We start from the raw sequence: 144,179 nt of genomic DNA on the forward strand, positions 1-144,179 counted from the left end.
TAAAAAATTCTTTATAGATCAAAAGTTGTGGTCAAAACAGTGACCAAATTGTAATTTTTCATCATCATTTTCAAAGTAATTTGAGCACTTTTGAGTTGTGATTACTTCTAAACTATCAAAATAACTTCAATTACCTTTTGTAGACATGTCAAGCTCATCATTAGGACTAGCGATTAAAGTTTATTAACCAGATACAAAATGAGGTGTCTATAACTGCTGTTATGGTTCTTGACATCAAAAGGTTGGTACCCATTCCTGAGTTTGATACTGAATTTTCCTGAACAGCTAAAGATGAGGAAAATCTCTTAAGCCACACGACTAGCACATCTTTATAAAATAACCTAAACTACTTGTAGCTTAGCAGAAGTAACTCTTAAGCTACTGTTGTTTCTTCTTTCTTCTCTTCCTTCTTCTTATCTATACTAAAATCTTTGACAGAAATTGCAGCGTTAGTTAATTTCACCATGTTTAATTTAATTGAGAGTCAACAAATAATTTGTATGACCCCTTCCCAAAAAAAAAAAAAAAAAAAGATGATGACATTGCTTTCTCTCTCATCTACATATTTGTACACCTACTCTCCTTTTCTCTCTCTCATCTACATATTATCCATTTCCCATTTTTTGATTCCATTATGTACCGCTCTGTTCATATATGTATAGTGGATGCCTAGGAGGATGGCACGATGGATAAATTTAAGTGCAGCTTAAAAGGAATACAAAATAGAGTTGGCAATCTTAACTCAATCATGGATTATATATACTTGTAATATTGAGAATAGATTTTCTCTTAGACCTCACTAGCTATTTGGGAATAGAAAACAATAAGCACTAGCATAAAATACAAGAAGGGTTATGCTGCCAATTTTTTTATTCACAAAAATCCAAATTTCTTTTGTATGATTAGGGTAAAATTTACTTCTTTTTTGCTTATCCAATAAACCGATAATATTTATAATGCTTGACAATTTGAAACCATTTTCTTGTGGTTTCTATTTGTTTCCTGTTGCCGGAGAAGGAAATGCCAATAGTATTGGCATTGATAAAAAAAGAGTTGCAGAACTTGTGAGAAGTTGTTTAAAACAAGATTAACACAAGATCAACCTTAGTCAAATCTTAATTTGTTTGACCGAATAAAATAGCGGTTTGATATTATTATTCCAAAATACATCGGCTTTTGCTTCTATTATATATGTATATATATATATTCCCGCCCAAAAATAAAATAGAAAACACATGCACCACCTTAGTTATGGAGATCTCCCCCTATTATATGGACCTGCCACCCTTAGTTTATAATTATTATATCATATGGGCCAAGATTAATGTGTGTTTTTTTTTTTTTTTTTTTTTGAGAATAGGAAGTATTTTTAACACACACATGAGGAGAGGGGAAGAAGGTTTTTTTTTTTTTTTAAATTTACAGTGATGTATATCCAAAATAGACTAACTCTTAAATACACAACATATGCTTTAAGGGCCAAAATTAATGTAGTAAGCTTTTGCTTCCAAGTGCTTGTACCAAAGTATCACAATCATGCCCAAGCAACCCCGCCGGCCAATATGTCATCTTGATTTATGACCCACTTAAAAAACTTTTCAACTATTCTTCGAGGAGTGAAACAACCAAAAAATTCCCAAAAAAATAATTATTCGATCTATTAGTGCCATTATCCCAAGATTATTTTAAAAAAAATTGGTAAAAGAGTATTAAATTTAACAACAACCATTCAAGTTATATAAGTTTAAGACATTACAAATTAAAATAAGAAAAAATTCATAAATATTTATTTCGAACATTCGCATAATTATTTTAAAAAGATTATTGTCGTCAAATGCAATGCATGGAAAATGTTGTCTTTGCAAACAAATTTAATGTAAATGATAAGGTGGAGCCAACGGGTCAAGAAATCACAATAAAGGGGAAAAACTAAAAAGGCAAACTAGAGTAGAGCAGGTGCTAGTGTGCTACTCACATGTCTATGATATTGAGAATTTCATTTGGAAATACCTATGCCCATCTAGAAAAAAGGGATGGAAATTAGGGCAAGAAGAATCAAGAAAGGATTTTGGTGAATTAAGACATTTAGGTTGGTGCAAACAATAGACATTGTGGGTAATCCAGAAGCAAATTGAGAAGGGATTGGGGTTGATTCCTTGATTCATTCATTACAAGTGGTTTCTAATGTGGAACTTGTTTGTGAGTATTTGTGCAGTAGCTAGTAAGCCAATTATGTGATAAGTTGTTACTAGTTCTAATTTGAGTCTATCACTAAAATTACTATTTTGCTCACCAATAATAGCGGGTAACAATCTGTCACACAAATTTTTGTAAAATTGTTGTGAAAATATTACGATAGACACTTTTCTCTATTCTCTTTCGGTGTTACAAAAGGTGCACCATGTGTTAGTTGTGTAGGCTTTAACTGAGGATTCCCTACCTCTTGGTCGCATATTTCATGACTAGATTCTCTGCAAAAGTGGCTAGCACAGCCTCAAAATCGGACCTGCATAAACAAATATGGCCCAACGCAAAGAAGCATTTGGTATTACTAATTAATGGAACAATTTGACCTAATGATTCTAAAGAGGACACGGGGCGGAATTTTTTTTTTTTTGTCTAGTGATTGTTAGAATCAAAATATCAAATACAGCTTTGGTCCTACGGCATAAAAAAAAAAATATATATATATATATATATATAAAATATTTTTTTATTAGTTTAATAAATTAATTTTTTCTTAAAAATATTTTTGCACACCTTGATTTAAATCTTATATCTTATGCACCCTTATTATAAGTATTTTTTACTCCAAGGTAAGAGTAAGTGTTTGTGAATTATAAGTGACACTTTTTATTATAAATTTTTTATTATATGTGTATGAGTGTGTCTAATATTGATTGTGTGCATTACTTTTTTTTTTTATAATGTCATTTGTGTGAATAATGACGTGTACATGGACGTTTCTGTGTAAAATATAAATACAAAATAATTTTATATAATTTGATAATTAGGAAATAGAGAGGATTTGTTACATGAGTGTGTATAGTTATCATGTTATAATAACTTTTTGTCATAAAGTTATAAAAATTCAAGAAAAAAATTGCAAAGTTAGTGATTATTCAAGTATTTGATTAGTTAAGTAAATATGTAGTGAATTATTTTATGTATGAATGAGTGTGGTTGTGTGCGTCAATAATTAATGCAGAGCTAATGAGTTGAGTTTAGTTATTTAATTTAAATATTTTTATAAAAACAATGAAAAATATATAATATTAACTACATAAAAATACTAATATTACTATTTTTGTGTGTGTTCTAATAAGTATTACTATTTCTCAAAAAAAAAAAAAACACTGCATAAAAATAAAAATTTAGACAAACTTAACAAAATAAAATAGTCATAGTTACCCATATTGGTAGTAAATACTCATAATAAACTATCGTGTAACAATTCAAAATTTGAAAACTTGTAGAAAGAAATTGTAAAAATTCATGTATTTTTTTTTGTCTATAACTCAATATATTCAAGTTCTCTTTTTTGTTTTTTGTTTTTTTTTTTTAAATTTAAATTTTTTAATGACCCCCCTAAACAAAATTTCTAGAGCCGCCACTGCTCAATATCATTAATATTACTATATATTTTGAAAATCTAACCATTAGATTGCATATTCTTTACGCTCTTAATACATATGTCAAATTTTATGCCAATCGAATATTATTTACTATATAACCTAGAAGATTATATTTTATGCATAATTTTAAACTACAAAAACTTGCAATTTAAATAATTTATTGATGACATAGCTATTGATGTTTAATTTTCTAGAAATTTTACAAGTATAGAGGATATAAAAAGAAAATGTTACCCAATAGTGGATTTGTTAAAATTCATCTCCAATAAAAATATATTGAGTAAGGTTGTAACTTTATGTTACAACTAATTTTGTAGCTAAACTTTGTCCTTGTTATATAATATAATTTAAATTTAGTTGTACACTTTGGTCTTTAGAAGATGGTTAATTCGGCAATTAAATTTGTAAGGAGGGAGACAACTGATGTCTAAGATCAATGAAGAGGCAATGAAAAGAAAGAAGAGGGCAAAGCCATGGCAATAGAGAAAAAGATACTATACATGGGTGGAGCTGTGGCACACACATCGCACAATCAATCAAATTGGGGTATCACAATCTCCCCTACTTAAATCCCTAACGTCCTCGTTAGGGCCCACTTTGTGGGGTAGTGTCTCTGAACCCACATGGGATTATTAGGCCGGTTCTGATACCATATGTAATGACCCAAGGAAAAACGCTAGCCACATCTGCGCTATACCTCAAAATGACTAGTCACAATTGAGGCTTCTTGTAGTTGTTAATAAAGCCCAGATCTACTCAATAAATACCCGATGTGGGACTCATCACACACTCACACATATCACACAACCAATCAAATTGGGGTATCACAGCATGTATCAAATGCAGGAATACCACCTCATGACAATGGAGAGAGAGAGAGAGAGAGAGAGAGAGAGAGAGAGAGAGAGAGAGCTTCCTAGATATTTACATATTTTACTTATCATCTCTTTTTGCGTATATTTTGTCTTAGACTTTTTCTTAGTCTCTTCCATCTTTGAAATTTGTTTCAAATGATTGGATTGTTATGGAGGACATTTCGTATTCCCTATGTGTAGTTCGAAAGTTGCATGAATAAATCTAAGGGCATTTCTCCTATACGTGTCACAAACATCATCCTACTTAGGTTGTATTAAAAATCTTCTAGTCTAAGAGGCACATATGTTAGCCTAGAGTTAGTTCTTATATAAGTATCTACAATCTTTAATTAAGGTTCATGGTAACATACAATTATGAATAGCAAAAGTAGTCAACTAAGAGATATTTAATGTGTTCGTATGCTATCAAGCAGAACCACATTAATCTATGTTTTACACACACTCCAAAAAGCCACTAAAATTATGAACTTTTTGGAGGTGTGCGTAGAACCGCTTGTGTGTAACAAGTTCAAGTGTTTAACCCTTTTCCTTTCCCCAAAATCAAAGCTCCTCCAATGCTCCTCCCCTGCATAATAGATCCTTTATCTAGAAAGCCATCCAAATTGGGAATGTGTACCTTAGAAAGGGCCTTAGATGGCGAGTGGGAATGAACAAAATATCAACATTTTGAGATACAGTTGAAGGACCACTAGCCTTTCATGAGCAAAATCTAGTTATCCAAATCTGGTCCCTGGATCTAAAGACCAGCCATCTAACTGTAACCTACACCTCCTTCCCTTGGTTTTCACCTACCTTATCAAGGCTATTTCTTTGCCTCTATTTCATCATGCTAAAGATATCTTGATATGGTCAGGTCCCTATGGGATTTTGTTCAATAAAGGAAGCTTTTCATTTTCTTAATTATAAATACCTTCCAATAATCTACAATGTACATGGGTTTGGAAAACCGAAATCCCAATTAAACCGAAGATTTTTCTTTGAAATGTACTTATGAGAGATTTTCCACAAGAAAGAAAATGTTTGGACACTCCAACCCCCGTCTCTGTAATTGTCCGAAGTGTGGTCTCTTCGAATCCACATCCCCATATTCTTCGAGACTGCTACGAGGCCTAACAAGTATTGGGAGAGCTTACACTCCCAAATCTATAAATTTTGTATCAAACGCCTTTCAGGAATTGGCTCCAAATAAAGTCCACCTTCAATGAGCAAAACAACCACGTCATCCCACCATGGAAAATGACCTTTATTTCTGCCTAGTTAGGAATAAATTCATCTTCTCTAACATTGACCAAACCATACACCAAAACATTTTCCAATTCCATCACCTTGTTAATGAATATTGTTATCTAGTGAACCCATATACCAATAAGCAAACTCAGCACAAAACCATCTTGATCAATTGGTCTCCACCCTCTCTTTATGTCACACTTACATATTGTTAAAGGATATTCTAGAGTTGCGGGGACATGCAGGGTTTTACAGACACCCTGGCTGAATTATGGACTATTTGTTTTGGTCTCGAAATGGCATGGCAAATGGGTCATAGATACATTTATTTTATAAGTAGATTCAACCAGTGCTCAAACTTATTAGTTATTACTAACCAAAATTGTATACACTTGAAATGGAGTGCAAGGCATCGATGGACAGGCCATGGAGGGTGAGCCACACCACTTATACCCGTGAAGCCAACTAGTGTGCTGACACTCAAGCTAATAAGGGAAGAATATAGATGGAACATTATATTTATAGCAGAGGCAGGCCCTTCATAAAATATATTATCATAATATCAATATTTTGTATAGGATATATTATATCTTGTAATCTGTTCCTTTTGGGAATGAACTTCCCTTTTATGATTTTCTCCAAAAAAAATACACTGAATCTTTTTTTTCCCCCTAGATACATGCCGTTTGAAAGTAGAGGTTTTAGATCTCCAAGATAAGAGCATCTCTAATGCACTCTTTAAGCCCCTTTTTCTCCAAAATTTGGAAAGTGAAATTATAAAATCTCTTCCCAATTACCTCTCTACTTAGGTGCTTTTCTCATTTAGAGATCTACAATTGAAAAATCATTGTAGCTCCAATCCATTATTTTACCCTTCATTATTTTCCATCCAAATAAAAAAATTTCTCTCTTTTTGGGTGTTTGATTCTATTAGGAAAGAATAAATAGAGATTAAAGTACTTAGGGAAAATTTCACTTTAAAACCTTTACCCTTTGTTTGGGAGAAGAGAAATAGAATGGAATGAAGAGAATCATTTTAAAATATTCTTTCTATTCTCTTGTTTTGAAATTTTAATGGAGGAAATGAAAAAACCATTTCCTTGTTTAGGAGTTTAAATGAGAGAAAAGGAAATGGGTAGGAACAAACACTTATTCCTTCATTTTCCCTCAAAACCTTAAATATTCATTCCTCACAAAATTAGGAGGAATTGGAAGAAATAGAAAAATATCCATATACATTCTATTATTTATTTTTAAATAAGAGTACAATAGTATTATTATTATAAAGGAAATGCTAACGAGTGCCCTTAGGCACTGGTTAAGAATCCAATTAAAGAAATTTTTTTATGAGAAAAGAAAAAAAAAATAATGTTTTGACAGCTTTTTTCATTTATTATAAAAATGATGTCAAAACTTTCCTAAAATGAATTGTTAACGAGTGCTTTTAGGGCACTCGTTAGCATGACCCTTGTGGGGGGAAAGGCCTAATCTAACGTAGTGGGCCTAGAGCCCCATGTGAGGATTACTATGTGTCCGAAGAGAAGGAGGTGGTAAGGGCAAGGCCCATCTGGAAGAAGGATCCCCAGAAAAGAAAGATGGTTACAAACCGAGGAGATCGCCGTCCGTCCAAAGAGATTTTATTCCTCGGACGCAAATAATACGGATCAGTCGAACGTATAAAAGGTCAGAATGATCTTCCGAGCATTCCTACTGATCAAAATAAGCTCTGAGTATATCTGAAGACGATAAGAATGAGGAAATATTTAAAGGAAAAGCTGCTATCATCGTATTTAAAGCACTGCAGCAACTTTTCTGGCCGCATTTATGTGAAGAAGACCCTTGAACAGTGTAACATCACCTACCGCTACTCACAAAGAGCCAAAGGAGATAATTAACGTGACATATACTCAAGTAGGTTCACAGATAAAGTACAAGTGAACGATGGAAATGATTGGGAAGGAGGTTATATAAAAGAAAGAAGCTCCTGATAAGAGGGGGCGAAAAAAGACAATAGAAAAGAGAGAAATGCTTTATTGTAGTTCTAAGAACTGTAATCACTACATAATCAATGATTTGTCTCTTCGGACACCGGTTCATTTCATTTTTACGTGTAAATTCATGCTGGTTTATACTTGGGGGTTGTGATTAATTGTTGTCAATTCCATAGTCAATCTAGCTCTTTCACCCATTCTCTACAAATTCATTGTTTTGGGCTTGGGCCACAAATTCTAACCCTATAATTGGCGCCGTCTGTGAGAAGAGCTTGAGTATAAGTGGAAGCAACAGCAGTTGGTAATGGCGAAATCAGGGCGACAACCGGCAGAATCTGGGGCGTCCCAGCATATAGATCCTTTTCTCAATTTAGAGCAGAGACAAGATCGTGAAGGCAGTGTGCATACTACACACCCTGAGCGAAGTCAACCTTGTGGAAGAAGTCACGTGTCTCATGCAGAGAAGAATAACATGCAAATAGAAATTGAAAGGTTAAGAAGGGAGTTGCGCCATGCAAAAAGAAAACCTGTTTCTTCGCATTCTGATGAAGACTGGGATGACGAACAAGATATCACTTACGAACAGAGGTCTCGAACACCAATCAGTGAATCTTTTCCATACGAAGAAGAACACCGTCGCAAGAAGCAATCTCAAAGTCCATCACATGGAGGGGTGGGAAATGATGCTATGAGCAAGGCTTTAAATTAAATCCCTAGGTCACCTTTCACGCACAGGATTGAAGGAGCGAGACTTCCTCGGTGCTTTAACTAGCCAACCTTCACTATTTACAACGGTAAAACGGACCCCGTGGAGCATGTGAGCCATTTTAACCAAAGGATGGCTGTCTACTCCAGAGATGAAGCTTTGATGTGTAAGGTATTCCCTTCTAGTCTTGGACCTGTTGCAATGAGGTGGTTCGACAACCTGAAAGCAGATTCCATCAATTCCTACCAAAAGCTCACTCAAGCTTTTGGTTCACGTTTCGTCACATGCCGAAAAGTGGCCAAGCCCTTGTCTTCTCTGCTATCCTTAAGCATGCGTGAGGGTGAAACCCTAAAGGCATATTCAGATAGATATTGGGAGATGTTTAATGACATGGAAGGCAACTTTGATGCAATGGCCCTAGACACGTTCAAGCTGGCCCTCCCTACTGGTCATGGTTTAAGGACATCCTTATCCGGTAAACCTGTCACTAACATGCATCAGCTTATGGACCATATTGAAAAATATAAAAGGGTTAAAGAAGATCAGCAGCAAGGGAAGGGTAAGGATAAGGTTATCTCCCAGGACAGGAAGGATTTCAGGTCAGACCGTTACAACAACAATAAGCCACGGAGAGATTTCGCTGGGCAGTTGGGGTCAACAAATGCTCAAGTAGTCAATACAGTGTTCAAGGAGCCAGTTCATCAAGTTTTAGAAAAGATCAAGAATGAACCATTCTTTAGGTGGCCGAGTAAAATGGTAGGGAATCCTGAGAGGCGCAATCATAATCTCTATTGTCAATACCATCAAGACCATGCGCATACCACTGAAGACTGCAGAAGTTTATGGGACCATTTGGACTAGCTAGTCCGCGAAGGCAGGTTGAGGCATCTTTTGCACCACTCTAGTGGCCGAGGAGGTCAAATGAATTCTGAGTCTGGTAGGAATGATTCTGCCAAAACTCCATTAGGGATTATTAACGTCATTTTCGCAGCACTAGGGAGAACAGGGTCCTGGCCATCTAAAGTTATGTCAATGGCTCGGTTACCAGCAGGGGACATTGGTCGAGATCCGAGGAGCGCTAGACTGGCTGTCCCGCCAGTTTTAGGCTTTTCGGACTAAGATAAAGCTGGAACCATTCAACCTCATAACGACGCTTTGGTAGTCACCCTCAGAATCGGAGGATATGATGTGAAGAAAGTGACGGTGGACCAGGGTAGCGCGGTGGAGATTATGTACCCTGACCTCTACAAGAGGCTGAACCTCAAGCTTGATGACTTAACTCCATACTATTCCCCCCTAGTTAGCTTCGAGGGAAGGATTGTCACCCCGAAGGGCCAGATACGGCTGCCTATACAGATTGACTCAGAAGTAGTGGAAGTGGACTTCATTGTTGTAGATGTTTATTCCCCTTATACGGCAATTGTAGCCAGACCTTGGTTACATACGCTAGGGGCTGTTTCCTCCACTCTACATCAAAAAGTTAAATATCTATCCGAGGGGTGTGTTTGTGAAATCCGTGGAGATCAATCCTCGGCTAGACAATGTTTGGTGGCTGCCATACAACACAAGCCTAAAACTGAATCCTTGGTCAGGGCGGAGGGAGACTTATAGCAGTTAAGAAGTCGGTTGTCACCCGTCGAAGACCTTGATGAAGGCGCTAGATGCGAGGACATAGTAAAAGTTTTAATTGGGGGCAATCCTGAAAGGTACTTTCAAATCGGGTCTCAGATACCTCAACCAGAAAAAGAAGAGCTAATTGATTTCCTTAAAAGAAATATTGATGTATTTGCCTGGAGTGCTTATGAAGCCCCAGGAGTAGATCCAGAGTTCATCTGCCATCATTTGAGGGTCAACCCACTAAGTGTCCCCAAGAAGCAGCCTCCTCGACGGCCATCCAAAGAACATGTAGATGCAGTCAAAGAAGAAGTGATGTAACAGGCTAGAGCTATTAAAGAGGTTTTTTATCCCGAGTGGTTGGCAAATACTGTGGTGGTAAAGAAGAAGAACGGAAATTGGCAAGTTTGTATAGACTTCACGGACTTAAATAAGGCTTGTCCTAAGGATCCTTTCCCTATGCCGAAAATTGATCAGTTAGTAGATGTTACTGTCGGCCATCCTCAGATGAGTTTCTTGGATGCTTTCTAAGGTTACCATCAAATACCGTTAGCCCCAGATGACCAAGAGAAAACCGCTTTTGTTACCCCCATTGGTAATTACCATTATAAAGTGATGCCATTCGGTCTGAAAAATGCAGGTTCTACTTATCAGCAAATGATGACAAGGATGTTTGAATCACAATTGGGCAAAAACATTGAGGTCTATATAGACGACATGGTGGTAAAAAGCAAAGTTATTTCTGAGCATATGAAGGACCTTGACAACACTTTTGAAATCCTAAGAAGACATAGGTTGCGCTTGAACGCCTCTAAATGCTCATTTGGTGTAGGGTCAGGCAAATTTTTAGGTTACATGGTAACACATAGGGGAATTGAGATTAATCCCGATCAGATAAAGGCTATTCAAAATCTGCAGTCTCCTCGGAATCCAAAAGAGGTTCAGAAGTTAACGGGGATGACAACTGCTTTGAACCGATTCATCTCTAGGTCCGCGGATAGGTGTAAACCTTTCTTCTCGCTGATCAACAAGTGGAAGGGATTTGAATGGACTGAAGAATGTGCCTCAGCTTTCCAACAACTTAAAGACTACTTGGCTCGGCCACCAATTATGTCTAGCCCTGAACCAGATGAGGTCTTGTTTGCCTATATTGCGATGGTTCCCTATGCTGTAAGTTTAGTGTTAATAAGAGTGGACACGAAAATTGCCCTATTACTTCCAAGCACATACTGTCGTTGTGCTCACGCAACTCCCACTTAAGACCGTACTTTGAAGTGCCGACTGCATAGGGAGGATAGCCAAGTGGGGCACTATCTTAGGGGCTTTTGATATCAAGTACATGCCTCGCATTTCAGTCAAAGGGCAGATCCTTGTGGATTTGGTGGCCGAGTTCACGGAACCTAGCTTAGAAGAAATAACGACACAGAGGGACATGGATGGAAAATCGACTGGCATGATTTCTCAACAAGGTCCTGCCCGCTGGGAAGTGTATGTGGACGGTGCTGCGAATCGGAAAGGTTCTGGAGTAGGGCTAGTCTTGATATCTCCGGAGAGAATCATCATTGAAAAGTCATTAAGGCTAGATTTTAGGGCAACCAATAATGAGGCAGAGTATGAAGCCCTATTTATGGGAATGTCTATGGTCCAAAGAATGGGAGGAAAGGCAGTGGAGTTGTTCTCGGACTCAAGATTAGTTGTGGGCCAAGTACAGGGGGAGTTTGAAGCGAAGGATGAAAGAATGCAGGGATACTTGAATCGAGTTAAACGTCTGCAGTCGGAATTCGAATTTTTCAGCTTGCTACATGTTCCTAGAAGTAGTAACGCACATGCTGATTCTTTGGACACACTTGCCACCTCTTCGGCGCAAAATTTACCGAGAGTTATCCTCGTCGAGGACTTCATAAGCCCACCGAGACAGGAGGAGATGCAGTCCAAGTTCACCAGATTAGATCCAGTCTCTGCTGGATGGGCCCTATAGTCAAATTCTTGAAAGATGACACTCTGTCTGAAGAAATGGGGGAAGCTGACAAAATTCGAAGGAAGGCGACCAGATTTTGGCTGTCCGAAGACCGAAAATTATACAAACGATCCTATTCAGGACCATACCTATTATGTATTCATCCTGAGGTGACTGAGCTGCTATTAGAGGAGTTGCATAAAGGAATTTGTGGGAGTCACACTGGAGGTAGGACTTTGGCTCACCGAGCCATTACTCAAGGTTATTAGTGGCTGAACATACAAAAAGAAGCCCATGACTATGTAAAGAAGTGCGATCAATGTCAACAATTTGTGCCGAACATACACCAACTAGGTGGAGTCCTCAACCCACTATCTAGTCTGTGGCCGTTTGCTCAGTGGGGCTTGGATATAGTGGGTCCATTCCCAAAGGCCGCAGGAAACAGGAAGTACCTTCTAGTCGGCACAGACTATTTCACCAAATGGGTTGAAACTGAACCTCTGGCCAATATCCGAGATGTAGATGTGCAAAGATTTGTATGGAAGAATATCATTACTCGTTTCGGAATTCCTCATACTCTTATCTTGGACAATGGCCTACAGTTTGACAGTAAGGCGTTTTGAAATTATTGTAACAAATTGGGAATCACAAATAGATACTCTACCCCTGCCTATCCCTAGGGGAATAGGCAAGCAGAAGCAGTTAACAAAGTCATAGTTAATGGATTGAAGAAGAGATTAGACGATGCGAAGGGCAAGTGGGTGGAAGAGTTGCCACACGTGCTTTGGGCTTACAGAACTACGCCTCGCAGATCTACTGGAGAAACCCCTTTTTCGATGACTTATGGGGCTGAAGCTGTCATTCCTCTGGAAACTGGGTTCCCAACTCTGAAAACTAGTTCGTTCAGTCTGACCAGCAATGATGAACTTTTAGAAAGGAGTTTGGATTTGATCGAAGAAATGAGAGAAAATGCAATGGTTCGACTGGCACATTACCAGCAGAAGCTCAAGCAAGGCTATGATGCCAACATAAAGTTAAGGCCCCTAAAACCCGGTGATTTGGTACTCAGGAAAGTCGTGGGCACTGCGAAAAATCCAACCTGGGGGAAACTAGGACCAAATTGGGAAGGGCCAAATTGTATTACTTCAGGGGCTGGCATTGGGGCATACTTCCTGGAGGACTTAGATAGTCATGTAATACCACGCCCGTGGAATGTAAATAACCTTAAAAGGTACTATTATTAATCGAATCATTTATTTGGTCACTATGATAACTTGTCGTTCTTAATTGTTCTCTAAGTGTTTAAACTTAAATCCAATCATGCTTGTAGTCCTCGGACCAGATGATTTAGGTTAGTTAGCACTCCTTGATGGTTTTCTAAGTGTCTAAACATAAATCCAATCATGCCTGTAGTCCTCGGACCAAATGATTTGGGTTAGTTAACACTCCTTGATGGTTTTCTTGGTGTTTAAACTTAAATCCAATCATACTTGTAGTCCTCGGACCAGATGATTTGGGTTAGTTAGCACTCCTTAGTGATCCTCTAATTGTTTAAACTTAAATCCAATCATACTTGTAGTCCTCGGACCAGATGATTTGGAGTTAATTAACACTTCTGCGTTGTTATTACTAATGAAGGTTAACTCTGGAATGAATCTTGCCTGACACTCTTAACTGTGTTTAAAATCAACTCTAACCTATGCTAAGCTTCTTTGTGTATGTGCGAAAAAATCTATCAGACTTTTATAATACTTGTTGTATTTATTACTTAATAGCAATTTTTATGCACTGCCTTTCCGGAACCAATTTTAGTTATGTATATTACCAGCAGGATAGGGTGATTATGTTTATCTACATTACCATAATTATAAAGTACAATTATTTGTAGCAAGAATAAGTCATATGATATACACCAAAAGTTTAAAAAAAAAAAAAAAGAAAAGAAGAAGAAACCGTCTCAAAACAGGATAGTCTACAATCCCTTACATGTAAAAAATAATAATAAACAACAACAGATGAAAAAATAATAAAGGTACAAAAGAAAAACCCTAAGTATCTAAGTCTTTGTCTGAAGGATCACAGGGTCATCGGCCTGGCTCATCTGAGTAACAGCAGTTGTTGAAACCTGATCCTTAGGCTCTGAAGAAGTTTTCTCTTTTTCCGAGTTCTTGCCCTTGTCCTTGGATGGTTCAGCTGGTTTGCTCTGAGCACCCGGTTGACCAGACTCCTTGGAGACCTCAAGCGTGGTTGGAGGAACATGGCTGACCAAGGATTGCTCCGAAGCTTCTGGGAGTTGTGTTGGGGGAGGAGGATCAGACTCTGGGAGCACTCAGATGTCAGGATCGTAGTAAATGCTCCCAGGCAGCCTCAACTCAGAATCAGCAGGCACCCCGACAGCATCGAGTGTTTTACCCCAGGTTATGTCGCAGTAATCTCGGCTGACTGAGGCGAACTGCTCCGTTAAACCTTTCTCGGTCACATCCACCCCCAGCTGGTATGCCGCTTTCTTTTCGACTTCGGTTGCCTCCTTGGCCAGCTGAACGTTCCTCTGAGCCTGCTTGGTAGCCTCCCTGGCCTTCTGGAGTTCGGCGCGAAGTTCCTTCACAAGCGCTTTCTCAGAGGCCAAATTGGTCTGAGTCTCATTTAGTAGCTTGCATTGGGCTTCGGCCTGGCTCTCAGCATTTTGGAGGCCAGTATTGAGGCTGTTCCTTTCCTGGGTCACCTCTTTGAGCTACTCGAAGATCTGAGTGAACTCCTCTTTTAAGTTGACCAAAGTTTTTTCTGCTTCGGACCGAGAGTGGGCCTCCGCTTGGGCTTCGACGTAGGCTTTTCTATTCCACTCTTTGGCCATGAAGACTTGCTGGGTGATCTGCACATTAAAGTAAGAATGTTAGCATAAAATAAGCAGAAGATTAGCATGCCAACTGAAGAATGTGATAAGCTTACTTACCATGGCCAGGTCCCTCTTCAGGGACATGAAGAGTTCATACTGGCTAAAGCGCCTATATGACTCCATGTCTCGGGGGAGGAGCAACGGTTGCTCCAAGGCTTCAACTACCAGCCCTGCTCTTCCCCTATCATAGTTTCTAATGGAGGTCTCCTAAGAAAAATGAACACCATCCAGCTCCAATCTGGGAGACCACGTGCGTTGCCCTCGGCGCACGTCAGCCGCAAGAGGCTCCTCCCGACTCTCTACGGATGAGGCCCTCTTGCTCCTGTGGTCCCTCACCACCTTTTGTTGTTTTGTGGTTTTTGGTGGCACCACCACCTCCCTCTCCTCAGGTTCGAGAGGCTTCTTTTTTTTCAAGTCTGGTACTGACTTTAAGCCTGGATCAGGAACCTGAGGTGGTGGTGGAGGCAAGTTCACCACTAGTTGGGAAGTCCCAGTCCCTTTGGGCTCAGCCTTTTTGCCCCTCATCTTCAACAGAGCTTTCAAATCTAACATTTCTTCTTCTTCCGAAGAGTCCTCTGGAAGAGTGGTTATCAGAATTGTGGGGTGGACGCCGGATTGCCTGTCAATCTCCTCCTCGGAATCTGAGGAGGGTATCACCTGCACTCCCCCTGAAGCTTCTCCTTCGAATTTGAACTTGTCTATGTGTTCTTCTAATGAAGAGGACGAAAAGCCGACCTTCTCACCTATGACCACCGGTTCAATGGGGACTTATTGAACTGGTTAGATCAGCAATGGAACACCCTGTGGATTTGGGTGTGGAACAAGCTCAAGATCGTATGGCGCTAAAAAATGACGCAGAGCGACGTCTATTCGCCAAAGCTGGTGATCACCTTGTGTAATGGCGTTGCCGACCGGTTGAATATCCATTTTCTTTGGTGTGTAGCCGAGTATGAGAGGGACGGACCGGAGCTGTCCGTCTTCGCTCACAAATATCTCCGAGCGTAATAGATAATTAAGGGTAGTAGTGTTGGTAAGGCTAAGTCGAGAAGAAGTATGTGCTTTATCTGTAAAAAAGATAGTAAAAAAAAAAAAACAAAAAACAAAAAAACAAACAAACCTGATCAAAAAATTGAAATATGACAGCATAAAGAAAAAAAAATAAAATAATAGGTTATGAAGAGTGAAGATCCTAAGCCTATTGTTAAAAATTCTAAGTCTAGGAAGTCACACCTGGCTCTCTTACCTCGGTCGGACAGTGTAGACCGTCATCCTATGCACCCGAGACGATTAGATAGTCGTCTTTCATCCCTTTATTTGACTTGGGAAGGCAGGAGAGCAGTCTAACGATGTCGGATTAGGATTTAAGGTAATATCCCGCCCCTTTTTGGCTATGACACTCATACATATGTACCAGGTCACGCCAGGTCAACCCTAATCCTAATTGTAGGTTCAAGGCATCGATAGCTCCTAGGATCCTAAAGGTATTGGGCACGCATTACTCAGGAGAGAGTCTATGGTTGCGAAGGTAGTTCATGGTGATGGAACCCATTAGGAGGGTCATTCTCCCTTCGATGAAGGCTATCATTGGGATTATGACCTCCCCCTCTCTTCGGTTCATTAGTATCCGTTCTGGAGGGCAATACCTCAGATTTACCCCTCGCGGTATGCCATAAGTCCGCTTAAATTCCTCTATCAACTCTGGACTATCGGCGAGGTATTGGAATCTACCCATTTTTAAGGAATAATTAAAGCAGTACCCAAGAAGCGGGGGTTTCGAAGGTTGAAAATACTAGCCGAGAAGAAAATAAGGGGCTAAGGATGCCGAAACTTACACAGACGAGAGTGGAGAATGATCTCTGAACTCAAAGTGGACTTTTGGTAGATTCTGGGAAGAAAGAAGACAGAAAATCGAAGAAGGTTGAAGGATTTTGAATGAATGAGTTCGCTGGGTATTCTGAGGATGCGTAAAGTAAAGAAAAATAACCTTCTCTAAGGGCTTATATACGGGGGCAGGTGAAAGGATGTAGTTCATCCTGTCCAAATCCCGAAGAAGAGCCTTGTCCGTTGGATCAACAATCCACCGTTGGATGCAAAAGACAAAACGCCGCCTGGAGTAATTAATACAATGCTTTGGGAATACGGAACTGACAGCGGCAATAATGAAGCGCTTGTATCTATGCCTGCGCACATGCAAACTTGGGTATTTATGAGCTCTCTTCAAACTTTTTATTCCTTTTCATTGCGTGGCGGGTCAAAATCTTACTCTTTCTCCTCGGATGCGAGGGAAAAATTAAAATTTTGAGGGGCTATTGTGGGGGGGAAAGGCCCAATCTAACGTAGTGGGCCTAGAGCCCCATGTGAGGATTACTGTGTGTCCAAAGAGAAGGAGGTGGTAAGGGCAAGGCTCATCTGGAAGAAGGATCCCCAGAAAAGAAAGATGGTTATAATCCGAGGAGATCACCGTCCGTCTGAAGAGATTTTATTCCTCGGACGCGAATAGTACGGATCAGTCGAACGTATAAAAGGTCAGAATGATCTTCCGAGCATTCCTACTAATCATGATAAGCTCTGAGTATATTTGTAGACGATAAAAATGAGGAAATATATAAAGGAAAAGCTGCTACCACCGTATTTAAGGCACTGCAGCAACTTTTTTGGCCGCATTTATGTGGAGAAGACCCCTGAACAGTGTAACCTCACCTACCGCCACTCACAAAGAGTCAAATGAGATATTTGACGTGACACATACTCAAGTAGGTTCACAGATGAAGTACAAGTGGACGATGGAGATGATGGGGAAGGAGGTTATATAAAGGAAAGAAGCTCTTGATAAGAGGGGGGGGAAAAAAGGCAATAGAGAAGAGAGAAAGGCTTTACTGTAGCTCTAAGAACTGTAATCACTACATAATCAATGATATGCCTCTTCGGACACTAGTTCATTTCATTTTTACATGTAAATTCATGCTGGTTTATACTTGGGGGTTGTGATTAACTGTTGTCAATTTCATAGTCAATCTAGCTCTTTCACCAATTCTCTACAAATTCATTGTTTTGGGCTTGGGCCACAAATCTTAACCCTACAACCCTTGTTATAAAGTGATTCCATTCAATTTCTTTTATGTTACTTCCAAATAAGGTTATTTACATTTTATTAATTTCTATTCCTTTATTTAAAACATCCAAATAAGATTATTTAATTTTATTCAATTTTTTCCCAATTCCATTCCATTATCTGAATAAAATTCCTTTATAATTTATTCATTCCATTATATTATATTCCTTTATGAACTCCCAAAGGACACAAACAAAGCATTAAAGTTCTAAGCAACAACTATTACATGAAAATCAAGCAAGACACTAAGAATAATGTTCCTACGCTTCACATGAATGGTGGTCTCACCATAAATATGTTTCCAATCCCCATAAGGCCTCAATATTTCTCCGAATATATTTTTTTGCCATTCCCAAGACCTCAATTTCAAGCTTCATTTTATGTGATAGCAACATCACTCAAACCATTCTTTTCATAATAGCCCCCCAGTTTTAGCATCAATAGAGGGGCCCGTTTGGTTTGTGTTTTCAAACAACATTTTTTAGTTTTTAAACAGCATTTTACGCATTTCAATACACTTTTTTATCCACACATATTTTAAAAAACTTCAAAAACATATGCCACTATTGCAAAAACATTCACAGGTTGCGGGATCCCGTATGTTTTGCATTCATATACTCGAACCCGACTTCCCACTTGGGGACCAGCTAGAGGTACCACCCCGACTAGAGGTTGGGTGGTAGTGAAGGGCACTAATCTGCCTAAATGATTGGTTGAAAGACCAAATGAAAATTGCCAGTGGACCACCAGTGTGTGCTGTGTCAACTGTCAACACTCAGTGCTGCAAAATTTGGCAAATAATTTATTTATTTATTTTTTGATAAGTAAAATTTGACAGATTAGTTTCTTTGGAACTATTAATTTATTGAGGAGTTAATGGTATTTCAACAGTCAAAAAATAGTAAACAATACAAATGGATTACTTGAACATGTAAAAGGAGGTAATAAGAACAATTAAAGCATAGGCATGGAAAGTAAAAGATGCAGATCTTGTGGAAATTCCTGTTAAAAAAGGAAAATAGTAGAGACCATATAGTATATCTTAAGTATTCTGAAAACCTAAGGCGTTTTTTCTTAAACAGAAAATTGATTCTTCAAAAAGCTTAAACGATAAAGTTGTGAATAATTTGAATGATCCCCTTGATAACATACTGATGTTTAATTGCAGTAGGCTACAAACAGGGGAGTATATTTCAAATGTCTTTTAGCCTGATAGGCTGTATTTAATACAACAAAGGGCAAACAAATAGATTTTTTTCGAAATGCAAGAGCCTATAGTTTTAAGCACTTTATTATATATTACAGCCATACTAACAAATGGGGAAAACTAGCCAAAACGGAGATTACACCATTTACATTAAATGAGTCTCCAAAAACTTACCACGAGATGTAGAAATCCTGAAACCACTTTCTCATGCTTCATCCATCACTGCTCCAAAGTTACATGGAATCATTCTCTGGCTTACCAAAAACAATGGAAATTCATCTTCTTGTTCAGAAAAACTATGGTCCTTGGACATACTCTTTAATCCTTGACAAGCCTGGTACATCAACCACCTGTCCTTGGGCCATGAAACCACACAATTGCATGCAATTTTCAGTAACTTCAAAATTTCCTCATCGTACCCTTTTCCACAAAGTTTCCTACTGATGGCATCTTTTATTCGACCAGAACTAGAGAGCTGATTCACCCAATCCACCAGCTTTCCCTTAAATCCATCCTCAACATTGCTCGCTTCAAGAGTTTTTTGCCCAGTCACCAATTCAAGAAGCACCACTCATAAGCATCCCCTTCAGTGAAGCAACCATTGTGCTCGTGTACTCCGGAGCTACATTGATCAATCACAAACTACGGTGTCAATTTCAAAAATTTCTAGTTTAGGCCTTACATTGCAAATGACCCTATAGTTTAAATTTAGGAAAATAAATTGGACAAAAGGAATACATGAAGCAATTTATGGGCAGTCTGTGGCAGCTTAGGCTCCTCTGGTGATGAACTTCCTTTGTCCTCTTACTCTAAAAAATCAAATTCCATAAAGAATTTAAAAACCAAAAAATTAAAAACTATGAAGTATTTTGTTTTCCCAATAAAACATTGAACAAAAAAGAGAATTCAACCAATTTACAAGTTTAGCTATATTGGCAAGTCTCTCATTTTCACACCCAAAAAAAAAAAATGCTCAACGTTTATATCTTCAAAGGGCAAACAAATAGGTTTTTTTTTTTTCCCCAAATGGAAGAGCCTATAGTTATAAGCAGTTTATTATATAATACAGCTATACTGACAAATGGGGAAAACAAGCCAAAATGGAGATTACACCATTTACATTAAGAGTCTCCAAAAACTTACCAAAGTTACATGGAATCATTCTTTGGCTTACCAAATAACGGTGGAAATTCATCTTCTTGTTCAGAAAAAATCTATGGTACTTGGAAATTCATCATTCTCTCTTTTGCACTTCCTTTGGCCTCTTACTCTAAAAAATCAAATTCCATACAAGAATTTAAAAACCAAAAATACAAAATTTTGAAACTAGTGAAAGTTTTAAAACTATGATTATTTGTTTTCCCAATAATTCAGAGAAATCATTGAACAAAGAGAATTTTTTTTTTATTTATCAAAAATATTTTCTCTTTGTTCAATGATTGAATTATTGGGAAAACAAATAACTACAAGCTTAGCTACATTGGCAAGTCTCTCATTTTCACAAAAAACCAAAAGAACTTAAAAATGCACAACATTTATATCTTCAAATTCTCTTCCTTTTCTCACTTTTCTCAGCTACCATACAGAATGTGAACCAAAAAAAAAAAAAAAATTAAATCCAACTAACTACAATTAGTACAATCACTTGGCTTAGTTTTATGGAAAATGCTAATGAGTGTCCTAATTACTAATCCATTTAAAGAAAGTTTTTATGAGAAATGAAAAAAAGTAATTAATATTTTAACAACTTTGTTCATTTTCCATAAAAATTGTATTAAAACTTTTCTAAAATAGATTATTAATGAGTGCTCTAAGGGCACTCATTAGCATGACCCTAGTTTTATTTGCAAGTCTCATTTTCAATTTTTCACAACCAAAATAATATAAAACGCACAACAATTTTTTATACCATTATTTTTTCAATTTTCTCAGCAATCGAACAGAACTCGTAGAGAGAACGTTAGGAGGAGGTTCGGATAAGAGTTCGCGAGAATGAAAACAATGAAACCACCGCCATTGCTTTATGAAAGCCCAATTCAATTCTAGCCCAGTTAGTTTTTTTATTTTTTTTATTTTTTGAGAAACTAGCCCAGTTAGTTAGCTTCATGGATATTGGAGGGGTTTTTACTTTTTACAGTTTACTAGTCCTTTTTTCTTTTTCTTTTTTTTTCTTCTTTTAGGATAGTTTATTTTACATTTGCTAGGGGTCGAGCCCAGTTTGCTCAAAGTGGAGCTTTATTGGTATGAAGTTCCAAAGCCCAAGCATGAGCGTGACTGTGTGAGACTGAGAGCATCTAGACAAAATTATTATTATTATTATTATTATTATAGATTTTTTTCTTAGTTACCTTTTTAAAGTTTCATAATTATTTATTATTACTTCTTACAATAAATTATACTTACTTCTTTAATATAAACATTTTATTGACGACATATATCTTCAATATTCTTGAAATTTTGCAAACATGAAGAATAAAATAAAAATATATAATTCAATGATTAAATTTTCAAAATTCACATCTAATAAAAAAATATAAAAGGAATTTGAAGGATTTTTCTCTAAATTAATTTGGAAAGAAACATTTTCCCATGACATGTAGTTTAGGTGACCAACCCCCAAGCTTTTGATTCCTGTAAGAACATTCCTTTTGTTTGATGTCATTTGAAGTCTTAATAGTCACTTATGTAATTAAGCTTCTTCAACCTATATGGCTTTTGTGCAAAAGGGCAGGGATGGAGTGTAACTAGGGGGTCCCCAAGGGATGTGCCCCTGGGAACTACCCAAGCTTTTTGCACAATCGGTCATTTGTGCCATCTCAATAGTTACTTATGTAATTAAGCTTCTTCAACCTATAGGGCTTTTAGTGTGATAGGGCAAGGATGGAATGTAAATAGGGGGTTCCTGGGGGATGTGCCCCCGGGAATTACTCAAGTTTTTTGGACAATTGATAATTTAACATGATATTAAAGCAAGAGTGGAGGAGACAAGGGTGGAAATAACCAAGCTTTTCTAGACAATCGGTAATTTAACATGGTATCACAACAAGAGTGGGGTCGTTAATTTAACATGATATCAAAGCTAGAGTGGAAGAGACAAATGATCGAATTCAGGACCTCCTACTCTGATACTATGTTAAATTAACGATTATCCTAAAAACTTAATCTATTGAAATGTGGTAAATTTAATTATTTTAACCACACAATTCTACTAGCTTTCAACACCCACCAAAGTTTGATCTTTTACTGGATTAAAAAAAATTATTAAAAAAAAAAAAAAAAAAAAAACTTAAATTTTGAAGGGAGCTAAGTTGGTCGTTGACTCGTTGGTGGTCTTTGAGCTTCAGATATATATGAGCGAACGAAAAAGGAAAAAGAATCCAAAATAATCTCATATTTTGAAGTAAGGTGTGCTTTGTCAGATTGGGTTTTTGAGCAGACAGTGAAAGGCCATTGACAAAGTCACAAAGGTATTGTGTTTTGTAATTAAAAAGTAAAGGGTAAAATAGGGATTTTGAGAAAAAAATGTAAGGGTATTTTGAGAAGAAGACAGATTTTTGGAGTTAAATTTGTTCTTTTAGAGAGTATATTGTGAAAGACAAAGTTTGGGGACAAACTTGGTTGCAGCAAATTTGTAGCCTCAACAATAGGAAGATGACATATGTTATAGAATCTTATAGATTCTTTTACTAGTGTTGGTTTTTCCCATGTTTGAAGATAAAGTAATTTTGTAGCTCACAACTTTGCTAGATATGTTAGTTATTTATTGATGTTGATGAAAAACGTTACTTCACATCTCAATCTTAATAAGATTTGAGAAACTTTTCAAAAAATAAAAAAGTTAATTATAAAAAAATTACAAATCCTTTATTAAAAGAATCAGAGTTCGAGTCCCCCCTCACTTATTGTTATAAATATCAAATTCTATAAAATAAATAAATAAATAAATAAAAAGACAATTAAGAGATAATTTTTGTCCAAAATTTTGGGATCATCCAAGCCATAAAGAAACGTATGACAATGTTTCAGAAAAAGAAAAATCCACGATGTATTTCAAATTTTCAATAGAAAATTGTGGTATATTTTATAAAATGGTAAACATTTCAAGTCCGACCTTTGCTTGTGAATAGTCATTCTGAAGGGAGTTTCACGATATTTATATAGGACCAAATTACTTCAATCAAAGATTCAAATGGTCGAATTTCAGGTAAATCTCAATTAAATTTGGTTAATCCAATCAAAATTGATCGAAATCAACAAGAAACTTGGGCAGATAAAATTTGCTTAATCTCTTTATTCAAGACTTAAATTTTTGTTAAAATTTAAAAGTCGATAAAATATGGTATCAACATTTATTTTGGCAACAATAGGTAGAGATCAAAGCAACAAAGCTATTGATTTTTCCCAGTTTCCTTTTGTTTTTCAATGCTATGTTTAGGATGTAATATAATTGGGTTTAGTCAGAGAGTGCCAGTGCAGTAAATCTAAATGTCTATATCTTAAATAACACCTTCTGTTTATTATTAAAAAACATTAACAATAACAACAAATGGCCAACCTCGGAAACAAGAAAAAACAAGAAAATATAAAAAATGACTTTAAAAAAGGAAGACCAAATTGAGAGAGAGTCTAAAGACAAGTGAAGTAACAGATCCTAAGCTTAAGGAAAGTAGTAGGATACATTAGCCTTTCAATAAAAGCACTTCACTCACCAAATTTTTTAAGTTAATGGATGAGGAACCAAGTGGACCTGTGGCCTCTTCGGCCAATTTTTTCCACTCCATGGCCTTTTTCTTCATTTTCTTTCCCTTATCTCCTTCCAACAATTCTCTTACAATCTTCTCTACTTCCTCTCTTTTGACATCAAAGTCAATTTCCATGCCGATGGCCCATTCATTGCAAGTATACTTGCAGTTCATTTGTTGATCTGAAAAGAATGGTAAGCAAAGCATTGGCACTCCTGCACACACACTTTCAATGGTTGAATTCCAGCCACTATGTGTCAAGAACCCTCCAATTGAGGGGTGGTTTAGCACTTCCTCTTGAGGGCACCAACTAGTTATTAGACCTCTCTCATTAATTTCCTCCTGAAATTCAGGTGACAAAATCGTTGATCCACCTTCAACTAAGTCAGGCCTAATTATCCACAAAAATGGGTGCTTACAATTTGCGAGTCCCCAACCAATCTCAATCAATTGCGATGGTGTCATGACAACTATGCTACCAAAACTCACATATATCACTGAGTTGGGTGCCTTTGAATTAAGCCAATTGAGGCACACGGTTTCTTCCTTCCATAAACCATATCCAATTGATTCCAAATTATCATTTGATAAGTGATTGAGTTGTGGTTCTAGAGGGCCAATAGCATATACATGAGGAAACATGGTAGAGAGAGCATGCAAAACTTCTTGCTCTAACTCATCGAATGTGTGAACAATAATTCCTGAAGCACTAGGAGCTCTCTCTGCTGCATCAACAACAGATCTAAAAACAATTTCATTTGGATCAATGGTACTTACAAAGCTAATTGGAAGATCCCTTAAACGTATGTCTCTCATACCAGGAATCCAGTCTATAATTGTGTCAAGATATCCATTTGTCAGATAGCTCTCATCTGCAAAGACAAAAAAGTTTTCAGCATACAATGATTAATTACAATAAAATAATGCAAGATTTCAATTGGATTTTGCACTTTTTGTTACACCTTTAATAGGTATGATGCCTTTGTCCTTTAGAGAAGGAAGCTGCAGAACTCCCATTAAGCTGCAAGCAGAGATAGAGAAGAACATCACAACAGGGATTTTGAATTCTTGAGCAGCAGTAATTGTAAACGGCATGAAACCATCTGAAACAATACAAGTAACTGGAGGATTATTTGAAGTTGCACTGTTGAGTTTTACAAGGAGGTCAGAAAATGGAGCCAAGAAATTGTTCATAATGGATTCATTAAGAGAAGGGATGTCTTGGGTGGCATTGATATCTGATGGAGGAAGGCCATCAGGGATGGTTTCGAATCGAAAGTCAGACAAGCCATCTAAGGAGTTGGGACCTCTGGATTTCATAAAACGTTTGTGGTCGAACTCAGTGTTCACAAAGGTTATGTAAAACCCTTCATGGTGGAGAAGCTTTGAAAGCTTTAGCATTGCCTTCATGTGACTTTGAGCTGGGCATGGAATACAAACTGCATGAGGCTTATCAGCTACTTGTGTCTTTGAATCCATTTCCTTCGTTCTGTAGTGCATATGCCTAGTCTTATAATATATACATTCACTTCCTTGGACGCCAAACATCTGAGAAATATCCAGCTGCTGCTCTTTGACTCTTATCTTCCTTGAACGCCAAACATATGAGACTGCTCTTTGACTCTTCTCTTCCTTGGACGCCAAACATATGAGACATAACCAGCGGCTGCTCTTTGACTCTTTCAAATAATGGACAACTTTTTCTCTTTTTGCTTAATAAAGAATGACTACCAACAATAGTTTGTCACATAATAAGCGTATATGCCCATTCATTATATCTTATAATATACTTTATCTTCCTTTTGTGTGCTTGACAAGTGACAAGTCACTGACAACCCATGTGAACATCATTCAAAAATTCAAACTCTGCCTCTTTTGTTTTTTTAATATAACATTATAACTATTTAATACTTATTTGATTTGTGTGCTCTGCCCACACATTAAAATACTACAAATACAATGACTAAGACTATTTATTTGAGACCTATTTTAGTATTATTATTAATACATCAATATCAATTTTATTTATTTATTTATTAGAACATTTATAGCAGTGGAACTAAATTTTTAACTTTTTAGCATCATAAAAAGTCACTTTATCTATTTTACATTCTCACATCCTACAGCAGCGATTTTATTTTAGCTTTTAATACAATAAAATAATATAAACACTACAATTAAATAATATTTCATTCAACCACCAACACACAACCACAACCACCATCAAACCCATAAAAATCATGGTTTTCAAACCCGGACCGTTCATTGAACCGTAAAAGGAAGAGGTTCAAGGTTTTTGAGGTCGAACCGAAGTTGAACCGGGGTTGAACCGTGATGACGTCATAATTAATTTAATAATTATTTAAAATATAAATTAATAAATTAAATTAATACAAATAAAATAAATAAAATAAAACAATCAAATTAAATATTTTTTCATAAAAATTTCATAATTTATTTAACGTGCCATTTTATTAACAAACACAAAACAATAGGTGGGTGATGCACTTAGATATTTTGAACAAGAAATGAAGTATAATAATAATAACATAAAAAGCTCTCTTTTCCATTCCATGTTGACAAGTCTGGTTGTAGTACAAAATTTTGAATTAAAGTAGGATTGTCCAATCAAAGCGCGTGGGTGATGGGTGGCTCTACAACTTCAGACTTTGCTTAGTTATATACTCTACCTCTACCTAACACGTGGCATTGTCTGCTTGGTTCTACAACACCAGGCTCTACTTAGTTCTAACCCGTGGCATTTTCATTTAATACCCCCACCTACCTCCACTTTCTTTTCATCTTATCCGTTTATCTCATTGTTCTCTACATTTCAGTCTTTTCTTTTCTCTTCATCAGTTTTTAAGTCTACTCTCTCTTCTGCAGACGCGGAAGTTTAACTCTACTCTCTCTTCTGCATCAATGGCGACGCAAGGTGTAATCTACCAAAAAAAATATTGCCTTCTGTGTTGGGCCATAAGTAGGATTTCTTTCTAGTAATTTACTAAGAATGTTTTTCTCTTTTTTTCCTTAATTTTATTCCTATATATGGGTCGCCAGTCGGTTTTGAAAATCAGCTCCAACTGTGTCACTGCACTGGCGTCGAAAAGGTCATCAAGTTCCGTTTGCTGGCATCGACTCGTTCAGTCGGCCCAAAGCTCGGTACGGTTTGGTCGGTGAGGATCGGTTTTTTTTTTTTTTTTTAAATGTTCAGACCGTGAGAAGCGGTCTGATCACGGTTCTCAAAACCGTGAGGTCCGACCGCGGTTCGCACGGGTCCCTGCTTTTCTCACCTAGAACGGTTCTTGAGACTAAATGAACCGCAAAAATGAACGGTTCAAGGTTTTTCCGGTCGGACCGTACGGTCCGGTCCGGGTTTCAAAACCATGATAAAAATCACTGCACAACCACAACCCCGTCGTGCCCATCAAAACCTGGACCCTGGATCTCAAGACCAGCCATCTAACTGTAACCTACACCTCCTTCCCTTGGTTTTCACCTCCCTTAACAAGGCTATTTATTTGCCTCTATTTCATCATGCTAAAGATATCTTGATATGGTCAGGTCCCTATGGGATTTTGTTCAATAAAGGAAGCTTTTCATTTTCTTAATTCTAAAAAACCTTCCAATAATCTACAATGTACATGGATCTGGAAAACAGAAATCCCAATTAAACCGAAGATTTTTCTCTGAAATGTACTTATGAGAGATTTTCCACAAGAAAGAAAATGTTTGGACACTCCAACACCTGTCTCTGTAATTGTCCAAAGTGTGGTCTCTTAGAATCCACATCCCCATGTCCTACGAGACTGCTACAAGTATTGGGAGAGCTAACTCTCCCAAATCTATAAATTTTGTATCAAACGCCTTCAATGAGCAAAACAAGCACGACATCCCATCATGGAAAATGACCTTTATTTCAACCTAGTTAGGAATAAATTCATCTTCTCTAACATTGACCAAACCATAATCCAAAACATTTCCCAATTCCATCACCTTGTTAATGAATATTGTCATCTAGTGAACCCATATACCAATAACCAAACTCAGCACAATACTATCTTGATCAATTGGTCTCCACCCTCTCTCTATGTCACACTTTACATATTGAAGTGTTAAAGGATGTTCTAGAGTTGCGGGGACATGCAGGCTTTTACAAACACCCTCGCTGAATTATGGGCTATTTGTTTTGGTCTCGAAATGGCATGGCAAATGGGTCACAGATACATTTGTTTTATAAGTAGATTCAACCACAGTGCTCGAACGTATTAGTTATTACTACTTACCAAAATTGTATACACTTGAAATGGAGTGCAGGGCATCGATGGACAGGCCATGGAGGGTGAGCCACACCACTTATACCAGTGAAGCCAAGTGTGATGACTGATGACACTAAAGCTAATAAGGGAAGAATATAGATGGAACATTATATTTATAGTAGAGGCAGGCCCTTCTTAAAATATATTATCATAATATCAATATTTTGTACAAGATATATTATTATTTTGTAATCTGTTCCTTTTGGTAAAGAACTTCCATTTTATGATTGGACAAAATTTAGCTACAAAATTAGTTGTAACCTTAGACTAAAACCTTATTCAATATCTTTTTATTAGAAGTGAATTTTGACAAATTCACCATTGGATTATACCTTCTTCTTATATCCTCCAAACTCACAAAATTTCTAGAAAATTAAAGATCAATAGCTACATCATTAATGAATTGTTCAAATTGCAAGTTTTTGTAGTTTATAATTATGCATAAAACATAAGCATATAGATCATATAGTAAGTAATATCCGATTAATTCAAAATTTGATATGTGTAATAAAAGCATAAATAACATGCAATTCAACAGTTAAATTTTCAAAATATATAGTAATGTTTATTTTATTGAGTAAAGTTGTAATTTAAGACTATAACTAATTTTGTAACTAAACTTTGTCCTTTATGATTTTATCCAAAAAAAAAAAAAATACTCCAATCTCTTTTTTTTCCCCTAGATACATGCCGTTGGAAAGTAGAGGTTTTTGATCTCCAAGATAAGAGCATATCCAATGCACTCTTTAAGCCCCTTTTTCTCCAAAATTTGGAAAGTGAAATTATAAAATCTCTTCCCAATAACCTCTCTACTAAGGTGCTTTTCTCATTTAGACCATTATTTTACCGTTCATTATTTTCTATCCAAATAAAACAATTTCTCTCTTTTTGCTGTTTGATTCTATTAGGAAAGAATAAATACAGAACTGAGGGCAAATTTCACTTTAAAACCTTTACCTGTTTGGGAGGAGAGAAATAGAATGAAATGAAGAGAATCATTTTAAAATATTCTTTCTACTCTCTTGTTTGGAAGTTTTAATAGAGGAAATGGATAAACCATTTCCTTGTTTAGGAATTTAAATGAGAGAGAAGAAAATGGGTAGGAACAAACGCTTATTCCTTTATTTTTTCTCAAAACCTTAAATATTCATTCCCCCAAAATTGGGAGGAATCGAAAGGAATAGAAAAATATCCCTGTGCATTCTATTATTTATTTTTAAATAAGAGTATAATAGTATTGTTGTTATAAAGTGATTTCATTTCATTTCTTTTATGTTACTTCCAAACAAAGTTATTTACATTTCATTAATTTCCATTCTTTTATTTAAAACATTCAAATAAGATTATTTAATTTTATTCCATTTTTTTTTACATTTCCATTCCATTCCTTTATGATTTATTCATTCCATTATATTATATTCCTTTATGAACTCCCAAATGACACAAGCAAGCATTAAAGTTCTAAACAACAACCATTGCATGAAAATCAAGCAAGACGCTAAGAATAGTGTTCCTACGGCTCACATGAATGGTGGATCTCACCATAAATATGTTTCCAGTCCCCATAAGGCGGCAACATTTCTCCTAATTTTTTTTTTTTTTGCCGTTGCCAAGACCTCAATTTCAAGCTTCATTTCATGTGATAGCAACATCACCGAAACCATTCTTTTCAGAATAGCCCCCAGTTTTCGCATCAATAGAGATCTAATCTGCCAACATTTTAATTCAATATAAACTTTTAAAGTGTCCAAGATCATATGCCACTATTGCAAAAACATTCACAGGTTGCGGGATCCCGTATGTTTTGCATTCATATACTCGAACCCGACTTCCCACTTGGGGACCAGCCAGAGGTACCACCCCGACTAGAGGTTGGGTGGTAGTGAAGGGCACTAATCTGCCTAAATGATTGGTTGAAAGACCAAATGAAAATTGCCAGTGGACCACCAGTGTGTGCTGTGTCAACTGTCAACACTCAGTGCTGCAAAATTTGGCAAATAATTTATTTTTTTTTTTTTTTGATAAGTAAAATTTGACAGATTAGTTTCTTTGGAACTATTAATTTATTGAGGAGTTAATGGTATTTCAGCAGTCAAAAAATAGTAAACAATACAAATGGATTACTTGAACATGTAAAAGGAGGTAATAAGAACAATTAAAGCATAGGCATGGAAAGTAAAAGATGCAGATCTTGTGGAAATTCCTGTTAAAAAAGGAAAATAGCAGAGACCATATAGTATATCTTAAGTATTCTGGAAACCTAAGGCGTTTTTTCTTAAACAGAAAACTGATTCTTCAAAAAGCTTAAACGATAAAGTTGTGAATAATTTGAATGATCCCTTTGATAACATACTGATGTTTAATTGCAGTAGGCTACAAACAGGGGAGCATATTTCAAATGTCTTTTAGCCTGATAGGCTGTATTTAATACAACAAAGGGCAAACAAATAGATTTTTTTCGAAATGCAAGAGCCTATAGTTTTAAGCACTTTATTATATATTACAGCTATACTAACAAATGGGGAAAACTAGCCAAAACGGAGATTACACCATTTACATTAAATGAGTCTCCAAAAACTTACCACGAGATGTAGAAATCCATCCCCAATTCAAGAAGCACCACTCCGACTCCATAAGCATCCCCTTCGTTGAAGCAACCATTGTGCTCGTGTACTCCGGAGCTACATTGATTAATCACAAACTACGGTGTCAATTTCAAAAATTTCTAGTTTAAGCCTTACATTGCAAATGACCCTATAGTTTAAATTTAGGAAGATAGTTAAAATTAACCCTCATAGGAAAATAAATTGGAGAAAAGGAATACCTGAAGCAATTTATGAGCAGTCTGTGGCAGCTTAGGCTCCTCCGGTGATGAACTTCCTTTCCTCTACCTCTCTTTTGCACTTCTTTTGTCCTCTTACTCTAAAAAATCAAATTCCATAAAAGAATTTAAAAACCAAAAAATTAAAAACTTTGAAGTATTTTGTTTTCCCAATAAATCATTGAACAAAAAAGAAAATTCAACCAATTTACAAGTTTAGCTATATTGGCAAGTCTCTAATTTTCAGGAAAAAAAAAATGCACAACGTTTATATCTTCAAAGGGCAAGCAAATAGGTTTTTTTTTTTTTTTCGAAATGGAAGAGCCTATAGTTATAAGCAGTTTATTATATAATACAGCTATACTGACAAATGCGGGAAAACTAGCCAAAATGGAGATTACACCATTTACATTAAGAGTCTCCAAAAACTTACCAAAGTTACATGGAATCATTCTTTGGCTTACCAAATTATGGTGGAAATTCATCTTCTTGTTCAGAAATAAACTATGGTACTTGGAAATTCATCATTCTCTCTTTTGCACTTCCTTTGTCCTCTTACTCTAAAAAATCAAATTCCATACAAGAATTTAAAAACCAAAAATACAAAATTTTGCAACGAGTGAAAGTTTTAAAACTATGATTATTTGTTTTCCCAATAATTAAGAGAAATCATTGGACAAAAAGAAAATCCAACTAACTACAAGCTTAGCTACATTGGCAAGTCTCTCATTTTCACAAAAAAAAAAAACATTAACAAAAATGAACAACATTTATATCTTCAAATTCTCTTCCTTTTCTCAATTTTCTCAGCTACCAACCAGAATCTGAACCAACTACAATTAGTACAATTACTTGGCTTAGCTTAATTGGCAAGTCTCCCGTTTTCACAATAAACCAAGACATTAAATGCACAACAATTTTATATCTTCATATTCTCAATTTTCTCAGCAAACAAACAGAATCCGAAGAGAGAGGACCTTAGGAGAAGGTTGAAATAAGAGGTCGTGAGGATCGAAACCAAAACGCTCAAGCAAAATCTTCTTTTCCCCGCTACTTAAATCACTCCTCGATTCCGATAGGCGATAACAACATATCGTTTTTTTTTTTTTTTTTTGGTTGATAAGCTAACACCATATGGTTGGCACAGCTCAATTCAATCAAAGCCCAGTTAGCACTCTATGGTTATTGATAATTTGTGTCATTTTATATTGCTGGAGGTCGAGCCCAGTTAGCTTAAAGTGGGGCTTTTTATGGGTATCAAGTTCGTAAGGCCCAAGCACGACTGTGACAGCAGGGCCAGATTAGAACAGTAAAAGCCCGCCATCTAAGAAGGCAAGCGAGAGACATGTTTGCAAACAATATCAACCCAACTAATAACTGAAATATATGTGTAAGTGGGGAAGTTATTTTTTCATACATGTCTCTAATTTATTGAATTTTAATACAGATAATATAGTGTCATTAGATACAAAATAATTTTTTCTACTATTTAGGATTTGTTGTAAAATTATTATGCAAATTTTATGGATGTAGTATTACTCAAAAAATATATTATAATATTTAAAGAAAATATAATATGTCAAGATTGTAATGGATAGTTTAAATATATAATATAATTTAAATTTAGTTGAAAATATATATGGAATTATGACGGATAAAATTGTGATATCATATGTGACAAAATATATGCACATTTTTTAGGGGTGTGCAGAAAACCCATCAACCCACCAAACTCGACCCGACCCGACCCAAACCACTGGGTTGGGTTGGGTTACAAAAAAAAAAAATTTATAATGGGTTGGGTTAGGTTTGGGTCATAAAATTACAAACTCGCTAAACCCAAGGGCTGGGTGGGTATAAAATTATATACAAATTTTATATAATATATATTAAAAAAAAAAAAAACCAGTTGTAGAACACTTCCTCGATTCCTATTATCATATATAATATAAAATCCTATTAGTTCTTTTAATATATATTGAAATATATTATATAATTAATAAAAAAAATTAAAAATTTAGATATATTTTGTTTATAACTGAGTTAGGAATTCATATATATTTTGTTTATAAGTGAATTAGGGTACTAGTTCATTTATATTTTGTTTATCAACTTAGTTGGATACTTAAACATATTTTGTTTACAACTAAGTTGGAATATTATTTTATATATTATTGTATATTTTATTTATCAACTCAGGTGGCAAGTGCGATATTTTTTTTCTGCTCAATTTAATAATAATAGTAATAAAAAAAAATTGTCCAACTCATGGATTCAACCCAACCCATGTGGGTTGGGTTGTGTTAGGTTGGACTTATGTGATGGATTGGGTTGGGTTGAATTTTTTTTGACCCACCATGGTCGGTTGGATCAAAAAATCCCCTCAACCCGACTCATGCACACCCCTAACATTTTTTATTAAAATTTTATAGTTCAACTAGTTGACACCTCCCAATACATCTATGATATCTATAGTTCAAAACCCGATCTCCCTGTTCTAAGTTATAACTATCGAATTAAGAGCATTGACAGTGATACTCTCAAATAGCTATATTGTTATTTTTATTAACCCACAACACAAAAAAAAAAAAAAAAAATGCTCCATCGATGTAGCTATCTTTCAAATTTTTTAGTAAATGAGCTTACAGTAAAATACCATCTATGACAGTTTACTGTAGCTTAAAGTTATAACAAATATTAATATTTTATTCTTACTTTTCACTCTCTCACTTTTTTGAGTTTCTCTCTTTTTCTTTCTTGGGTCCGGTTAATGTATACCCTTAGGGCATACATTAACAAATCCATTTTTGGAAAAATTTTATCGGAATTGTCAAAACTTTTTCAGTTCTCGATAAAACTTTTCCCAAAAATGGTATACTATTGTGTGCCCTTAGGGCACACATCAGTAAAATCCTTCTTTCTTTATTCACCTCTTCTCTCTTCTCTCTTTTTCCTTTCTTTCTTCGATGATTCAGGCGATTCTCTCTTTCTCCCTTTTCATTTTTCTTTCTTTCTTACCTAGATTCTTTCTCTTTTTTGTCTTTCACAATTCTTTCTTCTTTGTCTCTCACCCCTCTCTCTCTATCTCTCTCTTCCCTGTGAATCTTCTCTCTTAAACAGATGAAAGAGATGGGTTTGTAGTAGTTCATGGGCAACAAAGGCAACAAGTTAGCGGTGTGGCTGGTATGTGTTGGCTATGGTTGGGTTCTTATTTTTGTGTGTCCATATGGGTTAGGTGGTGTGAATATGGTGGTTTTGGTGGTGTTGATTTTGGTGGTGGATTGAGATTAGATTTAGGGTTGAAAACCATATGGTGGGTTGTGGCTAGATTGTGGCGGTGAGTTGGGTAGTCCGATTTGGGTTTTCTCTAGTTGTATATTCATATGGTTTTGTTTTTGATATGGTTGTGGGTTTGGATTTGGTGGTTGTGGTGGTGGTGTCGTGGTGGTACGGGTGCTGTGGTGGTGCTGTTTGATTTTGGGCCGTGAGTTTGGTGATTGTGGGTTGAAGAAAGGGAGAAGAAGAAGATAGAGAGATAGAGAAGAAGCGAGGTGATGGGTTTGGTGGCTGCAGGTTGAAGAGAGAGAAGACAGAGAGACAAAGAAGAAGAGAGAGAAAAGGTAATTTATAAATGAATAGTGTGTAACTATATTGTAAAAAATAACGGCATTGATGTAAGGTAAGTTGTGAAATAGTGAATTCAAATAACTAAAGTGAAATTTTTAGATGCTAAACACTAAAAATTTTTAGCACTGTTAAGACATATGTGAATATTGTTAGAAACATATGTTATGTAAATTAGCTAATCTTTTGACGAAATGCACTTTACTTGTAATTGGGTAGATCTAGGATGGGTTTAGTACTTCAAGGAACAAGAGTTCAAGTTTAGTATTGAAGTCATGCAAATCTATCCAAGAAACAAGTGGAGATATGTTGTTCATTAAATCTCGACAGATTCATATCCATCGTGGTTTAATGATGAATCTTGACAGCATCTCAACAAAAGCTGTATCTATCGAGAATTACGAAATTCAGATTTCCAAATCTAATTTCATGCATATCCAAATTAAAAATTAGGTTGAAGTCTTTTCTTTTTCTTAATATATGGTGCATGCATAATGAATTCATCTCATGAATGTGAATCCTCTTTCAAAAGTCCTTTTTATTTGTTTCCAAAAGCAGATCCAATTTTTTTATAAACCAAAAATCATTTTTTAAATTTTCCAAATAGATCTTTTTTTTTTTGTGGATAAAATCACTTTTTCTTCTTTTACAAACAACAGATTTGATTTTTCTTGATAAAATCACTTTTTTTTTTCTTTTACAAAAAACAGATTTGATTTTTCTTGATAAAATCTTTCTTTTTACCCTTTATAAAAATAGATCTAATTTTTACAAATCAAGTCTTAGTTTTTTAATTTCCAGGACAAATTTGATTTTTTTTTTCTTTAGAAGACGACATATTCATGAGGCAAATTTATTTAGATTAATTCTTGTCAAGTGTTTGTCATATGAGTTCAGCATATCATTCAACATCATGCAAAAAAGGGTATATTGACCATTAAAGTCTAGAAGACCAAACTCTGTCTAGGCGAAATGAGTGTCTAACACCTTCCCATTCCGTAATCTAGCCCCTGAGCTTAGGATTTTTGGATAGATAGATTAGTGCTTTTTTTTTTTTTAATAAATTTTGGTAGATTGTAACTAGGACCAAAGTTTTGTATTCTTTGGCATAGATTGTAACTAGGACCCAAAGCCTTGTAAGGTTTAATTTACCAAAATTGTATTGTTCCTTTGTAATCAATAGTATTCAAAGCATTCTGAATATGTATTTTGTATTTAGTTTTTTTTTTTTTTTGTATAAAAAAAAATAAGTGGCGACTTCACACTACTTACCCAAAAAGAGAGGTGCCCTTAAAAGCACCCAAATCTCTTTTATAAGAGCACCCAAGGACCCAGTCACTCACAAGCAACTTAAGGTTATTTTTTATCAAGTGTTTCTCTAATTCTTATGAAAAATCATAAATCCATAACATTAGTAGAAATTAAACATCAATAAATAACAAAACTAGACTATATTTACAATTACAATAAATAATATTTATAGAAATTAAATATAATAAAATCACTATAAGAAACCATAAAATAAATAGAATTTAAATTCAACTAAATTAGACAACTATAGTAAAAATAAATAAATTCATGAATTATAAAATAAATAAATAGCAATTAAACTGAAATAGCACTGAAAACAAAGAAGAAAAAGAAAGAAGAAAAATTTTGTAATGTTAAATGGACTGTGAAAGAGAATAAATGATAAGAGAACTGAGAATTGAGAAAGGAAAAAGAAAAAAAAAAAAAGAGGGTAGTGTTTACATTTTTTGGATTAAAATAATAAGTTGAAGACAATATAAAGTTTTTAAAAACGTGTGTTCAACTTACTATTTCAGTTTTAAAAAATATTAAGTGTGTAATAATGTGGAGATAACAAGGTGTGTGTAACAATTTTTATAAAGAAAGTAGACCTATAAAGTGACAAAAAGCCATAGAGGGGTAGCTATGGGAGGGTAGACTTTGGTTAAAAGTAAACTTTCTTGGGAGTTGCTTATTTTATAATGCAATTACACATTTTATGAACAAAGTTTCTTTCCAAATTAGTTTAAAAAGAAATTTTTTAAACTTCTTACATATCTCTTTTTTTAGGTGTGAATTTTGAAAATCTAACAATTAAATTTCATGTTTCTTATATTCTTAACATGCATATCAAATTTCATTCAAATCGAATGTTATTTACTACTCGATCAATTAACCTATTTTTTATACACAATTTTAGATCACAAAAATTTGAAATTTTAACACTTATTTAATGACATGACAATTGATCTTTGATCTTCTTAAAATTTTACAAAAATAAATAATATATTAAAAACATACAATCTAATAGTTATATTTTCAAAATTCATACCCAATATAAAAATATACGAGGAGTTTGAATAGTATTGTGTCAAACTAGTTTGGATTTTTTTTTTTTTTTTTTTTTTTTTTTTTTTTTTGGTGAAAAGTTGGCAATTTGGGGGGCCAATTTGGTTGATGAGTAAGAGGTGGGGNAAGCCAATAACCATCCCTAAATTTTAATTGTTTGGTATTGTCCCACATTCCTACCCAGGCCCCACACAGGATAAGCTTCCAAATAAGAGTCATCAATGAGCTAAGTTAGGCTGGTCTGGCCCATTTTTACTTGGCCCAGGGGCACAATTGGCTAGGCATAATGGGCTATTAACTAGTTAACAGGCTGGGTCAGGTTAGGCCGAAAGAGAAAACCCTAGCCCACGACCCTGCCCATGAGCAGTGCCCATTTTGTCTTTAACGGGCTAGGCTAATAGGTTGGGTCTAATGGGCTACCAATGGGATTGTGTTAGCATATTATTTTATTATTTTTATTAAAAAAAATCAATTTTTATAAGAGAATAATCAATCTATTTTTTTAAAAGAAAAGAATCAAAGAATTTAATACTTAATTACAATTTTTTTCCAGTCAAATCAATTTAATTTTTGTTTTGTTGATGGAAACTTATTTAATTTTTTTTTATTAAGGCTTCAAATAGTTTTTTATTTTTATCTTTAATAAAAAAAATATCAAATGGCTAATTCAAATTTGCTAGACTACCTGAAAAATATATATTTAATAAACTAAGTTTTGCACAATTACTTTAAGTATCTTAGTAGTTGAGAGAGTTCTCTTAAGAAATTCCTCTACAATATCTCAAGATTAATCCTTCATACACCTCCTATATATTTTTGTTATAAATTCTAAGTGATTGGACTAGGCAATGGGTTGGGCCAATGTTCTAGGCTACTGGGCTAGCCCACTGGGTGCCCATGGGCATAAAAATTAGCCTACAGCCTAACCCACTGGGCTAGTAGACTACCCATGGGCCTCAATAACAATGGGCCGGGCTGCATGGGCTATTTGATGACCCTTACTTCCAAATTTCATATAAATATTTCTCAAAAAAAGGAGTGGGAAAATGCCAAACAATTTCATTGCCTATAAATAACTCTTTAGCCATTTGGAGTAATTCATCTGCCATTACAACCATACTACTTTGTAGTAAAGTCCTTTCTTCATCACCCACCAACATAATGACAACCCAGATAAAGAAACCACTCTCCACCCACCTTATTTCATCCCCACTCTTGTTCTTCTTTATTATTATCACCACCCTTACACTGCTTTCCTCATCCCTATCTTCTGCTTCTTCAACTGCTCCTTTTGTTTATGTTGATGGCAAGGCTAAGGTAGCTAAAGAACCGAACGAAGTGGAGGCTCTTTTAAAATGGAAAACCATCCTTCACATCAAAAGCCAGTCTGTCTTGTCTTCTTGGGCTGGAAACACCGCTTGTAATTGGGTGGGAATAAGTTGCGACGAGTTTGGAAGTATCATCAATCTTAACCTTTCAAGTCATGGTTTGAGAGGTATGCTTCAAAATCTCAGCTTCCCATCTTTTTCTAATATACTCAGTTTTGACCTTTCTTACAACTCCTTAGCAGGGCCTATTCCCTCATATATTTATCACCTTTCAAAGTTTTCCTATCTTGACCTTTCTGCTAATCAATTCACTGAGAGCATTGCAACTGAAATAGGCCAATTAACAAGACTTCATGTCCTTTGCTTGGCCGAAAATAATCTCACAGGATCTATACCAACCTCCTTTAGAAACTTAAGCTACTTGTTTAATCTTTCTCTTTCCACAAATAAGCTTTCTGGATCAATTCCAAAACAGTTAGGAATGCTAAAATTTCTCAGAAATCTAAACTTGTCAGATAATGGACTTTCTAGCTCCATTCCTCAAGAACTAGGAATGCTAAGTTGTCTATTTGAACTTGATTTGTCATCAAACAATCTTATAGGTATCATCCCTACTTCTCTTGGAAATTTAAGTTACCTAACCATTATGTATCTTTATCAAAACCAACTTTCTAGTTCAATCCCATGAGAAATAGGAATGTTAAGTTCACTCAAATACCTTTCATTGTCATCAAACCTTCTCATTGGTGCTATTCTTGTTTCTCTCGGAAATTTAAGCAATTTGACCACTCTACATCTTTATAATCAACTTTCTAGTTCCATTCCTAAAGAATTAGGAATGCTAAGTTCTCTCAATAGCCTTGCATTGTCATTAAACCATCTCACTGGTACCAGCCCTACTTCTCTTAGAAGCTTAAGTAGCATGACCATTCTATATCTTTCTGAGAATCATCTCTTTGGTTCCATTCCTAAAGAATTCAAAATGCTAAGTTCTTTGTGTGAACTTAGTTTATACTTAAACAATCTCATAAGTACCATCCCAACTACTCTTGGAAACTTAAAAAACCTGGCCATTTTATATCTTTATCATAACCAACTTTTTGGTTCCATCCCAAAAGAATTAGGAATGCTAACTTCTCTGAGTAACCTAACATTATCAAGAAACAATCTTACTTCATCCCGACTTCTCTTGGAAACTTAAGCAGCCTAAGCAATCTATATCTTTTTGAAAACCATCTTTCTGGTTGCATTCCCAAAGAATTAGGAATGTTAATATCTCTTCGTGACCTTGATTTGTCATTAAACCATCTCACTGGTGTCATTCCTACTTCTCTTGGAAACTTAAGTAATCTGGCCATTCTAGCTCTTTTTGGAAACCAACTTACTAGTTACATTCCTAAAGAATTAGGAATGCTGAATTCTGCCAGTACTCTTGATTTGGCATTACACTATCTCATTGGTGTCATCCCAACCTCTCTTGGTTAAGAAACCTAACCATTCTAAATCTTTTTAATAACCAACTTTCTAGTTTCATTCCTAAGGAATTAGGAATGTAAAGTTCTCTTAGTCAACTTGGTTTGTCTTCAAACAATCTCACTGGTGTCATCCCTGCTTCTCTTGGAAACTTAACCAAGCTTGTTGCATTAATTCTTTTTGATAATAATTTATTTGGCTCCATTCCTCCAAAATTGGGAAAACTTCAATTCCTAACTAACTTACAACTACTTGAGAATAATCTTAGCGAGCATATTCCAATTGAGATGAACAACCTCACATAATTATATATTTTGACACTATCTAGCAACCAGTTCACTGGTCGTTTGCTTGAAAATATATGCCGTGGTGGATTACTTCAAAACTTATTTGCTTTTGATAATCATTTCACTGGTCCAATCCCAAAAAGCCTAAAAAATTGTACCAGTTTTGTTTAGAGTTAGGCTTGACCAAAATCATCTTACAGGAAATATAGCAGAAGATTTTGGCATATATCCACATTTGGATTATATAGATCTTAGTTTTAATTATTTACATGGACAACTTTCAACAAATTGGGGCCAATGTCATAACCTCAAAAGCTTGAAAGTCTAACAAGAATATTTCTGGAAGGATACCTCATGAGCTTGGAGAAGTAGTTCAGTTACATTTCCTCGACCTTTCATCAAATCATCTTTGATGGTGAGATTCCAAAAGAATTGGGAAGCTTGACATTTTTGGTAGAGCTTTATCTAAACAATAACAAACTTTCCCAAAACGTTCCTTATGATTTTGGAATGCTATCCAATTTAGAGGGGCTTAACCTAGTCGGAAATAGTCTAAGTGGCCTTATTCCTGAATTGGGGCATTGTTCGAAACTGTGGTACTTGAATTTGGGCAACAATCACTTAAACAAAATGATTCCCTTTCAATTTGGCTATTTGCACTCTCTCCATTATCTTGATCTTAGCCAAAATAATTTTACAGGAGAGATACCACAACAACTTGGAGATTTGTAAACCTTAGAAATTTTGAATCTTTCCCACAATGTGCTCTCTGGTTCTATTCCATCTACTTTTGATAAATTGATAAGCCTAACATCTATAGAAGCATTTAGAAATAACAAGGTTTTGTGTGGCAATGCCAATGGTTTAAAGGCTTGCCCCTCTGTAGATCATTGTGTCAAACGAGGGAATAAATTTGTGAAACTGATTTTATTTCTTTTTCTTGGCACCATCTTTCTTGCATTTGTGGGTATTGGATTTACATCAATTCTTCGTTTGAGAAAGGAGAGAATAGAAAACAAGCTACAAGAAGCACAACATCAAAAAAATTTTGCAATATGGAGCTATGATGGGAAAATGGTGTATGAAAACATTATCAAAGTAACGGATGATTTTGATGACAAACATTGTATTGGAGTGGGTGGGAATGGAAATGTTTATAAAGCTGAGTTACCAACAGTTCAAGTTGTTGCTATGAAGAAACGTCATGCCCTCTCAAATGGCAATATTGACAATCTAAAAGCTTTTGAGAATGAGATATGTGCTTTAACAAAAATAAGACATCGCAACATTGTGAAGCTTCATGGTTTTTGCGCAGATCCACGACACTAACTATTGGTTTATGAGTTCTTGGAAGGTGGGAGCTTGGAAAAAGCACTGAACAATGAAGAACAAGCCATGGAATTTGATTGGGTTAACAGGATAAATGTTGTTAAAGGTGTGGCACGTGCTTAGTCTTATTTTCAGCATGACTATTCATGTCCAATAATTCATCGTGACATTTCAAGTAAAAATATTCTGCTTGATTCAGAATATGAAGCACATATATCTGACTTTGGGACAGCTAAGATTTTGAATTCTGACACTTTGTACCACACTTCATTTGCTGGTATTTTTGGCTATGTTGCTCCAGGTATGTTATTTCTATTGGCTTGGCTTGTCTTTGTAAAGCTTTTATAACAATTTTTCCAACTCTTTCTAGGGTCATATGTGCTTGAATTTCCTAACTTACTTTTAGCAGTTAAAGAATTACTTTTATTGAGTTAGCTTCATTTTCTAATTTTTCAATTCTTTCAAATTCCATAATTTTCAATTTATCAATAAAAACTAAAAAGACTAAGTGATTAATAAGTCATAAACTCCCTCTACTTCTAGCGTCAAACCTAGGTTCAAGGTAATTTTTAATATCATATAGGTGTTGCAGTTGCACCAAAGAGCCTGCTACAACAAAATGCTTTTTTTGTGATGAAAAGTGTCATCACCAAATATCTTATTTTTTTTCCTTATGACTTTTTGCAACAAAACTTGTTTCATCACAGATACCACGTCACCAAAAGTCCGAGCAACAAAAATTTTCGTAGCCAAAAAGTCCAGCTATTTAAAATTTAAAAAAAAAAAAAAAAAATTCTTTTGGCAAGTTAACCGTTTCATCTCCAAATGTTTTCCTCACTAAATACATTATCCAACAACGAAATAGTTTCATTGCCAAAAGTATTTTATTTTATTTTATTATATTAAATCATATTTGGTGGCAACATAGAAACCATTTTTTTTTTTAATTCTGCCATATTCGTTGAAACCTTTTTTTTTTTTTTCCTGCCATATAAGGTGACGAAATATATCTTCACCTAAACTTATTTTTTTTATAAATAATTTGCCAATTAGGAAACAAATTATTTTGTCACCAAATGTTCATATTCCATCATATCCAAACTATTAGCGACAAAAAATTTCGTCACCAAAGATTTATTATTTTTATTCTAATTTTCTAGTTTCCTTTATTTCCTTTGATATTAACCTATCATTACATTATTAGAACCTTACATTTGAACAACACATTTATAAGCAAACGATCCATACAATCCAAAAGTAAATAAAACAAGTATTAGATTCAATCCATCCATACAGATACAAGTTTTTTGCAACAAATACAATAACACAAAAAAAATTTAATAATACAAAAGCATTAATGTAATATAAATAGGACCAAAAGAAGATGTCTTCAAATGATTTCAACACCACTTCTCCATTCATTTATACAACATTTCTAAAAATAATATTTATACAACGTTTCAAAAAATAATAATCACAATATCAATTTAAACCACCTTATAACACCATGAAAGCCACCTACTTACTCCCACTTAACAACCCACTACAATACTAACCATCAATATCACAATATAGAATACTTACAAGTATTAAAAAAAAAATAAAAAAAAAGTAATTCCATAATATTCATCCACAATTTTTTAAGATAATTAGTAAACACTCCCAATATCAAATTATACTATCTTATAACATCACGCAAGCCACTCGCTTGCTCCAACTCAACAATCCACCACAATAACAATCATCAACAAAATAGTATATAATGCTTACAAGTATAGAAAAAAATTTAAAATAATCAAACAAATATAACTCAACAATATTTATGCAACATTTCTAAAAATAATAAGCACTCCTAATATCAATTTAAACCACTTTAAAACACCATGCAAGCCACTCACTTGCTCCAACTCAACAAGCCACCACAATATCAATCATCAACAAAAGAATATAGAAAGCATATAAGTATAGAAAAAAAAAATTAAAATAATCAAACAAATATAATTCAACGATATCAAATTATCATTTTATATATAATACCACGCAAGTCACCCGCTTGCTACAACTCAACAACCCACCACAATAACAATTATCAACAAAATAATACAAAAAGCTTACAATATAAATACAAGTATTGAAAAAAGAAACTAATTAAATAAGTTTTACTCAACATTTACTACTTACCTTTGTTGAAATACTCAGCTTTACCAGGCAATTTGATTCAAGTTGTGCTAAGACAGGGTATTCAAAAACTGCAAAATATAGAAAACCCAAACCCATAATACACATCAAATTGGGGACAATACCTGAAAACAAAAAAGTAAAGGATCATAGATTATAGAAACTAACATTATACTAAAACCCTCTGCACAAAGGAGAAACAAATAAGGAGATAAAGGGTCCTCCTGTCTCCTTATTCTCCTGAAAACAAATAAGGAGATAAGGAGAAACAAATGCCGAGACGGAGGGACTGATTCATGGGATGTCCATTTGTAGAAGAGCTCCTTGTGTCTCTAATCTTCTGTTTGCAGATGATTCTCTTGTTTTTTGTCAGGCAAACCAAGGAAAGGTGCAAGTGCTTATGGATATCCTGGACTTGTATGCCTTGGCATCCGGGCAATTTATTAATTTTGAGAAGTCTTCCATATACTTTAGCAGCAATACTGAGGCAAGGCACAGGGAAGTGATTAAGAATACTTTGGGGGTAAACGAGGTTGAGAGGTTTGAGTCATACTTGGGGTTACCAACTTTAATTGGTCAATCTAAATATCAAACTTTCTCCTTTCTCAAGGATAGAGTTTGGAAGAAGATTCAAGGTTGGAAGGGTAAACTGTTGTCGAGAGCGGGGAAGGAGGTACTTATTAAAGCTGTAGCTCAATCTATTCCCACTTATACTATGGGAGTCTTTCTCTTGCCTTTGAAGCTTTGTAATGAACTTAACGCCATGTGTGCTAGATTTTGGTGGGGTCAGGTGGGTGATGAAAGGAAGATCCATTGGAAAAGTTGGGATTCGATGTCTAAACCAAAGAAGGAAGGGGGTATGGGGTTTAGGGACATTCGGTGTTTTAACTTGGCAATGCTTGCCAAGCAAGGGTGGAGGTTGATTCGGGATACAGGTTTTTTGGTTTATGCTTGCCTCAAGGCTAAGTATTTTCCTAGGAGCAGCTTCTTGGAGGCAAAGGATGCCCCAAACAGTTCTTATGTTTGGAAAAGCATCCTTGCCGCTCAGGAAATCCTAAAGCATGGTTGTTGTTGGAGGGTGGGAACTGGATCCGATATTAGGATCATGACAGACAAGTGGATACCGAATCATCCTAGTAATATGGTGATTTACCAACCACAAGAGGTAGAATGGGAATGAAGGGTGGTGGAACTTATTGACTGGAATACCGGTGCTTGGGATAGAAATTTGATAGAGATGAACTTCCACAAAGAAGATGCTGATGCAATCCTTAGAATCCCGCTAAGTAGAAGATGTGTGGCTGACTCTCTCTTTTGGCTTTTCAATAGAGATGGGGTCTATTCTGTTAAGTCAGGATATAGGGTGGCCTGTAAAGTCATGAAGGAAGCTAGTATGCAGGGGGAAAGCTCAACGGCAGTAGTTAGTGAGGAGGTGTGGGGGAAGATATGGCAAATGAATATTCCCAATAAAATAAAAGTTTTTGTGTGGCGAGCTTGTCATGGTATCCTACCTACCTGTGACAACTTGCTTCGGAAACATGTAGTGGAAGATAGCACTTGTGTACTCTGTAAAGGAACTAGCGAAACAGAGTTGCATGTGTTATGGGAATGTAGGGTGGCTCAGGACATATGGGCTGGGAGCATGAGGAAGTTACAAAAGGGAACGGGGGGCCAACTTGATTTCCGGCATTTGGTGGAGGAGTTATTGTTGAAGCTGTCACGGGAGGAGGTGGAGTTGTTTTTTGTACAAGCTTGGCTTGTATGGACACAGTGCAACACTGTGACTTTTGGTGGAGTGATTCAGTACCCTGCTCGGCTGGTGAAGAGAGCTGGGGAATTTTTGGAGGAGTTTAAACAGTCCCAACATCAACTGGCTGTTCCGACAGGTAGTGTGAGAAGTTCAAGGTGGACTCCTCCGCCAGGATTGAGCTTTAAGCTTAATTTTGATGCGGCCATTTTTCAAGACGGAAAGGCGTCGGGGTTTGGGGTGGTGATCAGGAATAATGTGGGAGAGGTTATGGCGGCTCTATCAGTAAGAGGACCACCTATTCTCAACAGTGAGGAAGCGGAGGTACTGGCTTGCAGGAAGGCGCTGGAGTTTGCTTATGACTCGGGCTTCGCTGACATTGTGCTTGAAGGAGACAACTCGGTGGTTATGGCTGCCATTTCAAGCTTACGTCTGCTGCATTCTAGGCTGGGTCATTTATACTCAGATATCCATTGTTTAGTTACGAGTTTACAAGTCCGCTCATTGTCGTGTGTTGCTCGTTCAACTAACTCTGTTGCTCACTCTCTAGCTCGTTTTGCCAATTGTATCAATGATGAGACTATTTGGTTTAAGGAGTCTCCTCAACCGGCATTAGAAGCTTTGTACTTTGATACTCATTAAACTATAATGCAAAGTTTCCGTTTTCAAAAAAAAAAAAACATTCTACTGTTCAAAACCCAAAGATCAGTAATGTTCATTTCTCAACCAAGTTTAATTTGCAACATCATACCATTCAAAACCTTGTTTAGATTACCCACAAAAATTAAAATAAAGAAAAGTTAAGAAAAAAAAAAGTAAAATTTAAAAAAAAAAAAAAAGAAAAAAAAGAAGAAGAGAGAGAGAAAATACCATCAGAGCTTCGAAGGTGTGAGGCGGTTGAAAGAGGGGAGGAGATTGGAGATGGCCACGATGGCTATCAAGGGAGGCAATGGCAACGATGGAGTGGAGAGAGAAATGGGATTGGCCGAAGTGAAGGGAGAGAGAGAGAGAGTGAGGCGAGATAGTGAGGGGATCGAAGATCGATAAAGGTAAAAGGGAGGCAGTGGTGTCGCCGATGGGTATGGGTAGAAATATCTGTAGCAGTGACAGAGGCAAGAGAGAGTGAAATATGAGAGAGTGAGGGGGAGAGAGAGAGACAATGAGGTGGCCGGATTGAGATGGGTAAGAGATTGGAGCTGAGTGGTGGTAGAGGGAGGTGGTGTGGCACTGGTGGCTAGGGGCAATATCAGCAGCATGGTTGTCAAAATCTCGATCTGAATCTTACGATCTTACGATTTTACGATCTCACCTGCCTAAAATGATCTAAATCTTTCAAGGATCTTAACGATCGTTCAGGATTGTACGATTTTGACGATTCCAAATGATTTTTGTTTTTTGTAATCTTCTTTAACTTAACAGAAGGTTTATTTAGACCCAAATGAAAAATAATATTCTAATAGATCAAGTTTTGCTATTCTAATGTAGCGAGATAGAATGTTAGTTGAAAACAAACAAAAAATAACAATAGAGTGTTATGTTTTGAGAGTTTGGATATCTTAAATGATGCTTACAAATGGATATAATGATGCATGGTAATTACATCAAATGGATGCAAATTTTTGATTTTTTATAATGTATAATTTATGTGATTATTTAACATACCAATTTGTTTTTTTTTTCTCAAATAATGTAAGATCTTACGATTCACAATACGATCTTATGATCCACGATCCTACCTACCTCCCACGATCTTACGTAAGATTCCGATTTTGACAACCATGATTAGCAGATTTTTGATTTTTTATAATGTATAATTTATGTGATTATTTAACATACCAATTTGTTTTTTTTTTTCCTCAAATAATGTAGGATCTTACGATTCACAATCCGATCTTATGATCCACGATCCTACCTACCTCCCACGATCTTACGTAAGATTCCGATTTTGTCAACCATGATTAGCAGTGAATAGGGGAGAGAGAGAGTGAACGGCGAATGAGTGAGGGGGAGAGATAGTGAAAGTGGGTTTTGGTTGAAAAATGAGAGTGACCAAACCCTTATGTTTAAGTGATTTTTTTTTAGCGACAACTTATTTTGTCGCTATTGGTGACCTCTAGCGATGAAATTAGTTTCGTTGCCTATATTGCTCTCAACAACTCCTACAACAACAAAAATGTTTGTCGCCAAAAAGTTAAACTTGTAGCAACTAAATATTTCATCGCAATAGGGAGAGAGAGTGAAAGTTGGTTTTGGCTGAAAAATGAGAGTGACCAAACCCTTATCACTAAAAGTTTATGTGATTTTTTTTAGCGATGACTTATTTTGTTGCTATTGGTGACCGTCAGCGATGACATTTTTTGTCGCCAATAAATTAAACTTTTAGAGACAAAATATTTCGTCACAATAGATTAATTGAGTTTCATGCCCACTCTTTTCCCTTGGCGCCCTTATTTCAGTACAACAAATGGCGATAACATTTAATTTTTGCTGTCAAATGTTATTAATTTTTTATAAACGTTAACAAAATATAAATTTCATCGCTATATATTACTTTTTGGTGACTAAAAATTTTCATCCCCAAAAATACATTTTCTTGTAGTGCGGAATGCTAGATTCTTGGTTATGAGCCTGTATTTTTTTTTTTTTTTTTAATAAGTGGGTACAGACTCTTAATTAATAAATAAATGATATTATTTCCTCAAAAAGAAAATTATTATTTGTTATACTACACTACAACGAATTTACGTGAAAGATTTCCAATTTTTCTTTGTGTAGAGTAGAGGTTATGAGGTTGGCAAGGATCATTGTGATGCTCTTCTTTCTTCAGATATTTTTTATAGTAATCTACAGAGTTTAGGATTAGTGCGATAATCGAAGTCAACTTCAACATGATTTTGCTCTGAACAATTTTTTTTACAGTAAGGCGTAGCTACTAGTTTAATTATTGGGATGTGGTGTTTGCTCTAACATTGGTTTTCTCTAGAGAAATTTTATGAGTTTTTCAAAAATAATAATATAGTACATACATGTCAACACGTAAACCAATATTATGTTAAATTAAAAATTATTATTTAAAAATTAATATATAATAAAAGTGTTATTAATCCATTTCAATTCTAACAATCAAATAATCTCCAATAAAAGATATTGGGTTAAATCATTTTTCACTTACATGATATATTTTTTGAGAATTGAGATCACATACGAAAGTAAAATATTTTTCGTTCTTTTTTTATATTTTAGTATACCCATGAATTTTTTAAAAATAAGATCTAAGATTTGAAAAGGTATGTCAGAATTAACCTCGCAAAAGTTTTTATAGTGGGTGCAATTGCACAAAAATACCAAATCTATTTAATATGCTTTATATAGAATTTTCTTACCCTTTTTGTTTCCCAATTTCGGTGGGTGCAAAGTATATACTTATCGCCCACCTTTGTTGGAGAACATTTTTAGTTGTATAGTAATTTATGTAAATAGTGATTATAAAACTAATACAATTTTTTTTAACAGTAAGGCCTAACTACTAGTTTAATTATTGGGATGTGCCCCAACATTGGTTTTCTCTTAAGAAATTTTACAAGTTATTCAAAAATAATAATGTAGTAAATACAAATCAACACTTAAACCAACATTATGTTAAATTAACAATTATTATTTAAAAATTAATATACAATAAAAGTGTTAATAATCCATTTCAATTTTAACAATCAAATAATTACACTCCAATTCAAAAATATTTGGTTTAAATCATTTTTTACTTACAAGATATATATGTTTTGAGAATTGAGATAGCATATAAATGTAAAATATTTTTCATTCTTTTATATATTATATTTTAGTATACCCATAAAATTTTTAAAAATTGCAATAAGATCTAAGTTTTCGAAAAGTTTATCATAATTAACCTTGCAAAAGTTTTTGTAGTGGGTGCAATTGTAAAATAAATTAAAAAAAAAAAAAAAAACAAATCTCTTTAATATAATTTATATAGAACTCTCTCTCTCTCTCTCTCTCTCTCTCTCTCTCCCTAAATTTTGGTGGGTGCAAAGTACATATGTAGTGTTCAGCCACCACTATTGGGGTACTTTTTAGGTGTTTAGTACTTCCTATAAATAGTGGGAAAAAGTGCTCATACACTCTTGAACTTTCAACTACCGACCAGAACATCTGTTAAACTTTTATATTGACCAAATTTACTCCATAAAGCATACACATCTGCTAAATCAATATATCCCTTAATTTGGTGTTAAAAGACTAACAGAATAGGTGAAACGCACGTATTCCTTAAAAATAAGTAAACCAAAAATGATAGAAAGAAAACCACACACGATAGAAAGAAGAGAGAGGGGAGAGACTATAAGTCTGACAGCAAAGAAGAAAGAGAGAGGCAGTATAACCAAAGCCACCGCAGAGTGTCTCCTCGTCGTCTCACTGCCCTTATATTGATGGCGCCTTGGTGGTTCGACCGTGCCGTTCACCAACCACCACCTGGTAATTTTTTCCCCTTTCTTATGTAGTTATCATTTCTCTCTGCTCAAATTGTGTGGTATTGATCTTCATATCCTGGCCGCTTTTAAGAACTCTTTTTAAAGATATCATTTTACTTCTATAATAACATCACAAAACTGTGTTTGAGGCTTTAATTATTAAGCTGTGTTTTGGAAGCAACACTTATCAACGACGCAGTAGTACGAGGATGATTGAAATAAACAAATACTAATGGTTATAAAAAAGCTTAACTTATTCTTTTGGACTTGGAGTAATTATAGTGTCATTGATGATATAGTGCCATTCTTTTGGACTAGCATATCCAAACTAGTTGAGGGAGACAGGAACACTGCTTTTTATCATACTTCAGCTCTTGTCCGCTGACGAAGGAATCGCATCACAGCAATGAAAGATAGAATGGGGAATTGGATCCATGGAGAATCTGAAATAGCTAATCATTTTAGGAATGGGTTTTTAGAGCTATTCTCGACTAATCATTGTAGTTCCCAGCTAGCTAAATGGATCCTATCTTTCTGGTAGGCTGGTCTTCATGAAGCTGATGTCGCTCATCTTGAAGGCCCTCTTACAGATGTGGAGATTCAGTCTGCCTTATGGTCCTTGAAACCTTACAAAGCTCCTGGACTAGACGGTCTCCTTGTGGGCTTCTTTCAAAGATTCTGGCATACGGTCAGTAACTCGATTAAGGAAGAGGTGAAGTTGATTTTCTCATCAAGCGAGATGCCAGCTTACCTGAATAAGAGTCTCATCACCCTTATCCCCAAATGCAGCAACCCAGAGACCCTTGGGAGTTATCGTCCTATCAGGCTATGTAATTCCATCTATAAGGTGGTAACCAAGATTATAGTGATAAGACTAAGACCCCTTCTTGCAGATTTAGTGTCACCGCTACAGACTACTTTTGTTCTAAGTAGAAAAGGGGTTGATAATACTATAATTGCGCTGGAATTGGTTCACTCTATGTCTTGGAAGAAAGGGAGAGGTGGGGTGATGGCAATTAAAATTGATTTGGAGAAAGCTTATGACAGGATGGAATGGAGTTTCATTAGGGACACTTTCAACCTATTTAGATTTCTGAAGCATCTTATCACTCTGATCATGAGCTGTGTTTCCTCCTCATCAGTTGCTATTCTTTTTAATTGGGGGGGGGGGGTGGGGGGGGGGGGGGGGGGGGGGGGGGCGCTCGACTCCTTTAGTCCTTCAAGGGGCATTAGGCAAAGGGACCCCCTCTTTCCCTTTACCTATTCATTCTTTGTATGGAGGTGTTTGGAGCTCTGGTCAACAACAAGTGTGATTCGAAGCTTTGGAACCTAGTCAAGACATCACAAGGTGGGCTAGCATTTTCACACATTTTTTTTGTGAACAACCTTGTGCTGTTTGCTAATGCAGATAGGAAGAATTGCATGGCTATCCGGGATGTGTTGGATACATTTTGCTCTCTTTCTCTGGCCAAAAGAAGAGCATGGAAAAATTTCAGGTGTTTTTATGCCCTAACATATCCTCTGAGAGTAGGTTGGAGATGTGTATTGCTGGGTTTTCGATCCACCTTAACTCTGGGAAAAATATTTGGGCTTCCCAATCAAGCACTCCTCATCTCCACAGGATTTCAACTTCATCATTGAGCAAATGCAAAGCCGACTTGCGAGGTGGAAAGCTAATCTTCTATCATTTGTAGGCAAATTGGTCCTTACCTAATTAGTTATCTTAACTATCCCAAACTATTGTATGTAGTGTATAGCACTTTATCCTAAAATTCTTCAAAACGTGGATAGAGTTAGTAGAAATTTTCTTTGGGGGTCGTCAGAGAATAAGAGGAAACTCCATTTGATTAGCTAGAAGAAAATTACCAAACCTAAAAAAGATGGGGGATTAGGCTTGTAAGCAGCCAAAGAGAAAAATGTAGCGCTTCTACCTAAACTAAATTGGAGATTCAAAAAGGTGAAGGACTCCTTATGGGCCAAAGTCCTATCCAAAAAATATTGTATGCGCAGTAGGGCCCCAAACCACTTGCTAAAGTCTAGAACTCTCTCCACCACTTGGGCGGCAATGAAAAAAGGAGCTGATGAGTTCATAGAAGGCTCCAAATGGATTGCTGGCAAAAATAGTAATCTTTCCTTTTGGTCTGACAAATGGCTTTCTAGAGGCACAATGAGGAATCTTATTAAGGGGCCTTTGAATCGAGGTGAGGACCAGTTGCTGCTCAAGGACATTGTGGGGTTTAATGGTTGGAATTGGCATGGTCTTTCCTTTTCTATTCCTAAGCAGTTGGCTTTTGAAATTAAAGTTACTCCTCTTCCCTTTTTATCAACTTGTGAGGATAGGATCTCTTGGATATCCTCCACAAATGGAGATTTTGACATCAAGGAAGCCTATAGGATTGCATGTAAGGAGAAATCAGTAAGTGACCATAATCTTTTCCATGGTGCTTAGGTGTGGAAAGTCCTATCGCTTCCAAAGGTGCAGTGTTTCCTTTGGCAATGCTACCATCAAAGCATCCCAACCCGTGCAGTGCTTGCTGCAAGAGGGATTGACATTGAACCTTTTTGCCCGCTATGCAGGTTAGCCCCTGAAACTATCATTCATCTACTCAGAGACTGCCCTTCTTCCCAAAACTTTTGGATCAGTTTTCCACCTCCAATTGATCCTAATGATTTCTATGGGAGCAACCTCATGGAGTGGCTCCGCCAAAATTGTTGTTCTTCCCTTAGCTCTCCCTTACAGAATATTGATTGGAAAGTTGTCTTCCTTCTAGGAATCTGGAATATTTGGTTGCCTAGAAATTTCATGGTGTTCAACGATGGTAGGACCTGAGGATCCGTGAGGGCAAATACCATTTCGTAGGTGATGGAATTTGCTATCCTTAGAATTAATGAAAAGCATGTAACTAGCTGCAATACCATCCAAGTAAAATGGACCAAATCCCCTACCAACTAGTACAAGGTAAATTCTGATGGGTCATCCCTAGGCAACCCGGGTCTTGCTGAGGGAGGTGGTCTCATTAAAGATAAAACTGGGAAGTGGATCAAAGGATATGTAAAGGCCATTGGCTCAACCACAAGTGTAGCAGCAGAGCTTTGGGCACTGGAAGATGGTATCTGGCTTTGTATTGCTCTAAAAATCCAGGCAATGGTGTTTGAATTGGATGCCAAATGGGTTGTAGACCTGCTAAAGAGGGATGACCAAATTAGCCACAGCAATGATAATATAGTGGCAGATTGCATGAAAGGGCTTAGAGAGATCCCTATGGTGGCGATTCAGCATTGTTATAGAGAGGCAAATAGGTGCGCGAATGCCTTAGCTAGACGGGGAGCTTATCTATCATAGGATTTTGTAGTTTTTCTTGAACCTCCGCTAGAGGTGTTGTTACTTTTGAATCTTGATTCGGCTAAAACTCTGTATGATCGCAGCATTACTGCTGCTTTTTCCTCTGCTTAGTTGTTTTTAATAAAATCTCAATTTACCCCAAAAAAAAAAAAAAAAGGATCAATATATGGGCGGATTTGGATTAAGGGACTATAGGGTCCACTTGAAAGCAAATTGCTATTTAGATCCACAAAGAACATTTTTTTTTAATCTGCATGTGCAAATTTCTCTAGTAGAAATACTTAATTGGTTTGCTTTAATTTTTGGGTTGGGTCTCTATGGTTTAGTTAGTTTTTAACGAACACGTGCATCTCACAAATTCAGTTAGTTTTTTAACACCAAATTAACAAATGTATTGATTTGACAGATATGTATAGTTTATGGAGTGAATTGGCCAATATAAAAGTTCAGGGGATGTTTTGGCCAGTGGTTGAAAGTTCAGAGGGTGTATGAGCATTTTTTCCCAAATAGTGATTGTAAAACTAGCTAATACAAATTTTATTCTATAGGCTTTTCAAATTAATGTGTCATATCAATTACATTCATTTTCATATCAACTTATTTATTATATTGTTAATGTTGTTAGATGTACACGTGTGAGTGAAGTCTCACATACATTGAATAATGATGAGATCATACGTAGTTAATATAATATATAGAGACACATTTAACCCATAAGGCTATGAGCTTAACTATATTATATTAACCACTAAAGTTTCTTATCTTTATTCAACGTGAGACTTTACTCATATTTGTACACCCAACAAAATGTGTCATCAATCATATTCATTATTACCTTCACACTAATTTATAAGATTTTTAGTAGTAATTTTTTCTAATTAGAATTTTTGTAGTAAATTGGTAATAATTTTTATCATTTTCCTTCTGGAAGCAAAAGGTTTAGGCTTGTTACTTCAAATTTACAACTACGAAACTATGGAGTAGTATGTACATAGGTGGCAGCCAGAGGACTATTGCGAGTTTAGTTTGAAACATTGTTTGAAAGTAGAGCATAACTATATTTAGTTTGAGCATAACTATGATCTTTAACTTTCAGAGCTTGTATACACAATGGAAGTCAATGAAAAGTGCAACATTTACAGTTTTGGAATCACATTGGAAATTGTTATGGGAAAGCATCCAGATGATCTGATCTCATTTCTATCATCACCATTCGCATCATCGTCCACATCGACACCCCATAATGTTCTTCTGAAAGATGTACTGGACCAACGACTTGCACATCCTTCAAATGAAGTTGCCAAAAAGGTGATTTTGGTGACAAAGATAGCATCGGCATGTTTGCACGCCAATCCACAATATCGTCCAACCATGCGACAAGTTTGTCAAAAATTACAAACTTGGAAATCTGCTTTCCCAAAGCCTCTACACATGATGACTTTAGGAGATCTCATTGATCTTGATAATTCGACTTGAGCTTCCTAGATATTTGCATATTTTATGTATTATCTTTATATGTGTATATTTTTTCTTGTACTTTTATTTAGTCTCTTCCGTTCTGGAAATTTGTTTCAAATGATTTCCCTATATGTAGTTGAAAGTTTGCATGAATATACCCAAGGGCATTTCTTCTATGCATGTCGCAAACATCACGCACCATTCTTAGGTTAATTGTGTTAATAATCTTGTGGTCTAAGAGTTGCAAGGGTTAGCCTAGAGTTAGTTTTTTGAAGTCATGATTTCAGTTAATTTTGAGAATGTGTAAAATCAACACTATGTAGAAAGCCATACAGAATGAGAATGTCTACCTTAGAAATGGCTTTTAAATGGCAAGTGGGAATGGACAAAATATCAAATTTTGGGACCATAATTAGCTACCTTGTGGCCCATTTTGAGATGGGAAAGGGCATGTTAGTATGCAGCAATTGCTGTATAATGGGTTATTTGGTAGCAAAAAGAAAGCAACATGTATCCAAGACAAGGAAGTCAATTCCATACCGTACCGGCCGGTAGGGATGGCAATGGGGCGGGGCGGGGCGGGGCAGGGCCAAAGGATGGGGCCTTCACCCCCGCGCCGCATGGATTTTTCTTGCCCCCATCCCTGCCCCACCCTGCATGACGGGGAAAATTTCTTGCCCCATCCCCACCCCTTAAGGCCCCGCGAAGCCTCACCCTACACCATAAAACTTTATTTCTTGTTAATTTTCCCTACAACTATTACCATTTTTTCAAATAAAATGACATGTTTCAATAATAAAACTATACTTGAAATTATAAATAAATTTATCCTATCAAATCAAACTAATTTTTAGCAAAAACTAAAATAATATTATCTAAATGTTTAACAAGACAATATCACAACAAAAACCTCATAGTATGACACAATAAAAAAATCCAAACTCCTAACACATAACAAAATAAAAATTTCCTAGTTCTTCAAAAAGAATCTCCTCCCATTTTGTGACTATTTCATAGAGAATGGGACAAAGTCTCAAACCTGTACCTTATATTTTTTTAATAAAAATATAGAAAACAAAATTAAATTGTATATAATTTTTGTGTGGAGAACGAGAACGAACAACTAGAGCTAGTACATGATTGATGCCATCATATCAGCAATCAAACCAATAGGGAAACATATTCCTCATCATCTCATTCTCCAAAAATTAAAAAACAAAAACCTAGCTTGTAAAATAGATATGGATTTTGACAAGCATAAAGAGGCAGTGTTGTTAAGCAGCCAAATGCCTACACAAAATTACAAAAACAATGACACAGACACAAATATTTAGAGCCTCGGACCCGTACCTCATTAAAAAAAAAATTATATTATGTTTATGATGAAAAGTGAGTTGAGAAATACGTATGAATCATGAATGAAATCACTAATTCAATAGTATATAAATTTGTTTCTAATAAAAACAAAAACAAAAAACAAAAAAAAAAAACGTTAAAATTGGTACCTTATTTCCAACTTTGCAAGAGAGAAAAAAGAGGTAGAGCCACATTAGGTAGAATAAAATAAGTTGATGATATTTTTGTTTAAATAGTAGGGTTTTAGGATATGAAAAAAAAAATTACAATTTAACCATTATTAATGCGGCGCGGGGCGGGGCGGGGTGGGGTGGGTCTAAAAAGTGTAAACCCATCCTCGTCTCACCCAGTGATGCGGGTTTAAAATCTCTCCCCATCCCTGCCCACCACCTTTGCGAGGCAGGGAAAACCTGCACGAGGCGAAGTAGGGAGGGGCGGTTCAAGTGAGGCGGGGCAAAATTGCCATCCCTACCGGCCGGTATGGCTAGTATATACCGTACTGGCCAATGCACTAGTACAGCTATACTCCTTGTTTCGTACCGGAAAAAATACTGGCCGTACTGGCGAAATCCGGCTGTTTCGGCCGATAAAGATGTTTCAGACTGGTACAAACAAGAAGAAAAAAGAAAAAGAAAAGGAAGAAGAAGATGAAAAAAATGGGTCTGTGACTCATTGATTTGGTGCCTAATGACTGAGATCTATGCTCCAAATCTTTCATTTTTTTCCCTTCTATACCATTTTCTAATTTAGATCCCATTCCTCTTCGTTGTAGCTGCCACTGCAACTTCTTTATTCTCCTTCTCCTTCTTTTTTCTTGCATCTTTGGTTTCTTCGCTTTTGGTTTCTTCGCTGCTAATGCACTACAACTGTGTGCTTTCAGCTTTGTGTCTTTCAAATTTTCTTATCTAATATTTAATCAATGATGTCAGATAGTTAGGTGAAACTATGAAACACTTGCATTGAATATTTTTCAAACTTGTCTTTAGTATAAGTTCATTTCCACCAACCACGTGGCCTATGCTCTTAACTTTTTGCTTGCCCTTGTACTTTCTTTTTCTTTAATTACCAAGGTATCAGGCACATGTACTGATGTATGTATACATTATTATTAGGCAAAAATGCAAAACTGACCCTCTAACTTTCAACGTTTTTCATTTCAGTCCTCTAACTTTCAATTTTGTCATTTTAGTCCTTTAACTTTTAATTTTTGTCAATTCAGGCTTCCGTTAGAACTCAGTTAAGGCTGCTGTTAAACTCATTGGGAAATGACCGTTTTGCCCTTTTTCTTATTTCGAAAAAAAAAAAAAAAAGATTCTATCTTCTTGTCCAACAAATCAAACACAACAGCCAGTACTTCTTGTACTTCAGACAGACAGAGATAGAGCCGCGATGCACCTGATCAATGCCGTGATCGCGACTCGGATGCTGACTCGGAACCTGGAGTTGGACTTGGCGGGGCTTGGCGGCATACCGTTCGGAACGGCGTGGTGGTTCATCTACGCGGGGATCTCTTGCTTCCTTGTCCTCTTCGCCGGAATCTTTTTTTTTTTTTTTTGAAAACCCCCTTCCCCTGAAATCAAAACTAACATTGAGAGAGGAAGAATCGGTTTCAACAACCCCAGAAGTTTTTGTCGGATCCGATTATTCTGTTCTTCAATTCGTTTTTTAATTTTAAAAAAAAAAAAAAAAAAAAACAGAGAGCTCTAACCAAGCTCGAATCTCTCTGTTATCTTCGTGAGACGAAAGCAGTTAATCTGAGGAAGAAGAAACCAAACGCAAAGAAGTGAAGATGAATATATTCAGATTATTTGGTGATATTTGGCCAGCGTCCTCATCTTGCTCCTCAAGATCCACACCATCAAATCTTGTGCTGGTACCACTATTTTTTTTAAAATCTATATTATACAGTATCATCTATAAATTGTCTCTGTATTTTTGGATTGCTTGTCTCTCAGTTCTCATTTCTGGGTAATGTTGCAAATGTGTTCTTTGTGCTCTAATGTAATTGAACTTGCAGCACTGAGAGCTAAATTTTTGTTCAAATCTGACCCATTTTGGACCGGATCCGACACAAACTTCTGGGGTTGTTGAAACCGATTCTTCCTCTCTCATTGTTAGGGATTTGAGTCTCAATTTGTCTGTGTTTTGATTTCAGGGGAAGGGGGTTTTCAAAAAAAAAAAGGTTTCAGGTTCTTCCTCTCTCATTGTTTTCTTTTTTTACAGGTTTTTTTTTTTCTTTTTCTTTTAATTCCGAAATTAAAAAAAAAAGGCAAAATGGTCATTTCTCAATGAGTTTAACAGCAGCCTTAACTGAGTTCTAACGGAAGCCTGGATTGACAAAAATTGAAAATTAGAGGACTAAAATGACAAAACTGAAAGTTAGAGGACTGAAATGAAAAACGTTGAAAGTTAGAGGGTCAGTTTTGCATTTTTGCCTTATTATTATCATTATTAATGTTAAGTAAATTGATGGGACTTGTTTTTAATTTGCCACTCCAGTAGTAACCCACCCACAGTCACAGTCACGTAGAGGGATATAAAATATATATATATATATATTATATAACTACAATGGTACACACAAAAATATATTTACATTGTCGGTTTCTCTTTTCTTTTTCTTTTTTTATTTCTTTTTTTTTATGAACTTGTTGGTTTCTCTAAAGTGTATATAGTATTATTGTTGTTATTGATTAGATGAGTGACATAAATTTATCATTTTAAAATTTTATTCACACACACATATATATATATCTATATTAGCGGTAATCTCGAAACGGTACACTGATATTGACCGGTACTCGAAATATATTGTACCGCTGGCCAAACCGGTACAGCCTCCGGTACGGTATTGACTTCCTCGGTCCAAGAGTCATTGCAATGCGCATGATTAGGTGGACCTCTAAACACTTGTCACTTTCTTTTTACTGTTCCATAATCCTATATGTAGCAATTATTGCATACTTCTATGCAGCAAAACTTTTCCCTTTTGAGATACAGCCGAAGGACCGCTAACCTTTCATGATCAAAATCTAGTCCAAGATCTAAACCGCAATCTAACTGTAACCTACACCTCCTTCCCTTGGTTTCCAACTCCCTTATCAAGGGTACCCCTTTGCTTCTAGTTCATCGTGCTCAAGATATCCTGATATGGTGTCACGTAGAGGGATATAAAATATATATATATATATATTATATAACTACAATGGTACACACAAAAATATATTTACATTGTCGGTTTCTCTTTTCTTTTTCTTTTTTTATTTCTTTTTTTTTATGAACTTGTTGGTTTCTCTAAAGTGTATATAGTATTATTGTTGTTATTGATTAGATGAGTGACATAAATTTATCATTTTAAAATTTTATACACACACACACATATATATATATATATCTATATTAGCGGTAATCTCAAAACGGTAAACCGATATTGACCGATATTCGAAATATATCGTACCGCTGGCCAAACCGGTACAGCCTCCGGTATGGTATTGACTTCTTTGGTCCAAGAGTCATTGCAATGCGCATAATTAAGTAGACCTTTAAACACTTGTCACTTTCTTTTTACTGTCACATAATCCTATATGTAGCAATTATTGCACACTTCTATGCAGCAAAACTTTTCCCTTTTGAGATACAGCCGAAGGACCGCTAACCTTTCATGATCAAAATCTAGTCCAAGATCTAAACCGCAATCTAACTGTAACCTACACCTCCTTCCCTTGGTTTCCAACTCCCTTATCAAGGGTACCCCTTTGCTTCTAGTTCATCGTGCTCAAGATATCCTGATATGGTCAGGTCCCAGTGGGATCTTGTTCAATGAAGGAAGCTTTTCATTTTCTTAAATCTCAAAAACCTTCTAATAATTTGCAATGTACATGGGTTTGGAAAACCAAAATCCCAAACAAACTTAAGATTTTTTTCCTGAAATGTGCTTATGAGAGATTTCCCCCAAGGAAGCAAATCTTTTGACACTCCAACCCCTATCACTGTAATTGTCCCAAGTGTGGTCTCTTTTAGAATCCACATCCCCATGTTCTTCGAGACTACTACTAAGCCCAACAAGTATTGAAAGAGCTTACTGTCCCAAATCTAGAAATGTTTTATGAAACGCCCTTCAGGAATTGGCTCCAAATAAATTCCACCTTCAATGAGCAACTAGATATGAGGTTTCTCTCTTAATCTTCACAACTCCACAAACACCCTTGCTGAATTATGGGCTGTTTGTTTTATGGTCTCGAAATGGCATGGCAAATGGGGTCATAGATACATTATTTTATAAGTAGATTCGTGCTGACACGTTAGCTAATCGGGCCCTTTATTATTTTCCTTCCAAATAAAACTATTTCTCTCTATTTGGGAGTTTTGAGTCAATTAGGGAAGAATAAATAAATATTAAAGAACTAGCAAATTTTGCTTAAACCCTCTAACCTCATCTTTTATGAGTAATTCTTATGTACTCTCAGAGCACAAAAAATACTACTCCCTCTTTTCACATTCATAGTGGGATTCGCTCATTAAATTCATGGTTAAATCCACCATAAATGTGAGAGAAAAGAACATTATTTCACTATACTTCGAAACTACCTAAGAATGTTTCCATCTTTTATGCTCCATTTGGAAAGAGAAAAATGAATGGAATGAAGATAATCATTTCAAAATATTCTTTCTATTCAATTTTTTGGGAGTTTTAATAAAGGACATAGAAAGATAATTCTCTTGTTTAAGAGGGAATGGAATGCAGAAAAAATAACACTCATTCCTTCATTTTTCTTCCAAAATTAAGAGGAATCAAAAGAAATGAAATTTAATTTAATGAATATTAAACTAAATTTCCTAAAATATCCCTATACGTTCAACCATTTATTTTAAAATAGGGCTATAATAGTAATGTTGTTATAAAATAATAATAGATTTTTTAAAATAAATTCATAATATATTACATAATCAGAGTACAACTACAAAAGGGTCTAACCTTTGTAATTGTAGACCGGAATTATAAAGAGTAAACAGTAATACTTATTAAAATAGACACGAAAATAATAATAATGTTTTAAACTAACTTTATGATACATTACATAACCAAAGTATAACCACAAAAGGACATAAACTTTTGTAATTGTAAACTAAGGTTATAAACAAAGGTTATAAACAGCGAACACTAGACACACAAAACCAATGTGAGATAAACATTCCTATTTTTTTTAAAGGAAACAATAATACTTACTAGAATATACACAAAAATAATAACAGTGTCTTAAACCTGGTTTATATTTCATTAATTCTATTCCTTTATTTGAAAACATAAAAAATAAAAATTATTTAATTCCACTCCATTCCTTTTTTTTTTTCCTCCCTTTCCATTTGATTACCTAAATACATTCAATTCTATTCCTTTATAATTTATTCATTCCATTCTATTCCATTTATTTATGAACTCGCAAATGAAGCGTTAAAATTCTAAACAACTACTATTGCATGAAAATCAAGCACGACTCTAAGAATAATGTTTCTACAGTTCACATGAATTGTGAGTATGTGAGTATCACCATAAAAGTCCCCACAAGGCCACAACATTTCTCCTAACATTTTTTAGCCATTGCCAAGACCCAAAGACCTCAGTTTCAAGCTTCATTTCATGTGATAGCAACTTCACTCAAACCATTCTTTTCAGAATAGCTCCAAGTTTTAGCATCAATAGAGATCTAATCTGCCAACATTTTAATTCAATATAAACTTTTCAAGTGTCCAAGATTATATGCCACTATTGCAAAAACCTTCACAGGTTGCAGGACCCCACATGTCTTGCATTTATAGATGATTTTGCATTCAAATTTCAAACGTATGATGATATTGCATAATTGAGACCATAATTGCAAGAAGGAAAGTAGCGCGCGCGCGCGCACACACACACACACATATATATATATATTGTATCATTCAAAAAAATCAAGTGTGGAGTACTGACAGTGGTGCGTAAGCATTTGCAGGGCGCAAATACCAATAATAAAATATAGAACTAAGATTAATGAACAAAAGAATACAGAGAGGGGGGGGGGGGGACAATGATTGAAGAAACTGTCAAACTGAGTAATATTTCTATGCCAAATTCTTAGGAAATGGAAAACAGGAATTTTTGTTCAATTAATATAGGGACAAATAGCAAATATGTCATTTTTGTGATCTCAGTATGAAAGCCAATTTCAGTGTAATAATTTTGTGGTACATCTCATCAATAAGTTCACTACTTGAATGTTATGTCATTTGCTATCTGGTTAAGAAATGACATTAGGGAACAAAAATTGCCATCCAGGGTCCAAATATGCAGATATATTTCTAAGACTAAGACACCAACAGTTGAGCAAAATCAGTGTTTATAATCGACAAGCCTTAATGACAGAACTACACAGTAGTGGTAATCACTGATCTGGTTTATGCCATAGAAGCTCGATAGAATGTAGTTCATCTCCATGCAGAAGAGAGCCATCTACTTTTGCGAGTTCTGCTTATTTAAGAGGACTTACCGCTTATAAGTTTAGGGCACCAATCTTTTTTCTTCTACAGAAAATACAGGACTAGCACCCACAGGGACTCAAACCCAGACTCTCCCACTTGGGGACAGCCAGAGGTACCACCACAACTAGAGGTTGGGTGGCAATGAAGGGCACTAATATACCTAAATGAGTGGTTGAAAGACTAAATGAAAATTGCCAGTGGACCACCAGTGTGTGCTGTGTCAACACTCAGTACTTCAAAATTTGACAGATAATTTTCCTTGGAACTGTAAATTTATTGAAGAGCTCATGGTATTTCATCAGTTTATCAGTCAAACAACAGTAAACAATACAAATCAATTTCTACAACATGTAAAAGGAGGTAATAAGAACAATCAAAGCATAGGAATGTAAAGCAAAAGATGCAGATCTTGTGGAAATTCCTGTTAAGAAAGCAAAATAGTAGAGACCATGTAGTATGTCTTCTTGAGTATTCTGGAAACCTAAGGCGTTTTTCTTAAACAGAAAACTGATTCTTCAAAAGCTTAAATGATAAAGTTGTGAATAATTTGAATGATCCCTTTGATAATACACTGATGTTTAATTGCAGTAGGCTACAAACAGGGGAGCATATTTCAAATGTCTTTTAGCCAGATTAGAGGCTGTATTTAATACAACAAAGGGCAAACAAATAGATTTTTTTTTTCGAAATGCAAGAGCCTATAGTTTTAAGCAGTTTATTATATAATACAACTATACTGACAAATGGGGAAAACTATCCAAAATGGAGATTACACCATTTACATTAAAAGTCTCCAAAAACTTACCACGAGATGTAGAAATCCTGAAACCACTTTCTCATGCTTCATCCATCACTTCTCCAAAGTTACATGGAATCATTCTCTGGCTTACCAAATAACAGTGGAAATTCATCTTCTTGTTCAGAAAAGCTATGGTCCTTGGACATACTCTTTAATCCTTGATAAGCCTGGTACATCGACCACCTGTCCTTGGGCCGAGAAACCACACAACTGCATGCAATTTTCAGGAACTTCAAAATTTCCTCATCATACCCTTTTCCACAAAGCTCCTTACTGATGGCATCTTTGATTCGACCAGAACTAGAGAGCTGATTCACCCAATCCACTAACTTACCCTTAAATCCATCCTCAACATTGCTCACTTCAAGAGGTTTTTGCCCAGTCACCAATTCAAGAAGCACCACTCCAAATCCATAAGCATCTCCTTTCAGCGAAGCAACCATTGTGCTTGTGTACTCTGGAGCTACATAACCAAGTTCTCCCAAATCCCCATTGACAAAACTAGTCTCGTTAAAATCAGCAGCATTCATCAGCCTTGCCAACCCAAAATCCATAATCCTTGCATCAAAGTCCTCATCAACAAGGACCACATTGGAGCATATGTTCTGATGCATAATTGGAGGGTGGCACCCATGGTGCAGCCAAGCAAGACCCCTCGCTGCACCCAAACCAATCCTAAATCTAGTCGGCCAATCCAATTCACCACCACTTCCGTGCAACAAAGAAAACAAAGTCCCATTAGCCATATGCTTATAAACCAAAAGCTTCTCCTCCTCCACCACACAAAACCCCAAAAGGGGCGTCAAATTTGGGTGCCTAAGCTGTCCTAATCGATTCATCTCCAAACGAAACTGCTTCTCCCCAAGCTTACAAGTATTCAACCGCTTAATTGCAAGTGCCGAACCATCAGGCAACACGGCCTTATACGTAGTCCCCGTCCTAGTTCCCACAATTATACTTTCTAGGCTAAAATTATTCGTAGCCGCCATCAAATCCGCCAATTTAACCCTCACAAGCGGTTTCTGAAACAAAGAAACCTGAACCAATTTATGAGCCCTCAACTTCTCAGCCCAATTATCATCTCCCCTAATCCCATACGCTCTCTTCCTCCTCTTACTTAACCTCAAATGGTTCCACCACCAAACCCCAAAACCCAATATCAAAGACCCAGCTGCACCAAACACCCCAGCAGCAATTATAATAGCCAAATTCTTCTTACTCAATCCACCACACTTTCCTAAAGGTCCTCCACAAAGTCCACTATTCCCAGCAAAAGCATCGTTACCAAACCCATCAAAACCCGCAGGTACCCGACCCGAAAGCTGATTATTAGCCACAGAGAATTTCTTCAACCTAGCCAAACTAGCAAGCTCAAAAGGAATAGTACCCACAAGCTTATTATCTGACAAAAGCAAGTTATTCAAATACGAACACTTTGCAAGCTGAGTTGGAATAGAACCGGTAAGATCGTTACGCGACAGATCCAAAGTTACTAAATAAGGTAACCACGTACATGTATCATTAGAAATCGAACCTGAGAGGTTGTTACCTGAGAGATCCAGAGTTTGTAAACTCCCACAGTATTGCAAAGACTCAGGAACCATACCTGAGAGTTCCATCTCACGTAGTTCGATGCCTATTATTCTGTTCTCTTGGTCGTTCCAACACGTCACACCAACGAACTTGCATATGTTCCCAACCGTGGTGTTCGCGAAGTTCCATGAACTCAGTTTACTATCTGAGTCGTGAAGTGCAGTCTTCAAACCTTTTAGACAGCGAATATCGTCTTCCACAACAGCTGAAGAAGCTAAGTGGACAAAATTGAAGAACAAAGTGATCGATATGGTGAGGAAGTAGTAATAATAACAATTATTATTATTCATTGGGAAGAATTGAAGAAGCTGGTGTATGGGTTTTTTCAGAATTTTGGAGCCTGAATAATGAGAAGAAGAACGAATCAAAGATGGAATTTTGGTATGCGTGGAACTGTTGAAAATGGTGTGTGTATGTGTGGGAGGGGAGAGAGAAACATTGACTTGTGTGATGCGTGTGAAGACTGAAGACTAAAGAAAAAACATACGCGGAAATGGTCTTGAAGTAGAAATTGGTTCGAAATTTGGGTGATACAGTTGTTGTCATAAGTCATAACATTAGTGTTGGGTAGGTATGTATACTTATTTTCGTTATTTATTGTTTATTTTTTGCTTAAAATATAAATTGGATAACATTTTTTTTTATATATATAATAGATATTATAGGACTTGAAATTTTGTATTTGACCTTTCTTATTTAATCATAAGATATTTATCGGATGAATTAATAATAATTGATAAACAAGACACAAGAGTATGGTTTTATTTTGCAAAAAGTGAGATTTAATTAACTTATTTATTTTAAAGTCAAGCAAGGGCTTAGTTTCTTTTTAGTTCTTTTTTGAAGGGCTCATTGTTGACTATGAATTTTTTTTTTTTCATTTAGTTTAGTGATACAAAAAGAATGTATAATTTTTTTTTCATAATTATTAAGGTGGTATGTTGTCAATATTAGACTTATGTGAATGTAATATTGTATCAATTATAATTTATCACCTTAACAATTTGCGAAACTTTTGTATTTCTAGTAATGTTTTGTTTTGTTTTGTTTTTTTCATTTTTAGTTGGGCGAGCTTGTGGAATAAAGTGAGTTTAAAAAATTGTAAATTCATAAATTTAGTTTTTTTCTTGTTAAATTATATATTTGGTCCACAATTTCTTACTCTTATTCTAAAATAATATTTATACTTTAAAATGTTTTATTTTAAAAAGGTTACTACCATTATTTTATAGATTAAAAATAATAATTATTAATGCCACGTCATTAAAATGACCTCGATTTAACAAATTCTATTAATGTTAACATGACCAAATATGCAATTTAATCCGTGATTTATTTAAGTGATTTTTAAGAGGAGGAAGGGGGTTGGTTTGTTATTGATCATGCTTTTTTTTTCAATTCAATGGATGAGTGTGTGGCTGATGATTACTGCTTTGTTGACTAGAGTTTATGTGTTTTTGAGTGTTTAATTAAGGGGTTTTTTGACCAGAGGCTTTGGCCAGGTCCACTAAGGAGGGCTAGTTGGATGCTGCACTAAAAATGATACCCCTTGGATTGGATTGACTTGTATTCTGGTTTTGGATTGATTTTTATATATTCTAGTGTTATCATTGGGGAATTACCTTTTATAGACAGCCAATCAGAGGTCTGGGATTTGGATCTGGTAAATTTACTATACTGCCATTCTTTTATCGATTGGTAGTGGAAGGTTTGGACTGTGGCTGAAGTCATTGTCTTCTAAGTGATTGCAAAACACCATCCAGCCAATACGTATTATCTGTTATATGTCTAATTCATCAATAGGGTCTCGTTTAGTGAAATTCGTGTAGGAATACTCTCGTTCATCATATTAAAGTTTTCAAGGATTTTTTATTCCCAAATTATTTATTCCAATAATTGAGGCTAACACCATATTGAATTAAAAACTATATAACTTTGTTTGTTTAATATTATCCTATTTTAACTTATTGAGTGGTTGAATAACTTTTGTCAAGCTTCAAATTTATTACGAGTGGGACGAATTATTTGACTTTATGTTTGAAGGAACGTGGCTAATTTGGTATTGCCTCAATTAAGAGGGATTTTTATGCTCGAATGAAAAAATGCAAATAACAACAAACTGCAAAAGGCAAATATATTAAATTCTAAGTTTCCAAGTATAAGGACTAAAGTTTTGAGTAAGATTAAATGTCATTACAATCCATTACACTAAATTATAATAACACTAATTCCAATCGTAAATTGAGCACTTCTAAATTATAGTAGCACTAATAGTTCGAAGATAAAAAGTACAAAACAACGGATAGATCAAGCCTAAGTAAGCATTCTAAACATCAAACCATGTCGAAGATAATGCATTATAGATCAAATAGGGCTAACAACTGTGAACATGATTTAAACTTATATAAACAAGATTAAACAAAGTAACAAGATTACAAGGAAACACTTATTAGTATGAACACCTTCTAAAACCCTATGAATTACAATAGAATCAGTCCTAAGCAAACTACATATATTACAAGACAATGATATGATCTTTGTATAAGTAAGTTTGTTAGTAGAGAATGGTGTGTTTTTCTAGAAAATGAGTCTTTTATTTATACTCAAGGCTCGAAGATTACTGACAATTGGTCTTTCCACGTGTCTCTTTTCCCTTGGGATTGAACAACATTGGTATCAATGTTAGATGGTGCTCCAAACTTCTTAAAATTGCTTTGATGTCACTTGTATCTAATGTGTATACTTTTACATGGGTTGGTTACTGCTATATGCACTCCCACGTCATTTTCCATGTTTCCATACATTTACAGGTGTGACTTCCCTATTATGCTAAAGTGAAATGCCCTTATCCAGTCAGTAAATTATGAATTATTACCAACAAAATTACCAATGAGTCGAACTATTTATCTTTTGACCAATCAAGTTATTTGCAATAGGATTATAATATATTACCACCACTTCGTTGAAAAATCGTATAACTCTCTCTCTCTCTCATTAGGCTTGAGCAACACTTATTGCAATAGTGGATATATGGTTCATCATAACCTTTGAAAACTACTTCAATATCACTTATCTCTACTACTTACACTTTTACATGGGCTAGTAACTGCGAGGAATTCTTAGGTACTCTTGAAGCATAGAGAATGGTGCTCCCTCCTCTCACATTCATGGTGGGGTCCGCTCATTAAATTCATAGTGGGGTCCACCATGAATATGAGAGGAGGGAGCACCATTTCTCCGTGCTTCGGGAATACCTAAGAATTTTCCAGTAACTGCTATATACGCTCCCACGTCACTTTCCACGTTCACAAACTTTTATAGGTCCATGTAACTTTTGAGTAATGCCATCTAATTTGTCCTTAGCAAGTCAGGAAAAATCAAGTCATTTGCAATAAGATTATATTTAATATTTAACAAATCAAGTCATTTGCAATATGATTGTATTATATCATCATTACTTCAATGAAAAATCATATAATTCTCAAGTTTTCAAAGAACTAGATTAAAAAAACCAAACAATTAAAGTATACCAAACCTAGCTCGTAGCACAATTGTATAGCTTGGTAATCTACAGATATTTCCTATCAAAAAAGAAAAAAAAAATCTAAAGATCTTTAATCATAATAGGATAGTGATAAAATAGTAAATGATGTTAACATGATAAGGTAACATAGTACACTCAACGACAAGAATAGATTTGATGGTAAAGAAGATTAGGGTAGAATGTCTTTAATCATGAAATGAGGTTGGGCCTTTTAAAGTGGTGAGATCCTTTGAATTTTTCTTAAATTGGAGACTGGTCAAAAATCTTATGTTAGCAAATAAGTTTGATATTAGTGTTGTCTTTTTCTATGTTGCATCTTTTTTTGGCCAGGAGTCGATATAGAGTTTAGGTAGGACACCAGGTTGGTGCGGTCAAAGAGTCAAATATTCATAAAGCTAAAAACAATGTTATGGAAGTTATGAAGCTTTTAGCCTATCTTAACTGCCCAACCAACTAATCTACCAGTAATTGGTTTTATGAAAATGATATCGTCAGTCGTCACCCATTGGGAAAGCCAGTTGGCCAAGTAATCTTGGAGGTTTTTTTTTATACATTATTTATATACAAATTTTAGTGCTTTATTACATAAGAGCAATGTTAGAGACCCATAATATTTCTCAACAACTAATTTACTATTTTAACTACCCCAACTAATTCATTACAGTGTTAATTAGTTCTATGTAAATGATATTGTCACCTTTGGGAAAGCCACACGGCAGAGTAAGCTTGGAGGGTTTGTACATTTGAAGCATCATTTAGATTTTATTTTATTGCTTTATTACATGGTAAAAAAGTTGTAATTTTTAAGCAAATCTTATTAATGTGTCAAGTTATGATGTATCATTTTTTTTTTTCACTTGGTTTCCCATTGACATCATTTTTGTTGTATTTTAATCAAAATATGTTACCTCAACGGTAACAAAAAATAAAATTTGTTAACTTACCAGTGTAACTAGACTTATTATTAACGGTCTTTGATACCTTTAGAATATTTGTTAATAGATTATTTTAAGAAATTTTGTATACTATCGCTTTCATGGAAAATATTAAAATTGGCTTAAAAAATTATTTGTTTTTTTTTTTCCTATAAAAAGTTTCTAAAAATATTTCCTAAATCAATACCCACCCTTAGGGTATCAAATAACTTTTTTCTATTATTAATACTTAGATTTGGATTTATAAGCCAACTGGTCTTCCATCATGCTGATACATTTTTCTTGAACCGTGCTTTGCGTTTTCTTCCAGCATAGGTTTAAGAATTGTCGCCACTGGCCACACTTGATTTACATATGATGTTATTGCAGCCACCTAGTTTATTCCTCAGTTTACGTAAAGGATGAATAAAGTCGCAATTTCCTGGTGTGGATGGTTGCAGTTAAAGCTTGGTCAAGCTTAATCATAACACTTAAGGAGTACTAAGGCATAAATTATCACTATATTGTCACCATATTGTCATGTTTATTACTGTTAATATAGTATTAGTACTTGCATAATTAAAAAGAAAGGCATTAACTACATGGATTGATGTGACAATCTAAGAAAATATCACATGGATTGATGGAAACAATATTGCTTATATAAATAACGTTTTGCATGTACTGATCTGATCATCATATACATGGCAAATGGCAATAATGCATTGGGAACAGCTTGTTCTATTTTGGATAAATGCATGAATTGTCCAGTAGAATTTTTTTTCCTTTGCATTTCACATGACATATTCATATGATAAGTTTACATGTAATACACATGTCATTACCATAAGGCATCCCGCTTTCACCAAAACTGGTTGCAAAGTAGGTTCATATTCTAAGAACAATGACATATAATTAATAGAAACCTATATGATTTAATTGATTATCAGATATATGTGAAATGAGGGAATACACACGTCCAAATAATAGTTATATATTTATTTTAAATTATTTTTAGATATAATAGGATTTTAACAACTCCAATGATAATTACTCTTATCATTATTAAAACACAAGTCGATTTTTGGTATATGTAGTGTTCGAACTCCATATCTTTTTTTCAATGACAAGAAATTTTACCAATTGATTTAACTCCCCCCCCACCACCACCCAAAAAAAAAAGGGTTTCTTTTAATAAATAATTTCGAAATGATTTGTAATGAATGTCCTACACTCCTACTTTATATAGTTTAGGACAAAATTTATGTACAGTACCATATGTGCTATTTCTTAAGTTTTCTTCTTAAAATTCTACCATGTCGCTACTTAACTAAAAAATATAATTTTTTTTTTTTTTTTACAAAATAGAAATTCTACTCTAGTCTAATCTAAGTGTATATATGTGTAAAGCTCTCTCCTAAAAACTTGAATTTCGGCCCTTGGCCCTCACAATCACTTATACTTGTAAAGTAACCATTGCACTAAGGATATGCGGGGGTAAAAAAAAAAAAAAATTCTTTATTGAAAAAATATACTTTCATCCCATAAAAAAAGTCACATGACAGAATTTTAAGAAGAAAATCTAACAAATAGCATATAAGTATTGTATCTAAATTTTTCCCTATAATATAAATCCTTATTGTTTTTTTCTCAAAAATAAAAAATAAATTCCTTATTGTTTCCAAAATATCATTTGCTTCTTCAGGGGCAATGAAAGCACACCCAAAATATCATTTGTTTCCAAAATCTCACTTGCTTCCGTGGAAAAAATTGAATTTCAACCCTTGATTGTTTCAAGTTTCTACAAAAAATTATAAACCATTTTTTTTTTCTGCTATATATTCGTTGTAGATTCGTAACAAGAACAACCCATTCAGGGAAATAAATAAATAACAATCCATCTTGCACAAGTTCACCATATTTACTTCTACGGTTCTACCATAACCAATGCACACTTAACTAAAAATCTTTAACATAAATGGTTTTACTAATTTAGATAAAACTATATCAATACTCTGTGCAAGGATGAGATGAAACTCTCTTTTGAACACCTTCGACTTTCATGAATAATTATAAGTTGTTGCGGCCCGTTGATTTAACCGTATTAAATTATTTTGAAGTGAACCGTATTATATACATTGCATTAAATTAGGACATTCAGTTCATACCCTTGTGTTGTAGGTTGATATTAAACTTTTGAACGAGAAATTATTAGGTCTATCGAGAGGCTACTAAAGTGATCCTCCCTACCAATAAAACATTGTTATCTCTCTCTCTCTGATTAAGAAGCTTATGCACACACTTATATAAGTGGTAGTGTTTCATTCTTTGGGAGGATAATTTCAGTAATCCTTCCGATGAATCTAATAATTTCAACAGCCCTTCCTATGAATTTAATAATTTATTGTCATAGAGGTATTGGCACATGAAGCAACATCCTTGATTCTTGCCTTAAATTTGACCTCATTTGTTAGGAATTAGGATTGTCATACATTTTTATGTATTCATTGAGTAAATGTGTCGTACATTTTTTTATTAATATGATTGTCATACATTTTTTATTAAAATGATTATTCATTTTACTTGAATCACTGCCTATGAGAAATGCGATGTCTATAACATTTTGCCAACAAATCCTAAGTTGCAAACTGTTATTAATGGGTAAAAAAGTGACGTAAGTGGCGAGCCAAATTATAACTAACAATAACTTGTAACCAATAATTTGTTGTAAAGTTATTGTAAGAATATTGTGAAATGTAATACTACTTTTTGCCAATAAGTAAATTATTTATTGATTCACGAAGTAAGAGGAGGCAAATGTTACAAAAATGAATTAGTGGGATCAATCATGAAATTCAGACGCATCACCCTGGAATCTTTGTCAACACTCCTCATTTGCATTGCCATCTCCTCTAAAAAATTATTCACAAGTTCTTTTATGTATTATTTGTTCTGTTTAAACACCTTTTAAACAAATTAGTTTAACTTAATGAATTAGCCAAGTACTTACTTAGGTTAATCATGAGATTTAGGTTAAACACATGCAATCATGTTATTTAGTGTGGAAAAGTAAAGAAGATAGTAATATGATGACCCAAGAAAATTAATAAAACCAATCATTTCAAGGTACAAAACCTAAGGAAAATTCAACCTAGCTATCCTCAAGGTAAACAAATCCACTATAATAGAATGGAAGTTTACAATAGATTTAAACCCTAAATCTAAAGCTATCTCTTGTAAAACTTACTAACACAACCATGTGTAGCTCCGACTCGACGGACTCTTCTAACTTGAATTTGCTGAACATAAACTCTCATGCTTGTGACTTTGAGATCTCACTCAAAGGTTTAGATCATTAGCAGTTGTTGATCTTGTCACAATAACTTTAGATCTACCGGTTCTAATAGTATGAGAATGATTTTCAGTAGTGACTTTGAAAGGAGAAGGCACAATACCTTTTAGATCTCACAAGAGCACCTCCAAAGTCATAATAAAATGTGCCTTAGGATTTCCTTTTGTTGATGCCCATTTTTTGAATCCGTACCCAAAAGCCCATAGGGAGGAAAGCCTAGTGAAAAGAAAGGCCAAAAGGCCTGCCAACACTACAACAAAAGTGAGCTATGGTGACGAAATCTAGTGAGGAAAAACAATTTCGTCACAAAATGATAACATTTAGTGAGGAAAAGAAGAATTCGTCACCAAATATTATTAAAATTTCAAAATTGGTGACGAAATCAATATTTCGTCACCAAAGATGTACCAATTGGTGATGAAATCAATATTTCATCACCAAAGATGTACCAATTGGTGACAAAATATTTATTTCGTCACTATAGGTCATGAAAAAAAATGCAAATCTAGGGTGACGAAATATTCACGTCACCAAAGACTTACCAGAGGTGACGAAATTCTAAAGTCGTCACCCAATATTAGGATGTAGGTGTTTTTGGTGATGAAATAAATTTTCATCACCTATTGTTTAACCAAAGACTAACTGGAGGGTGACGAAATTCCAAATTCATTATCCAATATTAAAATGGAGGTGTTTTCGGTAAAGAAATAAGTGTTCGTCACTTGTTGTTTACAAATAATTAAGAATGGCCATGGGCAAGGTATACCCATATATACCCGACCCAATTAATTTATCTATGGATATTCGATTACCTTACCCAATTAGTATTCATACCCAATTATTACCCAATCTATTTATTTCGTCACCATTTCGTCACCATATGTATTCGGTGACGAAATAAGGACATATTGTGACGAAAGGTTTCGTCACCATAGTCCACTTTTGTTGTAGTGCAAGAAGACTAAAGAGCAAGAGAGGTCCAAAAAAAGAAATGCCAGGGAAAGCAATCTACAGCAGAATACAAATCTGCAACAAAATACAGCTTTGCCGCAAAATATAATTTTTTGGCAGAATGACTTCAGTAGATAAAGACAAATTGGGCCCAAGACCCTTTTGATCCAGTCAACATTATTTGGCCCACAATGGCCCAAATCCTTTTGTATAAAAAGATAGGCGTGAAAACTAATATAAAGAAGCACGATAAAAAGAAACAAGGAACAACAGGAAGTATCAACAGCAGGAATTGCGTGAATAAAGAAAAGCCAAATCAAAGGAAATGACAAATACAGCAGGAAATGCATGAAGAAATAAGACAAAAACACACAGTAAAACGAAACAGAACTAATTTGTTATGGAAGAAACGACGTAGGAATGAAAGAAGACAAAAGTAGAAGATAATGGAGCAAGCACACAAAGGCTAAAGCACAGGTGGGCCCACGGTCAAGGGAGTTCAGAGGGTGTGGTTTGGTGGTAGGGGGAAAAGGGGTCTATATTTGGTTTCTAGCCGTGACTTCTTTTGGGAATATACCCTGCTGGGATGATATCTTACCCAAAAGAAGTAGTAAATGGTTGGGACCATCTGATGCATGCCATAGAGCTAGGTAGTGAGGTAGCCCAATCCTTATCCATTTGAACCTAGAGGTAGAGGTATACAGTAAGAACAAACAAAATGAAATTTTGTCATGAAATGAGTAATGGTGTAGCAAACATGTATTCTAAACAGAAGTAGTGGTCGGGCAACCAATGGGTTGGTGGGCAATCCTAAAGAAATGCCCACAACAAGCAAAAAACAATTGGTGAAACTCTAGGAGTAAAATGGAGAAATCTCATTGAATCAGTTCAGTATAAAAGGAGGAGGTAGCCATGGATGAAAGGGAGAGACTAATAGGGAAGCACCTAAGGGGAGGAACCTATGGTAAGAGAGTATAAGAACCTAAGGGAGGCACTTAGAGAGAAAGCACCTAGGGAGAGGGGGATTCCAAAGGGAAAATACTCAAGGGAGAAAAATAATCCACGACAAGAAAGTAGTAAGCAACTAAAAATAAAAAGAACAGAGAGAAAGAAAGAAAGAAAGAAAGAAAGTGGTAAAACGAAGAGAGAAAACACGGCAAGAATAGGGGCATGCATCAATAGACCATCTTTTCCCTCCCTCTTAGCAAACCCACTATTTAAAGTCTCCAAAAGTAATAAGTAGTAGCCATTTAGGCCTATTATCCAAAATGCACAACTTTGATGGCAGAAGCCTATGACAAGGTTGTTCAAGTTGGGGTTTAGGTTCCTTCTTGGTTTACTTATTCTATGGGAAGATTGAATACTTGATTTCAATTGCAAATATATTTGATTTCACTCGTTAGAACTTAGATCTGCTGTATTTAGTCATTCTGATTTAGAACGTTTTTATCACGTTTGCTGCATCAATTGTCCTACTGTGGTATCTTTACTTGCTATACTAGTTATTCTATTGTAGCACCTTTTTATTATATTTACCATGTTAGTTATTATACTAGCTAAACCTTTTCTGCTGAAGATTTCCTATTTCTTTGTTATTGCGTGTTTTACTTTTGACACGAACTAATCATTATCTGGTCATAAGTAGATATACATCTACATTGTAGCTTATGTTCTATCATATATATATATATATATATATTTTTTTTTTTTTTTTTTGAGAAAAATTATATATTTTTTTTTTGAGAAACTTTTTTTTTTTTTGAGAAATATTTTTTATATGTATATATGAATACGTATAAGTATATATACACATATATGTATGTATATATATTTAAGAATATGCTAACCCATTTAAACTAACATTTGTTTAATGTGTATTTTCTTAGGGTTTTAGATTTGTTTATGTGTAGGAAGTAGAAAAGTATTTCTGCAGAAAAAAAAAATGAAGAGTAGTTATTCACGTTGCAAAAAAGTGCAGAAAGCTTTACTGTACAACAAAAGGTGTTACTGCACAACATAAAGTTTTACTACACAGCAGAAAATTTTACTACACAGTAGAAGGTTTTACTGCACAGCAAAAAATTTTATTGCACAGCAGAAAGCTTTACTACACAATAGAAGACTTTATTGCATAACAAAAAGTTTCACCACATAACAGAAAAGTCAGTCCTGTGGTAGAAACTGGAGAAAAGTTCCTTCTACGGCAGAAACAGATGATAAGCCCACTTTGCAGCGTCTTCCCTTGGACTTGGACTCAACCTTTACGCATAAACTGGCAGCGGTAGAATGGTACTTTGTAGCCCATTCCATGGAGCGCCAGGCCCAACTTCTTTCTTAGAAAAAGCCTAGACTAAGCGTTGTCCAATAACATCAAGACGCTTGTCTAAGGTACAAGAAACGTAAAAAGAACCCGCGACACCTTTATACACTAGGAGAATTAGATCTAAAACCCTAATTACTTAATGAGCTTAATGAGCAGTTGGACTTTAATTAAATTCTGCAGAATCCGTCTTTCGATCAGTCGAACATGTTCTCTCGATCGGTCGAGCCTTGCATGTTTTGAATTCCTGAACCTGCAGCTTCTTTTTTCTTGTATTCTAATTTGCAGCACCTTGAGCATTGTATAATAAATCTTATAGACTTTAAGATCTATATCTAGACAAGTTTGTGCTCACGGTTTGTCAATTGTTCTAAACTTTTAGAACCTAACAATTGTAATGCAGTTGGCTATTGATTGAATGCCACTAAAGTTATAAATGAACCAAGTTAGACTTGGCTTAGATTTTTTTTTTTTTTTTTGGTTCATTTAACAAATGAGTCTTAAACTCAAACATAATAATGTATTCATGAACAAGCTTACAATTATGAGACTCGATTTAAGTATTATATACTTATTTTTAAAAAATTAAGTATTATATAATAATATACTTTATATTGTGATGATGCTTGAGATCATCAGTCAGATTACTCATCCAAATGATTTCATCCTTATGCCAACCTAACCCTGAAGAAAAAATGGGTGAAGGGAAAAAAGTATGGATAATCGGTGTGGTGCCTACCAGTGAACCTCTGATGCTAAAGTTAGAATGACTAGAGTAAGAATGGAAAAGAAAATATCAATTACTGAGAACTAGAGTTTTTTTGTGTACCTCCCTGTTGGGCCTTAAGAATGGGTATATATAGATGTTTCCTTCTCCTTTCTAGCCGTTGGTTCTTCTTAATGGTAATATCATTTCTGAATCTGTAACATCCCTGTTGAGTATTAAGTGGAATGATATACCTTCAACGGTATGGAAGTCCATTATTGGTAGTGTAACACTTCGTCATTAATGGAGTGGTGATGGCCTCGTCTTTGCCAGGTGATCTATCCAAAGCTAAACTAATCCCGGGGATATCTTCGATCATCGTCCTTCATCTGTGTGGACGAAGGTATATTTGGGACTATCATCTGGCCCCCTATTCCAAGGTTGTCCATGTTTTGGACGAGCTTAGGAATATGAGGAGTTTTTTTTTTTTTTTGAAAATAGTTGAAGCGCTTAGAGATCTATTCCCCACATTTATTGTTCTATGGCGGCGTGGTGCTCATCGTGGCCACATGTCCTTTTCCGGTTGGTTAATGAGTCTTGTTTCCAAAGAGGGCTTTTTCAGTTTTTCCTGCATTTTTCAAGGCAAAACCTTTTTAATCTTTCGCCTTTCTTTTCTCCTTTTTTCTATTTTTTTCTCTGTGTTTGATTTTTATGACTCTTAGCTTTTCTCTTCAATTTCTCTTTGTGTTTGACTCCTTTGAGCTCGTAGTTGTTCGCTGGGCTTTTTTGTTCCTTGCCTTACTAGTTTTCTTCCTCATTTCTAGGTACGCTTACTTTTTTCCTTTTCTGGTCTCACTGTAATTTGCACTCCTACTTTCCTTTTGTATTTTTCCTTAATGATGGATTATTCTAAAATTAGGTGCGCTTCTCCTTCCATTGCCATTCTCGTCGCTCGCCTAGGTGGGCTATTAGATTCCTCTAGAGACCCATTAAGTGTTCTTTCACATTACTCCAGTAATCAATACCCACAGATTAGGGATTTTGTTATGGGTGATAGTGGTCTTGACCTAGTGCTGGGTGACTTGTATCCACTGTTGCACCAGTTTTTATCTTGGTTCAAATTTGTTCATAGGTTTTTTAGGAGGGAAAGTATGGGTTCCGAAGTGAGATCGAGTGATCCGGAGAGGGGTTCGTCTCTTGGTGTGGATGGGGCTGGAGAAGACACGGCTAACTCCGTTCCTATCCCCGTGCCTTTGTCTTCTAATCCTCCTACTCCCGTCGTACCTCGTTCCTTTCATGCCCTCAAGGAAAAAAGTACCTTGAAGGCCGATGTTTTTGCTAAGTTTAGAGATAGATTCCAATTTCTTGAGGAGACCAAGGCCCGTCTTCCCAGGAAAGGTGAGAAGGCTTGTGCCTTTGCCCATGGTGAGGTTTGCTTCTATGAGACCGCGTACTTGTGCGGGCTCAGATTTCCCGTCCACCCGTTCATTATGGAACTCCTTAATCACCTAAACATCACCTCGGGGCAACTTATGCCAAATTCTTGGAGGATCGTCATAAGCTATATGGTGATTTGGATGACCATAGCGGATAGGGACATGCTCACTCTCAACGAGTTCGTTCACCTTTATCGTTTGAAAGAGTTTAGGGAATTTAGGTATTACGAGCTTGTACCTTGGGATAGGAAGTCTCGCCTCGTCGCCGACCTTCCTTCGTCCTTCCAAAATTGGAAATTTAGATATTTTTTCGTGTCAGGCGATGGTTGGGAGACCTTGTTCGACTACTTTTGGGGGGACGTCCCTAGGTTACTGCGCCGGTGGGAGACCCCTTGTCTTGGTGTGTTCATCTTTATGTTTCTTCTTTTTATGGTTTCGTCTGTGTTGATCGTCCTTCCAACCTTGTGTAACTTTTGTCTTGCAGTGAAAGAGCGTCTTGACCTTGAGGACGAATTTAAGGAGTGGGTTCTGGAGACTGCCAAGTACGTCAGTACAATTGACGACTTTGACGAACTTGTTGACCCACATACGCTAGCTCATCACTATTTGAGGCCGGAGCCTTCGCTTTACATCCTTAATTCAATTGATTGGGAAGAAAGGAAACGTGAGTGGTCATTGATGTATTAGGTCATCCTTTTATTTTTTCTGATTCTGAGAGTTTAAGTTTTTTTTTTTTTTTTTTTAAGTGCCCTGCCTATTTTAGGGTTTTTGCACTCCTTAAATTTGTATGCCCTTATTTATTTTTGGGCTTTTGAACAATTTGCAACTTCATATATATGCATTTTGCTTTTCTTTGTACTCTTCCTCCTATTTACGTTTGGTTGTAATTTGTCCCTAAAGAGACTTAGGAAACTTGTTGCATAGTTTCTTCGTCCATCAATGGACTTGAAGAATTTTTATTAAAGAATTCTCTTAGTCCATCCTGGGACTTAGAGAATTTTCATTAAAGAACTCTCCTCGTCCATCCTGGGACTTAGAGAACTTTCATTAGAGAACTCTCCTCGTCCATCTTAGGACTTAGAGGGTGTTCTTGGACGATATACTTCAGTTCATAAAACTAATCATCTTCTTTCGTTTAGACGATGTACATCCATTTAAGGAATCTTATCGTCATTTTCTGTTTCTTTGGACAATGTACATCCATTTAAGGAATCTTATCGTCTTCTTTTTTTTTCTTTGGACGACGTACATCCATTTAAGGAATCTTATCGTCTTTTTGTTTGGGAAAAATAGAGAGATAACCAAAATACATGGACTGCTGAATAATATGTTTATTTGAATTTGTATTATCATGCATACATTTGGACGTATTGAAAAATATGAAGTCATGCATACAATTGAATTGTGGTTCCTACTCATAATACCTCTTTAGGTGCTCGACATTCCATGGACGAGGCAGCTTGTTTCCATCCAAATCTTCTAGGTGGTAGCTTCCTTGGCGGGAATAGTGTATTACCTTGTAGGGTCCTTCCCAGGTCGGTCTAAGTTTGCCTTGTGCAGGGTCTTTCATCGCAGGTGTAACTTTTCAAAGGACGAGATCTTCAATGTTAAACCTTTTCAACTTTACCCTCTGATTGTAGTATTGTGTCATCTTCTGCTGGTACTTGGTCATTCTTTCAGAGGCTCGATCTCTGAGTTCATCCAGACAGTCCAGGTTCAGTTTTAATTGATCGTCGTTACACTACTCATCGAAGGATTCCATCCTAAGACTAGTAAGTCCCACTTTCACTAGGATGATTGCTTTCGTTCCGTAAGTTAAACTGAAAGGCGTTTCTCCTGTTGGTGTTCGCGCTGTAGTTTTGTAGGCCCACAGGACACTTGGTAACTCCTCGGGCTATGCACCCTTTACCCTTATTAACTGGGTCTTGATGATCTTGAGCAAGGTTCGGTTTGTAACTTCCATCTGTCCGTTAGCTTGAGGATGCCCTGGGGACGAATATTTGTTCTTAATGCCTAGGCTCGTGCAAAATGACCTAAACCCATGGCTGTTGAACTGACGACTGTTGTCTGAGATGATCGTCCTTGCTATCCCAAACCTATAAACAATATTTTTCCATACAAAGTTTTGTACCTTTGCTTCTGTGATCGTTGCCAGTGCTTCTCCCTCGACCCATTTTATGAAGTAGTCTATTGCGACGAGTAGAAATCTCATCTATCGTTTTCCCTGTGGTAGGGGGCCCATATTGTCGATTTCCCATTATGTGAACGACTAAGGTGAGGAAATGGTTGTCATCTTTTCCCTGAGGACTCGTTGGACATTTCCATACCTCTGGCAGCGGTTGCATCTTTTGACAAAATCTGCTGCGTCTTGTTACATTGTGGGCCAAAAATAACCCGTCCTTATGATCTTTTGGATGAGGGATCTTGCTCCTATGTGGTCGTCGCAAACTCCCCCATGCACCTCTTCTAAAACATATTTGGCTTCCTCCTCTTCCACGCACTTCAAATAAGGTTGAGAGAAGCCTCTTTTGTAAAGCTCGTCGTTCAGTATCATGAATCAAGCAGCTCGTTTGTTTATCTTCTTGGCTTTTTCTGGGTTTAATGGTAGACGTCCATCCTTAAGGTAAGACAGAATGGGACTCGTCCACCCCTAGCATGTGTGTACATGGAATTTTTGAAATTCTTCGATGTTGGGAGAGTTTTGTTCTTCTAGCCTCCAACTATTTACCTTCGACTGATCATTCGTGGACACACTTCGTGCTACTTCATCGGCTTAAGCGTTTTGACCCTGTGGGATCTTAACAAACTCTGCACGATCAAAATTGCTTACCAATTTGTTCATCAATTTGAGGTATTTCTGCATTCTTGTCTCCTTTGCCTCAAAATTTCCCCTGACCTGCCCTACAATGAGCTGTGAATCGCTACTCAGTGAAATTTTTTTAACTCCGAGTATCTGGGCTACTCTTAGCCCTGTCAATATAGCTTCGTACTCTGTTTCGTTGTTTGTTACAGAAAATTTAAGCTAGACTCCATACTTTAAAACATCTCCTTCAGGAGAGGTGATAATGACCCCTGCCCCGCCTTTGCTCTGGGTGGACGAACCATTGGTACGGATCGTCCATAGCTCTTTCTGGTCTTCTTCATGTTTAGGGACGGTGAACTCCGCTATGAAGTTTGCCAATGCCTGTGCTTTTTTGGCCGTTCGGGGGCGATATTCTATATCAAATTGACTGAGCTTAATGGCCTATTATACCATCCGTCCAGTGGCCTCAGGTTTATTCATTGCTTTTTTGATGGGTTGGTCCATCATCACCATGATCGGGTTAGCCTGGAAGTATGGACGAAATTTTTTTGAGGCAACTATCAGGGCAAAGGTAGTCTTCTCTATCTTCGGGTATCGAGACTCAGCTCCCTGGAAAGCCTAGCTAATGTAGTACACTGGATGTTGTATTCTGTCTTTTTTCCTGATCAAGGCCGCACTGACTGCAGTTACGGATACTGCCAGGTAGAGAAATAAATCTTCACCCTCCTTGGACGGGCTCAAGAGGGGGGGTTGCTTAGGTAGTGCTTTAACTCCTGAAACGCTGTCTCGCATTCCTACGTCCAGACAAAGGCTTGCTTCAGGGTCTTAAAGAGATGAAGACATTTGTCTGTCGCTTTGGAGACAAACTTATTGAGGGCAGCTACTCTTCTTGTGAGGGATTGTGCCTCTTTTACCGTTTTTGGAGAAGACATCTCAAGAATGGCTTTTACTTTCTCAGGATTTGCTTCTATCCCTCTTTGCGAGACCATGAACCCGAGGAATTTCCCTGAGGAGACTCTAAAGGAGCATTTGGACGGGTTTAACATCATGCTGTATTGTCTGAGCGTGTTAACTGTCTCCCTAAGGTCAGCCAGGTGGTTCTCTTCTTCTTTGCTCTTGACGAGCATATCGTCGACGTACACCTCTACATTCCTTCCAATCTGCTTGCTGAACATCTGATTTACCAGCCTCTAGTACATGGCCCTTGCATTCTTCAAACCAAACGGCATGACCTTGTAGCAGTAAAGTCCCTGGCTAGTGATGAAGGCTGTCTTTTCCTGATCTTCTTCGACCATTTTTATCTGGTTGTATCCAGAGAATGCATCTATGAAGGTGAGAAGCTTGTGCTCGGCCGTTGAGTCTACCATCTAATCAATTCTGGGTAGGGGAAAACTATCCTTTTGGCAGGCATTGTTTAGATCCATGAAGTCGACGCACATTCTCTACTTCCCATTTGCCTTTTTAACCATGACGACGTTGGCCAACCACTTAGGGTAATAGAATTCTCGAATAAAATTTGCTGCAATCAGCTTATCCACCTTGTCCATAATTGCTTTGTTCTGTTCGGGGGCAAAAACTCTCCTTTTCTATTAGATGGGTTTCTTCTTAGGGTTTATGTTCAGGCAATGCTGGATAATATCTACTAGGATACCTGACATATCCTCGTGGCTCCATGCGAATACGTCGAGGTTATCTTTTAGGAAGTTGATAATCTCTTCCTTCGTCTTTGGATTTAGGTTCGTCCCTACTTAGGTCGTCTTTGCTAGATCTCCCTTGACCATCTCTATCATTTCTAGCTTCTTGACGATCTCCAGTGTTTTATCTTCGATTATCCACGTGTGGTTCTCTTTCGAGGCTAGGACTGCCTGGTAACATTCCCTTGCCAACACCTGGTCCCCTCTTATCTCTCTGACCCCCTGTTTTTATTGGAAACTTCACCTTTAGGCAATATGTGGAAGTAGCAGCTTTCTAGCGGTTGAGGGTAAGTCGTCCTATGATCACATTGTAGGATGATGGTGAATCTACCACTAAAAAATTGTGTTTGTTGGTTACCTGGTGAGGGTAAGAGCCGGCCGTCACTGTCAACGTTACTATTTCACGGGGGGTACACCTTGTCTCCGCTGAAATTGATAAGGGGGGACTCAAAAGGACGAAGCCTTTTCGGGTCTACCTTTAAGTGTTGGAAGGTGGAAAGGTAGATAATGTCCGCCGAGCTCCCGTTGTCTACCAGAACCCTTCTTGTATTGAATCCCTTGATCATGACCATAATGACCAGTGGGTCATTATTAAGTGGAATGATATACCTTCAACGGTATGGAAGTCCATTATTGGTAGTGTAACGCTTTGTCATTAATAGAGTGGTGATGGCCTCGTCTTTGCCAGGTGATCTATCCAAAGCTGAGCTAATCCCGGGGATATCTTCGATCGTTGTCCTTCATCCGTGTGGACGAAGGTATATTTGGGACTATCATATTGGATTTTGCATAAAGATATACTTATACAGACTTTATATTAGATTATGTATGTTTGTAAACAAGTTTGTAAAATATCAAATTATTAATTGTAACTTATTGTTAATAGCTTAATATAAATAATTCATTTTTGTAATACAAAATAAAATATAATTTTATATATGTGGCAAATCAAGGTTGCATTTTTTTCAATCAACTTGTGTGTATTGATCAAAAAAAGGAAAGTAACATGTAGTGGCTTAAGTTTTTTTTTTTTTGGAATGTATAAATGTATATATGTTAACATCAGATTTGTTTGAAACCTATGACGAGTTATTTTGTTTTTAAAATTTTTAATTTTAATCAACCAGGGACTGAGAGAGACGACAAGGTTGATTCAAAGGCAAAGAGCAGCGACAGGCGAACTTGGCACACAAGAGCAACGAAACACCCACGCAAACGGTAAAAATTTTCAAATTTTAAAAATTGAAAATGGGATTTGTGTCGCGCGTTTGAACAGGCTGACCTCATAACCTGCAGCGTCCGTTTCTGTTCGTCCAATCAGAAGACTTTTCACATTGGGTCCCCACACTTTCCTTTTCGGCGCGCCTTCAATTGCAGAGAGACAAACGATGCCCCATTTCGCCAAGGGTAAATCAGTCAATTGCTTAAAATATGCAAAAACGACATCGTTTCAATAAAAATTCCAACCTTCTCCTCCATAAAATAAATAAATAAAATCCCATCTTCCTATCATAAAATAAATAAATAAATAAAAATTATATCTCCCTAGAATTAAAATTTAGGGGGAAAATCTGAAAAGAAAAAGTGATACCAAAGCAACGTTTGGATAGTGCTGACGTGCGTGATAGTGCTGACGTGCGTACAGCGTTTGTGTTTTTTTTTTTTTTTTTAGACCAGCGCCTTTTGCATTATTCATGGGATATGAACAGTGCATCAAGGCAAATGAACAGTAATCCACATATGAACAGTAACTTTTTAATTAGTTTTTTTTATTTATTGTTTTTAGTTTTCAGTAAAATAAGCGGTATCCAAATGTACCCCAAATTCACTTTTAACCCTTGTGATAAATTAAAACGTGTCCCTTTTTATCCCCTTTTTTTTCCATCTTATATTTATACCATAAAGCTTATACAAAAATATAATATAATATAAACACTTCACTTATATATATATATTAAAAAATTACTAACAAAGCAACTTACGTGATAAAAATAAAATTTTGATTGGTGTTTTGTTGTGGGAGGTTGTCTTCCCTGCTTTCTCCCGGCCAACATTAGAGATAAAACTCTCTCCAAAAAGAAAACACAATGTAAAGAACAATGATATTGATAAAGAGATATAAGTTTTAAACATAAATAAGAGTGACTGAAAATAATAGTAGGAGAAAAAAAAATTAATTGCAAATTACACCACTAAAATTTGAGGGTATTTGAATATTTTAAAATTTTAGAATTTGAATCTTACCTATTAGAAGTGTCATATATGCTTATCACATATGTTTTGTTCATCCAATAAAATGATGCCACGTCATTTTTATTATGTCATATCATTTTTAATTATTTAATTATTTTAGGCTACAAAAATGATGTGATATTATTTTATTGGATAAACTAAATATGCATGGCAAGTTTATGTGACACTTAATAGAAATATATGGACGAAAAAGCTATTAATGCAAATAGAATAAAATTTCAAAAAATAAAATCTAAATTTGAAAATGTCATTGTGTAAAATTTTAAGGTGTATTTTTTTTTTTTGAAGATTAAGGTGTAATTTACAATTTAGCTAAAAAAAATGTGGATAAGAATTACATTTTACTATTTTTGGAAATTATTGGGGATATAAAATTTGAAATTCATAAACAGGGGCAAATACGTAAATACGGCAAGTGAACCCACTTTGAGGTTTCTATAACAAACACACAACAGGCACACACTGCAACGGGTGAAGTGGGAAAAAATAAACTTAAATAAACCACCCTTTTTATATTTTCTCTCTTACTCACATTTCACAATCAAAATCGCTCTCAGAGAGAAAACCCCAAAAACAACTCACATTCCAGTCAACACTCATGGAAGACCAAGCCCAGGTAACGGCCGATTATACAACGTTGTTGTTTTCCTTAAATTTTTTTAAAACTTCGATTTTCACTTTGTCGGTTCGTTTATAAAACAAAGATTTGAAATTGAACAAAAATGATTTGTGTGTGTGTTTTGTGTTGGGTTGCAGAAAATGGAGGCGTTGAAGAAAGCTTACGCGGAGATCATTCTGAACACGGCGAAAGAGGCGGCGGCGCGTGTAATGCAGTCGGAGAGGAAAGCGCTGCGCTTTCAGCACGATCTTCGTGCCACCAAAGACGAGGCGCTTCGAATGCTGACTCGGTTTAAGCAACTCATCGATTCCAAGGTCCTTTTTTAAAAATTGATAAAAATAAAATTTTGATTGGTGTTTTGTTGTGGGAGGTTGTCTTCCCTGCTTTCTCCCGGCCAACATTAGAGATAAAACTCTCTCCAAAAAGAAAACACAATGTAAAGAACAATGATATTGATAAAGAGATATAAGTTTTAAACATAAATAAGAGTGACTGAAAATAATAGTAGGAGAAAAAAAAATTAATTGCAAATTACACCACTAAAATTTGAGGGTATTTGAATATTTTAAAATTTTAGAATTTGAATCTTACCTATTAGAAGTGTCATATATGCTTATCACATATGTTTTGTTCATCCAATAAAATGATGCCACGTCATTTTTATTATGTCATATCATTTTTAATTATTTAATTATTTTAGGCTACAAAAATGATGCGATATTATTTTATTGGATAAACTAAATATGCATGGCAAGTTTATGTGACACTTAATAGAAATATATGGACGAAAAAGCTATTAATGCAAATAGAATAAAATTCCAAAAAATAAAATCTAAATTTGAAAATGTCATTATGTAAAATTTTAAGGTGTATTTTTTTTTTTTGAAGATTAAGGTGTAATTTACAATTTAGCTAAAAAAAATGTGGATAAGAATTACATTTTACTATTTTTGGAAATTATTGGGGATATAAAATTTGAAATTCATAAACAGGGGCAAATACGTAAATACGGCAAGTGAACCCACTTTGAGGTTTCTATAACAAACACACAACAGGCACACACTGCAACGGGTGAAGTGGGAAAAAATAAACTTAAATAAACCACCCTTTTTATATTTTCTCTCTTACTCACATTTCACAATCAAAATCGCTCTCAGAGAGAAAACCCCAAAAACAACTCACATTCCAGTCAACACTCATGGAAGACCAAGCCCAGGTAACGGCCGATTATACAACGTTGTTGTTTTCCTTAAAATTTTTTAAAACTTCGATTTTCACTTTGTCGGTTCGTTTATAAAACAAAGATTTGAAATTGAACAAAAATGATTTGTGTGTGTGTTTTGTGTTGGGTTGCAGAAAATGGAGGCGTTGAAGAAAGCTTACGCGGAGATCATTCTGAACACGGCGAAAGAGGCGGCGGCGCGTGTAATGCAGTCGGAGAGGAAAGCGCTGCGCTTTCAGCACGATCTTCGTGCCACCAAAGACGAGGCGCTTCGAATGCTGACTCGGTTTAAGCAACTCATCGATTCCAAGGTCCTTTTTTAAAAATTTTTGTGTTTGATTTTATTGTTCAATTGGGTTTTGTGTCGGTTTCAGTGATGTGAAATTATGAGTGTTACATTAGTTCTGACACTACATTAGGGGCTGTTTGGAAAGAATTGAAAAAAAAAACTGTGTATTTACTTTTTGAATTTCTGATACTTTCTGTTTGAATTAAAAAGAGGCGAATGCCGGTGCAATATTATTTGGTTTGGAAAGTAACGCATTTAGCGATAGGGTTTGAATAATGCTATCACTCATTGGTTCATGGCTTAACAAAGCTATAACTTTTAACGCGATTAATGCTAGAAAGTAGTTCCGAAATGCTTACCAAATTAATGAGTGATACCCATTGCTAGAAATGATGTGTCTTTGGTTTTCTGTGATTTTCTTTTATTGTTTAAATTGAGTTTCAAGTATTTTCTATTGGACTTGGGATGAATTTTGAATGAACAGAGTTTGTGTTCGGTTTGTCTTCTTAATTGGGTAGAAGTAAAATATGTAGTTTTGGCTTCTGGTGAAGTTGAACTTGAATATGGTTTTTTTTTTTTTTTTTTGGGCATTGCTTGATGATTGTATATTTGCTTATTCTGTGCATATGTGTGTCATTTACTTGTTTGGGAAAAGGAACATGTTCAAGGGTTAGTATCGGGGTCTCATCTCATGAGGCTTAGTATTGTGCCTCGAATGTTAACTTCTATGTCTGTGAGCTCTCATCTTATGCCTTGAGTTATTTCCCCAAGCAATTGCAAAATGTGTCAATAGAGAAGCAAGCATAAAGATTGCTTCAAAAGATATTTGAATGACAGGACCAGAAAGATTGGTTCTTATTTGGAGTAGGTTCTTCTAAAGTATTCCAATGAAGCAATCTATGTGCAATTTGGAAATTTGTATTCAAACTCATTTAATCTCATTATCGCATGATGGACTGTTGATTTCATATCCACTTTATTAATTTGTATAAGAAATTTGGACCACAACCTGCTGTGTGCAGAAAAGGATGGAGTTGTGTCTTTGATGAATTCAGCTATTTCTGAACCATCTTCTTTTGTTAGTTAATTGTTTCTTAGTTGGGTGTAAAATGTTCTCAAATTTTCAATAATGTCTTCGCTCCCTGATGTTTGAGGTCAGTCTAGTGACTTGAGTAACTAGAGTCCACTATGTTCTGCTCAAATTTGTTGGATTTTGGCCTGGATCTTTTCCACAAATAATACTAGGAAAAGGTAATTTGTTGGTCAAAAAGAAATCTACACTCTCGTTTCCTATGATTTGGTTTTAATTTGCTTCTATGCCTCCTCTTTTTATATCTACCCTACCCTTATAGAAACAAAAGGCATTATACTTTTCACCAATATCATTGTAAGTTACCGATGCATTTAATTTATAGATGTTGACAATTTCATTCTTTGAGGATGGCTTATGCAAGGTCTTGATTTCATTGGGAGGTCTGCTCCTATGGGTAGTCGTAGTAGAGTGTCAATAAATTGCATTGCTCTTTCAAGCCTATAGAAAATTTCAGTGCATTAATATTCAAAAAGCATCTGAGTTCACTAACAGTGCCTGCCCTGGGTGTACTTCTAAGATTTTGTTGGAAATTAATACAGAATTGACCAGTCTTTCCTTCTTACAGACAACTGAAGCAGAGATGACATCATTGAATCAGCAAAGAAAGATTGACGAGCTTGAAGCGCAGCTCAATGAGGCAGAGGATGTTATAGCAGATCTTAGGACAGAGGTGAAACATGTATGGGATAAGTTGGAGAAGGTGAAAAGAAGCCAAGCTAAAGCTTTAAATGGACGGATCAGGAAAGAAGAAGCATCTTGTCGTGAAATTACTGCAGCTCAGCTGATGATCCCTCCTCCACCTTCAAGTTCAGCATCAGAAACTGTGACAACTTCTGACTTGAAGAATGCACCATTAGATCAGAAAAGCAAGGAACCTGAGCCATACATAAATGGATTTACACAGAGAATTCATGCATGTGAAAGAAACTTACCAGATGGAATAGTGCCTACTTCTGGAGATGTAGGTGATCGACATTCCCCCAAAAAGAATGAGTTGACCACTAAAATGATTCATAAGGAAGAAGGAAAATGTCCTGTGCCCTCAACTAGGACCATTATCATGAAAATAATGAAGAACTCAACTAGGGAAGAAGTAAAGAAGCCTGTTAAGGTCCGCACATCACGAAGAAGAAGGAACCGATTTGGAAAAGTCAAAGCTAACTCACGGAAGTCTCGTCCTGGTCATCTCATGAAACCTTGTCAGCAATCTTCTATTCTTTCCAGTGGTAAACCACACTCCATCAACGGGTTTGTTAAATCTGCTGAGGGTGCCTGTACTATACCATCTATTAAGGCAGACAAAGAGGAATTTAAGACTGTTAACAAAGGGGAAGGGAAAAATGAGATGAAAAGCGGGGATGCCATTGACACAATTAAGTCTCTTCCTGATCAGCTTAGCAAACCTTGTCAGTCATTCTCTTTACTCTCCTGTTGCAGAACTTTTTCACATTCAGTCAATGGAAATGTCAAATCTGGTGAAGATAGGCTGAAAATAAATGAAATTGAATCCAAAGTTAAGCCTTTGACTCGTCTGGATCCAGGACTGACATTAATTAAACGTGACATAAATCCTAGATTAGGTTCTACTAATCTTACCATGAGCATGAAGGCAACTAAAAAATCTGGACTTATCCAGAATGCAGTAGAGGACACAAAGATGGATGATTCTGAGTTGGGAAAACACAAAGGTGACACTGCAGATAGTTTGGTGCATCCAAGTCCGGAGTTGAATGTTGGGATGTTCAATGTACAACTGATGAATTCTGATTTGAAAGATGCTGAAGCATCTGATGATACAAAGGATTCTTCTTGTCAATCAGACAACAATAGGCTTCTCAAATACACCTTTCAGAGGAAGCGCAAGAAGGAATCCTGGGGCAACCTTGATGAAAGTGTTCCTCTTGAAAAGAGAAGGGCAGGAGAGAATCAAAGTGGTCCACCAGAGCTACAAGATTCTAGTTTAAATAATGAATCATCTAGGGATGGTCGGCGACTAGCTCAAGTTGCTCGTCAGGTTGGTTTTCTTCAATTCTTCCCCTTTATTGTGTCCAGACCTAAGATGCCTCACTCTGATCTCATATATCTGTGAATACTTTATGACCTGGCTCAGTACATTCTGAATAGTAAACAGATATGATTTATGAATTTGCATGTTTGGCCTAACATATACTGGGCAGGAATTGTGGTTCATTGGGCATTTATTGGTATCCTGTGTTCAACATTTCTGTTGAATGTGGAGGGCTAGAAATAAAAATCTGTAGTGTTATAAATGTTTCATAAGGCAGTTAGGATGATGTGTTCAAATTTCTTTTCTACTATGAACTGCATCGTTTTTTTTTTCTTCATAGAGGTCTATAAGAAGATTCCCAAAGATCATATCGCCATTGAAATTAATTATAATTGATGTAGATGGATGCATTTTGTAATCCAAGTAGTGTAAAATTTAGGTATATTTCTTTAGGTTCTCCAATCAAATTCAAACTCTTAGTTATGGGAGCCAATAAAGCACAACCAGTGTTATCTTTTTCCAATAACAATTGAGTTCAATTCAGTAATGAGTTTAAAAATTTTATTGGGGAAGTTAATTTATTGTACTTAAAATATTGTACCTAAGTTTTACCCATCCAAATATACACACATCACTGATTTCTTTTGCCTTTTTGTTGCTCTCAGTGCATAATCTCATGCTTGTTGAGTTTCATGTTACCAGATGATTAATAAGCTTGTCTAAAATTTTATTTTGTTTCCCCTTTTGTGCAGCTTGTTTCTTTGTCTGGGAAGAGATGGTGGTAGTAAAGTTGGCTATTTCTTACATTCAACAGGGAGAAATTTGGATATGACATACAAGCAAAACTAACCTTAGCATGTTTTTTTCCTCAAGAAAGTGCTTTTCTGGAGAAATCTGACGTCAACAGGCTGCATATATTAGAGAGAGAGTGAGAGAGAGATAGTAATAATCTGCTGTTAAATGGCCATTAACTTCTAATCATTGTTGGCCTTTTGAATTTTGTTCTATAGAAGTTTCTGTTGTCCAGCCTAATTTCTTTACATTCCTATGAAATTCTCCTACTAAATGTAGATGTTACTTATCAGTAATGTCTGTACTGATTTTTGGGCAAGGTCTAATGACATTTGCATCGTTTACAATTTTTTTAGAACTCACCATTAAATGCTGAATAATAAGGCTATGTATATAAGTAGAGGCATTGATGGTTAGAGTCATATTTTTGTTCATAAACAGACTACAAGTTGCATATACAGATATGCAGGTAGTTCTATCTTTCAATAACTAGTTCTGAAATTTTAGTTTCATTTTCCGTTTTGCTAGGTTTTTAATTTTATTTATCTACTTCAATCTAGACGGATTTGTGAGGCATATATACAAAACCCCCCACATAATCATACGATTTTAGATGTACAAAACGGAGACAGAGTAGTTTTCAGGTCATTATATCAAACGGAGCAGATTATTGTGGTGGCCTAATTATGAATTTTGGATGTATCTCTATATGCACATGGTGTTAGTGGGTAGTAGATTGCTAGTGTTTGGAAGTAACGAGCAGTGACTCAACATGTAGGGCTTATAAATAAATGGCTGTGAAGGCCCATTTTTATTATTTATTTTTTCACTTCAGATTTCTTTAGGTGGCCTATACAATGTTACATACTTATATAGTTACATATGAACATATATTCTTAGTTGCCCGAGGCCCTTTGCAACCGGCATGGTTAAGGCAACTGTGGCTCACCCTAATGATAATTTCTTTCCTTTGTGAAGCATACACTTCTTCTGAGTTAAAAAGCCGAAAGGTTGTCTCTGCTGTGCGAAAAGATATTTGAAAAATGGGTTCAGTGCTTAAAATGCAACACAGGCATGGTACGTGTTTTAAAATGATCATGTGTTGGTATCCGGCTCTATTTGAAATGGGTCCAGTGTTTCATATGCAACACGGACATGGGTCATCATCCAAAATGATCATGTGTTGGTTTTGCATTCTGTTTAACACTCTTTGAGTATAGGGGCAAAAGCCTTGTCGATCAACATAGAAAAGGTCTAAAGAATAACAAAAAAGGTCTAGGAATAAATTTTGCCACAACTTACTTTGAGTGGTGGATTATGAGTTAAAAAAAAAAGGTGATGGGTACAAAGTGATTGTGCACCACTTCAACAATGTGTCAAAACAAAAGCTTATAGAAAAATGGAGCAAGAGAAAAATGATCTGCTTCACTGCTGATGATGTAGTATAAAGCAAGATGTAGGGTCATTTTCTGAATGATTTTGTGTATCCAACAAGCGTGCTTTGCATCGTCACGTTTCATTCATTCAATTCAATTGTTATCATCAACTGGCAAAAATCTGCATGAGCACTGTCAAAACTGCTTTCCTTTGTGTAAAAGTCATGCGGTTTTTGAGTATGAGAATATTTCCACTTCCCCATGGTACTAACATTGGTTTTAAATCTCTATTTTTACTTGTGTAATTGGTGCTGAAATGTTTCTTAAAGCTTTACAATTACTTATTCAAGATTAATAAGTTCGTACTTGATCATATATTTCAGATTAATTACTGTAAGCAAAAGGAAAAAAAGAAAAGAAAAAGAATCAATTCAATGCTAGTGAGAAAACATTTTCTGAAATCACTTTTTCTGTGCTTTCATATAAGCAAGATTTCAAGTAGCATAGATGGCCTACGTTGTAAGTTCCCACTTCCCATTGAGAAAGGGGTGGCATGTTTATAGTAGTAGGGTCATTGTCATGTTGTTAAAATCGAAAAGGTTAATTGCACTTTTTCCTTTTTACTGGAATGTTGTGATTTACTGTAAACAAATTATTAGCGATTAGATATTTAGAACTTTATCCTAGCTTTTAACATTTTTGAATGGTTAAAATTTTCCGACAAAACATGGGTAGAAATTGGAAGCCTATCAAATTTTACAAGAATTCTTATGGTAGGAGACAAAGTACTTATTACCTATAGTTTATTTTTTTGAGAGGTACTTATTACCAATAACTAAGGGAAAACATGGTTCAGTTTTAAAGTTTAGGAATAACATCATATATAACTTACAGTAATTAATCTGAAAAATATTTAATACATTATCTTTCAAATAAAATGTAAGTATTTTATAAATTAACCTCTTCAATGTGTATTCAAATAAAACTAGTAAAAAATGAGTATTAGTTCTTAAATAATGTAAAGACTAAGTTAACATAAATTATTAATTTTGTGCTCATTTTTATACTTTTACAGATATCATATTATAAGACATCCTAAAACATAGAATGGATCACAAACAAGAAACGAAATCCCTATATATATAAAGAAGTTAAATTTGGATAGTACCCTCAAATTAAAAAAACGTTTGGTATAGAAAATGGTAATACACATGTAAAATGTTTGAATTTGGCGATAGGTGACACATCCATTTTTTAAGCTCAATATAATAAAATCATAATATACCAAGACTCTCTACGAACACATTAAAATAACTTGACTAGATAAGGCCTACGCAATATTTAACACAATCTCAAATTACATTTGCAAATTCCAAGGTACGTACGTAGTTGGCAATAGAATTGCTTTGGTTGGATCAATGCCAATGGTGTGCACGCCAAAGCTAAACAAGCACAAAGTTACAAAGCTAAATCAGTGTGGCTGTGGGAGCAATCATAAAGCTACTCTTTGTGCTGCACTAGTGCAGGCACAATATGTTTGCTTGTCTCCTCCTATACCTCCACTTTCACCATTATCATCAAACCTGGTCCCTCAAAGTGAAGCCTCACTGCCTCCCACACAATCATTTAAATAAAAAACACCACAGATCTTGCAGTAAATTAATCAAATTTTATCTACATTTTCCAATTCTCTATAAAAGTGTAACACTAGCAAGTAGCACCTTCATTCTTGACTCAGCTAGGAAAAAAACACAATATGGAGGTGAGGAAGATCACAAAGAGTGAGAGAGTCATAGAAGAGAGAAACCATGAAGATGGTAGTACTGGTCACACAATTTTGTTCACAGCTGGAACACTAGCTCTCCTAATGGCATGTGTAAAATGTGCTATGCTAACTTTACTGGTCGAGCAATGGCGTGCATGGGTTTTTCTAGTGCTCAACCTTGTTCTCTTAGCCATTCTTTTCACATCTACACGGTCTGAGGAGGCCTCCAAAGAAACCCAACAATGCAATAACAATGTGGCAATGAAGGATGAAAGGAACAAGAAGAATAAGAGTCATTGTTGTACATGGCCAGCACCAGCATCAGCACCAGAAGTTGAAGAATGTACTATAGAGTGCAAGGAAATTGTACATAGTGAAAAAATTATTAGTGATGGGAACAATGAGCCAGAAGAGAAAGTTGAAGACGATGCTGAGATTCCAAGGCTGTCGAAGGAGGAGCTGAATGAGAGAGTGGAAACTTTCATTGCTATGTTTAGGCAGCATTTGGTTTCAGATGCTAAGAAAGGTAGAGCCCAGTTTTTTGAAAAGTCAGAAAGAGATAAAACTTTGAATTTTCAAAGGGTGGCCAAGTCTAACATTAACTTGACCTCTCCTCTCCAAGGGGTCAAGTGTTTAAATGTAGAGGTTAAGGGGTGAATATTATATTTATTCAATGTTAAGAGGTTCAATTTTGTTTAAAATATGTGATTTGTTTCTTTTTGGTGTTACATATGCGATATTGTTATTTACTTATTTGTCCAGCAAAAAAAACAAATCACTAATTGTTTGTCATGTCAAAATCTAATTTTAGCAGCCACAATCAAGGTAATAAGTAGACCAAACCCTCAAACTTAACTAGATGTAGACTGTGCTTAGAAAGAAAATTGTTTCATTAGATGAGTTTAAACCACAATATTTTGATTTTTCTTTGCCTTTTCAATATTATGTCATAGTTCAATAATTATAGTCACAATCTTGTTGTAGATTCATGAACATGTGTCAGATGTATTATTGAACCTCCTGTCCCTTTTTTTTTCTCGGTATAACTAATGTCATTGACTCATAAGGTCCTTGTTTAGCCTCCGATCCAATCAATTAGGTTGATGTTTTGCGATTTGATTATGAATTAGCATAGTTCTTTTCGTCAGTGTGTCCTCTCTTTTTAACGTGTTTAATAGTTTCATTTGGTCGGTTCAACTTGCAATAGATTGGATGGTTATGTGGTTGGGAAATTTTCAGACCCTACCCTATCTTTTTCAATCACTCAATACCACAAATTTAGGGGCTTTTACTTTTTTTTTAGGGGGGGCGGGGGTGGATTTTATTTCAATTAATGGATCCAAATTTAGAACACACAATTAGAATTAGAATAAAAATAAAAGGCATAGACATGAAATCAAAGCTAATTGGAGTTCTGAAAATGATTTTCCTACCCAAAGAAAGAAGAAGAGAAAGTAAGAATGTTTCAGAAATTGGGGAAATATTCACTTCAAAAAGATTGTTTTCTTACTTTCAAATTTCAATGAACGTTTGGATTTAGCCAAAAATACTATGAGAATTCAGAATGTCTTTGGTGATTTTGGAATTAGTACTACTAACTCATGAAAAAGTTCTTCAGAGATTTTAATTACTATTTTATTTAAAATTTAAATTGTGCACATTACAGTGGTGTTGATCATTTCATTGAATTCTTGAAAAAAAAAAAGGTCTAGCTAATGGCACACATTAAACCATCTATTTTTAGAAATATTTTTTCAAAAATTGAAAAAGCTGTCAACACTTTTTCAATTCTTGAAAAAATACACTTGTTGATAACAAGTGTATTTCTTTTTCTCATACTTATAGGGATGGTAATAAGATTGCTCATAACCTAGACATGCTAGATATGTTAGAGGTTTGTCTGCATGGATGGAGGATATTCCTCTCCACCTTTATTCTGTTCTTTTCGCCAACTCTGGCTAATAATATTAGATGTCTTCTTTCTCCAAAAAAAAAAAAATTCTCAAAACAATATTTTCAAAAATGATTAATTATTGTGTGCCCGGCACACATTAGCAAAATCCTAAAAAAATATGTATAGTTTATCATAAACATTAAACTCACCCAACATGAAAGTCATACTTTGACGCGTTTATGGAGATGCGTGACTTATATAGAATTAGATACCTTGGAATTTAATAAATGAACCAACATTTGTGCCTTGTAGTTTTCAATTTTTATTTGGATCTCTTCGGGAGTTTGTACAATTTAAGAGTGAGGGACCACTGAAAGCTAAGCATACTATAGTTTTTTAATTTTTATTTTAGGTTTTCTATAGAATAGAATAGGCATATACTATAGTTGGAGCCATGAAGTTTTGAATACAAAATTTCTTAGTTTAACAATTGGTATTTTCAAAATTCCCTCTTTGCAGTGTCATTTGTTTGGATTAACTTATTTTTCTTAACAAATAATAAATTGGGTAAAAAATAAGATTAACAAATAAAATCTATAAACATCCAAACATGCTGTCCATGGGACTTCCAGTTGAGGTTGAGAAGCCTTTTGTGTGTGTTTGTTTGTTTCTTAAAAAACAAAAAAGAAAAAAAAAAAAAAAAGGAGGGATTGGTGGAAGAAAGAAATCAATGTATCTGGTGGTATATTAAATGAATATTGGACTCTTTTTTTTGTTTTTTGTTTTTGTAACACTGGGAAATAGATGTATCAAGGACAACTAGAATCCCAACAAAATAGTAGTTCAGCCTCATTAAAGACCAACAGAGTTTCCAATACTGGGGATGGATTTAAGAGAAGCATAAAGTTACAAAACTGCTGGCTGTCCATAATGATAACATTCAAGATTTTATGTTGCCTCTAGTTAATGGGTGACTTTAGAGTATTTTTTAGTAGAAAATATAAAAATTATGATACCGTTTTCATAAAAATATAAAAATTATGAAAATAAAATCAGTTATTTTTTCTTTTTTAATAAAAAGTTTTTAAAAATATTTTCTGAATCAATACTCTTAACACATCTGTTAATTAAAAAAAAAAAAATTATAGAGTGTTTTGAACAATATGAACTGGAGGTTACAATTGTGTATGCATGTATTAAATATATAGCTAAAATGAGGTTAGAGATGTACATGATACATGTTAGAGATTTTCATATTAATTTGAATCTGAAAGGTGGGAAGGGAGGTTTTCGATGAGAAAAGGAAGAGGGAAATACATAAATGTATGAGTTTATTAAGATTAGAAGAAGAAGTGGTCCAAAAAGAACGAAGGCAGTTAGGGGTTCGTGCAATTCATAATGGTTTGAGGTTGAAAGATGTCTGTTTGCACTCTGCAACGACTACTCCAAACCCATCTACTTCTCGTTAGAATGTCTCTACCTACGAAAGCTACCCGTTATTATGTCCGACTCTTTCCACATGTGACACAGTCACTGCATCAATTAAGAAGAAAATCGAGCTGGGTCCATGTTAAATTGTCATGGGAGGTAACTAATACGACGAAATTTTAACTTATGCTAACTGTTTCATGATGATTGTTTTTTATTATAAGACTAAGACTTAAGAAGCACGGACATAGACACAAGTACGGGTAGGACACGATAACATGAATAATTTTTAAAAAATTATAACATAAAACAACTTATACAACATTGATATGACATGAGTATGATATGAGTGCAACATCTTAAACGAAGTGTTCATGTTTCTTAGACCAAGACATTGATTGATTTTTGGTGTAAGTGGAGTTCAAACTCTAGGTCTTTAATTTGACAACAAAATATTTACTAATTAAGCTAATTGGAACACATCACTAAACTAAAGGCATTATTGGTGTAGAGTTATGAAGTGAATATCAAGTACGAGCTAATTCCTAACCAAAAAAAAAAAAAAATTAGGGGCTAGTAAGGGCTAAGGCAGGACCTAAAAGATCAGGCCCGTCAATGAGAAATTAAATTTGCCTAGGAATTTTGGATGGTCGCCACTCGCCAGTCTTAGCAGTAAACGTCTTCTTACAGGTTTGGTGGTTCCATCATCCATGCCCCTCCACAAGGTTGTGAACCCACATGCATGGGACCCATAGGCCTACAAGGGGCCTGCTCTATGGAATAATGGGCAGTTAAAGATACCGTCTTTAATCGGAAAATATGTAAATACAAATAAATTTGATATTTATTGATGTGATAGATTGTTAATATTGGTAGATAAAAAATAATGTTAATAATGAACTAACACAAATAAAAATCGATACAAACTCACCACATTAGCAAAATATGTAATATTGCTTGCCTTTAATCTTAGGGGGTTGAGGGTATATATGTACATGCCTACACAAATGTGGAGATACTTCTTGACTAATGTCATAAAAAAAAAAAAAGTATATTTTTTCCCTTAAAACAAGTGGGAGAAAGAAAGTTCAAAATCAATTATAACAAAAATGAATTAATTAGACAATTAGACAATTAGACAATGCCACCAAGCACAAGTTATTGACACCAAAAATATTTCAAAATTTATTTACCCATTTGTTTGCTTAAACTTTCATCTATGACATTGATTTTGAATTAAATCTACTGGACCTAATAACTTGATATGATATCTAAAATTCAGTTAAAAAACATGCATATATTATATTATATGATGAAAGTTAGGGTCTAGAAGTTATGATTATCTTTTATTAAGTTTTTGATCATTTATATAAGTTCCTTATAGTTTGGGGAATTCAAATTAAACCCTCAATTTTGATTCTTAAAAAAAAAAAATCCTAATTTTAACAGTTTTTTTTTAATAAAAATATTATTTTCAAAAGATCTAATTAAACTATTTAATTCTTTTCAATTCACATCCTTACTAAGTCACTATTAATTAAAAGTAATAGAAGTATAGAACATAAGTTATGACTACAATCTATATAAACAAAAAATAAATCCTATGACACGAAATTATAAAACATTTGATAAACTTTATGATAGTTATTATATAATAAGTTATTTAGTTTTTTTTCATCAAAACATGCATGCACAATAAAACTCGTATTATATAAATTCATGTTAAAATCATATCATATAATTAGTATATATAATTTTATCCTGTTTCAACGCAAACCTTTTTAGGACAAATAAGTCTAGAGACAATAAAATTATAATAAATTCTACAATTATGAGTTGGTACATTGTTAATAGTAGATAATAAAATAGTATTAGTGATGACTTATACGAAAATCAATAATAAATTTTCAAGACTTAAGGAATATTTGTAAGAGGTTTTTAATAATAAGTTGTTTTAGTGTTATTTAAGTGTTGTAAAAATTTGTATTGTGATGTTTAAATAATAAAAATTGTTGTTTAAATAATAGTACGAAACAAACCTTTAATATTCATGTAAATTATTTCACAAACAACTGTCACCCGTGGCTATGGATCGATGGTAAGAATCTTTGTATTGCTTCGCATGATACTTGACAAGAGTTGAGAACAGACAGGTTATTATTTATTTTTGTATGAATCATCATTGACCCTGTTTTATTATTTACTATTGAGTTGAAAATTTATTATTGATTTTCGTATAAGTCATCACTAATACTATTTTATTATCTACTATTAACAATGTACCAACTCATAATTGTAGAATTTATTATAATTTTATTGTCTCTAGACTTATTTGTCCTAAAAAGGTTTGCGTTGAAACAGGATAAAATTATATATACTAATTATATGATATGATTTTAACATGAATTTATATAATACGAGTTTTATTGTGCATGCATGTTTTGATGAAAAAAAACTAAATAACTTATTATATAATAACTATCATAAAGTTTATCAAATGTTTTATAATTTCGTGTCATAGGATTTATTTTTTGTTTATATAGATTGTAGTCATAACTTATGTTCTATACTTCTATTACTTTTAATTAATAGTGACTTAGTAAGGATGTGAATTGAAAAGAATTAAATAGTTTAATTAGATCTTTTGAAAATAATATTTTTATTAAAAAAAAAAACTGTTAAAATTAGGATTTTTTTTTTTTTTGAATCAAAATTGAGGGTTTAATTTGAATTCCCCAAACTATATAGGGAAACTTATAAGAAAAGACATGCTAAAACCAAAAGGAAACAGTGTTCTTGAAGAATCTCTACGAAGGAAACTAAAGAATAAGATAGAGAAAGTCAATAATGGTTGGAAAACTAATGATGATAGTCCTATCTTTAAATGAAAGCCAAGGATCATGTTCCTGTTTTCATTCTAATTTCGTATTGTGCTTTATGCAATGATTATGGAGTGCCCCATGAGCATGAGCAGTATGAGGATAACATTGATCCGATAGATTATGATAACTATGCAGATACAGATTGAGAAGATGGACAGAAGAGAAGATAGACAGAAGAGTTTTCCCAGACAGAAAAATATGACAGATCACTATTCACCAGAGACACAAGACAGATCACTATTCACTAGCATGCCTCTTGACAGATTATTATTCACTAGCATGCCTCCTGACAGATCACTATTCACCAGAGACACAAGACAGATCACTATTCACCAGCATGCTTCTTGACAGATAGACAAATTTTACTATGACAAGACAGATATTTTAAGTTACTGTTCAAGATTCTACCGACAGATTAACTTGAGTTCACTTTATTTAACTCAGGTTACTTTTGAAGACTTACCATGGTTCACTTCATCTATAAAAGGATAGACTCCGAAGACAGAAGACAGGTTCAAATTTCAGGTTCAAATTTCAGGTCCAAGTTTAGGTCTAGTTCTAAGGTCCAAAAGTTCTAGAGAAAGTTTTTAGAAAACCCTTTAAAAAGCCTTTGTAATAGCCTTCCCTCTCATAAAGACTTTTGTAACTTCCCTTTTGTAATCTTGTAACCTTTCTCCTCAGACAGTTTTATTTTGTAATCCTGTAACTCTTCAGACAGTGTTTTATTTTGAAGCTTGTATCAAAGACAGTTTGTTTTCAAGTTTAATCAAAGACAGAAGTATTTTCAAGTAAGATTTTATCAGTTTCAGTTTTCATATTCCATACTCTGTTTTAACTTATTTTTGAATATATCTGTTTTGCTATTTTCTTCTTTATCATCTATTCTATCATTGATTTATAGCCACGGGTGACAGTTGTTTGTGAAATAATTTACATGAATATTAAAGGTTTGTTTCGTACTATTATTTAAACAACAATTTTTATTATTTAAACATCACAATACAAATTTTTACAACACTTAAATAACACTAAAACAACATTATTATTAAAAACCTCTTACCAAATATTCCTTAAGTCGTGTAAAAACTGATTGGTGCTATACGTCTAACCCAAAAGTCTCCAACTCCCAAATCCAAAAACTTAAGGCGGTGCTTTAATCGTAGCTTTGGGTGCATTATGATCTGATTCCGGACCAGATAATTTGACCTAACCAATCACAGGAAATCTGTGTCATGATATTATATGTGTGACAAAAAGCACATCAAATCATGATGTGTACTGCTCGCCTTCTCAGTTCTCACCCTTAAGAAAAAAAGAAAAAAAAAAATCTCTTTATACATTGCTAGACTCTCCAGAATATCCAAATTGACAGGTACCATTAATTCATACGAAGTGACAGGTACCATTAATTCATAAATGACATGGTACAGGTGATCTGCCCTGCTTTTTACATTGATAGTGAGGTGGTCACTGTAATTTACTTATTTTTTTATTTTCAAGTTTTACCAGTTACAATAATCACATATAAGTGTTTGTAAAATAAAAAAATGAGTTAGTTTTACATATTTTAACAAAAAAAGCACCCATATTCACCTATGTTAATGCTTGTATAAATTTGTATATATCTAAAAGTTCTATAGTAACTGTACATATATGTACGATTACTATAAATTTATATTTAATATTTAACTATTTTTTTATCTCCTTCACCTCACTCTCTCTTTTTCTCTCTAACATCTCTCTCTCACCTCACTTTAGCCGTGCTACTGATCTCCACTGCTCTCTTGCCACAACCGTGCCACCATCGATCACCTCACTTGTTGAAGCTCTTGCCAATTGTCGAAGCGCTTGCCAATCGCCACTGCACTCACCAATCGCTACTACTTTCTTTTTTCTTTGTTTGATGGTTTTGGGATTTTGATCAATGGGTTTTGATGATTTTGATTAGTGGTTTTGGTATTTTGATGGGTGGGTTGATGATGGAGGCTAGCTTGATGATGGTGGTTGGGTGGGTTGATGATGAAGGCTAGGTTGATGTTCACCATAGTTTTTTTATTTTATTTTATTTTATTTTATGGTTTTGATGATTTTGATCAGTGAGTTTTGACGATTTTGATTAGTGGTTTTGGGATTTTGATGGGTGGGTTGATGATGGTGGCTGGGTGGGTTGATGGTGGGTGTGCTGTGAGGATTAATCGTTGATGGTGGCTGGGTTTTGGTTATTTTGGATAGTGTTGGATCTATGAGAGAGAGGTATTGAGTAAGATGGTTCAAGAATGAATATTTTATTGAATAAATGTGTAGAATAGACAAATTGATGCGGGTGTTTTGTAAAAGTGGATGTGTAAAATAGAAAAAAACATTTTTTTTTTTGCAAAATGGACAGAAATTTTACATCCATTGATGCGAATGCTCTTATAATAATATTAGAGCAAACCTCTTAAATATCCATATCATTTACACAATATTTAATTTGATTGATAATCTTTTAAATGTATTAATTTGGTTTTTAACTTTTTAATGCCATGTCATTTTAAACCTTGCCACTACCGGCTAAAATAAAAAAATTAGTTTCCGTCATAACATTAGGAATTATTAACAAGAACTTTTTATTCCTGAGAAAAAATAGAGAGAAAAGAACTGACCATAAATACTTTTCACACGGCCAAAAAAAGAAAATTCTCATTAACTTTTTCTATATGAGACTCAACTTAGTGTGAAAGTGTTTGCCTCCAGGCAATAAATGTGAAGAGAAATGGAGGCAAGGAAATTAGTCATTATTGTTTTAACATGGAACAAATATTCTGGGTCCTGGGACATCCAAATTAAAAAAATGTGGATGATTTAGATAGAATGGAAGGGTTGCTAGAAAGGATAAACTGATAATGATAAAGTAATTAATGCTAATCGTACCAAGCTAGTCTAAAAACGGATCTCTTAGATTGTTTTTCGTGGCCATCACTATTAAGAACCTATCTCACTTAATTAGTAATTAGTAATTATAATAGTTTTTTTTTTGTAAGATGCATTAATATTCTCTTGAATTCTCTATCCCGGCTTACTGTTTACCACATCTCAAGAAATAATAAATTCAGCATAAATAAAGAGGGAACTTGACTTGCCCAGAAAAAAGAAAAAAAGAGTGAACTAAATGTAACATCTTACCAAAAGAAACAATAAAAATGGCTGTAATATATAATAAACAAGTGAATATAATGGTCCTTTTCTAATATGCAAGTATATACTGAGCTGTAAGTCATAAATCTCTTTTTAAAATTAAACTCAGATTACTTTATTACCACTTGAACACAGGTTGAGGAATTCTAGTTTCTGAGATTGAGATGCAATGTCCGGCCACTAGAGTTGGATATAATGTAACAATATCTCATGTTTGGTATGGCTATCTATCTATTGTGTGTGTGTGTGTGTGTTTTTTTTTTTTTTTTTTTGAGACTTGAAGATTTTAGGGAAAAAAATTAAAATTTGCTGTTAATTGCAAAATTCTACTACGTGTCCATTCGGGACAAGCTGAAAATTTCAGCTTATTTGTAATTTTAGTTTATTTTTGCTACTATTTATGGATCTCACTGCACTTTTTGATACTATTCATTGGTCTCATTGTACTATTTTAACTAACTTTTACCTTTATCTACAATACTTTCATAAAAAAGTTTTCAGTTTCAGTAAAATAAGCGAATCTCAAACAGACCAAAAACTTTTTGCTAAAAGTAAGATAAATGTAAAAGTTAATTGAAATAGTACAGTGAGACCCATGAATAGTACCAAAAAGTGCAATGAGACCTATGAATAGTACCAAAAATAAGCTGAATAGTAAAATCAGTTGGCAAAAATAATTTTTGCCAAACAGACACTTTGAGTGTGTTTGGATATCGCTTATTTTGCTGAAAATTGAAAATACTATAACAAAATAATTTTTAAATGCATGAATAATGCCATGGGACCTATTTTTAATGAAATTTTTGCTGAAAAAAGAGGTTTATGGGTCTCGTGATCAATGCACGGGACTCACTGAAAAAGCATAAAAGCCACAAAAACACGCTTCTAAAAAAAAAAAAAGAAAAAAAGAAAAGAAAAGGCAAACGTAGACACTGGCATTTTCATTTGTATCCAAACGGACACTTTGTGTGTGGTATTGCGCATTTAATGTTTACTGATTAAAAAAAAATAAAAAGTAAAGTAAGGAAATATCCACTTGATTTGAAAAATAATAAAAGAGTTCAATTAACGAGTAGCGAAGTACATTAATTAAAGTTAAATTTTTTTTATTGCAATTTATCAATTTTTTGGAAAGTCACATAACCTTTAGTTAAATGGGTAATTATTTATTAACTTTTGTTACTTCTCAATACAAAAATCTAGCTCAATTATTCCTTAAGAGCATTCTCAGCAAGCTTAGCCTGCTAAGCCAAATTTGAGCAAATCTCACTTAAAAATGCTTTGCATCAAGCTTAATAGTTTACCAAAAGTAATGAGTTTCAATTAACTTAATTGGTAAAATCTTGTCTTTGAATAAGAGATCTAGGGTTCAAAAGGTACCTACACCAAAAATCAATTAACGTTTTAATTTGATGATAAAAAATAATAATCATAGAGTAGATGTTTTAAGTTGAAATTCTAACATACCTCTTTTTAGATGTTGGCCATGACAAATCATGTGGTGAAGAACGTTGGCCATGACAAATAAGTGGGAGTTTTTTAGTGAAATGATAGACAGATAATGTGGTCTACCAAAATACTGTATAATTTATCGAGAAGGTGCATCCAATAAATGTGCATATGATAGCTTCTCTCAGTGGTCCACTCTAGAGGGCAGCCCATGCCTATACTAGATTGTTTGACTTAATGATCTATTGTCACGTAAAAATCCATGAGACATACGTGACCAGCACCACCTAACGTCTTAAAAATCCAAATTATCGAAAGAAAATGAAAATCATAAAAGCTTTGTGAGGCCACTATCTTTTTGCGGTTTTTCCTTCTCTGAACTAGTCATTGGAACTTCACCATGAAATAATATATGGGGTTACAAGTTTGGTCCAACAAGCTTTGACTTTAACATTGATTTGCTCTCAAAATCAAAATCTCTCTCGGGGTTATCGCGTGCTATGGAAATACATAACGTATAAGCTTCCTGCTTGGCTTTGTCTCTTTCTTTTTATCTTTCACATAAGGCGATTGGCCCAACGATGCTATCCACACCAAAACCCAGGAAAATTTAGTGGTAATATTGAATATGATGAAACTAGCAGTTATGCTCAATTTTGAACGGCTTTCAAGTAAGGAAGATTCGAAAATTCTCACCAGGCACATCTATTCCATCTTCTTGTGATTTATATGGCATGCATGGACTAGATTGTTTTGTTTGTGAGCTATGGATATTAAGAACCAGAAGTCGAAAACTCGGAAGCTTGGCAAATGGTTTAAGAGGAAGAAAAAAAGAGCTGACCCATTTCATCTGAGTGAAGATTCAGGTTAACTACTTCTTTTTTCCTTCTAAGTTTCATGGCTTTCAATTGTATTTTGTTTCAAAATTACTGAATTCTCTTGCATATGAAGTTGAGGATGAGAATGATGATTACCTGGACAATGTTCTCCTTCGGTCAAGGGAAATGGATCCAACCATTTCAATCAATGAATTAAGGTGAGACTTTTTATCTTTTAGTCCAAATTAAGAAATAAACCCAAAAAAAAAAAAAAAAAAAAAAAGCTTTTACTTTGTGTGTGATAAATACCGCTCTCTGCGCACTTCAGAATCTTTGTGGGTACATGGAATGTTGCTGGAAGATCTCCTGTAGGTAGTCTAGCTGTAGATTTGGATGAATGGTTGAATCTCAAAGATGCTGCGGACATGTACGTGCTTGGGTATGTAATAATTGTTCAGGTCATCTTAATGTCCTTATTACGTACATATCTATCTCTCTTTAATCTCTAATGTCAGAAAAAAGGAACTCATTTGATAGCAAAGAAAATTCCTCTTGCAGATTTCAAGAGATTGTACCATTAAAGACCCTAAATGTAATAGGAGCCGAAGATCCAACTGAAGCTACAAATTGGAACATGCTTATAGGAAAAACTCTCAATAACAAATATGGATGCCCTTGGTTGACACCGATGTTGAATATAATCTCAAGTGACAATTACCACTACGCAGGGAGTCCCAATTGGAAAAAGAGGAGCAGTGTTGGCGGCCGAATTGGGACTCCAACAAGAGAGAGATCAAGGAATCAAAGTGAAAAGCTAAACAGGAACAGCAAGTACAAGCTAATGGCAAGCAAGAAGATGGTTGGGGTCTTTGTAAGCGTGTGGATGAAGAGGGAGTTGCTTAGGAAGTTTTGCGTTTCGAATGTGAAAGTTTGTTCAGTGGCTTGTGGCATCATGGGTTTTTTGGGAAACAAAGGTGCGGTTTCTGTTAGCATGTCAATTGAAGGAACTAGTTTTTGCTTCATTGCTGCTCACTTGGCTTCTGGTGAGAGAAAGGGTGATGAAATCAGAAGGAATCACCAAGTCTCGGAGATTTTCAGGCGAACTTCTTTCCCTCAAGCAGCTCAAACTGATAATAGTTCACCCCCTCTCAATATCTTGGGACATGAGTAAGTGGTCCTACTCCAAACAATAAGCAATAAGATTTTATATTGTTTTGTTCAATGTTGGTGTTCAGTATTTTTGGGCCTAAAAATTTAGATTTTGAATTTCAATCCTTCTTAAGATCAAAAACTTTTGACAAGCATAGTTTTTGTCAATAGTACGACCATAAAACTGAATTTGGAGGGCTTGTATTAAGGAAGAAACTGAATTTCAACAAGATCTTAACGCTAATCGCAGCACATTACTGTTACACAGTAACATCTTTGCATTTCAAATCTTATTCAACATTGAAAAATATTTTCAGTATCAAACTTCTATTTAAAATTCCACGTAAATATTAAAATGCAACACCTTAATAAAAAGATAATTTCAAGAGGGTGAAGAATGTTAAAGTTATATGATATAGGCTGAACAAAATTTCTGATCTTTAATAAATTAAAATGTATTATGTTTGTGGAATAGCCAGATATTCTGGTTCGGGATCTCAACTATAGACTATGCTTGGAGGACAGTTTTGCAAGGCAGCTGATAAAAAAGCAAGACTGGAAAGCATTGCAAGTGTTTGATCAACTTCGGAGGGAACAAAAAGATGCGAGAGTATTTCAGGGTTGGGAGGAGGGAGATATAGATTTTGCACCTACATACAAGTATTCTTCCTCAAATCACAACCGGTACTCAGGTGGCCTTCCAAGCAAAGCAGGAGAGAAGCAAAGGACTCCAGCATGGTATAATTATCAATCCAATAAGTCTGGAGAGACAATTTTTTTTACTCTCTTTTTTCACAAGAGATGGTATGCCGTGATTGATGCTAATAATCAATCCAATGATGTTACTTTTCAATCACAACTTATCATGTCAGTAATTGTCAAAATTTTTGTATCCCTAACATTGCTCTCATCAATCACAGTTTTTGCTTAAAATTTTGAACTGTCTCAAGGCCATATGACCATGATTGACCCAGTCCTAGGTTGCAAGTGATAGTTTGACCTGAAATGAATTTTCATCTTCATTGTCAATTGTCATAAATTACAATGTTAGTGCTAGTTGCTTTAAAATTACTTCGCTAGAACAATGTATGAGACGAGATCATGTAATGGCAGGTGTGATAGAATTCTATGGTATGGGAGAGGGATAAAGCAAATATCCTATTTTCGTAGTGAAAGCAAGTTCTCCGACCATCGACCGTTTCTGGCCTATTCTCTACACAGGTCAAGATGTTAAGTCTACCAGTCCAGGAGTTGTTGCATTGCACACCATTTTTCCCACCATAAGACCCCCCAAACTAACTGTAAGTTCTAACTGATGGTCCGTAAATACTGGTTATCTGGAAATCCTACTTGTACATAAATTTCAGTAAATTGAGTCATTTATGGAGTTTTTAAATTTGTGGCCATAATGAAAGTGTTGTCATCATCATTATCATTATTGTATTTATTGCAGGAGCTGTCTCATGATGAAGTGACGAATCAACATTCCTATTGTTGATTGTAAATGATATTGAACCATCGTCAATACAAGTGCGTAAATGTAAATGAAACGGATGAGATTGGATACAGCTGGCCTATGTAGCTGCAGGCTGGCTTCCTGATATTTGTCGTTGTCTCATAGTCCTAATTTTCTCGGTTTTCTTTGGGATTATTATTTGTTCAAAATGAAAATTAGATCTGATAGATAAAAAGTAAAGCATTCTGATTTATTTATTTGGGGGTGGGTTAGTGGGGAGGGAAATATTAAGTTAGCAGGGAATTATCTAGCAAAACAAAGGTACGAGGGTGGAAAATTAGGATTCTTTGAAGTGTTTATGGAAATAAGCTTGATAGAATTTGAATGAAGCTTTGAAACATAAAGCATTTCCAAACAATTAGCATATTTTTTTTCCTCCTATTATTATCTTTTGTACAAAATGGGCAGTCACATCTTCCCTGAAACGCAGGGGTTTTACTCAACTTCTAAAGCCAGTTGTCTTCAATATGAACAGTAAGTAACATGAATGTTTGGACCCTCGAGTGCGCAATTGCAGTACATATTTTATAAGATCAACACTATAAATGCAGTAATAGCAAGTAGACTACTTAAAAAGAATCAGTTTGCCTCCTCTACCTGATCAAATCCACTCAGAGCCTCCACATTATCTAAATGACAACTCGGACAAATAAAACTCCTCTGCAACTCCTCTCTGAGGGAAGCAAACTTAAATTCCAATTCATCACTCTGCGTGTTTACAGTCAAAGAAACATTCTTGGCTAGTTGGGCTCATAAACCATGTTAGTTGAAGCACAAGCAAAATAGCTCAGATGAAAGAAAGCAAGCATATTTTCCCAATTCTATACTATATTAAACATTATTGCTCTTCTGGTTGCAGGGTGACCCAGAATAAAAATAAAAATAAAAACGGGATGAGAATAAGGAAAATGAAAAAAAAAAAATGGTGTCAAGATTTTTAATGAAGCCCTTTTACTGTCAGTTAGTTGCAAGCTAAATATCTCTTTCCTACCAGTTGTAATGTTGTTTGTACATATGAGCTTGACAGTTTTCTTTATGATACAATTTTATCTTTGGTTCTCATAAATTATTAAACAGTTAGTGACCTTTCAAAAGGTAGTACCCAACGTATAGTTTTGATAAGGATATATTGTTATGTCATCTACTGCTTTCTTTACTTTCATTATCACTTCCATCAGAGACACCTTCTTCTCAAAATCAATCAAATCCTGCTGGACCTGCAGGAGTCACAGACAATTTAAGTATTTTTTACAGAAAATTTCAACAAGATCTCTCTCTCTCTCTAAAATAAGTTTTAGCCCCAATGGGATGGGGTAGTGGAGAATTAAACTAGTAACCTCCTCTTTGCAAGGCATGATCCCTGGCCGATTACACCCCTTGGGGTTCATCAAGATCTCATATGAGAAAGGAATAAGAGATGTAAAGCTTAGACCTTTCGAAAAATGCATTATATTGTAGAACTTTTATGCAGAGGACTAACTTCTCACCTGCTTTTCAAAATTCAGCTCTGCTTGGAATTCTTCTTCCTCTTTAGTTTTTGAGATATTATATGGGCCAATGTGTCCTCAGAAGTCTCTGGATCAACTTCAGTGACTTCTGTAACGTGTTTGTCTTTGGTTTCTGAAATAAGTTACAAGCTCCTCAATAGAACAAGNATATATATACAGTTACTGTAGCTATGTATACTATTATTTTATTAATTTCACATTTTGCTCCTTTTTTTCTCTCTCTTCTCTATCTGCAAAACCAACTTAGACTTCTTCTCTCCCTCATCATCTTCTTCTTTCTCTGATACACACAAACACACCCGCGTAGACAAACCAACACAAGGACGCACAAAAATACATAGACTGTTTGATGCTTGTGCATCAATGTTGCAGTGGAGATCGATGCTTGCTGGTGTCAGAAATTCGTTTGATGCTTGTTCTCTCACTGTCTCACAGAACCTACAGGAGCACTACCACCAAAACGCAAATCCCACCATCCACCCAACATCGTCCAACCATCACCACCCAACCACCACCACCACCACTAAAACCTGTTAAAACAACGGAAACCCAAAATACAACGAAAATCAAACCTGATCAACCTAAAATCCATAGAAAATCAACTTAAAATTAAACCATCAATTGAAAACCCATAACCCAAACCCAAAATCAAAATCAAATACAAACCCCATGGTGGCAGAACTCTTGAAATTAGATGAGAGAGATCCAACAATGCAAGCTTCAATAGAGAGGGAAATTTCTTCATATCTTTGAGATTCAATGAGCATGAGAGAGAGATCTGAAATGAGAACTTGAGCTACTCAAATCTGTCCCTCCAAATACAAAATCCCCACACAATCTCATCATCAATGGTATTGCCGATGAATATGGAGTAGCCCCATCACCATTGCCATGTATAGAGGTCGGTGACAAAGTGAGAGCAAGCTTAGAGGAAATCTGTGAGTGTGTGGGTTTTGGATGAGAGAAAATTGAGAAGAGAAAGAGGTGAGAGAGATAAGGGATCTAAGAAGGAGAGAGATGAGGGATTTGAGATGCAGAGAATTCAGCTTGTAGGTTGTGGATGAGAGAGAGGCAAAGACTTTGAGGGATGAGTTTGTGGGTTAGGGAAAAGAGAGAGGTGAAGAGTTTGAGGGAGGAAAGGAGACATGTGAGATAAGAAGTATTTTATTATTTTAATCAAATAATAATAAAAGCAGAATAAAAAAAATTTTATTTATATAAAAATAGAGTGTACAATAGATAAATTGACGTGGGTGTGTAATATTGAAAAAATATGTTTTTTTTTTTTTTAAATAGACAAAAATTATGCACCATTTAATGTGGTTGCTCTTGCACAGTTTACCAATCAACATTATAGGGGTGTTCGCGGGTTGGTCTGGGTCGAGTTTGTACCCAACTGACACGGGAGTGTGCAAAACTGAGCCAATAGATCTTGCCTTTGTATTTGAAGCTCAATAGAAAAATCTTACAGTTTGAACTTAGAGGCCTAAATCCAACCTAATTATTCAAATTTGGTGCTATAGGTTGAAGCCCATTAAGGCTAGTCCTACAACATTAATTTAATCAACATTTCTGATCCTATGTGTGGTGGGCCTTTTGTGATTTGGGGTTGGATTGCCTCCTTCTGTATTGAGGCCCAAGTGTTCTAGATAAGAGAGTTGGGACCAGTCCAATTGTAACTCACCTTGGTCTGACTTGTGCACAAACTATGCCCCGTTTTCCAAAACTTTGGTCACATGCCCACGGCAGGCGAAGTTATTATAGAAGAGTTATGGCAGACACATACAGTATGACAATAAAGGCAATATGTTTCCCATTAGACAAAATAAATAAGGGATCCTTAAGTAAAGTAAGAGAATCTTGCTGTAGAAATTATTCACTTTGAGGGAATGGACCTGAATGGCTTATGCCCAAGCAAATTCTTTATCCTCAATAGAGGGTAGGCTTTTAGAGGGAGAGAAGGGATTAGCCTATTTGTGCATGCTTGCCGTTCTACACTCTCTATTTCTCTTTTCTCTCCGTTTTGTTATTTTGATTCTTTCCCCACTCTTATTCTTTCTTTCTTAGTGCTTACTCCTGTAGTGTTATGGTGAAGGTGGTGTTGTGATTCTCTCCTAATGATTGCTACTGTTACGATGATGATACTATGCACAATGAGGGCCCTTTATATACTGCCTGCCGTGACAAGTTTTTACTATTTTAGCCTTTAATTACTTTTGTTTGGATTTGGGTGTCCTTTCCAACTACCCATTGGTTTGTCAACTGCTCAACCACCACCACTTACTTGTGCTGGCTGTGCTATTCCCCATTACTAGACAACGAAGGCCGTTTTGTTTACTTGTTCACCATAGCATTCTTATCCACCACAGTGTGGGTATTCTCTCTTGCTATCCCTCATGGCATGCATCTAGAGGTTCTAACTCATCATTCCTTCTTTTAGGTGGTATGTTATCCCAGCAGAATATCTCCCCCAAAATAATCTGAGTGGGAACCTTAGAATAGACTTTCCCTTCTCCCCACCATCAGACTATACCCTCTCTTACCTTTAACTCATGACTCACTACTCTTGTATTGGTTAGGTACAGGTTGGTGGTGCTTAGGTCTTGTGCAAGCTCCACTTCCGTGTACATCCAAAGCTTGTTCGTTGCTCATGTGTTTGCCATGGCCTAGAAGTTCATCTGCGCATTCTGCCACTCATCCTTGACCTCTTATGGCGTGAACTGTTTTTTGATTTTTTATTCTTTATTGGCTTACTCCTTTCAAGGGTTGGACCTTGCTTGATTGTGGGTTTTCCTCTCTTTAGCCCACTCGTTGCTCCTTCCTTAATCTTGCTACCGTTCCTATCATGCCATTCTGCTATTTTTGCAATGGTGTTATTTGACTCGTGCTTGCTGGGCCTCTTTTGGGCCTGTTCAATGTTCTTCTTTCAATAGGTTACAATGACCCAGTATGGTCATTGGATTAATACTTATGCTACTTTGGGGTTTCTTAACTCATTACATTGCTTGTGGGCTCCTTTGGCCTATTTCTTTCTCCTTGGGCATCCTCGACCCATTTACTTTCCTTGGGCATCTTTGGCCTAATTTCTAATTCTGCATTCTCATGGGTTTTTACTAACTCTTTTAGGCTTCCCTAACCCAATTACCATATCCTTCATCCTTGGGGCTCATGGGCTTTTCATTAACCCCTTATTTTCTTACATCATTACTTCGGGCCTGTTGTGACCCATTCTTACTTTTCTACATCACATAATGCTCATGAGTTTACTAATTTTTCTCTGGGATCTTTTAGACCTATTTGCTTTCCTTAAGGCCCATTTATTTACTTTATAGGCCTATGATCCATTTTCCTGCCATTCAGGCTTAATGATTTTTTCTCTCAATCCATTAACTCTTTTTTGCCCCTATTGTTGGGCTTCTCCCTGCTATTGGGCTTCTCCAAAATGGGCTTCAATACTATGCATTTAATTAGTTAATTTAAAATTCTCTAAGAAAAAAAAATTAGTCAATTTAGAAATTTGTCATTTATGGGAAATTACTAGCCATTTATTTTCTTTCAATTCTCTATGTTTTAGGAATCAAGTACTCTTTAATTTTCCCATGCTCAGAGGGATGTTCTAAGCAATATAATATGTGGTTGGTTGAAATGAAATATTCAAAGTGTTGTAGACGACTAAATTTCTTAGTTTGAAATAAATCAAACAAGTAAAATAGTTTCACAAATGCGGATTTATATTGATGATTGTGTGGTACAATTCTCTGAAATTACAAAAGAGTTATCCTCTGATTCGATCTCCTTGCAAGACTTATTGATTGGATTTGTGGTAATGTGATTTTGACTTGAACATAAAATATCCTTCAATTTGGTTGAGGGATGGATCGAAGATTGTTGAAACGGAATTACAATGAATCTCTAGCTATGAGCTTGTTAGAAATCCTTTGTTCTTCACGTTCTTCGTGTTCTTCGTGTGTTCTTTGTGTTCTTCATGCGTTCTTTGTCTTTGAAGGTTTGTGGTGGAAGTTCTTTGGGGCCTTAAGGGCTTGAATCAATAGAGCTTAACTGATTTATGATTTGTTAATGTTTTTGGAGGCTTTTGAGCTTGATTCCAGTAAACTTTAGGATCTAGGAAGATGATTTGGATGATTTCTTTTCGAATGTTCTTCGTATTCGAAGTTGAAGTTCTTGAAGTTCTTGGAGGCTTTAGGGCTTGGTTCCGGCAGAGCTTTTGAACTTCTAAGTGCTTCAGATAGCTTGATGTTCTCCTAAATGTCTTAGGAAAGCTTCTATTTATAGGAGTTTGGGGTGGGTGAGCGACATGTGGCGGAGTCTGATTGGTGACACATGTCACAGCCTTATGTCATCGTTTATACGTGCGAGGCTGATTATGTCATCGCTTACACATGCGAGGTTGCTTATGTCATTACTTACATGCACTGATGCGTGATTGGTTTTTGCATGATACTTGGCAAATTTCTATTGGTTTCTGAGTAGTGATATCAAAATCTAGTAGCAATACGTGAAACTTTGTAATTGGTTGTATTTTGTGGACTTGGTAGTGTGACATATCAGCTTGTGATAGGTCGGGGATTTTCTCTTTCTACAAGTGTGATTATTCAGAATTATTGTTTTCTATTCTCTGTATCTCTTTGGGTGAATACCATTGAGTGGTGAGTTTATTAGCCTTGTATCTTAGGCAATTTCCATTGGGTGGTGAAATTTTGTATCCTGTTGGATTTCCCCTTAGTGGTGAGCTTAATTTAATTTTGAGAAAGTTCAATTTGCTATTTACTTCAAATCAAATTGTATCTTGGTATCACTAACTCACAACTGACCTAATTAGGTCGAGTGAAGAAGTTATAGACTCGATGCCAATCATAAAAAACCACAGGTTGAGTTAGATAGGGTTTGAGTGGACGATAGTTGGCTTTGATTTCAACTGAAATATAGAGATTAAACATTGAACTATGAAGTATGAAGAACATGTCTATAACCTAAATAGCAGTAGATCACAAATCCAAAGAACATAAACACAAACAAAAATAAAAAGATATGGAATAGCACAACCATAATCAAAGGGCCATGAGATTGAACAATGAAAGCTAGAGAAATTGAACTTGAGAGAGAGAGAGAGAGAGAGAGAGAGAGAGAGAGAGAGAGAGAGAGAGAGAGAGAGAGAGAGAGTTGTAGATTTGAATTAACGAGTGGCGACATTAGTGATAGAGACGAATCAATGATGAAGACAAGCTAGTGACATTGTGATGGAGGTAGTTGATGATGTTATAAAAAAGTTCAACTGTTAAACTCGTCCATATAGCTCGTCCACAGGAAAGGGATTCCATTAATTTTAAGCTTGTCCATCCGTCTATCCAGATGGACGAGCTCGACCAAGGATTCGTTCGTCCATCAATCTAGTAAGATGGACGAGTGTTCTGGACATCTCCCTTTAAGCAGACTCCATTTTTTATTAGAGTATAACCGTTCCTTCTTTGAAAACGGTTATAGTCAATAGATCCCAAATAAAGTAACTTCCATGGCAGTAATGGAAGTTACCTTCAAATCCTCCAAACTCCACAACGGTAGGAGAGATAACTACCTCAAGAAAATACTATATAAAGGCTCTTCTACAGGAAGGTAAGGGATTCATTCAGAGATTTTCCATAAGAAAATATTTCTCTTTACTGAGAATTACAAACTCACTGACTTCATCATCGAAGGATCTTTGGCCGGCCTCCACCGGTCTCCTCTGACTTCTTGTTTGTTATTTTCAGAATTTTGCTTGTAGATCGTTAACATCCAGGACTTTCAGCCTACTGATTCCTGGATTCATCAGTTGGCACCGTCTGTGGGAAAGATATAATTTTTTGTGTTTGAATTTCATCGTTGAATTCTATAATTTCTTTCTCCGACAAAGGGTTAAAATGGTCCGGACAAGATCGAGGGCCATCAGTCCAGGCCCTCAACAGAGCAGAGACGCCTTCAGCAACCCTCATCATGACCATCAATCGGCGCCTGCCATGTAGCCTTCATCGGTCCAACATGTTCAGTCTATGGCTGCCGCCATAGCGGAATTAACCCGTCAGAACCAGGAATTGAGAAGGGAAGTTAATCTCAGAGGGCGACGGCATGAGGTCTATGGAGAGGAGCATGGTCAGAGCCAAGGAGATGGAAGAAATGTAGAGTCAGAAAGCCAATCGAGGGTAATGCACCAAGAAGGGTGCCACACTTAGAAAGGAAGATGGATAAGATGAGGAAAATTATGACTGAGATGAGGGAAAACATGAGAAGAACTAATCCTGTAGAAGATCTAGTTCACTGACACAGCCTCTATCAATGGCCATCCTCTGCCTCCGAAATTCAAGATGCCTTCCTTGGATTCGTATGATGGGACGCGTGACCCATTTGACCATATCACCACCTTCAAGACTATCATGAACCTTTAAGGGGTTCCAGATAAGATAATGTATAGAGCCTTCCCCACTACCCTTAAGGGACCTGCGCGAGTCTGGTTCAGCAAAGTACCCCTGAATTCAGTAAGTTCTTTTGAGGAGTTAAGCAAATTGTTTGTTAATAATTTCATTGGGGGACAAAGACACAAGTGTTTCTCGTCCAGCTTGTTGACTATAGAGCAAGGAGAGAATGAAAGCCTGTGTTCCTTCATCACGCGCTTCAACAAGGAGGCCTTGACCGTGGACGAGGTAGATGACAAGCTATTGTTGGCAGCTTTCCATAATGGGGTTAACTCCGATTTGTTCATACAAAACTTTATGAAAAAGAACCTCAGTCCATGGCTGAACTCGTCCACTCCGCCCAAATTTCATGAACACAGAAGACACTGATCATAGCTAAGAAGAGGAAGAGAGCTGAAAGAATGGAAAAAACCCTGCTTGTCACTTGAATAAGGTTCTCGTCCAAAGAAGGGACAAACTAGAAGATAAAAAGGACTCGAGATAATAAGAAGCCAGGTTCTTCGAGCGTGGAATCAACAATATACCCCTTTGAACGTCCCACTTGAGCAGGTTCTTATGCAAATCAAGAACGATCCATCCTTGAAGTGGCCTGAGAAAATGAAGGGAGATCCCAACAAACGCAATAGGAACAAGTACTGTCGCTTCTATAGAGACTACAGGCATGACACGGATGAGTGTTTCGATTTAAAGCAGCAGATTGAGAATCTTATAAGGCAAGGGAAGTTGAGAAATTTCCTTGGATGAGACCACAAGGACGAGAAATTGAAAGGGAAGGTAGAAGAATCATCACGACCACCACTGGGTGAGATAAGAGTTATCATAGGAGGAAGTTTGACAGGACAGTCGTCCAAGTCAAAGAAGGCGTACTTGAAAGTAGTGCAGAGCGTCCAACTTTCAGGATAATCACTAGGAGCTAGGACCACGGACGAGCAAGCAATCACTTTCACAGATGAAGATGCCAAGGGAATTCACCACCCTGACGATGATGCTATTGTCATCACCTTAGTTATTGCTGACTACACAACTAGAAGGGTGTTGATAAACAATGAGAGCTCAGCGGACATTCTGAATTATCCAGCTTTTCAGTAAATGAAGGTTGGATGAGACCAGCTCCGTCCAGTTCACTCGCCTTTAGTGGGTTTCAGAGGAATGAAGGTACAACTTGTTGGCACTATCACGTTGCCAGTGGTAGTGGGGACATATCTGCAGCAGGTAACCAAAGATGTAAGCTTTCTTATGGTAGATTGCTCATCTTCTTATAATGCCATAATTGGAAGACCAACTCTGAATAGTTGGAAGGCAGTCATGTACACTTACCACTTGTCAGTCAAGTTCCCCACGAAGTATGGGTAGGACAAGTGCAAGGAGACCAATTGGCAGCAAGGGAGTGTTATTTGGCGATACTCGCCATGGACGAGCAGTAGCAGACGATGAGCATTGAAGAAAGGAGAATTGTGGCCGAACCCATTGAAGTGTTAGAAGATGTTTCCTTGGATGATAGCAATCCTGAAAGATGTACTAGGATTGGCGCAGATCTAGAAGAAGAAATTAAGAAGGACCTCGTCTAGTTTCTAAGGAAAAACATTGATGTATTTGCCTGGAGTCATGAGGATATGCCAGGTATAGATCCCAATGTCATCACCCACCGACTAAATGTGTGTCCTTCCTCGAAGCCAGTACGACAAAAGAGAAGAGTGTTCACCCCTGAGAGAGATAATGCTATTAAAGACGAAGTTTGAAAGCTGATAGCGGCGAAGTTTATACGGGAAGTGTACTATCTTGACTGGTTGGCCAACGTAGTAATAGTTAAAAAGGCAAACAGCAAGTGGCGGATGTGTGTGGATTTTATCAACTTAAACAAAGCTTGCCCCAAGGACAGCTATCCGTTACCGTGCATTGATCAACTAATGGATTCTACTGTAGGCCACAAATTACTTAGTTTCATGGATGCTTTCTCAGGATACAAGTAGATAAGGAAGGACGAGGCTGATCAGGAGAAGACTTCCTTCGTTACTAGCCAAGGCTTATTCTGTTATGAAATAATGCCCTTTAGCTTGAAAAACGCTGGGGCAACGTATCAGCGACTGGTTAAACACATGTTTCGTCCTCAGATCGGACGAAACGTAGAAGTCTATGTAGATGACATGTTGGTGAAAAGCCTGGACGATGGTAAACATCTGGACGACTTGCAAGAGACCTTCGACACACTCAAACGTTAACAGCATGAAGTTGAAGAACACTTGGGCCTCAATACAGAAGGAGGCAATCCAACCCCAAATCACAAAAGGCCCACCACACATAGGATCAGAAATGTTGATTAAATTAATGTTGTAGGACTAGCCTTAATGGGCTTCAACCTATAGCACCAAATTTGAATAATTAGGTTGGATTTAGGCCTCTAAGTTCAAACTGTAAGATTTTTCTATTGAGCTTCAAATACAAAGGCAAGATCTATTGGCTCAGTTTTGCACACTCCCGTGTCAGTTGGGTACAAACTCGACCCAGACCAACCCGCGAACACCCCTATAATGTTGATTGGTAAACTGTGCAAGAGCAACCACATTAAATGGTGCATAATTTTTGTCTATTTAAAAAAAAAAAAAACATATTTTTTCAATATTACACACCCACGTCAATTTATCTATTGTACACTCTATTTTTATATAAATAAAATTTTTTTTATTCTGCTTTTATTATTATTATTTGATTAAAATAATAAAATACTTCTTATCTCACATGTCTCCTTTCCTCCCTCAAACTCTTCACCTCTCTCTTTTCCCTAACCCACAAACTCATCCCTCAAAGTCTTTGCCTCTCTCTCATCCACAACCTACAAGCTGAATTCTCTGCATCTCAAATCCCTCATCTCTCTCCTTCTTAGATCCCTTATCTCTCTCACCTCTTTCTCTTCTCAATTTTCTCTCATCCAAAACCCACACACTCACAGATTTCCTCTAAGCTTGCTCTCACTTTGTCACCGACCTCTATACATGGCAATGGTGATGGGGCTACTCCATATTCATCGGCAATACCATTGATGATGAGATTGTGTGGGGATTTTGTATTTGGAGGGACAGATTTGAGTAGCTCAAGTTCTCATTTCAGATCTCTCTCTCATGCTCATTGAATCTCAAAGATATGAAGAAATTTCCCTCTCTATTGAAGCTTGCATTGTTGGATCTCTCTCATCTAATTTCAAGAGTTCTGCCACCATGGGGTTTGTATTTGATTTTGATTTTGGGTTTGGGTTATGGGTTTTCAATTGATGGTTTAATTTTAAGTTGATTTTCTATGGATTTTAGGTTGATCAGGTTTGATTTTCGTTGTATTTTGGGTTTCCGTTGTTTTAACAGGTTTTAGTGGTGGTGGTGGTGGTTGGGTGGTGATGGTTGGACGATGTTGGGTGGATGGTGGGATTTGCGTTTTGGTGGTAGTGCTCCTGTAGGTTCTGTGAGACAGTGAGAGAACAAGCATCAAACGAATTTCTGACACCAGCAAGCATCGATCTCCACTGCAACATTGATGCACAAGCATCAAACAGTCTATGTATTTTTGTGCGTCCTTGTGTTGGTTTGTCTACGCGGGTGTGTTTGTGTGTATCAGAGAAAGAAGAAGATGATGAGGGAGAGAAGAAGTCTAAGTTGGTTTTGCAGATAGAGAAGAGAGAGAAAAAAAGGAGCAAAATGTGAAATTAATAAAATAATAGTATACATAGCTACAGTAACTGTATATATATGCACGGTTACTGTAGCAAATGTGTAAATATATACAATTTTAGAATGATTGATGTGGAAGATTTTTGAGGCAATATGTGTAAAATTTGTTACTTTTTGTATTTTGCAAAGTTTTACATCCATTGATGCAGATGCTCTAACAAAAAACAAACAAACAAACAAAAAACCATGGTGATGATATAAGCATTGAGTTGGGCTCTTCGCTATATTACCCCTCTCTTGCACACCATATGTATGTTAAATGTTTGTATGTTAGTAATTCTAATTACCTTTTCAGTTATATTAAATGTTTTGGATTCAAGTTACACCTAGTATAACTCTAAGTAATGTTACGCCACCCAATAACTTGTTAAATAATTTATATTTTGAAAATCCTATCGCTGAATTACCTGTTCTATATGTTCATAACATTCACACCAACTTTTATGTCAATTGGATGTTCTTTACTATTCGATCAATAAACTCATCTTTTATGCATTTTTTTAAATTACAAAAACTTGAATTTAAACAATTGATTGATGACATGACTATTAATCTTTGATTACCTTGAAATTTTGCAAACATGGAGAATATATGAAGATAATGTAATTTAACAGTGAATTTGTCAAAATTCACATCCAATTAAAAAATATTGAGTGATGTAATATATATATATAAATCAAGTATGTAAGATCAAATGTAGGTTAACGTGGTAAAATCCTAAATTTGAACAATAATCAAAAGAATTAAGTAAAATGCAAATTGTTGTAGCTATCTCCAATATAAAGTTTCGTAGATTTAATTCTAGGATTTTTTTTTTTTTTTTTTTTTTACGAAAGGAAAAATGAGTAAGGGGCGACCTGAGTTGACGTTTTTTACTTAAGCATGACTATAGTAGTACCCTACTCGCTGGACTCGGGTCTGCGGGAATAAGGGATCCAAATGAGCCATAATTGTGCACCTAGTCCCATTGAGGACACTAGTGAGCATGAGCCAAGAGTATGGAGTTTTATTCCCAAGTGCTTCCCATGACGGGTGTAAGGACCAAATTTGAGTCCTTAGCCCATGAGGTGGATGGACTTAGGCCCAAAAAACCCAAAATAATGAATTTGTAGAGAGTGGGTTGGAAAAACTGGGCCTTAATGAATCAGACAATCACTAAAGTGGATTCAGATCACAAGAGAATGAAAATAGACAAATTTAGACTAAAGAAAATCGTCCTCAACACAGTCCGAGGAGATCAATTCTTATATATTTCTCTCAAGTTTGGTTACAAATGCAATTCTTGATTGCTACAGTCTTTTTCTCTTAATTTCTCAATCTCCTTCTCTCATTGCTTCCTCCCTCTCTTATACTCTCTTCCCCCTTTCCTCTTTATCCTCCACGTGCTGGCCAAATGGTTGGTGTTGATACTTGTCCCATCAGCACCTTCCCAAAGTCTTTATGTAACAGTTGTAAGGCTGAAAACCACTACTCAGGTATCACCTCCACATTAATGCGGTCAGAGAGTTAGCTGCAGAGTATTTAATGCAGTGGTAGCAACTTTCTCCTTAGATATTTTAGGACTCCACCCTGTCATATATTTCTGCAATGCTTATCCTCAGCCCACCCTCTTAGGACATTATGACCAAAACTAACTTCTTCATTTACTAATACAGACTCTTTTGACAATGTCTACTCCTCCTCGGACAACCTCTTGTCCTCAGCTTAGGCCTCAGGCCCAATATATAAATAGAAAATGAGATCTTGGGCCCAATACCCCTACAGCAGGATTTGAACTTAGGACCTCCACCTCCTAATCAAGGTATCATTGTATTTCTTAAATAAATAAAAATTTAAATTAGTATCTGTAGGGGATTCGAGGATAGCACCTTTGCTGGGCCACGTCCGAGGAGCGTGTGAGCCCAGCAAGCAAGCCCTGGGCTAGGAAACCTAGTATAACTTGAAAGAAGGGGTTTAGGCAAGGGCCCTTAACGACCCGAGGAACTATCTTAGATGTGACCATCTCAAGATGAACGAGAGGAACCCCTCCCTTGGCTCGGAAGCATGAACCAAGGGAGGCCACAACAGCAAGTATGGAAGGAGAGAGGGTGGGAAACTTGCCAGGGAAGGACCCATCACCTCCGAATTGAATGCATTACACCAATTATGTCAGCCGCATTAATGGCTGAATAACACCTGAACAGTATAAGAATAGCTGTAGCTCACTCAACACTTCCTCCAAAAGTGGGATGAGACACGTGTCTAAGGGAAATCAACCACCTTCCATGTGGAAAGTCAGGATGAAAGGGTAGCCATTATAAAAGGGAGAGAGATCCCAGTGAACAGGGGTTGAAACTTAGAAATCAAAGAGAGAAAAAGACATAAACTTGTATACCTCAAAGTGTAACAAGCATCCTCGGCTGACCGAGGAAGGAATCAATATATATTTCTTTTCTTTTTATCAGTCTACTTGCTATTTCTTCCCATCTGGACTCCTCCTTAGACTTCAACGTTAAATAGAGAGCCCAAGTGTCGGTCTGCTGTTGCTATCTCTACAAATTAGTTATAGTGGGCTCACATCTAAGCCCATCTATCCTGCTTGGGCTTTCGTGTTTGTTTTTGCCCAATATCATTGTCTTATTTAATATAATTTTAAGAATTTTCTTAATTCTCTCTGTCTTTAGCTAAATTAAGTGGCAACTTCATATATACGATCAGTGGCCACTTCGTATAAATTCCTTAATTTTTTTTTTTTTTTAAGGAACTATAAATTCCTTAAATTATAGAGCATATAAATCTATTAAATTTCCATCATCAATCGTTTTATAAATTAAAGCAAGCTAAAAAGTAAAAAGTAAATACTCGTTATTGTGGGGATGCTGCGCGCCTGCGCCCCATGATCCTCTCCATCCATTTCATCTCTTACAGCGTGGCCCATGTTAGAGTAACTGATGAAACAAGCAAAGGAATCTTTGGATCTCAATTTAAAACCAACGGCTCATCAATCTCTCAAAATCGTAAATCCAATCAACACCGTCCATCCTATGTTTAATGTCTCACAACTCCAAAAACTCCCTTGCAATTCCGTTTTTTCTATAAACAGCAAATAAAAACACACCGCACTTTAATTCTTTATCTTCCTCGTTGGCTCAGCCAAGTTCGAGCCTCTTAAAAGTGAAAGAAAAGCTTTTATTAGTTATTACCACCACATAAAAGTAGTTATTAATTTCCTCTATTATCAATGGCCTCTCCTGCTGTACTTCCAATCTCAAATCCACAATCAACCGGCGAATCGCAGCCGTCCACTACGACAACATCATCATCATCGCCATCGAAGTACCTCAAGGTCAGAACCTTCCTCACGCGCCTCCTTGGCAACACGCGCCAGGCGCTCTCGAACCGCCGGCCGTGGATCGAGCTCGTGGACCGCACCGCCTTTTCGAGACCGGAGTCACTCACCGAAGCCGCGTCGCGAGTACGCAAGAACTTCTCCTACTTCCGCGTGAACTACCTGACTCTACTCGCGCTCGTACTCGCGGTCTCACTCCTCTCCCACCCTTTCACCCTCGTAATCCTCCTCTCCCTCCTCGCCGCCTGGCTCTTCTTCTACTCTTTCCGGCCGTCCGATCAGCCCCTCGTCATCATGGGCCGCACGTTCTCGGACTTCGAAACTCTCATCTGCTTGATAACGGTCACGGTGATCGTGATCTTTCTCACGAGCGTGGGGTCGTTGCTCATAACGACCGGGATGGTTGGGATGGGGATCGTGTGTGCTCACGGCTCGTTTAGGATTCCTGAGGATCTGTTTCTCGACGAACAAGAAACGTCCGGTGGTCCTGGCCTCTTCTCGTTCATTGGTGGCGCTGCCTCCTCCGCCGCCGCTGCTGCTGCAGCTGGAGGACCTAATATGATGTCGCGCGTTTGAACGCCCAGATCTGCGTTAATGTTTTGGATCAGATCCAGATCTACTGCACGCGGCATGAATTGAACTTTAAAGAGTTCTTTTTTTCTTTTTCTTTTTTCTATTTTTAGCACTTGGGTAATTGTTTTATTTCTTGAGAAGTTTTTTTTTTTTTTGAATTTGAATACAAATTTGTTTTTGTGCTAAATTATAGATCCTATACTGTTATTACAGGTTGTTGTAGTAGTAAAGTCTTATCCATGCAGTGAGAGATCAAATTAAATATTTGGATAGAGAGAAGAGTTTGTATTATAGAGGATCATAAATGAATGATTTAAAGATTTTTTCCAATTTGCTTTTTTTTTTTTGATCTTTTCTTTTTTCAAAAATTATTGAAATGGGTGATTTTTTAGAAAGATACGTTTTAAATTAGTTATACCAAAATATCATATGATTATTGAGAGTAACCAATATTAAATCCCCTTTTGGATAAGTACAATTATGCAACCAAATATCAGATTCAAAAACAAAAATTGGGCATCCATAATGTCTTCAGACCAAAAGGAACATGAATGAAAACATTGAAAAGAGAGAGAAGGGGAGAGTAGCCACCAAAAAAAAGGCTATCATGATTAATGGTCGCAATGTGATCCCAATATGCAATATCATCAACTCAAAAGAGTTACCTTAACATAGGTAACAAGCAATTGTTTCTCAAAAATAAAAAATAAATAAAAAAAGGGTAACAAGCAATTTACAACGCGAAATCTAAAGTTTCAAGGCGTGTTAAAAACCTCTCTAGAACAGTTACAACTTCAACTTGAGGGAAATCAAATTTTTTAACCTACCAAATGCTCCTTTTTCTTTATTGCTCTAAATGTAATGCTATTTCCTGAAATTGGACATCAATAAATATAAAGAAAAGAGAACCAAAAAAAAAAAACTGAAGATTTGAATTTACAGCCACGCAGCTCAAGAGCTCTCCTTTTCATACCCACTAGTCTCCTCCGCAACCTTTGCCCACACGTTGGAAATTTTCTCAGCATATCCAACCTATAAAATTCACAATAGAGACTTGTACATAAGGAGTTGGGACAAAGACTTTAAATAAAAATTAAATATACATTGCATGTGACAAGCCAGTACTAGAGGCATTAGAGAAAATGCATTATTTTAACCTAATATAACACGAGTCAGAAAAAAGAACCACCCTCAACAAAATGGTTCCAGTAGCAGTAGCACGAAAATAGGTCAGACGTTGCTTCACTAAGTGAAAACCAGAACCCATATAAGAACAACTCTAGATACTTAGTGTGGAAGGCTTGGGAAAATCTGTGTCAACCGAAGAAGAAGGGAGGCTTGGGTTTTAGAAAAACAAGGAATTTCAACTCTGCCCTCATTGCCAAATTGGCATGGATGGTTGCATCTAAAAGTGATAGCCTGTGTATGAAGGTTTTGAGAAGTAAACACAAAGTAGGGCAGGATTGGCTAAGAAAGGAACCTCCCAAGAGTGCATCTAAAGTTTGGAAAGTTATTGAGAATGCTTAAAAAAAAAAAAAAAAAAATCATAGTCAAGGGTGCTTGCTTCATCCTTGGTGACGGTCAGTCCATTAATATTTGGCTAGATCCTTGGGTTCCTTGGTTAGAAGACTTCAATCCCAGACCTAAAGATGACTCGATTATCCAAGTTCCCATTATGGTCTCAAGCCTTATCAACCCTTTAACCAAATCCTGGTGCGAGAATAGGCCAATGGAGCTATTTGATGATGAGTCCATTGAAGCTATCAAAAGAATCCAAATCCCCATTAGGCCAAGGCAAGATAGTTTAATGTGGACTAAGGATCATAAGGGCTGCTTTTCTGTCAAATCAGCCTACAGATTGTGTCAAGATCAACCACAGAGCACAAGTATCATGTTAAAAAAATTGGCAGGGTATTTGGAATCTAAAAATTCAAGAGATGTTAAAAATGTTTTACAGAGAATTGGGATCTATGTGTTGCCTACAAAGGAAAATCTACACCATGGATTGGGTACTGCTGACACTGATTGTGTTCTCTGTAAGGAGAGCACTGAAACAGCCCAGCATCTGTTCTTTCACCTGCAAAGTATCTAGAGCTATATGGTTTGGCTGTAACTGGAGTCTTAGAACTGACAATCCTAAATCAATAGCCCTGAAAATATTATAAACTGTCCTAAAACCCCAAACCTTGACTCCACGTACTGGGCACTCCCATCCAAATGACCACATCTCACTTAAAATAGCCCACACCTTAGAAGGCATATGGTTTTTGAGAAATGAGGTACTTCACAATAATGTCCAGGAGGTGAATCTTGCCAAAATCATTAGCTCATTGGAGGTCAGAGTTGCTGAAGCTGTTGGGGACGTAGGATGCAAGGAGGTCAGTAATTGTGAAAGACAGTTGTGCTGGAAAAAACCACCAACTGATTTTATTAAGTTAAATGTAGATTCAGCTGTGCCCCAGGTCAGTACTTCCATAACTGTTATGGCTAGAAATGAGGCTGGTGTTGTTGTCAAAGCTTGGGCTAGGACACTCCCAAAATGTGAACCAACTGAAGCAGAAGCAGCTGCCATTGTATGGGCTCTAAATCTTGCTATGGAGGAAAAATTCCAAGATATTGTGATTGAAGAAGATGCAAAGCTATGCTTCGATGCAATTAATGGGAATGTCCAGAACTGTCACTGGAATGCAAAGACCTTGTTGGACAATGCTATGGAGCTCAAAGCTTATTTTGCTAATTGTTGTTTTTGTTGGGTAAAGAGAGAATATAATGCTGTAGCTCATGCTCTAGCTAAGGCTGTTTCTCCCCTTTCTCCTGTTCTCAAGTGTAATAATTCCCTACCCCCTGATGTGTGGGACGCTTCGAAAAGAGACATGCTGCTTGTAAATTCTATTTCTTTGGCTGTTTAATGATATGGAATGTTTGTTTATCAAAAAAAAATGAGAACCACCCTGACCATTCTACCCCAGAAAAGCAAAAACTATATTCTGAGTGCAATATAACAATCATTTTCTGAACAGACTATAAGTTGGCCCATGAGATTTACCTTCAATAACAACAACCAAGCCTTAATCCCCAAATTTTGGGACAGTTAGCTACATGTATTCTTTTCCATCATTTTATTATATTTTTTTGATTACTTTCTTAATTGATGTCTTTTTTTTTTCTTTTTTTTTACTTTCTTTCTTTTTTTATAAGCATGTCCTTTTTTTTCTTTATTACAAGTATTTGTTTTTTTTCTACTTCTATTAATGTTATTTTCGGTCTTCCTCTACCCTCGTTCATCCTCTCAAATTGAATCAACTCACTCTTTCCCATTCCTGCATTAAATTAATTGCTCCCCTTTGAACATGATCAACCATCTCATACAACTTTTCCTTGCCTTTTCATCAATAGGGGTCTCCATTGCCTTTAAGTGAATTTTCTCATTTCAAACTATATCTTTCCTTGCATTTCCACTTTTCCATCTTAACATTCTCATCTCAATTACATTCATTTTATGAATATGTTACTTCTTAACAATCCAACATTCAACATCATACAATACTCTTGATGCATTTCTCCACTTCATCCACCCTACTCTCATCCTATGATTCACATACTCTTCAATCTCTCCATCTTTATGACTTATTAATCCAAGATATCGAAAGCTCTCACTCTTTAATATCTTTTACAGCCCCTTCATCTTTGTTTCTATTTTTACTAAACTTACATTCCATGTACTCTATTTTAGTCCTACTTAAACATAACCATAATTAGATTCTAAAGCAACTCACCAAATTTCTAACTTCATACTAATTCCATGTCTAGTTTCATCCACTAATATCATATGCGAAAAGCATACACCAAGGGACTTCTCTTGAATGAGCCCATCCATCACTAGTATAAAGAGATATGGACCTAATGTTGATCCTTGATGGAAACCTATAGTAAAAGGAAATTGACTTGCAATGCCACCACTTGTTTTCACACTAGTTAAAACTTCACTGTACATATACTCATTCAACTTAAGATACTTTGAGGAATTCTTTTCTATTCTAAAACTTACCACATAAGCTCTCTAGGCATCTAAGCACAAAATAGATTCCATGGTAGATCACTCTAGAATAAAATCAAATTGATTCTTAAATATTATTGTTTCGTGGTTTCTCATTGGTGTCTCAAAGGGAATGGCAAGTTTGATACCCAGTCCTATTACAATATCATTAGGGGTGCAGCTGCCTCCAATTTTCCATGGAAGGGTGTTTGGAAAGCTAAGATCCCTAGGAGGGTGGCATTTTTTGTGTGGACAGCGGTTCATGGGCAGATCCTTACATTGGATAATCTTATGCTTAGGGGGCGCATTTTGGTGAATAGGTGTTGTATGTGCCATCGGAATGAGGAAACTGTGGATCATCTTCTCCTCCATTGTCCGGTAGCTCATTCTCTGTGGGTTTATATGCTTCAGATCTTTGGGACACAATGGGTCATACCAGGCTCTGTGGAAAGCTTGGTGTATTATTGGAGTTGGGTTGGGAAAATTTAATTCAGACATATGGAATATGATTCCTGGCTGTTTGATGTGGATTATTTGGACGGAAAGAAATCGGCGCTCTTTTGAGGATACCGAGAAATCCTTGGTTCATTTACAAGCTCTATGTCAGAAGACTTTATTTGATTGGTCTAGGTGCTGGGGCTTCTCGGTTTGCTCCACTATCTTTGAGTTTATTTCTTCTCTTAGTATTGCACTTTAAGTTTGTTCTTGTTCTTTGTTGCTGTTTGTTTGTTTGTTGCTTTTCCTTGTGTTCACCATCATGAACACCTAGTATTGGCTTACATTTGTTTTCAGTGTGTTTTAATAATATTCTTATTACCTATCAAAAAAAAAAATTTATTGTTTCGCGTCTTAACCTATATTCAATCATTCTCTCAATGTCATAGTGTGACCCCATAGATTTAATTCCACAATAACTGTACAGGTTTGAATATCTCCCTCGTTCTTGCATATATGTATTAGAGTACTTCTCCTCAGCTCACTAGTCATTTTGTTAACACTTAAAATCTTATTGAAAATGTTTGTCAACCAACATACACCCACATCACCCAAGCACTTCAAAAATTCAATGGGGATTTCATCTGGTCCCAGGGCTTTTTCTCATTTTTAGAATATTTTTAAAACCTTGAACTTAATGAATCACATACAAATTTACTACCTATATATTCCATATCATATATTACCAACTATGATGTGGTGTGTCTGTATGCATATACCCAGTCAGTCACCAACATATATGCAATCCAGCTCTTAGACTCACCAGATAGCTTCTTTAAATCTATAAGATATTTATCTATTTTCAAACAATTATCTCTCATTCAATCCCTATAAACAGAATCTAATTGAAAATTCTGCACTAGAATCTGCGCGCTAAAGCACTCTTTTGATTTTTGAGGAAACTTCATTGATATGCTCCCTCCATAAAAGCTTCTCTTTCAAACATATCTTGATACTAAAGTATCCAACTATGAAGCAATGCACATGCTTTACGTCCCAGGGCACCTCTTGTTGGACTCTCATTTGGATTTCCTAACCCTCAACTAAACTACAGAACACACAGCATTTGGTCAAAAAGTTCCATAAATTAAAACATCCATGAAACCTATCCTCATGACCATAAGCAGAATGCCTCTTCACCAAAAATAAATAAAATAGAGTTCTTGTGATTTACTCAAGCTTCCCAAGCTCTAATCAGAAGCTAAATGTATCAAGGAGTCTATGCTTACATGCCACTGGTTACTAGCTATGAAAATAAACATTTTTGAAAGAAAATGATCAAATGCATAGGAAAACAAAAAAAATGGGGGGGGGGGGGGGGGGGGGGAACGGTTATGATCAAGGAGACAATATGTCTTACGTAAGTATTATTATTGCAGATGTGTTAGGTTAGTAATGTGAGGCTAAATGCTGCTAGGTCTTGGTGGTTGTAGCTCATTGTTTTATTATTCTTCTATGGAAATGAAATCACTCATTCATCCAAGAAAAATACAACATGTTCCCATATAGCTCAATCATCCTACATGTACAGTAAAAAAATTAATTTACCTGATTGAGCACAAACCCCTTCAACATAGTCAAGAAGTCAGCCTTTCTCTCTCTGTCAAGCCTTTCAAGTTCAGTCCTGTTGTTTTCCTGCATTTATATAATTATTATTTGATAAGTGCATTCATATAATTATTAAGCCATGGAAATGATTTAATCAACAATGGAAAAACATGAATATGGTCAATATCAAGATCATGTGATTCAAAGTGGGAAGGCAACTAAAGATAGAGATTTAGAACACATCTGGAAAAAGGATATCCAATATTAACCAAATAAAGGATAGATTTTAGGACACTGCTGAACTTGAAATAACCCATATGCCAATAAGTGAACAATGGATCAAAACAAGATGAAAAGACATACAGAAGTGAAATAAAGAGTTTCCATTGCATGATTTCATAATCTCATAACTTTCAACACATCTGTAATTAGATTCACTTCCATATTTGGAATTATATGACCATGCAAAATCATAGTGACAAGATACAACTGGATAATCCATGACAGAACTTAAAGCTTCCAAAACCAAATTCTTTCATCCTGACAACAAACTAACAACTTACATCCGGAAAGAAATAGTAAAATCGATCTTGGTACAGTTCAATCCTAGCTAGAAATTAGTAAAACAGGATGCAAGAGAGCCAGGTCTCCAGATCAGATGCATGTCTGCTTGCCATAGCTTGAAAATTTTATTGGTCGTGGTTAACAAGACTAAACATTAGCCATATGCAAGTGCAATTTGCTAAAGTCTGGCTGCACTTTACATCATTGGTCAAGTGAAATGCAATGAAAAAATGGGTTATTAATTAGAAAATTAAAACAATAACCAGAAAATAACTGTGGAACTTATGGCACAACACATGTATAGAGACGCTATAATAATTATCTGAAAAATAAGGATTGTTCCTCTCCCCTAATGTCTTGACTATCATTTCAACAACCATATTGGATGATCTAGCTAAGGTAGCATATGATAAATGTCCTTCAGAACTTATGGATAAAGTATAACCCTGCCCAATTTGTTATATTAATTTCACTGATTCTGATATTCCTTCAAGGAATATCTCCACAACTTTAAGGTTAAGCGACTCATCAACTAGCACCATGTAACCTACTCAAATGAAAGAGACCTTATGATGCAGGAGGCAGCAAGAAGGCTTTATTATATTTTATTTGATTTTATGTATCAAGGGCAATTATGTAATTTCTTAATATTCTGGAGTGGGCTGTGCTTATAGTCTATTGGGTCTTGCTTTAGTTTTATTTTAAGTTTGGTTATTTAGTTGGGCTTAGTAGTAAAAAACTAAGTCCAAGTCCAAGTCTTATTAGGGTTTTAAGAAATCCTAGTTCAACTAGGATTAGGAATTAGTTTTCCATTTAAAGAGTTGTAGTATTTTCTATTGAGTTGGTTAATAATGAATGTTTTCAAAATTTAAGAGCTATGAAGCTTTCTTTTATGGTTTGTGTAATGCAACCTTCTCCGAGGTGTGATGCCAAGGAACCCTAAGTGTGATGCTTAGGAAGTCTAAGTGTGATTCCTAGAATTTATTTTCTTTAATTGTACTATTTACGGTTACTGTTCACAGCAACCCAAATCTTGGTTTTCACCTTTGTTTTCATTCCAAAACCCTACTAATCCTTGTCCCCTTTGTAAACCCTATAATCCCTATTATTTTCTAGACTATTCCCACCAAAACCCAGATCTGCCTCTGGTGTTCTAAATCAGATTTTGTTGTTCCCCTTGTCCTATGTCACCTTACTATCCATCCGCCATCATACTTTTCACGGCCAATAATAGAAAAGATAAAATAACCTATTAGTTACCATCTTTTATGAAGTGCTTCCACTTTCAACAAGTTTAGCATTGGATTTATGCAAGCACGGTATAAAATACCAAAAGACTAATTTCCCTTGTTAGGAATAGGAAATACTAAAATGTAGTTGTTGATGGATGCATTAGAATTCAAAATGTCAGGTCAGAATGCCTAAAACATGATCTGCTGAACGTATAGAATCGGAGTAAAAATGAAGATATTAATAAATTCCACCAAATCAAAGAGATTAGCCACAATCAAGATATGTTGAAAAACCTTTCATGATAGAATGATACCTTGATCCGCTCATATTCTCTGATTGCAACGTTTTTAGCATCCTCAGTGACTCTTATTGTATCCTTTAACTCATCTATCTTCCGAACCCTTGATTTGTCACCACCAAATATCTTAGATGATGCAGCTTCAAGTTTTTCAGCCTTTGATTCCAATGAAGATAAATCTGATAGAAGAGTCTGCACCGTGAGTAATGCACTTGACCTATCTGTGAATGCATTGTGGACAGCTAACATTAATCCTAGATATTCGTGAAGCATATCCTGCAATATGTAAAAAAATCCTTAAAACAGTGGAAGACTTCCTATTGAGCAAAAGACCCTAAACAGAAACGTTTATTATTACTCATAACATTGACAGATGGCTTGGACTAATACAATCACTAAGGACAGCTTTTTAATCAATTGCCAAGCGTTTCGTGAAAATAACATATAAGGACAATTTAACACGGTCGTCATGCTTTGAATCATCTTCTAGTACAAAGGTTTTGCAATTTACCAAATGCTTGACAGTCTGCGCGTTTAACTCCCGGTAGAATCTGCTTGCTTTGACAGCAGCAGTTGCGAAACCTTTCATGTCAGCGGCCCGCACTCTTTGAGAGTTGAACACTGCCTCCTCATTCTCAAATTTCGTCAGCTTAATAAATGCTAACCCCAATTCACCCAGTGTCTCTCCCATATCTTGCTGAGCCTTGACAAGTGCTTCAGCCTAATATATATTCATTCACAACATGAGAAAACAACCCAACAATCACATACATAAATAAATAAATAAAAAGTTGCAGTGCACAAAGCTCCCGCTTTTTGCGGGTCCAGAACAGGTGATTCGTAAATTATACATAAATACAAATTTGCATAAATTCGCAAGACGTGTAGATATTACCATACCATACATAAATGACATAAAATACCATACCAAATCAATCCAATAATAACTCTAGTTTAATGCATACATTCATATTCCTAAAACTAGATTTGAATGCTACCAAAAAATCCATAATGAGCTTAAGATGCATATACATAATAATATAACCTGCTGTGAAGCATTGCTGAGTTGTAGCTCCAGATCATTCACTCTCTCTTTCTTTTCCAAGAATTCCTTGTCTTCCTCTACCACAGCTGGTTTTGAGCCAATCCAATCATTGGCCATGGATTGCTTCAACTCCTTGAACAACCTCAACAAGTCCCTCCCTCCTTTAGCCGGCTGCACCACCTCGTGCGGAGCCAATACGGTGCTCTCCCCCATCAACTGCTTCGGCAGCTTCACCGCCCCATCGAGCATCCTCGAAGCCACATCAGTCGTCGTCGGCAATGGCAGCTTCCCCTGAACCTGCAAAAACACCTTCAGCTCATCGCTTCTCCTGATCACCGGATGCGCCGCGAGTCTCCGGAGGTACTTCTCCAATGCCACCCTCCTCTGCTCCACGAATTCCTGTTTCTGCATCACCTGGCTCTCCACCACACTCTTGTCCGGCCGGGGCGGTATGAATAGCCCTCGGTACGACTCCGATAGCCGATCCGACAACGTCACCACGTCGCGAAACCGTCTCCGGACGCCGAATTCGGATCCTCCAAAGTCCGGAATATTCGTTCTCGTCGAGATCAGATACGTCACGTACGTATTCCCGCCCGGCACGATCGAATTCGAGTTCTCCTGCTCTTTCTGCGGATTCGACACCGTGATTTTCAAATACTCCGAACTCGACGACGACGACGACGAAGACGGCGATCTCGAATACCTTCCGGAAAAATCCGAATTCCGGCTAGGGCTTTCCACGCCGTTGACGTCGCTGACATTATCTCCTTCGAAGGGGCAGAAAATCACGTCTGAGTAAGCGGGCGGCTCGATGTAGGAGCTCTCGGGGGCGTTAGGGTTTCGGAGATCGCGAAACCGCGGAGGCGATAGCAAGGGATCGGACTCCGCCGAAGTAACGAGGATCGGCGAAGAGAGAGGGTGGTGCGTATCGGAGAGCGACGACATGGCGCTGCGGTAAGCGGAGTACGACTTGCCGTTGATGCTGCTATTGCTGTTGTTATTGCTGTTATTGTTATTGTCGTTGCCGTTGTTATTCAAAGGGTCGTCGAGCACGAGATTTTCCATTTCTTCTCTGGAAGCGTAGAGATGGGCTTCTTCGAAGCCCTCGTTCTCCGAGCCCATCATTTCCTTTAAACAAAATTAAAGATTTTGGTTTTTGATTTGTGTGAGAAGGAATGGGTTCATATCATATGTGGTGATAACGTGCAACTAGAGTAATAGAGAAAGATCGAGCGAGAAAAGAAACGCACGTGGAAGAGGTGAAGAAGGTTAATGTGGATTTTTAGTTGGAGTTTCTAACTCGTGTGTATTGTTTGGGTTGGATAATTGGATAGGTTAGTTTTGTTTGGTTTGGTTTTTTAGGCCTAATTTGGAGAGGATTGGGTGCATGTGCGTCTACCTTTTCATCTTTAGTGACACGTTTTTTATTTGGTCTTATCGTACTTCAGCGTTTTGTAGACTGATAAGCTTTTTTTTTTTTTTTTTTGGTTATTAGCCACGTCAACATTTTTCATCTATCACTTAACGTAAAGGACCATTTTGACACAATATTAAAAGGTTATGGACCAAATTGACACATTTGAAAGGTTAGGGACAAAATATGTAACTGCCGGTATGGTTGAACTTCTATTTTATCTTTTATAATATTGTTAGAACTTTATGTGCTACTTTTCACTATTATTTCTATTAATTTTTGTAGTTGACGGAAAGGATGTGGGAAGTATCCAAAGCCAGCTCCTGTGTCAGTCAATTCTAGATTTGTATATTGGTAAGGATCCATTTGATAGACAAGCCAAAGAAGACATTGAACACAATTTGGCATCTCTCCTCCATTAGTAGACTTGTGTTGCATGAGGTTGTGAGTTCAAAACTCATTGGGCATGTGTAACTTAATTACCAATAAAAAAATTTTCTTCTTTGGCACCGAAATATATTGGGAAGATCTGGTTTGTAGACTTGTAGGTCAATACTAATATTAAATATGGGGTATGTGACCACTATGTTTTCAAGATTTCTGATGAGACCTTCTTTGTTCAAAATTCCAAAGTTTTCCTTTTTCATTATGGATGGGTTTTTCATTTTCCTTTTGGTGAGACCATTATCTGTCATGCTGCGTTCTTTGATAATTTACTTGTCATCTTGGGGAAGTTGGGTCTTTAAGATTTTGCCAGCATGTTGTTTCCATTATGAGTTAGTAGCAAAACTAGTTAAGGTTAAACTTCAATTAAATAAGAACTAAAATCAATTTCAAGTGGAATAATAATAATTGAAGTCCAATTTTATACTAAGAGACGCCCAAATCACAAACAAGACAACCATCTGTTTCTCTATCTTTTTAGATCCTTCAATTTCCATCCGTCTTTCTAGGCATGTATACTTTTTCAAAAATCTTGAAGACAGTGATTTGAAGGGTGAAGATAAGTTGACCTGAATTGGTAAGGTGGTACAAATACCTCACAGGCCACAACCATGGCATAAATTTTCTAACTTTAACCTTTAACCGAATTTAATCAGTCTTTTGCACTTTTTCTAATGTATCACAAGAAATATAAAAGCTAAACCCCAAAAAAAATCACAACCCTGACAGGAGATTGATGCAGGTCGTGAATTAGATAGGTGTTTTCCTCTATTCAGCATAGTAACAGAAGTAATGTTTCCTCTATTCAACATTGAAACCCCAAAAAAAAAAAAAAAAGTCAATCAATATCAAATTATAGAGTGTGGAATCCTACTTGAAGCAACATAGTAACAGAAGCAATGTTTCCTCAATTCCAGAGCTTAAGGTAAAAAACTGTTCTCAAAGTTTACGTTCAGTATATTGTGCACATATCTTGCCTATCTCATACAGATTTTTAAGGAGAAATATGAGAATCACCCTGAAGTTTTAAGAACTGAAATTGAGTTAAAAAGGCTTCAGGATGAGCTGGAGTATTATCAAAATTGGGTGAAGGAATTTACTTGGAGGTTGCATGAAGGGTTTTGGGTTCGATTTAAAGCAATCTGGTGGCTAAAAGTTATGTGAAAAAAAAAAAAATGTTTTTAAGTGTTATAGAGTTGGGCTTTAGTGCGACGGCAAGTGTCTTTCACTAAATGCGACGAATCACAAGTTCAAGTTTGAGATAAACTTTTCAAAAAACAAGAAAATAAATAAATAAATAATATAAAAAAATAAAAATAAAAAAAGGAGTAAGGCTGACGAATGACCAATCACCTCTCCTAAATCCAAACCCCGCAAAAGTGGTAGTTTTGTGTACTAAGATTTTTTTTTTTTTTCCTTAAATGATTTTAAAGGGATGAGCAAAGAAGAAAAGATCCATGTATCAGACCATTCATGAGCATGGTCGATATCAAGGATGGAGTCATATGATTAACCTGTCATTTAAGGGTTGAATATGAAGTAGTGGCATTGGGAGCTTTTGCCAATGCTGAATCGCTCAGGATCAGCCCTTGATGAGTAGTGATCATAAGCCAGATGGCCATTATAATCACTAATTAAATACCTACACGTGAGGACTATAGAGGTTAGACTTATGATTGTGCAAAATAATACCTAGTTTTTCATTTTTGCTTATAAATTTGTAATTGAGCTCTGGTAACAAGCTTTTGTAATTATCTTCCGTCCAAGTCAACTTTAAATATGATCAAAAGGCAATTTTGGAAAAAGGGGTAATATTAGTATTGATACCTTATACACATGATTGTGGTTGCATATGGCATTTTTAATGGATTCATAGTGTACCCAAAAATTTTGGGACAAAAACATTGTCGTTGAAGATAAAACTCATCAGCCTTTCATCTATATAATATTTAAAAGCTTAAATGTAGCATTTATTATTACTATGTTCTTGTTGAGTCACGTTCGCATAAAATTTTGGCCCACTTCAGTCTATTCAGTCCAGTTCAGTACACTTCGGTGTTGTTCAGTTTATACAATCAATTTTGGTCCCTTTTGATCTATCCAGGCCGTTTCAGTCCAATTCGGTCCACTTAGATCCAGTTCGGTTAACTTGGTCCATTTCGGTCCAGTTAGGTCTGGAAGTTTCATTTTGGTCTCTTTTGAGCTATTCTGTCCTTTTAAGTCCATTTTGGTTCACCTAGATCCAGTTCGGTCCACTTAGGTCAATTCCGTCATTCGGTCCCGTTCAGTCAGTTTCAGTCCAGTTCTGTTAATTCGGTCCATTACGGTCTACTTAGGTCCATTCAGTCCATTTCAATCCCCATCGGTCCATTTCGATCAACTTTGGTCCATTTGGTGCATTTCTATGATTCAAATAGAACTTATTTATTCTTTGTGGTTTCATGTTGGAGTACACCATATAGGATGAGAGTGGAATTAATCAATAACTGTCCAACACATGGATGAAGATTTTTTATATTCTTTATTTAGTTACATTGAGGATTCTAGAAATGTCTTAAAGATATTTATGAGGACTTAAAATTTGGACCACAACATATTCAACTTTTTTTTTTTTTTTTTTTTTTAACAAACTTGAAAACTTTCATTAAACAGAAGAAAACATTACATCATGATGGAGAGCTTAATCCAAGAACCAAGGATTCTCTTCCATCCAAACCACAAAGTCAACAATACTAATAGCATGTTTTGCTAAAATATGGGCAGGTTTATTCCCATTTCTACATACATGAGAAAATAACACATTCCTAACATCATGGGTAGAACTTTGAATCCCATAAATAATAGGCATCACTGAAACAGGTGAAGGCGCTAAACCTTGAAGGGCACGAACCACATTGAGAGAGTCACCTTCCAAAATAAATTCTTGTAATCCTATCTCTTTGGCAAACTCCAAACCAGATTCAAATGCTTTTGCTTCGACCTCTAGAGGACCCAATGGAGCATGGATTTTTTTGCTCATAGCAGCCACAACCAAACCGTTAGCATCACGGACTATTACACCAATCCCAGATTCGTTCCTTGCTTTAAACACAGCCCCATCCACATTCACTTTGTACAACTGATCAGAGGGAGGCAGCCAACACTGTTGGAGAGCTGGTTTAGACAGCCACGGTAATGCAGTAACATTAGCTTCTTGAAATTCCAGCAGCCACATTGATGCATCACGACACAACTCCATTGCACTTAGCTTTTTTCCACCATTGTGTATTTCATTTCGGTTGCCCCATAACCTCCAAGCAATCGTTCCCATCAACGCAGCAGTATTTTCATCACACCCATCCACCATAATCAGCTTCCACGCTAACTCCATAAAACTGTTAAAATGAAATGCAGAAACCGAATCAAACATACCTGCATAGTTCCATACTGCTTTAGCTCTTGGACATGACCAAAATAAATGGCCAGAAGTTTCGGACTCTAGCAAACAGGTATCACAGAGATCTTCAGTCAGCACCTTACGTCGCTTAAGATTCGATTTGGTTGGAAGAATATCCCTACAAGCCCTCCATAGAAAATGTCTGACTTTATTTGGAGTAGGTAGACGTCACAGTTTCTTCCAAAAAAGGCGTAAATGGCTGCCATCCGAAGAAGAAGCACCACCAAAATCACCTGAACACTCCAAAGCAAGTTTATAGGCACTTCGTACAGTAAACATCCCATTAGAGGTACCTGTCCAGATTAGCTTATCAGGCGGAAGAGAAGAACTAAGTGGAATACTTCTTATTTCCTCCACCTCAAACGGCAAGAACAGCTGCTGCAATAAATGTAGATTCCAACACTTATTTTCCGAATCAATGAGTTCAGAAACCTGAAGATCTATTGGGGTGTTCAGCCTTGGGGAAACAACTTGAAAAGTTGAGGAGCTTGGTAGCCATTTATCCTTCCATACCTGCACATTGAGACCATTACCAATCTGCCATCTCAGCCCATGTTGCACAAGCTTTTGGGCAGCCATAAGACTACGCCAAACATACGATGGATTATTACCAAGTGACGCATCAACAAAATCACAATTAGGAAAATATCTTGCTTTGAATACATGATAAACAAGAGAATTTTGTCCCATTTGCAATCTCCAACCTTGTTTAGCTAGTAAAGCCAAATTGAAAGGTTTCAGCTGTTTAAAACCCATACCTCCATCTACCTTAGGCTTACAAAGATTATCCCAACTCATCCAATTTAGTTTTCTTTCATCCTGTTTTTGACCCCACCAAAAATTACGAATCATACTCGTCAATTCTTCACAGAGAGTATCAGGAAGTTTGAAACAACTCATTGAATAAGTTGGAATTGCCTATGCCACCGCCTTGATCAAGATTTCCTTACCTGCTTTAGAAAGCAATTTTTCCTTCCAACCAGCTAGCTTTTTTGCAAGTTTTTCTTTTATTTCATTGAAAGTGTTGCGCTTTTTCCTTCCAACCAGCGAAGGGAGGCCAAGATATTTTTCATGTTGTCTAATGACCTGAGCACCAAATCTATGTTTAATTACCTCTTGAACGGAATGATCAGTATTAGAGCTAAAGAAAAGGGAAGTTTTCGCTCTATTTAATTGTTGACCAGAAGCTCTCTCATAAACATGAAGGATCCTTTGTAGTGAATCACATTCTTCCAAGGATGCCCTACAAAAAATGAGACTGTCGTCTGCAAAAAATAAATGAGATAATTTGGGCCCACCCCTACAAACGGCTATACCTTCAAGTCTACCATCAGCAACCCCTTTCTTAATCAAAGCAGAAAGACCCTCAGCACAAAACAGAAAAAGATAAGGGGATAGTGGGTCTCCCTGTCTTAAACCCCTTGATGGTACTATATGTCCATGTGGTTTCCCATTAATCCGAATAGAGTATGTAACTGTAGAGATGCATGTCCACAATATATTCAACTTTTTGTACATGAACGCTACAGTGAATTACCCCCTAATCTTTGGATGATAAACGGTAGTTAATATTTCACTTTCTTTTTAGGAAAATTTAGTTTTTGAAAAATTGACACCTGTCAAATAAATGAAAGATACTGCAAGCATGGTTGAACATTTCACTTTCTTTTTAGGAAAATTTAGTTTTTGAAAAATTGACACCTATCAAATAAATGAAAGATACTGCAAGCATGGTTGAACCTTCTCTTTTGCATTATTCTTAGACCATTATGTGCTAGTTTTCACTGTTATTTCTATTAATTTCAATAGTTGATGGAAAGGAGGTGAGAAGTATCCAAAGCAAACTCCTATGTCAGTCGATTCTAAATTTGTATATTGGTAAGGATCCATTTGATAGACAAGCAGAAGAAGACATTGGACACAAATTGGTCTCTCTCCTCCATAAGTGGACATGTGTTGGATGAGGTTGTGGGTTCAAAATTCATTGGGCTGGTGTAACTTACTAATAAAAAAAAAATTTCTTTCTTGGCATCGAAATGTATTAGGAAGATCTAGTTTGTAGTCCTAAATATTAAATATAGGGTGTGTAACAACTATGTTTTCAAGCTTTCTTGTGAGATACTTCTTTGTTCATAATTCCAAAACTTTCCTTTTTCATTATGGATGGGTTTTCATTTTCCTTTATAAGGCGAAACCGTTATTTGTCAATATCGTGTTCTTTGATAATTTACTTGTCAATCTACTATCTTGGGAAAGTTGGGTCTTTAAGATTTTGCCAGCATGTTGTTTCCATTATGAGTTAGATAGGTTGGTAGCAAAACTAGTTTAGGATAAGCTTTTATTAAATAAGAACTAAAATCAATTTCAAGTGGAAAATAATAATAATAATAATAATTGAAGTCCGATTTTATACTAGAGACCCCCAAGTCACAGACAAAACAACCAAGGTAAAATATTTTATACCCTTAACCGCACTTTAATCTTAGTCTTTTCCACTTTTTCTAATGTATCACAAGAACATTCTCAAAAAAAAAAAAGAAAAAAAAAAAGAAAAAAATCACAACCCTGACAAGAGATTGATGCAGGACGAATAATAGAGATACAGGAAACTTCAGAAAGATAAAAGGGTTGTGATTTAATAATAGAGAACATTAAACAACACTTTTTTGCTTCTTGTTTTTTTTCCCCTCTTTTGGTTCTTCTGCTGTTGACTCGTGTCGTTTTTTCTTTTCATTTTTAAAGTCATTTGCCAAGAACAAAATGGCTAAATGCTCTTTTTGTGCAAACTAAACAGTATTTTGTCCTATTTTTCAAACTAATTAAGAAAATTTCCCTCTTTTGAAATTCGATTTTCTCAAAATCAAGTTATTAAAAAAAAATCTAGAGCCCTATAGCGACGTTTTTAAGGACCTATAGTGACGTTTTCAGGACCTATAGTGACGTTTTGTAACACGACTAAATCAAGTTATAGGCAATTTTTTTAATTTTTTTTACCTATAACTCGATTTCATATAAATCGAGTTACAAAACGTCACTATAAGTCCTAAAAACGTCACTATAGACTCTTTAAAAACACCGCTATAGTACCTAAATCGATTTTGAAAAACTCAATTTTCAAAAAATGATCATTTCTCTAATTAGTTTGAGAAAGAGGGCAAAACACTACTTAGTTTGCCCAAAAAGAGCATTTAGCAATTTTGTCCCATTTGCCAATGTGGCATATAATGGAGACTTTTAGTCTAAAAATTAAAATCAAAACAATATTTTGAGAACCATTTATGTTAACTGCTTTTTATCTCAGGAAAAGATCTGAGAAAGCAAAATCAAATGGAATACCAGGATGTCCTCAGCTTATTACTTAAAACATTACTGTAGATGTGACTCGCACAATATGCTTTCCTACACAAGTAAAAACGTCAGGTATCTGGAACATGTAAAGTAATGTAAAGTATACAAACTTCCACAAATTATGGGCTAAAAAGATGCATACTTTCGTATCAACTTTACTTTTCACATCATACCTTTAAAAATCCAAGCCAGAATGTCATATTCTCTGCACAAAAGCAATCTAATCTTAGCACAAGTCTTTGGTCCATGGCCTACCCTTGCGTGCACATACACTTCCCTAAGGTCAGGCCCCACTTGCAATGACCCACCAACCCTTGTGAGAGAGAAGTGACCCCAACAAAATGAAAAGCAACACAAGGTATAAAGAGACATAAAATAAAAATCCAGAGGTGCCTCGTATCTTTGATAAGGTCAACCCATCAATTAAACTTTGATTAAAACTCGTGTGAAGCCAAACCAACCACATCTCAGGGTCTATCATCTACGGCTTGAGAGTGGGACACAAGTCTCTTGCCTCCAAAAGTTTGAATAAGAAAATGCCAGTGCACAAAGGTGGGCAAAGAGACAAATGAAAAGCCAATCAAACCTGTTTGCTTCCAGCTCCAACATCTCTAGCCCTTTCTTTATAGATTTTTTAGTCTCTTCCTTAAGATTTTTATTGACTTTAGAATCTCCACGGTCCCCCCACCCATTCATAACCCAATAACAAATCCGATAGAAACCAAAATAGCATATCAATCTTTAATAATATTTTAAAAAATTGAATTTAAGTGCATTGCTTTCTAAAAAATTACTACATTATCATATGTACAAATTAGCATATCACAGAAGAGAAGACCAATTATAAATTGAATTAGACCGCTTGGAACACCAATAGCCATAATATTTATAGCCATAAGACAAACCAAGCATAATGGGTAGGCCCCCACTTGAAGACCCACTTTCAAAGTTCAAACTTTGAGCCATAGTAAAGCCCACCATACTTTTTATCATTAAACAATTCCCACCCGCACCTGCCATCTCATGCTATCAAATAAGTTCATTGGTGGTGGTGAATTTCCACGTGTAGTGCTTGTTGCCTTGTCAGAACACTGACGTCCACTGAATCTTTATCCTCCAAAAACTCTCTTTCCTATCTCCTTTTCTCACCTCTGTCACAATCTGCCATACCACATTCAAAGTTTCAGCTCCTCGGAAAGCAACCCACATGCCCCTGAAGTCTCCTATACACACACACTATCCCATTCAAATTTGCAGGACATGATTAACAATATGCGGCATCAATTGGTTCAAGCAGAATGACAGTAGCACTGATTGAATTTAAGCAATTGGAGACCCGCTTGAACAAAGTTGTGGGCTTGCCTTGCCTGAAACCACAATGCAACCGTGCAGCGGAGTTTCCATTGTGCAGCTGCAGAGTATCATGCGCTTGGTGAAAGTGCTTCTGCAGTGGTGTTTGCAGCTTAGTTTCAATACTTGAGTTCAGATATGTGGCTGGGGCAAGTACTTAAGATTGAAGGCACATTCCTCCCACAAACAGGAGAGGATTTCTGGCCGGTTCCACCTGATGAATTCTCTGTTTGTTGCAACTGCAATGTATTAGTTGATGAACCAACTTTGCCACCTGTGCTATTTGTTCTCAAGTTACCACCAGTAGATGGAGACCCAGAAGCCGAAGTAGATGAAGACCGGTTATTAGTGTGCATTTGTTGCCCTTGTGGTGATAAAGCTGGCTTGGAATTTCCTCCAAAAGATATCTGTGCAGGGCCAGAAGGAGCTCTCCCTGGTTGCTGGGATAAATAATTGAGGAATGGGGCATTGGATGCCACAGAAGATGTAGTGGGGGCTTGGGAAGACGGGTTTTTTCCTGCGTTCTTTGACTGAGAAGATTGGACAGAGCTATTAGAATGAATTAGAGTTTGTGAAAAAACGGGAGGATTGGTTGGGAACTTGGCAACAATGGGAGAGGAAGATAAGCTGTTAGTCGTTGATGCTTTACTTCGAGCTGACAATGCTGGTTGCTGCTGTTGCATCATATGCTGCTTCTGCATTTGAAGCTGAAGCAGCTGCTGTTGTTGAGAATTGGAAGTATTACCAGCAGTGGGAGCATTTGTTGTCATTGTAGTTGAGGTGATGGAGCGAGAAGGCCAATTACCAGTGACAACAGGTGGTGACATAAAGCTAAGAGTTCTAGCTGAATTATCAAAAACAAGGGTCTGCCCTGTAGTTGTTGAAGTCTTCCCCAAACTGGCTTTCTTTGCATCATCTGAATTGATTGAATTAGCTCCAGTTCTC

General features: G+C 35.9%; 9 protein-coding genes, 2 long non-coding RNA genes, 3 other non-coding genes and 1 pseudogene across 14 annotated transcripts in view; 8 read left to right on the forward strand and 7 right to left on the reverse strand.

The window, feature by feature from the left end:
- Positions 1-8,764: 8,764 nt before the first annotated feature.
- On the forward strand, positions 8,765-9,295 carry LOC136068759 (uncharacterized). Its single transcript, XM_065776289.1, has one exon. It carries the CDS (start codon positions 8,765-8,767, stop codon positions 9,293-9,295), a length of 531 nt encoding a protein of 176 aa, XP_065632361.1.
- Positions 9,296-23,707: 14,412 nt separating this feature from the next.
- LOC112027750 (7-deoxyloganetin glucosyltransferase) lies at positions 23,708-25,471 on the reverse strand. The gene is made up of 2 exons (XM_024060400.2): positions 24,922-25,471; positions 23,708-24,831 (listed from the first exon to the last, which is right to left on the reverse strand). The coding sequence occupies exons 1-2, from the start codon at positions 25,457-25,459 to the stop codon at positions 23,897-23,899; spliced, it is 1,473 nt and encodes a 490-aa protein (XP_023916168.2). The 5' UTR covers positions 25,460-25,471; the 3' UTR covers positions 23,708-23,896.
- Positions 25,472-30,582: 5,111 nt separating this feature from the next.
- Positions 30,583-32,207, reverse strand: LOC136068751 (uncharacterized). Its single transcript, XR_010630069.1, has 4 exons — positions 32,077-32,207; positions 31,564-31,659; positions 31,103-31,200; positions 30,583-30,959 (listed from the first exon to the last, which is right to left on the reverse strand). It is a non-coding gene; the product is annotated as an uncharacterized LOC136068751 (long non-coding RNA).
- Positions 32,208-38,242: 6,035 nt separating this feature from the next.
- LOC112027645 (probable leucine-rich repeat receptor-like protein kinase At1g35710) lies at positions 38,243-39,894 on the forward strand. Its single transcript, XM_024060303.1, has 2 exons — positions 38,243-38,576; positions 39,668-39,894. The coding sequence occupies exons 1-2, from the start codon at positions 38,243-38,245 to the stop codon at positions 39,892-39,894; spliced, it is 561 nt and encodes a 186-aa protein (XP_023916071.1).
- A 9,755-nt stretch (positions 39,895-49,649) lies between these two features.
- LOC112027927 (uncharacterized) lies at positions 49,650-54,914 on the forward strand. Its single transcript, XR_010630070.1, has 2 exons — positions 49,650-49,917; positions 54,353-54,914. It is a non-coding gene; the product is annotated as an uncharacterized LOC112027927 (transcript).
- Positions 54,915-55,827: 913 nt separating this feature from the next.
- On the reverse strand, positions 55,828-55,914 carry LOC112027962 (small nucleolar RNA Z102/R77). The gene has a single exon (XR_002884562.1). It is a non-coding gene; the product is annotated as a small nucleolar RNA Z102/R77 (small nucleolar RNA).
- A 7,215-nt stretch (positions 55,915-63,129) lies between these two features.
- Positions 63,130-65,463, reverse strand: LOC112027739 (inactive LRR receptor-like serine/threonine-protein kinase BIR2). The gene has a single exon (XM_024060388.2). It carries the CDS (start codon positions 65,266-65,268, stop codon positions 63,451-63,453), a length of 1,818 nt encoding a protein of 605 aa, XP_023916156.2. The 5' UTR covers positions 65,269-65,463; the 3' UTR covers positions 63,130-63,450.
- A 21,157-nt stretch (positions 65,464-86,620) lies between these two features.
- On the forward strand, positions 86,621-91,324 carry LOC112027851 (uncharacterized). The gene is made up of 4 exons (XM_024060503.2): positions 86,621-86,786; positions 86,927-87,103; positions 88,740-90,188; positions 90,935-91,324. Exons 1-4 carry the CDS (start codon positions 86,769-86,771, stop codon positions 90,965-90,967), a joined length of 1,677 nt encoding a protein of 558 aa, XP_023916271.1. The 5' UTR covers positions 86,621-86,768; the 3' UTR covers positions 90,968-91,324.
- Positions 91,325-94,087: 2,763 nt separating this feature from the next.
- On the forward strand, positions 94,088-94,811 carry LOC112027561 (uncharacterized). Its single transcript, XM_024060213.2, has one exon. It carries the CDS (start codon positions 94,107-94,109, stop codon positions 94,770-94,772), a length of 666 nt encoding a protein of 221 aa, XP_023915981.2. The 5' UTR covers positions 94,088-94,106; the 3' UTR covers positions 94,773-94,811.
- Positions 94,812-100,794: 5,983 nt separating this feature from the next.
- LOC136068752 (uncharacterized) lies at positions 100,795-102,635 on the forward strand. The gene is made up of 2 exons (XR_010630071.1): positions 100,795-101,107; positions 102,078-102,635. It is a non-coding gene; the product is annotated as an uncharacterized LOC136068752 (long non-coding RNA).
- A 2,651-nt stretch (positions 102,636-105,286) lies between these two features.
- LOC112027579 (type IV inositol polyphosphate 5-phosphatase 6-like) lies at positions 105,287-108,308 on the forward strand (annotated as a pseudogene).
- Positions 108,309-109,339: 1,031 nt separating this feature from the next.
- LOC112027587 (uncharacterized) lies at positions 109,340-110,066 on the reverse strand. Its single transcript, XR_010630096.1, has 2 exons — positions 109,916-110,066; positions 109,340-109,645 (listed from the first exon to the last, which is right to left on the reverse strand). It is a non-coding gene; the product is annotated as an uncharacterized LOC112027587 (transcript).
- Positions 110,067-122,977: 12,911 nt separating this feature from the next.
- Positions 122,978-124,350, forward strand: LOC112000432 (PRA1 family protein B2). The gene has a single exon (XM_024032552.2). The coding sequence runs from the start codon at positions 123,340-123,342 to the stop codon at positions 124,021-124,023; it is 684 nt and encodes a 227-aa protein (XP_023888320.1). The 5' UTR covers positions 122,978-123,339; the 3' UTR covers positions 124,024-124,350.
- Positions 124,351-124,604: 254 nt separating this feature from the next.
- LOC112000431 (sorting nexin 2B) lies at positions 124,605-134,556 on the reverse strand. Its single transcript, XM_024032550.2, has 5 exons — positions 133,240-134,556; positions 132,706-132,915; positions 132,210-132,470; positions 130,100-130,186; positions 124,605-125,052 (listed from the first exon to the last, which is right to left on the reverse strand). The coding sequence occupies exons 1-5, from the start codon at positions 134,365-134,367 to the stop codon at positions 124,972-124,974; spliced, it is 1,767 nt and encodes a 588-aa protein (XP_023888318.1). The 5' UTR covers positions 134,368-134,556; the 3' UTR covers positions 124,605-124,971.
- An 8,078-nt stretch (positions 134,557-142,634) lies between these two features.
- LOC112035997 (protein TIME FOR COFFEE) overlaps positions 142,635-144,179 on the reverse strand; it is a 5,692-nt gene continuing 4,147 nt past the window's right edge. Inside the window, exon 11 of the mRNA XM_065776290.1 lies at positions 142,635-144,179. This exon is cut by the window's right edge and continues 965 nt beyond it. Within this exon, the coding sequence (XP_065632362.1) occupies positions 143,354-144,179 (826 nt within the window). The 3' untranslated portion in view covers positions 142,635-143,353.

This window comes from Quercus suber, unplaced genomic scaffold (assembly GCF_002906115.3).
Source record: "Quercus suber isolate HL8 unplaced genomic scaffold, Cork oak 2.0 scaffold_132, whole genome shotgun sequence".
In the NCBI taxonomy this organism is placed as follows: Eukaryota; Viridiplantae; Streptophyta; class Magnoliopsida; order Fagales; family Fagaceae; genus Quercus; species Quercus suber.

Excerpts from the sequence above, each read along its gene's own strand:
- LOC112027851 (XM_024060503.2), top strand. Across the intron at positions 87,104-88,739 it reads AGCAACTCATCGATTCCAAG|ACAACTGAAGCAGAGATGAC; the intron begins GTCCTTTTTTAA and ends TCCTTCTTACAG. Across the intron at positions 90,189-90,934 it reads TAGCTCAAGTTGCTCGTCAG|CTTGTTTCTTTGTCTGGGAA; the intron begins GTTGGTTTTCTT and ends CCTTTTGTGCAG.
- LOC112027645 (XM_024060303.1), top strand. The coding sequence starts at position 38,243 with ATGACAACCCAGATAAAGAAACCACTCTCCACCCACCTTATTTCATCC. Across the intron at positions 38,577-39,667 it reads TTCAAGTCATGGTTTGAGAG|AATTAGGAATGTTAATATCT; the intron begins GTATGCTTCAAA and ends GCATTCCCAAAG.
- LOC112027750 (XM_024060400.2), bottom strand. The coding sequence starts at position 25,459 with ATGCACTACAGAACGAAGGAAATGGATTCAAAGACACAAGTAGCTGAT. Across the intron at positions 24,832-24,921 it reads AGGCATCATACCTATTAAAG|ATGAGAGCTATCTGACAAAT; the intron begins GTGTAACAAAAA and ends TTGTCTTTGCAG.
- LOC112000431 (XM_024032550.2), bottom strand. The coding sequence starts at position 134,367 with ATGATGGGCTCGGAGAACGAGGGCTTCGAAGAAGCCCATCTCTACGCT. Across the intron at positions 132,471-132,705 it reads CGCAGACTGTCAAGCATTTG|GATATGCTTCACGAATATCT; the intron begins GTAAATTGCAAA and ends TACATATTGCAG. Across the intron at positions 130,187-132,209 it reads GAGAATATGAGCGGATCAAG|GAAAACAACAGGACTGAACT; the intron begins GTATCATTCTAT and ends ATATAAATGCAG.
- LOC112000432 (XM_024032552.2), top strand. The coding sequence starts at position 123,340 with ATGGCCTCTCCTGCTGTACTTCCAATCTCAAATCCACAATCAACCGGC.
- LOC136068759 (XM_065776289.1), top strand. The coding sequence starts at position 8,765 with ATGCGTGAGGGTGAAACCCTAAAGGCATATTCAGATAGATATTGGGAG.
- LOC112027561 (XM_024060213.2), top strand. The coding sequence starts at position 94,107 with ATGGAGGTGAGGAAGATCACAAAGAGTGAGAGAGTCATAGAAGAGAGA.
- LOC112027739 (XM_024060388.2), bottom strand. The coding sequence starts at position 65,268 with ATGAATAATAATAATTGTTATTATTACTACTTCCTCACCATATCGATC.